Below are 144,179 nucleotides of genomic sequence, written 5' to 3' on the forward strand. Positions count from 1 at the left end.
TTGCCTATCTTCCTAAACACACTGTTGTCTCTAATGACAATGGGGACTGGGATTAGACAGTATTAATACCATCTTTTAACAACTTGCTTAACAAGTATCTTCAAACATCTAGGGAGAGTTGGAAGATACATTTGTTTCCAGGCCATCCCTAAGAACTGTTTTTCTCATACAAGATATTCCCAGATGTCACGGAGACCTTGGAATGACCTTGGAAAGGAAGAAATGAAAACACTGCTTCCACAAGTTCAGCAAAGGAAACTCAAAAATTATGACAAAGGAAAATCCCCCTATAAAAGTCTTTGTAAACAGAGTCTATGCAGGGAAAGCCCTCCTCCTTCCTAGGACTCAAGCTAATAGTTGCACCAGTGTACTAAAAACACCTTCATCGGTGAAATGTAGAGAAGAAAGGATCATAGAATGGTTTGTGTTGAAACACACCTCAAAGATCATTCAGTCCCAAACCCATGCCGCAGGCAGGGTTGCCCTCCACCAGCTCAGGCTGCCCAGGGCTCCATCCAACCTAGACTTGAGCACCGCCAGGGATGGGGATTCTCTGTGCCAGTGCCTCACTACCCTGGTGAATTTCTTCCTTATTGTTCTGTCACTACATGCCCATCTAAACTGTTCTTTCCCAATTTTCTTGTAAGGCCCCGTAACATACTGAAAGGCTGCCATGGGATCTCCTGGAGACATTTCCAAGCTAAACAAGTCTCTCAGCCTGTTTTCACAGCAAAGGTGCTTGTTTGTGTTTTTTTAACCTCAAAATCTTTTTTCATAGATTCAATCACTGTGGATGTTCATACTATGTCTTAATGGGATCTTTCTCCCCGCTGAACATGCAAGAATTTTTTGAGCTTTCTGGGATGGAAGGGAAATTTTGTCTAAGAAATAGAAAAAAAAATTATAGTCATTGAAAATAACTGCAAATGATCTGTTATGCCATGAAAAAGATGTAGCTAAATCCAGAGCGAGTGTTTTCTGTGCTTAATAATATCACAGGCAGAGGTAGAATTTTTTTTATTTTTATTATTTTTTTTTCATCAAATTGCAGTTAGTAATGCTCTCAGAAACGCTGTGAAGTTAGAAAATAAACCCACTAGCATTATCTATTCCTTCAACTAACAGTCAATCAAACTTCCCTCACAATTCTCCCAACTCTTTCTTTTGCTCCCCATGAAAATTCTGAGTTTACAGGAACTTGTTTTTCCCTGCAGCATAATACTGTTAAAAATAGGTGTAATTTCATTCTTGCAGCTTGTAATAACTTTCTTTCCATTTGCTGATAATGCTGAAATAATCCTCTGCAGTCCACATCAAATGAAGATTCACCATTTGCAATCTTTGCAGTAGAGAACGTGAAATTGTTTCCTAATTACAATACAAGAGAAGTAAGCACTCTTTTTTTCTTCCCAAATTCTCTCTTCCGTCCTCAGACATAAGGGATTATACTGAATAGGGGATCCTTTGTTAGTTCCTCCCAACCAAACCCTCTTAGATGTATTTCTCACCATCTGCCAATCTCCTGGAGGATGGCATTGCTGGGTACCAGGCACTGATGAGGCAGCAGGTCAGACACTGATTTTTGCCATGTGTTTCTGAAATTATTTCCCACAGGCTACTCTATGCCATCCTCAGCTAGATTCAGGGCTAGAGTTTACACTTGTGTAAACGGGCAGCACTTAGGGCATACCCAGACTTGATTTCCCTTATTTCCAATTGACAAGCAGCTTGGAGAAGGCCTCTGTTGTTTCAGAGAAGAGTAGAGGCAGAGCAGCACAATATTCGGAGCCTATTGCAAAACTTCTTCACTGTGTCTCTTTCAAGTCATGTAAACCAAATGGTTCCCACAACCCTTACTATTATTCTGGGTTACCTGAAAATCTTCAGCAACACAATTCAACAACATGCCTTCAAGCACTTTTTAAGTTGTTGATTTGTACATTACAGTCTAAATGTAATGTTTCTATTGCTCCTTATTTTTAAGGAAGAAAGAAGTGGGAGCTGGTCTCTGCATGATTGAGGACACCATTTGAACAGTCCAATAGGACGTATTTAAAAGAAGGCAATAAATGAAAATGAAAACCATCTCTTTCACTTCTCAATAATCACCAAATAAAAAAAAAAAAAAAAAACACTTTTTTTTTTTTAACCTTTGATACAGAAAACCACATGTGTATTCCTTTTATTCTGCTTGAACAGAAACCTCTCACTTCCTGCATTGCTGTCACTCAGCTGAGCTGCTGGTCAGACACAACAGCATTCCTATAATCACTTCAATCACTTCTTCAGAGAATGAATGTACTGTTGGTTTCTTTAATGCCTGAGAACAAAATCCTGTACTGAGAAGCAGAAAGTAGACCATATTCTCTTCTTTCATGCCCACAGAAACTGTTCAGTTAAATTATGACAAAGTTTGTCACCTCCGACTGGTTCCTTTGCCCGTGCTGGCCAAAGATGCCCCAACACAGAAGACAAGTGCCAGCTAGGGACATGCTGTGCCCAAGCTCATATAAGCTGTCACTGAGCACATGCTGCCTAATGGCCTTGGCAAACCCCCATGCTGCCCCCCAGTATGAGATGCTGCAAGCAGAAAGGCATGCTTACATTGATATGACAAATATGTTTTTGAATAAAGGCAAACCCTAAACACAAAACCACAAGCATACAAAATTATGTTTTCATTGACGTATTGGTTAAGTACAGGAAAATTTATGAGATGTTAAGCGGTGCCATGTTTTTGTTGAAGAAAAAAAAAAGAAGAGTGGTGAATGACAAACTGTTGTCAGGAACAAGACCCAAATTCCCAGCTAAAGTTCTGTGTGGATTCCGTGAAATACAAACCAAAGAAGAATACAAACTGTCAGACCCAATTAACAAAGCTTCCTACTGCCTGTGTTTAATGTCAAAAAATTATGAGACATCCACAGGAGAGACAGCTGTTAGATGCTCAGAGATACTGTTACTGACCTCGGTAGGAAAGGTTAACGCAAACCACAAATCTGAATATCATCACTGTGCATATAATAATGAAAACCATATGACACAATCAGTGCTTCAAGGAGATTTAAATTTAATGAAAGATCTGAAAGGCTCAGGACAAAGCCCCGAGGTCCACTGACACAAACTTACAATCTTAAAAAAGCTGCATATGGCCTGTAAAGGGTGCTCATACCCACATACCCCAGTCCGTGCAACTTCTCAGTCAACAACTGTTGAAGCAATGCCAAAGACATCTGCTCAGCTGAGTAAACCTAAAGCAAATCTCCAGAATGTCACTCAGGAGCCTTGTTTCAACACAACAACTGACCTAAAAACAAAAACTCACCAGTCATGTGCTAAATAAATGGTCCACATGAGAAAACGTAAGGATGCTTGGAAAGAGAGACCATGAAAAAGAGGTGCTGGGTTTAATGAACTTTAGGATATGCTATAGACTTTATTCCAAATGTAATGATAGAATTGCAAAATAGTTTTGGGTTGGAAGGGACCTCAAAGCCTACCCAGCCCCAACCCCTGCCATGGGCAGGGCTGCCCCCCACCAGCTCAGCTGCCCAGGGCCCCATCCAACCTGGACTTGAGCGCCTCCAAGGATGGGGCACCACAGCTTCTCTGTGCAGCTGTGCCAGCACTTCACCATAATGGCAGGTTTATGTAAGGATTAGAATGTGAAAAACTGGATTTTGATGAAAATCCAGTATGATTCAGTGAAAAAAAAAAAAAAAAAAAAAAAAAGATCTGGAACATGGTTTCCTTCCCAATTGCAACATGGATAAATAATTCTTCCCAGTCCTAAGAACTAATCCCCTAACTGTTAGTCCCCTTACCCGGACAAAGCATGTATTACATTACTGATGGAGAATATCTTGACGTACTAATTCTGGTTTGAACTCTGATGTAGTTTCCCAATAGACAGACTTAAAATATGTTTAATTATATATAATAATTCATGTATTTTAATCCAGGCATTGTTATATTACATTCTTCAAAATTCAAAAGGTCAACAAAGTTTTTCTTGCTGTTGAGACTTATTTCTGTTACTATATCATGCAGCTCTGTCATTAACATTTATTTTAAAGGCTCTAAGGTCATTTGAAAAACTAAACAACGATGTAGTTTAAAAGAGGGTGTACAGGGAACAGCCATTCACAGACAAGGAAATGACTAATTGGATTGGATTGTAACTTCAGTTCAGCAGTATCTCTCAGAGATACTATTTCCTCTCAGTGGCTTTTAGGGATGAATAAATGCCACAAGAAAATTCCTTCAGAAACAAAACTTCCATCTCTCTAAAATGACACAGACATATCTGGAAATCTCAAAATCCCAAAATAGAAAAATGTGTCAGCACACAGAGTCCTAGGATATATTACTTAGTAATTAACACCCATCCTGTTTTGGAAAACATGATAACTGCCAATTCAACGTTTGATTTGCTGTATGTATTTTTCACAGATAGACTTTGTAGGTAAGAATTCAACTGTTTCTTCTCTTGTTTGTTCTCTTGATAATTAATTTTTCCCTGTCCTAAAAAGCAAGTAGAAATGCCAGATTAGATATTTTGCTGGTATTTACTAAGCAGTAAGGCATTTTCCAAGAAAAGTATTCCAGAAATAAAAAGTCACAATGTTTTAATGTACCGTGAAATTTCATTAATATTTTCAGAAATATTTCAGTCATTGTTGGAATTATAACACTTACTGACTCTTGATTGAATTAATTGTGCATCACTGTAATACATAATGAGAAACAATTGGTCCTGGAAAACTTTTAGCTTAGTCCCACTTGAAAATGTTGAGTGCCCTTGTTGGTTGCCGAGAGAGGTTATGGATGCCCTCTCCCTAGAGGTGCTCAGGACCAGGCTGGATGGGGCTTTGAGCAACCTGGTCTAGTGGGAGGTGTTCCTGCCTATAGCAGGGTTTGGAACTAGGTGATCTTAAAGGTCCCTTCCAACACAAACCATTCTATGATTCTATGAAACTCTGGCCTGTCTTTGGCACGATGATGCTGACAGCGACAAACCCCAGTCTAAAAGCCTAATGTGTCCCCATGCAGGACCTAGAAATCTTCAAGCCTCTAAGTGAGATTGGCAAATTTGACTTCTGGACTTTCAGGCATTGCAGCGCTGCCTGTCACACTTCCCTGTGCTCAATGCCTGCCTTAGCGGATTCCGGCTCACTCAGCATGCACATATGCACAGGCACACATCTTTGTGCATGTGTTTGCACTTATTTCATCATTTATTTATAAAAAAAGTATTTTCAATATATCATTACATTATTAACCTGTTCTTAATACATTATGCATGTGTGGAAGAGCAAGGACAAGATTAGAAGCAACAAGTTAGCTTGAGCCCATTTCTCTGTAAACACACATAAAATATGTGATAGCGTGCTTTAAAGAGTTGGGAATTTTTGTGGAGAGGACGTTGTCAAGTGACCTAAATGGGGACTAAGTAAGCCACAAGGAACAGACACAGTGCTTGATGCAGCAGTTCATGCAGAAAGATGCGCAAGAAGGGGACAGAAGCTGCGCACATGCACTTTGTGATGGTGATGATGTGCTACAAGGCACAATGCCTAGTGCTCACTGGAGCATCTGCCACTGAAACAGCAGAGTCCTCAATCTAGAGTGAGCTCCCATGGGAGGATATTAGCTGGGGGCTCTGGGTTGCCCTGTTCCTTCTGGATTCTGGATGCTGGAACAGACTGTAGGTGATACAAAACTAGTAGAAGTATCTGATGGTCCAGACACATGTGCTGCCATTAAGATGGGCACTGAATGGCTGGAGAAATGGGTAGAAAGTCATGTGAAGCTCTAAGAAAATGTCAAGTCCAATGTCTGGGAATGAATTTCTCTAGGCATCAATACAGGTTGGGGACTGACTGGCTGGAAAGCAGTTTGGTAGAAGAGGACTCAAACAGTCTGGTGAACACCAAGCTGACCATGAGACAACAATATGCATTTGTCACTCAGAAGGCTGATAGTAACCTGGGCTGCAATAGGCAGTATGAGGGCTGCTGGAGAAGGTTCAGGGTATGGCCAAAAAACATAAACACCAGATGGGGAGAATAAAGAAAACAGAACCAGACTCTGGTTGATTGTGCCCAGTGACAGAACAGACAGCATGGGCACAAACTGAAATACAGAATATCATTTAAACATAAAAAAAAGCTTTATTTCTGTGTTAGTGATCAATCACTGCAGCAGGTTGCCCAGAGGGACTGTGGAGGCTCTGTACATGGAGATCTTCAAAAGCCATCTGGACACAGTCCTGGGTAATCTGCTCTGGATGAACCTACCTGAGTAGAGGTTGAATTGGAAGGGACCTCAAGTATTGTGCTTCAGCACACTCTCTCCGTAAGGAACTGACATCTAGTCTAAATCTCCCTTCATTTGGTTTAAAACCATTCCCGCGTTGTCTTGCCAGTGGATATTTGGGTGGTTGAAATCCTCCTTGCAGTCTATCCACTCCTTAACATAGAAGGTGACTCCCTCTCCCCTCTTACCTTGCCTATCCCTTCTAAAAATCTTATAGCCCTTAATGGTGGTGTTCCAGTTATGTGAATTATCCCACTTTTCCATGATATCAATAAGATCAAAGTTTTCCAAGTGCACCACGATTTCCATCTCCCCTTGCTTATTTCCCATGCTGTGTGCACTGACATAGAGGCACTTCAGCATTTTGAATGTGGACTGACAATTCAGACGCACTGCCTTTCCAGATGAGACCTTTCACAAACCTGCAGGACAAATCTGAGTCAGGAAAATAAGGATTAGAAAAAATCAGGCAATGACAGATAATTACAAATTAACAATGGTTTTCAGACAAAACATACTTTTCTGCATTAATGCAGAAGGCTGTTTGCTAAAATTAAGAGTTTTACTAAAAGGTACATTTTTGCATATTCAGCATTCTGGTAAGAGCATTCTTTTTTGGTCAGTGAGAGTTTCCAGTTAATACTCCATATTCAACTAAGAAAAAAAGATGATGTCTTGCAATTTTAGAAAAATTCCAAGCAATTCAAGCTCACTTGGCAGGGATTTTTTCCAACAGCTAAGAAAGTATCCAGTTTTGAGTCAGCAATGTAAGCCTTGTCTGCAGCCGGGAGCTTTAAATATTTAAGTGGAGTTCACCAGGCAGTGAGTTACTACAGGCTTGGAGAATTACCAGAAGGAATGCAGAAACTGTCAAAGCATCTGTTTTCCAGCACTTGCATCTGTAAAAGCTTTTTTAAAGAGTTGAGCTCAGAGTACAGTACCACGGATAGGGAAGCAGAGACTACCATTTCACCATTTTCTTTCTCTATTCTGTTTGCAGTTTATCTGTAGTTATACCTCTATGACAGTGCTTTCAGTTATGATTCTAGCTCAGCTCAATTTATTTTCCTCTCCTATGTTGCATGATCTATTTTATTTTTGTTTCTCCCCTTCTTCCCATTGCATCACTTACTTTTAAAGCTAGGTACATGCTACACTTCTGATTTTTATCTGAATCATCTCCATCCCCGATGCAACATTTCCAGCTTTTTTACTACATCTTCAAAATCTCTCTTCCTGCTATATGAAGGATCATCCAGGAACAAACAGAAAGCTGATGCCTATTCCATCTCTGCCTAAATCCTCTGAACGATGCAAAGACAGCAGTTGTATGTGGGAAGCTTCAACATGAGATGTAGCACAGTAAAATAGTATTGTATGACCGTTTGAGATTGAAAGTAAAGTGAGGAGTTCAAGAATTAAAAGAAAAGAGAGTCACAGATGCTTGTGGGAAAAAGAAGAAAAATAAAGGAAAAAACCTGTAGGGATCAGGATTGCCTGTGGGGACACATTTTGAAGAGGAAGAGATGTGAGTAAAATGGGGACTAACAAAGAGAATTATTCCCATCTGCCTTTCATCTGGTATGGAAAAAAGGCCCGTGTACTCCTAGGCATGTTGTCAGATGAAAAGTAGTTCAGAATTGGAAGGAAAAATGATGACAGATTTACAACATTGTTATTAGAATTCGCAACCAAAGCTGCAAAGAGCCATGGGGTAACAATGAAAGGTAGCCATTGCTGACAGTGCCTAGATTTAGATTCAATACCCTGTGGAGAGAAATGCCTCTCGGTCCTGAGCACCAGGTGGATTTTTACCTTATGCTGTGTCTCACTGAAAGAATGCAAAGTTGTTTCACAGGCACTTCAATCAAGGTCTTAAATTTCCTGAGAATATCCTTTCAAACAGGCAAAAAGACATAAAAGACCAAGGAAATCTTAACAAAGCTGTGGAGTTAAATGAGTAGTTTTAATTCCTCCCACTGTCAATAATTTGCTCAGTAATTACAGTTGAAACAGTAATAAAGATAAATGATAGCTAAATTTATCTAAAAGGATAATTTTCTCCTTGAATCACACAAAGATAACCATTTGCATATGGCAAAATACTAGCATTTTCTGTTGCAGTCCTGTCATTTTTGCTGCTTTCCCAACAATGTGCAAGCCTAATTTATTTTTTATTTGTTTTTAGGAATATATATATATATATATATAAACAATCCATCTGAACTAAGGTCATTTGTGCTGCAGCCGGTTTTGTTTTATGCTGCTTTCAGCAGGAGATCCAGGAAAGCTGAAAAGAGACCAACCATTTTCTGTGCCATGTTCAATTCTCCTGGTCACAGCCACCCATAGTTTTACCAAGGAGCTGCTGGAAAGGCTTCTTCCCTTCCCTTCCCTTCCCTTCCCTTCCCTTCCCTTCCCTTCCCTTCCCTTCCCTTCCCTTCCCTTCCCTTCCCTTCCCTTCCCTTCCTTCCCTTCCCTTCCCTTCCCTTCCCTTCCCTTCCCTTCCCTTCCCTTCCCTTCCCTTCCCTTCCCTTCCCTCCCCTTCCCTCCCCTTCCCTCCCCTCCCCTCCCCTTTATCCCCTCCCCTCCCCTTTATCCCCTCCCCTCCCCTTTATCCCCTCCCCTCCCCTCCCCTCCCCTCTTCCTTCCTTCCTTCCTTCCTTCCTTCCTTCCTTCCTCTACCTATCTGTCTGTCTATCTGTCAGCTTGCATCAATTTTCTGTATTTTTATCTCCGCTTTTGTGTGACATGGTCAGTAATGAGTAAAGGCCAATTGCAGCCGACATTCAAAGACTGAATGTCTTTGCATTAAACTTGAGACCAGCCTGTTGCAAAGAGCTCTCATCTTACCTTGCAAAAGAAATAAACTAAACGCGACAGAAACTCACAGGAGCAGAAAACTCTCAGTCTGGTCTGGTTGATATTAACCACCTCACTGCCCCAGCATAATGAAACTCCAACAAATACAATGAAATTCTAGAAACCCCTAGGATTATGCAAGTGCCTCTTAAAATACAGATTTGCCCTGCCACAGACTGGTGAAAGCCAATGAAAAAACTACTGTCTGCTGCTAATGGAAAACATCAACACCTTCTTCAAAGAAGCTAGCTTGTCATGCTCCCTGAAAATAGCCATGGTTTCAAAAAGAATAAGGACGTTAGAAAAGCCACTTTACCCATTCCCCCATCTCCAGCCTGGGAAAATAACTGAGGGGCAGAGAATCAGAGCATGTGATATCTGCCAGTGTGCTTGTAACTGGGCTGTGGTAGTCTGCAAGGTCCTATAATATTACTTGGGGCAATTGATACTGATCACATCCTGAAGCTCCCACTGTTTGGCTCTTTGCAGCTTCAGAACTGAACATCATGAGTAGCATTAGTACACCTGGATTAAGTGGCATCACCACACTTTTAAATATTCCTCCTGAGTTAAGTTTCTCATGCTAAGCAATAGCCTTTCTATTCTGGAAGTTTTTTTTTTTTCTTTTTTCTGTTTTCCTTCCAGAGTTTTTAATCTTTTCAAAATATATAAAGATAATATTTGGAGTTGTGGTGGGATGGCATGTGATGCCAGGCATCAGAGAAGGATGGTGATGCACTGACGCAAACAGCCACATAATAAGATTCCTGTCTAAGATGAATCATCATCCAGAGGAAAAGCCTCTATCTCAGACTTTCCATTTCCAACCTAAATAATGCTATCTGGAAGAATAAACTAGCTGAAACACCATCCCCTACTACCATGCTTTTTCTCTTTATGAAACTGTGCAGAAGCAGATTTATTTGATGCTTGCCTGGGCAATTGATCATTGGCAGTGAAATTAATCTCATCTAGTCTAAACTGTTTCAAAATAAAGTTGTGACTTTAGCTAATCATTTAGGTTCCTGCATGCTGTAGAGACTTACAGATATTTCTGAAAAGGTGATTCATTTCACCCTGGATACTCAACAGAGGCTGGAATAATCACTGTTTGGAAGTGTCTATCCTTCTCCCCTGGCTATAGCAGAAAGCTAATTGCTAGTTTAGGAAAGTGATTAGCATTTAATTGATAGGCAAGATTAACCCCAGTACACTTTAAAAATTCTTTGGCTACATCAAGCTTAATGACTTCCTGTGAATTCTGAAATGTAATTTACACCAGGCCGGACGGTATTTTGAGCAACCTGGTCTAGTGGAAGGTACTCCTGCCCATTGCAGGGGAGTTTAAACTAGATGATCTTAAAGGTCCCTTCCAACCCAAACCATCCTATGATTGCCTAGAGGTGGAAATGAGGCTGCTTCAAGTCTGGTACAAAGAGGCAGACTTCTGCCTTGTGCTAAGCTACTGTAGCCATATTAACCATTTCTCTCAACTCCCCTCTGGGATCTAGTTCACAGCCATAACTGGTTTGAAACTTGGGTTTTATTTTTCAGTGGTCATAGTGAGCTGAATTTTACAGAAAGGGAGATAGTTCAAAAGCACTAAGAGCTGTGACACTTTTTTTTTTTCCCTACAGTTCTTCCATTTTAAGAGTTTTATGTTGAGAATGGTGGTAATTTTATACTTATTTCAGGGCATAAGATGAAACCACACACATTTAAGGCAATGACAAATCTTGCAGGATAAAGATTAGGAATGGTGCTGTATAGAGACAGGATTTTCCAGTGATCACGTTATATCCCGGATCAGTAATGTCCTGTCAGGATGGGTGCCAGTCACTCTACATTCTGCCTGTAGCCCACGGATGTCCAACCTTTTGGCCCCATTTAGTGAAGAGGAATTGTCTTGGGCCACATATAGTTAGGTCACTTGGAAAGTAACACATATTGATTGCCATGGAAACTACAACAGATACAAAGAGCACAATAACGCTGTTTGATCGAGCAAATTCTCAGCTACAAAAACATTGTTTTTCAAATTAGTTGCCACCTTTCACTATACAATTTTGCCAGTGATGAACAAGAGCCTTGCATGCTGTGGTCACACCAATCTGCACCAGTGAAGGCCTGTTGTTGCCACTGCTGAAATACACCACCTCACCTTACTCACATCCACTGTTTGGTCTCCAGAAAGGTTCAGCAAGCATCAATGAATGTCAATAGGTGCCATTTTTTCTGCATGAAGGAATTCAGTTCTTTTTGCTTCATCCACACTTCCATGTCAGACACCATTTTATCATATTGCTCCTCTGCTGCCACCTGTCACACGGCAACAACATGTAACAGACTATTGGTAAGAAGGTTCAACCTCTACTGCCATATCACAGCCACCTCTGAGATTGTGGGCCAACAGAAAAGGAGACATTACTTTCAGAGCAGACCTTGAGAAATACATAATATTGCTAATGTATATAAATGGCAACACTGTTTTGTTTTAGTTTTTTGTATTTTTTATTAAAACATAAAAAAGAGAGCAACAAAACCATAAAATTAGAGGGATGCGTGACCTTGTTTTTGTGAAACTAACATATCACTGTGGCTCCATGGCAGTGGCTGCAATTCTTAGTGAGTTCTCAAGGCGTTCCTCAGAGATTTTCATAAAACGTTAATTGTCCCATGCTTCATCCTTGAAAATAATTTTTCACAAATGTATGTACTGCCAAAAATGATGACATGAATAAGGTGTGACTGTACAGTGTAGGATATTTCTCTCTGGTAAGAGAGGGCTTGTAAAAGTCTGGTAAAGAGACATGGTCAGATTGAGTATCTGTTGAATATCTGACTGCAACTCTATACATTCCATTTGAAAAATGTATTTATGTTGACTGAAAATTGAATTACAAACACACCAAAAAACACACCAATCTTTTTGGGCAGTCTTGAAACCTGTTCTGAAATTCCTTTGTCAAAGCACAGCTGCATATTTTTTGCTGTTCACAGGACTGTGTTTAGCCAGTGTAGCAAAATGCATAAAATTATTTGCCATAACTTGTCCCATGTCCCAGTGCAGCTCAGTGTTAAGAGCGCACCGCTGTGTGGCTGTTGCTGAGCCATGTGTGTTCTCCCATGGCTGGGTTGGGCCACTCAGTGGGCAGGCCGCAGTATGAGCTGGGCCAGGCTGCATGCAGCCCACAGTCCACAGGTTGGACATGCCTGCTCCAGCCTTCTTCCTCCCACACTTCCCTTTCAGCACATCGGACTTCTCAGTGTATTTTAATAACTTTCTTTTTCGCTCCGAAAATCTGCCTTCTGTAACAACCTGCTTTGATTATTATAATTAGATGAATTCTGCAATAGCAGAATGAAGTTGCAATGGTCTCGTAATTCTCCCCACATTTCTGTGTAATGCTGGTGCTTCCTTCAGTCACTGTGCAGCGCTGAGAGAAGTGAATCGTTGACCCTTCCTTGGGGAGAGTCATATAACGCAGCCCCAGGTTTCTCTTACTGAGTTTTATAACAAGTAGTAATGTAAGAATTTATTGCTGACCTGATACATGGGAACAAAATCTTGCCACTTAATAAAGCTATTAAACACTCTGGATTTTTCCCATGTAAGAGATCAAACTTATAACATTACCCAACGTTCCCTGGCAATTCTATTCACTATTTAATACCATTGTAAAGAATCATATGGTTTGTCCATAAAATTTATAATCCTGGAAGATACTGCGTCTGGAAAGTGTTTTTATAGCAATTCAATACACGTTAGATATTACTGTCAAAGATGAAACATTGCTCTATCAGCAGTGCTTGTTAGGGAATGGCACCTGATGTATATACAGCAAAGGTTATTATATTTCCCTTTCACAGTAGAGCTTTTTAAGTCTTAACAATGGACTGGCTTTTTATAGCTGAGATTAAAGATGGGACTGTGACAAGCAGAGAGAGGTGTTTCTCTGGTTATTGAATTATCTGATGATTTAAACAGGAGGGAGAAAAGACTACATCTTCCCCCAGACTGCTGCTTCTTTTCTGTTTGTTTCTCTTCTTTTTGTTTTTTTCAAATCCCCCCCCCCCCCCAAACAATCAAATGTGAATGAATTATTCCTCTGGGAAATTTTCGACCTCCACTTTTTCCTTTATAGCTGTTACACAAAACGGGAAAAAATCTAAAAATGTATTTTTTCATGGTAGATGAAACTAGATTTGTTAAAAATGTAATTAAGCTAATAAATTTGATTTTATTTATTATTATTATTTTTAATTATAATTCTCTTGCATTAATCACTGGAACTATTTCAGTGTTAGAATTCTCCACCAGCTGAAACATTTAGATCTGTGCTGAGTGCACACTGATGAGGCACACTGGCACTGGAGGGTTCTGGTGTGGATCTCTGAGGGAAATGGAGTTTTCATGCCTTGGCAATGACATGACAGTGGGGCCGACTCTGTGGGTCTGGGTCAGTGTTGCTCCTGCTGAGGAGCTGTGGAAGAGAAGTGAAAACAAAGACAAGAGTCTGTAACAGATAGTCTAGGGCTTCAGAGAGAAGCAGCGATGTGAAGGCTGTAAAACCTGAGTGAGTGACAGCAGAGAGGAGGAAGATGGCAGCTCAGAAAGCTCAGCTACAGACCACACAGGACCGGCAGAGCCTTGTTAATGGGTGATGAACATAGTGGACAACTAGTGGACAAGGTTTGCTGTACGCTCCCATGTTACATGTAGTTCTCCCCCAAATTTTTGCAGCTGGCAGAAGATGCCTGGCTAACAGTTCCACAGACAGTGGATTACAGCTATGCTGATGCCCTCTGAAGGAGCTGATTCAGAGCAGGGTCTGTCAAGCTGCCTTCTGCCCCTTGCATTCTCACATGCAGGGGGGCCTGGTGCCCTTTCCAGGGCATGCTCCCGATCCCTCTTACTGCCACTCTTATAGCAGGTTCCAGTGAGAAAGGTGAGCCCTGCCCCAGGGCTAGCCCAGGGTGATCGTGCAGAAAAACCAAAACATAGTGGAAGAAGGTAGTCTTCCACTCTGGGCTTAGAACTAGCAATACAGCTGTCCAGATACCTACCTGCACAAAGCCTTCAGTTATCTATGCAAAAATATTAAAAGTAGGTAACATATGATGTGAATACACGCATACTTTCTAAAGCTCCACACTGATATACAAGTAGATCAGGAAGTCCCTGAACAGCCTAAGACTTCCATTGAGTCCCTGAAAGTACTTTTTGTTCCTGTGAGACATAATTCATCCCACTCCAACTACTCAAGGTAACTAGCAATGTGATGAGAGGTAACAGACTGAAGTTGTGCCAGGGGATGTTCAAGTTGGATATTAAGGAAAATATTTTTTCAGAAAGAGTGGTGAGGCAGTGGCACAGGCTGCCCAGGGAGGTGGTGGAGTCACTGTTCCTGGAAGTGTTTGAAATACATTTAGATGTGGCACTGAGGGACATGGTTAGTGGGTATGGTTGGGATGGGCTCACCATGGACTAGATGATCTTAGAGGTCTTTTCCAACCTTACCAATTCCATGATTCCATACAAGAAGCTAAAGAGATGGCATGCTGCCAAGCACTTTGCAGGGTGCTGGTGTTAACCTCTGGAAGGCCAGCATCGACTGCTCTGGGAATGCTGAGGAGACTCCTATAATTCAAACAGGTTCTCACAAGGAAAGAATGAGATTCATAGTAACTGGGACATGTCAGACTGCTTGCCACTTCATAGTTGCCCATTGTTCAGGAGCAACACACCTTTTCAGTCTTTAATACTGAATTAAAATTGATCCTGAAATAAGCATTGAGTCATTTTTTGAATGTTGTGAATACTCTTTTTCCTTTAAATTTTCTTTCCTGATTTGTTTTTAAAGTCCAAAAAATACATCTCCAAGACAGATTATTGAACAGAAAGTTGAATTAAATTTACTGATGTAACTGGAAAAAATGTAAGGCTGCAGACCTGTGGTTTCTTTAAAAGAAACATATTGGGAAAAGTTGCTAACTCTGATTGCCAGGACACTTAAAAAATGATTTTATTTCAAATTCATTTTATGAAGACTTTTAGCTTGTATTTCACTTATGAGGATGGATGGGGTGCTGTTAGTTCGTTGAAGCACAGATGCACAATTGGATAGGGAAGGCACAGGCTCTGAGAACGCCATCAGTGAGCTACCTCAGCTGGAAGCATGCAGCTCTGCTGGCATGGGAGCTCTGCTGTAGCAAAGCAACTTGCTCTCACTTTATCTGTGTTAACTTGGAAATGTCCAATGTTAACACAGCTCTATAGCATCCAGACCACAACTGGCTTATATACAGCCAGCTTAAGAACTGGGCATTTGCCAAAGTGGACATACCAAAAAAAGAACGTAACTCTGCATAATGGGTCCTTGCCATACAGATGGTCTCCCAGCTAATGATGAAGGTAGCAGCATGCTGCCGTCATTAATATTGATCCTCACGCATGTATGGCAAGTCCCAAACCACAAGACCCATCAGGAGGTCAGCAGGAGCCTGGGGCTTGGGCTTGCATCCCAGCAGAGCTGCTGCTGCAGAGCCAAGGAGGCTGCTGCAGAAGATAGGTGTCCCTCAGGTTCTACAGGCAGTAGGCAGATGGGAGGGCCAAGCAGACAAGGGTCTGGCAGCTGCATCCTGAGCACTGATCTGGCCTCTGCTAGGGCTACAGAAGGTCCACTTTTTTTTCCCAGGCAGATGTGTCATCAACCACTCTGCAACATCTGTTGAGAAGAGTGGTGTAGAGCCAGACCTGAACCCACATGTTCTTCCAGCCGCTGCAGCATAGATGGTTCTGAGAGCAAAGCGATTTGTGCCTGACTGAATAAATCTTGTGACATAGACAGAGGAATTTGTGCCTTCTGCTAATTGGACTGAAAACAGGGGAGGGAACTGTTAACTCTTCTCTGTAAAAGTAAAAGTAAAAATAATTTATTGACCCTTTTTTGCTTATACGCATTCAGTTCTGATTCTAAGATACCCTATTTGCACTGCAATTCCCAATTATATATGTATGTATGTATATTTTTTTAAGAAACATACAATCTCTTTTCTCTTTTCTCTGGATCAGGCAAATGTTTTATTATACCCACTAAGGACACTTCTGAGTTCAGACCAATATATGAATCCGCTTTCTTCACTACCAGACTTGTTCTTAACTTGGGAGAACACCAATAATTTAAATGCAAGGAGCAGTGCTGGGAATGGTTTCCAGCTCACTGTAATTACTGGCACAAAGGCAGTTAAATAGAGTTACCAATAATTCTGCTGTGAGGAGGATATAGAAAGGGAAGAAGATTCCCCTCCTCCTTCCCATCACGTATGAAAATAATTGTATTCCAAAAGGGCAGGAAATACATAAAGGTTGTTTGTTTTGTTTTGTTTTTTTTGCCTTTTAACCTGAGACCCGAGATGATATTCTCAAGAGGGCCTACAGAAACAGGGGATCAAAGTTCAGCAGTAACATAAAACTGAATGAGCAGATTTCCACTAGAGATTTAAAATGACAAAATTAAGGCCAATTAATTTAGGTCAACTAAGGAGTGTCCCAGATGTTAGCTGTGTGCCATCATTTAAGGTGGCACAAATATTGTATTTGCTGCTTTGGAGAAGCTATGTCTCTCCTAGATCCTGTGGCACATCTGCCAGCTCTTGTATATGACTCCCATGCCTTGGGGCTTCTCAAACGGCACTGGTTGGCCATGCTTAGGCACTAGTCACTTATGTTGTTACCAAGATGTCTTAGTTTTGAACCAAACTTCTTGTAGAGCATAGCATCTATTTCTTCTTTCTGAAGTTCTGAAATAATGTGGGTGGTTTTTTGTTTGTTTGTTTGTTTTTGTTGTTTTTTTTCATTCCATGCATAAATTTCACTGGAGAAGACATTCATTCATTTTCAGAAAGAGAATTTTTTTTTTTTTAAGAATAACCACCATCACTGTCAGGTCTTTGTGTGTAAAGGTCTTTGTGTGTGTCTTGTAAAATAAATTGGTAAGCATCTACAAAATAACCTGATCTGAATAAAACCAAACAAGTATTTGTCTGGAACTAACATATCTGACAAGTTCTATTTCCTTCAACAATTGAGTAATCAGATCTGGGAAGAGACAAGAGGCAGTACTTGTCACACTGATAGTACTCAGTGGAGCTTTCAGGCACCATCTCTTACAATCTTTGAAATAAACAAGGGAAATATTATTAGACTGAAACTACCACAAGTAGGTATAACAAGCCTCCAAACTCTGTTTGGAGAGTACTTAAGTTCTTTGTCACAATAGCGGCAGTGAAAGGTATCCCTCAGAGGAAAGGATGGGGTCTCTCAGGTTGAATACCACTTGGTCAGTTCTCAATCAACCCAAAGAAGCAGAAAAAGAGGGCGTTTTTATTACATTTGCAGCACAAAGCTAGATGGTAAATACACCACAGCACAAGATTAAAAACAAGCGTGGGTCTAACAAGCTGGGATTAAAAACAGACATGGTCCTGGCAAGGTGAGGACAGATAGGACGAAGCCCTCCTGAAGAGTCCACAGGGCCTGTGTTGACTGTGTTGGGTATGTCACATTACCATGGTATCATGAGAAACATAAGCACTGTATCAAGACATGAAGACCAGTGGTGTCTTTGAAAGATGACTGCTTTTATCCTTTTGCTAAAGTCTTAAAGTGAATTTTCTGTCCAGCTTTGGGCACTGCTTTGATAAAAAAAAGAAGCGTGTATCAGAGGAAAATCCTCCACAAGGAAGCAATATGGATGATAAAGATTGATTATCATCTATGGGGCAAAACAATCAACGACGGACTTTTAATCCGAATAAAGAAGAAAAATATATAAAGAGAAATAAACCAGCAGGCAATGCAATGTTGATCTTCAAGTACAAGAGAACCATTGCTGAATTTGGATGTTCATGGTATCAGAATCAGCCTCAACAAAGGTACATGAATTCAGCTTACCCACTTCATTTGTGTAGTGATATCACAACACAGTCAAAGGATTCAACTTACACTTTAAGAAGGCAAAGGATGCTATCTTCAGCATTAGAGTGCGTTTTTCATGGAGCAGCCTGAAACAGGTTGCCCAGGAAGTGTTCAAGGCCAGGTTGGATGGGGCCCTAGGCAGCCTGATCTAGTACTTGATCTAGGGATTGGCAACCTCACCTGCAGCAGGAAGGTTGGGACCTGATGATCCTTGACATCTCTTCCAATCCAAACCATTTTATGATTCTGTGATTAACATTTGGTGCTGCTTAGCTTGGGAGTGCAGCACAAGACTGGGACTGTTGCAACCACACTGAATTCACCAAGTTTCCCATGGCTACCATGATAACAAAGCATGCTAATTCAAGGAACTACTAGCTATCTGTCATGTCATGCCTCTGTCAGGAGAAAAGTATACTATTTATCAATCTTGCATTGTTGTTGGCTCATATACTTAATATTATTTTCATGTTTAGATAATACAGTGACTAAATAGGTACTATTCTTCTAGCAGGAGCTTGATGAGCTGTTCTGAGCAAGTTTAGATAACGTGTCTCTGAGGTAAGATTGCAAGAATATGATGAAAATCTGCCTTTCAGCCAGAATAAAATCACACACTGTATCATACTCCTGGCTGGAATTTCTGACTCAGGTATAATCTCAAAAATGTCAGTTCCTAAAGAGAGGGAGAAATCCTCAAAACTTGCCTTTGTCATCTGAAATCTGGGCAGAAAAACTCTTTAACTCCTACGTGATGTTAGGAAGCCAGCATTCCTCTTATTCACAACATGCACCAGGCAACTTGATAAGTCAAGCACATGTTCAGAGTTCAGGTTTTGCATTTAAACAGTTAAGACACACATATGCAATACACTGCCAAATGTACGCAACATATTCCAAGAACTCGTTAATATATGCTAATATCCCTCTGAGCATGTATGGTAGGGGCCACACTACTCCTCATATGATCAATTCTACGCAAACTAAAAGTAATTCCTGAAAATCAAAGGTTTACTTCAGCAGAAATTAGGAGGTAGAGTTCAGATTGTTTATTACAAAAATCAAAACACATTCTGACAATCCAAACACTAGCTAATAAACTGTTATTTCTTTTCACATTCACAATTTCCTTAGCCAGATAAAAGAAAACTGCTGACAGATGGTCAAAGTATCATCTTTTATAACTCCAAGCATCCAGGTTACACATTTATTTATACGTATCCTGCAGTACATCTGCAGTATCTTATCCCAGCAGCTAAACATCAGATCATTTACATTTACATAAATTCCATGCTTTAACATTATTCAGAGCACAATAATCTTACAAAGATTTTGTCAAAATCCTTCTAGATTACAGTGACTGCAGTTACATTTTACTCATATCCTCAACAGTGAGACTTCATGATGTCATGGCAGAACCTCCTCCTCATCCATCATCAAACGTCCCCACCACCTTTCCGACACATTCCATTCCATCAGCTTAGCATGAAATCATCTAGCACTCTGCCAGTGAGTGCCTGCATCTGAGCAAAAGGCAAACCAGTCCCACTGCTACATCAACCCAACACAGGTCACAGAGCCAGGGATGCAGTACCCATAGTGACATCATTTACTGGAATCCTCTGCAGGGCCAACTTAGAGCCAGATAAAAAGTTGCATTGTATTCCCATCATGCAATTAGAAGGGCCCAAGGTCTGTAAGGAGATAGGAGTAATTCCACATTCATATGGTTTGGGAAATATTTACTGAGCTAAGGCCCTGCTTGCACGTGAATTAGGATCACAGGCTGAGTGAGTTTTAAGCAGCAGACATGGACGAACGTTTTGTTCAAATGATCAAAAAATAATGAAGGTGAGGAAGCACATTGCCACAACCAGTGGAAATAAGTTAGAGTTTGAGAGTTTTCTCAATTTTAGTAATCTTTGTTGACACGAAGATCACATAGAAAAGGAGAAAGTGTCACTTTACAAAAGCTTTTCATAGTCTATTGTTTCCTGCTGCTGAATATTTCAATTTTTTCATTTTTATTTTTAATTTTTTTAGCAGAAAAAGAAAATGTTCCTAATTCCTTCTCACTTTGTTGGTATTTCAGTTCCATTATTTTCTACTGCTGCTTCTGACTCTAAGACCCCAGTCACAACAGCCACAGTGCACTTTTCCAGTGCTGTTTCAGAAGCCATTCTGATATTCTGCAAATAGGAGCCTGCCTATCCCTGACTCATCCCTTGGGTACATCACAGACCTCAGTTCTCTCCATATTCCACTTCCACTGTAACTTCAGACCCACTAAGTCCATTTGCCAAGCCTTTTCCAAAATCTCTGCATAGTTCAGGAGATTTTCTTACAGTTTCCCTTAGTTAAACTTCTGGAGCACTAATCCTTTTCCCATCAAAAAGTATTTCTTAACTTCCATCAAAAAGTATTTCTCACCTTATATTTGAGCAATTTTTTTTTTTCTGTCAGCCTGAAGATTGTCAACAGTCCTCACTGCAGCATTTCTCCTGTCTGAGTCACTTCCTTCCCTTTTATGAAGAACAAGCAGTTAGCAATACTCTGCATGTAAAGTCTTTTTCAACTGTGCACTCCATTAGTCTGAAGGATGAATCATTCCTCATCACAACATCATTAGATAAATATTCATGCTGTTTAGAGACAGATGAAAAGAAATCTATGAAAGTAAACCATACAGTGTAGAGAGGTGAGTCAGTATAAAAATTTGGAAAAAAGAATATTTACATCCATCCACAAAATATTTTTCTCTCCCCATTAAGATTTTCTGGAAGGTAGCCATCCAAAACAATCTACCATGAGTATGAAAAGGAGTTTCAGTTATCCTGCAGAAAACCAGGCCTATTTCCTTTATAGAAGATGCAAATAAATTACAGAGTAGAATAAGCACTTTTGACCCCAGCATTTGACTTACATATTAAAGAACCAGAGCTTCTCAGGTATCTCTTATACATTCCTTTTAATTTATAGTTGTTGGCTGCTTTTGCATTAGAATTGTGCTGGGGAGCATAATTAAAAAACAAAAAAAAAACAAAAAAAAATCAAACCTAACAAACCAACAAAAACCAAACAACATAAATATTTGACACAGGCAATGTGTGTTTGATATTTGTACTCATCTATCACATCAATATATGCTTACTCCAATGAGGAATGAAAAATTCAGCCATGCCAACTGGCACCTAGGGGTTTTAGTTTCAGCAGAATGTTATTTATATGAAGCTGATTAGTGAATTCAGGAAATGGTAGACAAAACCTGATGATAACGTCTATTAAAAAAAAAAGCACTAAGGATAATGCAACCATGTTAATTAATACATAGCATTTTGCAGCAAATAGATGACCAGACCAGAATTTGAAATATCTGTGCATGTGTTGCAATCAAAGGCATACAAGCACACATAATCTGCAAGAGGATTTGTTCTGTAGTGAAGTAGACGTATTTTCACTGATACACTTGAGCTGAATGGCCATTCTATGGAATAATTATTACAAATAACTTGCCTTGAAAAAATAAGGGCTGAGTGGCTAGAAGAATCTTTGGATGGCAGAATTGTCCACATTCAATAAGAATTTGACTTACAATGTTTCATCTTGTTTATGCTTAAGAGACAAAACCCCAGCTTCAATGAGACCAATGAAAAATTGCCTGCTTACCTCTGAAGTCAGAAGTTGTCTATAACATTTCTGTATTCTATAAAAAGTATTTCATCTATTTATACAATGTCAATATTGCTAAATATACAGAGTGATTATCACCTCATCTTCCTTTATTTGTCTAAAAAGCAAACATCCAGTACTCATTATCTGCCTGTGGCTCCTTATAAGACCAATGGTGAAAGATCAGCTATGCAGTAGGATGCTCGCTGGTCCAAATTAAGTTGCTATAATATTTGAAGCTATCTGTTTCTTGTTTATTATAGAGGATGTATAGAAAATATGCTCAGGCCTAGTTAACTAATATTTATGCATTTAGATTGAAGTGAGATTAATCTTGTCCACAAAGTTTCATCTCTGAAACAGTGAGGTGCCTACTGTGTCCTATGCAGTAGAATTGATTGGCATGGACCTAATTGTCCATGGGTTGACTGCATTTATTTTCATACCAATATTGACCTCTAATTAAGACTCTTATCACCTTTCCTGATTCTACTCCTAGTCTATACTTACAGACACAACAACCCTACCTCCTGCCAGCCAACATTTGATAGGTTAAATAACCCAAATATATACCTCTTCTTCTAACCTGGGCTCTCCTTTGCTTTCCCTTTCTGATTACCCTTTCTCTGATCCTGTATTAGTGATTACAGTAAAACTAGAATTTTGTACAGTCTCCCAAAGTAGTTTCTACCACAATACTTTATGGTTTTGTTTTCCCAGTTATTTTATTTCTTTATTCAAATTCTGTTTCTATCTTTCATTATCAGAGTTCCAGCCTTGATACTTCTGTTACATGTCCCAAAGTGCTTCTGTTACTAGTACAATAATAATTAAAAAAAAAAGTCAGAGATGAAACAGTTGCAATAAGTAACCGTTTTACACCCATAGGTTTTTTGTCTTTATCTTGACAGTGAACACCAGTAATATGAGCGTGCACGCAGTGCTATTTGACTTTTTTTCTTAATTTCTTTTTCTTTACAGAGTGTGGGGAATGAAGTGATGGAATGATGACTTTCATTCTTCAAAATTTACTGTGTGTCCTACCTGACCACGAGCACTATTGACCCTGGGGAATAAGAACACAGCTTTGGCTTGCCCCTTCTACTGCTTTCAGTGGAACAGGAGAAGTTGGGCCAGTTGGAATAGACTTGGAGAAAATTGTACACACACACCAATCCATCCTGCTGCATGACTTGTAGAGCTCTGAATTCCCCACACAGATGAAATGTTCAGAGGATGTAGGGCTACAGCACTCCTCTGTGCCTGAGAACAGCGCAAGTGCAGGTGCTTTATTACAAACCTATAAAAATATTTCCCTGTCCCTGTATCAAACAACAGTTTTGTAGCTGGAAAAAATGACACCTATTCCCACGTCTATATAAAATTGGTCGCATTTTTTAATGCTACATGTTTTTTCTTACATAGTTAAAAATACATGAAAGCATTCAAAACTTGATAGTATTTCAGCCTTGAAATGGGCTAACGGTTTGTTCAGGATCCAAGAGTGGTGAGAAATCTGCACTTGTTCCTATTAAATTTATTGCTCCTGAGAGATTTCCAAGTCATACAAATATGTAGCAATGTCTTCATAAGAACAGAAAGCCAAAGCGTTCCTGTTTCATTCTCTCCATTGAGAGATTCAGGAAGGCAGTGTCAGGATTCTGACAAGAGTGGTATGAATAGAATTGTTCAAATTACCTCTGAATTAATTTGTGAATAAATAACTTTTTTTTTTTCCTGTTGCTTTCCATGTGCATATAACTCAAAGATTTATCCTAATTTCTACAATTGGCCTCACATTTGTAAGAATTTACAACATGATGCAGAACAATTTTTACTATTTCCTGTTTGTACAGACACATGCAATGAAGGTATGCTGGGGCCCAACTGTTGAAGAGAAACAAGATAATAGTATTTTACAGTAAAAAGCAGAGTCTTGATTTTCAACTGTTCCAGGGCCTGTGCTGATTCATACTGATTGTTACATATGAAGGTTGAACCTGGTTGTACCTCTTTCTCCTCATTCACATAACTAACTTTAAAGAGGTTTAATGGGAACTGTGCTTATGAGCATCATTATGCACCCAGTGAGAGATGTTCTCACATGCCATATGACAATATTGTTCCTAATTCCATAAAGAATTAGATCCCATGCTTCCCAAATGAGAGCTATCCGTATAGAGTGGGAATTGCTGCTGGAGAGAACAAAGAGTATTTAAAAATGAAAAAAAAAAAAAACACACAGAAACCTGCCGAGATTAATGAGATTCAATACACACATACATATATATTTATATATACATATATTGCTACTGAAGTACTTATTCCAGAAATATTCTAAAATAATCTACTTTTGATCTGGTTGTGCTCCCTAATCAGGTCTCATAACACTTTTAATTAGAGAGCAATACTAGTAAGCCACAAATAATTAAATCAAATAATTTTGTTTGTAAAAGAATATCAGCCTTATCTGCATTCCTTCTTTAACTCCTACATTAAAGATGTGCTTACCTTTCAATAACACATTGCTTTAGTATTCTCACTTCTCATTTAATTTTCCATAAGTCTCATGAAAAAGGTAATTTTCAAGGAAATTAAAAATAAATCCAGTTTTTTAAAACATAAAGATATTCCCACTTACATGCATTTCTTGCAACTCTAATTTTGGCACTAGTAAATGAACTCATCTGAAAATGAGTGGGGAAGCAGAAAGAAAGAAGAAATGGAAGGAGAGCAGAAAAAATGTTTCCAAGTGGATTAATTTGTATAATAAAAATGAAGAAAAATACAAAAAACAAACAAACAAACAGCCCTGCATGTTCTTGTGTGGCAGATGGCTCTCATTTTTGAAGTGTTTCAGTAGTATAACCACATAGTGTAATCGTATATACATATATATATATATTTTCCTGTTCAATGACTAGTAATATGCAAAACACAAAGTTTCCAGTAGCTGTTTTAAAGGCTTGGATATGAACTATTTTATGAATATGTGGAGTTTCAGGAAGACTTATGATTACAATGTGTCTGTGTATATTGTAAAGAAATAAGACGACATTCTTTGACAAAAAAATATCTCCATGCATTCAAATAATTACTTAAGTTACAGTAAGAGGAGGTGTACTTCTAAAATTATTTACTTCTTATCCATTTTTAAATGGTGGTCTTATGCTGTACTAAACTTATTTATCTGCTGTTTTCATGATTTTTGTTTAAGTCATATAGCACTTGCTAAGAGGATTGTTCTCACCTTGTTTTGAGGAAACAGCAAAGCATCGCACAATTAACCCAAGAAGAATGTTATTGAACTATACACCTTAAAGCACACCTGTGCTGGCCTTGGGAAACTGCTCATAAGAAACTGCAGTTTTGCTAGCAGCTAATGTGCTTTCTCAAAAGGTATGATTTAATAGGAATGCTGACTGTTAGCACAGGAGCTCCTTGTTTACTCCACTGTTGACCCCTTGGAAACTGAAGATTCACGGGCTTTTACCTACTTCTGTGTAAATCTCCTTTGAAGTCAATGGAAGCAAAAATCTGGGCAAAAGGAGAAAAAAAGAAGAATCAAGGCCTGGGGCTGCCATCCCTGTCCTGCTGCATTTATTCAGGTTAGGATTTCAAACATACAATTGCAAGGCTTTTTCTGTCACACGGGAACAGACTGGGGCCGAACCACAACAAAAGAATAAGGCAAGACTTTCTTTGCAGCACTGTGGAAAGGTGTGAGGACATATGGCAGTGGAAGGTTTCCAGCTGCCCTGCCATTCTGAGGGACCTCTCCCAGCATTTCTCCAGAACTCTTTTACTACTTCGGTGCCTCTCAGGGAGCAGTAATAATGATGCTTTAAATCATGGGGTGGCAGGATAATGCTAAAAAAATTAGAAGGCTACATGCCTACATTGCTGTGCTTCTAAACCAGAGCTTCCTCAACACTGAAAGTATTCAAGCTCGTATCTCTCTGTACAAAGATTAATATACACAGATGTCTTACACCTCATGGCCCAAATCATGTGTCATCACAATGAAGCATTTACAGCTACTGCTCTTTAATCTCTTACTATTTTTCATATGAAAACCCAATGCTAAATCAAAGGTTAAAGTGGAAAGAGTTTCTTTTACTTCAGAAAGTACAATAAAGACAAACAGCACAGTATAGTCTGGAAGACCCACCATCAGCACTTGGAAGCTAGTAGTGCTTTCCTCCCTACAGAAAAGACAAAGATTAAGACCAAAGTTCTTCATTGTGCTGAAGATCTTAATTTCTAAATGGGCAATCAGCCCAATGATACAGGAAAACACTGCATATCACATTCCTGTATCTGCATACACATTTCCACTGTGGGAAAAATCAGTGTGTGAAGAGACATTAGACATGGTGTTATGAGACATTTGCCATTACATCAATACATAAGCAACCTATGCACATGTTTTAACTTATCTTTATGAGATGTAGATCTTAACATCACAAAATGGAAAACTGCATAAAATAGCTTGAAAACATCAGGCATAATGTTTTTACGTATCTCTCTGCTGATTGACTGAAAAAGCCTAACACCCCCTGAATATCCAGAAACAAACACAAAAATCAAGACAAAACCATAATCTAAATAAACCTGCAGGCCACATGACTCACAATTTGGCAGTCAACTACAACAAGCTCAGTAAGAGTGACACTGCTGAAGGCTTAGCTACAATTGGGAAAATTGACTGGTTGGTCAACCTGGTGTCATTTACATTTCATCCTTCAAACGATGACCAGACAAATGTTGATATATGGAAATAGCACTCAATTCAATTAGACAGGCCTAGGAAGAACAGCACAATGAGGAGAGATTTCAACACTGAATACTATGAATAGTAAAGACAGAATAAATAATCATTCTGACCAAATGTGAGAATTCTGACATTTAGGAAAGGAACTGTATCAACCATAAAAAGCCAGTATTTAGTTACACAGAAAATACAGCTGGATCATATAAAATGATAAGCCACCCAAGACTGCCCAACAATGGCCTTAAGGCCAGGCATGCCCTGCCTGAGATGGCAAGTGTATGGATCCAAATCTTTTTCACTCCTAACACAGAAATGAAGACATTATTCAATTAAAACTAATAGCAGATAAGAGCTACCAACAATTCTCTCTTTGTATTTGTGGGTGGCTAATCTAGAATTTGTGCTATTGTAATTAACATCAGAACTGGGAACTACTAGACATCTATTTTATCCAAAAAATTACAAATGAAATACTCTCTCCAATGTCAAATAATTGTCAAGAAATCTTCCACAGCCAATATTTCTTCATAGCGCAATAAATGCTGGCCATCTCACAGTCAACTCATTAAAGAGCTGACACTTTAATTTGTGCTATCAATAGTGTCCTGTTGTGTTTTCTAACAGAGAGAGAACACAGCCTTCCCAATCGAGAGTCAGAACAAATCATGCACACTGCTGTTCAGTGACCTATCATTGCTAATATAAGGAAGAATGCATACGAGCTTTCATCGGTATTTTGCCAATTTCCAGCGTTACACAGTGTAGCCACTGAGGGATTTTTATTCTTCCTACATTTGGGACCCGCTGCTTAGTGGAGGTCTGTCCTACAGGCAACTGAAAAATGGGATGCCCAAGACAGACAAAGAATAGATATGTGACAGAGAATGCAGTAACTTCAGCTCTCTGCTTGTTCTCTGAAAGCCAACAGTAGGAATCTACAATGAATGAAGACAGTCTACTAAATAATTTATGACATACAGCCTACTTCTAAATGATTTTTTTCCCTGTTAGATGTGCATTAGCATATGGGAGCCTAACATAAGGAAAATCTTATCTGGTCTCAGAAAGAAAAAAATTCCCATCCACAACATTACTTCAGGTTAGACCAGAGCTTAAATTACCTCTGAGACGATGCTACCATCTTCTAAGGAAGTCTCTAATCTGCTGAATCACAGCTTGGCGTTTGAAATATATCCTTGAACAATCATTATACCAACATAGGCTTCACCTATTACATTCACTGTTTGCATCTCAGCAGACTACTTCACAAAAAAAATGGCATTATAGAGTGTTAGCTTATTCCCAGTTACAAAAGTTTCTAATCTCAGGGAAAACCTTCAGCTAAGACTATACTCTGTATATAAAAATAGCATGCTTTATCTTTACACAAAAATCCCATTCCCCCAGATTCCAATAGATTCCTATGGACCATGCAAAATGCCACAGACCACAGAAGCTACAGTTTTGAATGGATGCTTTTATTGATTTATCAAGCATGAACAGATTTTGTTTGTTAAAAAATGTCCAGATGAATACCATTCATAGCAACTTGTTTCCTCATAGTCATACAGAATATGAAATAATTCAAGAAACAAGCAAAAAAGAGCACCTAATTAGTATCATTCTGTGTATATATGCATGTACGTATATACACACATTGCACTATATCTGTGCTTATACTGTTGTGTGAATACCCATACATCCATACATGTATATACATATGTATACACACATACACAAACATATACACACAGAGAGTACTCACTGAACTAACAGTCCAATGTAGCAATGTGGCCTAACTCCAAATGAAGTATTCTGTGTTAAAATATAAATAATACAGAAAGGCATACAGATAAAAGACCATTCATTTTTTACTTTCACCAAAACCATGACCTGCCTTTGAAAACAGTGTCTTTAAAATGAAAATATGTGAGATCACTGGAGATCTTTCCAAGTTCATGGTGTTAACTGCATCCAGCTCGATCACTGCTAACCATTGTATGGCCAAGCACTGAAGAGTGTTTTCAATTTGTTCACTATGAAATCAGCTTCTAGATTTAATATTTCTAGGGAAAGAGGAGGCACATGGCCTTGCCACTTGTACTGTGGTAATACATACTTTCCTGTTGGGCAGAAACTTGGCAAAAATCCTAAATTAAGAGTCCCTTTGTCCTGTACATTTTTATCATTGCTTTCACCACTCATCTCCTGTCAATTCATTATAATAATTTTCATGCCATCTCAACTATCTTCCAAACATTCCAGGCCGACTCATCCAGATGTGCAACAGGCTGTACTGGTAGCAATGTACTCAGATTCAAATGTAATTTCTGAGGATTTATTTACTTTTTCATTTTTGAGCATATTCTTTTCTTTGCTACTTAAGACACAACAATAAACAGTGCAGTACACTGACACTGCATGTACGAACTTTCCTGTATTTATGTCAACTCTGGAAAAATCGGTGGTTCTTGCCTGTGAACCATGGGATACTGTCATAGCAAAAAGCCACATACATTACCAGCAACGTACTGTCACACTTTTCTCCATTTGAGTAATCAGCTAGTAGAGCGTGTAAAGGCAAACCAAAGGAACAAAGACTGACATTTATTTCCTATTAAAAAAGGGAAAAATCAAACTCCGTATGCGTGTATGTATTCATTACCAAGTTCATAAGTTTTCTACATCATCATAAGGCAAACTGTAGTACAGCTTTGTACCTGCAGAATCAATATTTTAAAAATCTGAAGCTGAGTTTGGGACCATTTTATTTTGGACCCATTAGTGAACAAAGTGCATTAGGGCATCCTTTTCAAAAGACACCTAAGCATGGTTATAAGCTACTGAACAAATATTTTCTTGAAGTTGGTATTTATACTCCTTCCACACAGGCAGATTTTCACCACTTGAACAGTAACAATAGAACACTGTAAGAAGACCATTCTTTTAAAGTTGTCTTATGCCTGAAACATCTCCCAAAATGATCATTTATAAACAAGTACTGTAGTAATTACAAAAGACTTCTACCTCGTAGAAGGAAAAGTGAAAAAATGCACCTGATTCAGCTTTGAGATAAAATAGGTGCAACTTCTATTGACTTCATTGAAGTTCATCCACCAACACCTACATGAATGTAGAGCCTGCCTGTGCAGATTCCTACTATTCCTGAAAATTTGTTTAGTGCTCATTCACAAAGAGAACTGTTATTTCCCAAACAGCTCAAGACAATTATAATTATGAACAAACTCCAGCTGCAATGTTTCTCCATACAGCTCATGCAAAACAGATTTCCTTGCTTTGTTATTACTACATAATGTACAACAATGAAACATTTGTATTTAATTTAAAACCAATGGTAAGGTGGCTCATGTCTCACTTCCGAGTTATTGGCTGTGCTTGCTGTGTTGAACCTTGTAAAATCAGCAATAAGCATTCATGTGTCTACCATCAGAAACGCAATGTCTTCCATTACAATCAAACCTTAAGTGTTGCAGTGTTTTGTCAAATTAGTCTACAGCCAGACCTTGGGGTGGCTCCTCTCCTCCAGCGTTGCCATTTCAGAGATGGTATCAGTCTTTAATGTCCTCAATGACTCTACAATGTTTCCCAAAGACGAAAGTGAAACTGACAGATGGGAATGTTGTCATCAACAAAATAAATCACCACATGATTTATGCACTCAGATTTCTAGAAGATATTCCACATGTGTTTTGCAAACAGAGAATGCACTGCCCTGTGAACAGAAGTAAATTAAACTTTCTTTTGCTGCGTTAGCTAGCTCTACTTCTTTAGTTGTTTATTTTTATTCTTTTTGGTCTGCACATTCCCATGTGCAAGGTAGAAATTATGAGATTTTGCATTCAATAAGATCAGTAATGATTACTAAAATTGGCATGAATAAAACCAGCAGTATACTGACTTGTCCACCACTGCACACTTTTATCCTTCCAATTTCCTGCCTTTATCCACTGTAAAATAAAATAATGTAACGAGCTGATGAAACTTTAATGAATGTGACCATCAATGTGCAAAACAAATAAGTCATTTTTCAGGTATCCAAACCAGGCTTTCTCTTCTCTCTCTCCCCTTTCTTCCTTTCTTCTTCTTCCTCTTCTTCTTTTTTTTTTTTTTTTTTTTTATAAATAATTTATAAATCTTCCTGAAAGGGACTAAATGCAAAACAAAACAAAAGCAACTGCAAAAAGAGTTCTAAGGTATTATTAAAGCAAATTCTTGTCCTTCTGCATATAGTACTCAGAAAAGAGAGATCTACCCCTTTTCGGTTCTGGCTGGTTTTGGCAGCAACAACTGAGATGCCACGCAGTCCACCAGCTCCAGGCGAGCTCCTGCAGGCAGCTGCCCTGGGAAACACATCCTCCTACTTGTTAGCTTTTAACAGTCATGCCAGCTGCTCAGAGGAGTCTAAGTGATCAGGGATGGGCAAGCCTGTTATAATGGTTAAACACTTATTCCACACAGTGAATGTGGGGCATACAGGCTGCCCAAATGTAATGTCAAAGGTGTAAAGGTGCAGGGAGTTCAAGGCATCATAAAAAGCAAGGGAACCATTGTCATAGTCCAGCAAAATGCCGACCCGGCGGAGATGAGGTGCAGGCTCTATTGGGATTTCTTTGCTGTTGTGTCTCACCACCCAAGTGTTGTTGCAGCGGCACAGAACCCAAGAGGCAGAGTTCTTCCCGATCCACTCATGCTTTGGTGCTGACTTGTATGAAATACCGATGGCATACCTGCAAAACAAACACAGCTCTGGAAAGCAAGTGCCTCTTGTCATGCCTGTGTGTCAGAGTGTCAGCCCAAAGGAATCACCAAGGCCTTGGTCTCTTATTTGTGCTGACTGAATTCTAATTAAGTGAAGTTGCAACATAATCTTGGCACAGAGTTAATTTATGTTTTTCCCATCTCTTTTCATTCTGAGAGGTCAGAGAAACTTTATTGTTCTTCGCATTGTTTGTAGTTTGGCTGCTATGGTAATTTTTTGGAGCATGCATCTCTGGTATTCAAAGGGAAAACTGTTGAGTACTCAGGAACTTAGAGTTTAAATCACTGTGCCTCATATTTCCACTTCTAAACATATGAGCACAGAGGAATTCATTGATTTCAAAGTACTTTGCTGTCTGTCATCTAATCTGATCTCTTGTTGCTCCTATAATATATAGACCAGAAGGAGGAACATAGGAATCAACATCAAAAGACATGTTAAAAAAAAATAAAATTGCCATTCCCAAATATGTTTTGCCAGATGTTGGCGTGGTTTTTAGATTCAAATGAGCATTTTTTGGACAGGGTATTGGGCCAAGTGAAGCATTTGTAGGTGAAGACATTCGCTCTGCAAACCATAATTTATGGCAAGATGTGCAAAGTAAAAGGATTGTGAAAATGTTCCCAATAATGGATATCCACGACAAGTACCTGATTTCTCATATATTAAAGAAATGCTAAAGTTCCTCACGTTTTAGAGACACTGAAGTATTTGCTGTTATATGTTGTTGAGCTTTCAACCAACAGAGATTAATGTGCCACAAGTTATTCTGCTTTCTTGCCTTGGAGTTGGCACAAGCACACAATATTTTTCTTGTTTGAAACACTGGGCATATCTGAAGACCTCACTGATTTTCTGCTCCATTAACTTCCATCAAGACTGCTGCCTTTGAATCTCAAAGGATAACATCTCTTCTACTGACTAAAGGGACCTTGAAACCCAGCCCTGTGTTGCACAGAGGATCATTCAGAAACAGATAAATACACTCTTTCATTTATTGTCTCTACATTCAAACCCTAGGGCACAGACCTAGCACCACTGCTCCTCACCCTTTCCTCAGAATTTCCACCACTGTGAAGTTGGATTGTCTAATTAGCCTCATATTCTGTTTCTGTTTTGCTTTGAAGGGGCAAAACAGAAGGGCAGTAACATCTTTCATATTTAGTAAAGAGATATCGCACATATAAAGTTCACTCTGTTACAGAAATAAGATGAAATTTCTTAGCTCTCCATTACACTAAAATCTTAAAATGTATGTTCCATAGGTTCAAAAACCAATCAGCCTCAATAACAAAGGAAAAGTTCTGTGTGGGTTGCTAAATATAAGAATGATCTATCAGGCAGAGTAAGTTGCAATGTCTGAGAGTGCTGGAGTTAGGGAAAACAGTCTGACCAGCTGTAAAAGTATATGCTTGTCCTGCTTTTGAACCATTCCTCAGGTCTCAGTTATTGATCTCCATGAGAGGAACGGTGCTGAGGCCTTCATGGGCCTTTGGTGTGAACCAATGATTCTCATACATATTTTTATATACATACCACGTACTGCCACTTATAACCACTTCCCAGTAATGCCGTCCGCTGTCAATGAACACATTGCCAGCTACTCCGTAGCTCCCTTGGCTCGTGAATCGCTCTGGTGTATGACTCTTTTTGGAGGAGGTTTCATCACGTTCCACTGTCAGGTTGTCATGAGACACTTTCAGTTTTCTATGAGCAGATTTGGGGTCCAGTTTAAATGGCTGACCTAGATACACAAAGACAAAGGTAGCAGGAGAACAATTTGTCTTTAATTTTAAAAAGAGGAGTTGATAGAAAGCATAAGAAAGAAGCATACAAGATTACATAATCATATTAATCTCCTTCTCTGAAGTGTTCTCAAGACAGACTGATTTTGCTCTCTGCACTAGCTGGTTTGCATTGCCAGTTCATTGTCAGTCTCATTGTGCACTAACATCCCTGTGTTGACAATCTCTGAAAAGAGCCCTGCATAATCATCATGCCTATTATCTCTGACCTAAAGGTAACCTGAACACTCTAATTCTTGCATGTAATCGAAACCAATATACATGTTAATAAAGGTCTGAGGGTTGCTTTTTTTCACAGCATATTAGATTTAGAATGTTACATTCTATTAATTCCCTAGGGATAAAGTTCCATAATAACATTTTCATCATTGCTACAAGAAAGTGTTATTGTCAAATCCCACAAAATGAATTTGAAAGTAAGAAAAAGCATTAGCCTTGTCTGTTCCTTCACTCACAGCTTTATTTATAACAAGCACAGTCAACAATTCAGGATCAGTTTTGGAAGGATGCCTATGTGGTGCTGTCCTGTTGGATACCATGCATTAATAAAAAGAAGGAAGTGAACTATAACTTTGTCCAGATATTATGGTGTAAAAACACTGCTGAGGTTGTTGATCTTGGCAAGTCTCTTCAGCTGTAGCACAGTGCTTGCAGACAATATCAGGAAACTTTTTGGTAAACCAAACCCTGTAGATATGTAAAGACTGCCACAATTCTGATCAATGCGCTTTGTGTGTTAATAAGCAGGGTGATTGCTTACCTCCACAAAGGTACAGCTAGAAAACTATGACTCTATGTGGCCTCCATCAAAGCCCTTTTCCCTTCTTATTTTCTTTCATATCAAGGAAGAAGTATGTAAGCAGAAGATTTGATTGCATGCATAGAAAATAGACATGAGCACTGTCATGAGGTCTGTGACCCTCTGACAATGACAAGTGAATTTCAAGTAAGATGTAAATTGCTCAGTGTTTATGAAGGAACAGTTAAGTACGTTTCATGAAGTGAAACTGAAAGCATTAGTGTGGGAATATGAAGAAATGAAATTCCTCTGAATAGGAAGTCAATATGCACTGATTCCAGATCTCCAGGAAACCGGGAAATGTAGAAATTTCAAGTGGAAAATGATGGATGCGATACTAATTCTCAGTAAACATTACTATAGGTAAGTGCAAAATTAGATAAGAAGTATTTCTAAAGTTATAATCTACTTTCATAATATTTATTTATTCATTCATTATGTTTAAGTATGAAATAAATACACTGAATATTATTTGGGAGTGCATTTTGAAATCTTTTTCTTACTATTGGATAGGAGTAAAACATCCGCAAGCTGCCTCCTTAGCTGGTTAGTAGCCTTTGTGTCACTGAAGTAGTATCTGATGCATATCTTTCTCTGTACTGAACTGTATCTGCATAGACCCCTTCTCGCAGTCACCTGAGAGATTGCTTTTGTGCCACACTGGGTCACAAAAAGAGAAAAGGATGAAAGACTGTCATTTCCAGTGGGTCTTCTTACGTGTTACCAAATGCTTGGTAGCAGATACGTGGTTTGTACAAGCAGCAGGACACAGGAATGCAAGCCAGGTAAATAGACCCCGAACTGGTACTTGCCATTCTCTGCACCCTGCTTCTTGCAATGCTGAGTTATCAACCCTCTTTGAGCATCCTCCCCCTCAATAAGCAGGTTTCAGAGGTTGCACAAACCCAGTGTTCAATTTCCCGAGATCAAAGCTGTTTATGATGACCAGAGGACTGAGGGGTTGTTGGCCAGGACACAAGAAAAAGGCTGAAACCAGTCTTAAAATTACCATACTACATCTGCTAATAATTTGTGCAACCACTTTTTTTTTTGAAGTGGGATCTCTAACTACTCTACCACCCCACTGAACACCATAAAAAAATGAGGGGAATGCAGCTAAAGAAGTTTTCCAGTGTCCTGAGAAAGATCATTCTGGAGAACAAAATTAAAAGTAGCAATTATCTTATGAACACGATACAAAACTAAAATGTTTTACTGCAAACATAAGGAAAGGTTTTACTTTGTAGAGGAAAAAGAATAGATAGGACACTAAAACAAACCGCAAAATAATATTTTCAATCATTTCATATATGAAGGCTCTGTTCCTAAATGGTATTTCCAGTGACCAGAGTACAGATGCTTCTCTGAACAGAAAGTAATTTCTGCAGTAGTGGAGACACTGGCAATCTTGAATCAAGTTAAATAAGTGGCTTTCACTGTGGGAAGCACTGTAAGTTAATCTGCTCTACACTCACGTGTCTTTCAAAGACCAAACCTAAAAAGGAGAAGAGTGTGTGTGCTGGATTTCACATTACTCACTGTTTGTCTTGAGCTTGCCTGGCTCACTGCTTCTGCTGCCAGCCTGATTAATGGCCTTAACAATGAAGATGTACTTTGTGCCACTCTGTAACCCGTGCACGGTGTAGTGGTTTTGTTTGATATTGGGAACAATCATCCAGCTGTCGGCTGAGTTACATAAACCTGCAATTTCAAACCAAGCACATTAGTCATAACATACTAGACATTTTGTAAGAGGGGAACATTTAAAGCACTCCTGAGCATCCAATCGCTGATAAAAAATTCGCTTTTCTACCTTTTAAAGTGCTATTTTATGCACTGGGTTGCTACTTAATTCTACTAAGGCATTTCACCAGCATTCATCCAAAGTACCTTTTAACTTCTTGCTATATGAAATTGACCATAAAAAAATAGGCATTTAAGAAAAGACTCACTGGAGGCATGAGCAACCTGGGAATTTTCATATCGTAACACAAGGAATTCTTTATTGCTGAAGGATCGAGTACTATGGAGATCCTATCAATCTACCTTTTGGATTAATTAACTCAAGCTTCAAAAAACTAACATAAATAGTAATGCTAGGAGGGCTGTGGAACCTTTTCTGACAGACACGCATTCTTTAGGACCTGAAGGAAATCATGGGAAGCCAAACTAGGTAAAAAATGATCACCAGAGCAAGCTTCAGCTTCTACACTCCAGACTTTGCTAGGATATAACTTAACAAGTAAGTTTTATTGATGCAACTTTTTGATTTCTTTCCCATGGTTAAATGTTAGCTGGGGAAGAGCTAGTTAATTTTCTATTTAGAAATATACCGTTTGGGATATATTTACTTCCTATCACACAAGTATAACATGTAAGAAATAAATAAAACATAATCTGCAATATCACCTGCAAAATAGAAGAATACTCCATTAATATGAACTGATTCAACTGCATGCATCTTTCCTACTGTGACATAAACCGTAAGAATTTCAATAGGGCCAAATGTTGGTCCTGCAACCCTACAGGCTTGGGGAGGAGTGGCTGGAAAGCTGCCTTATGGAAAGGGATCTTGGTGTACTGATGGACATTCAGCTGAATATGAGCCAGCAGTGTGCCAAGGTGGCCAAGAAGGCCAATGGCATCCTGGCTTGTATCAGGAATGGTGTGGAGAGCAGGACTTCGGAAGTCATCCTGCCCCTGTACTTGACATTTGTGAGGCCTCAGCTCGAGTACTGCGTTCAGTTTTGGGCACCTCAGTACAGAAAGGACATTGAGGTGCTGGAGCAGGTCTAAAGAAGGGCAACAAGGCTTGTGAAGGCCTTGGAGAATATGGCCTACGAGGAGAGACTGAAGGAATTGGGGCTGTTTAGTCTGGGGAAAAGGAGGCTGAGAGGAGACCTTATTGCTCTCTTCCAATATCTGAAAGGTGCTTACAGAGAGAGCGGGGTTGATCTCTTCTCACTGGTGACAGGTGACAGGATGAGGGGAAATGGCATGAAGTTGAGCCAGGATAAGTTTAGGTTGGATATCAGGAAACACTTCTTTACAGAAAGGGTTGTTAAGCACTGGAATAGGCTCCGCAAGGAGGTGGTTGAGTCACCATCCCTGGATGTGTCTAAAATACATTTGTATGTGTTGCTCAGGGACATGATTTAGTGGAGGGCTGTTACAGTTAGGGTAGTATGGTAAAGTGCAGTTGGACTTGATGATCTTGAAGGCTTTTTTCCAAATTATGATTCTATGGTTCTGTAACCTGAGCTGTTCTATGATTTAACTTCTATTGTTGATTGTTCTATGGTCTCTTCTATGGTTCTATGGTCTATTGATTGTTCTATGATTTAACTTCTTTAACTTTCGTGTCAGTGAGTCACCTGTATTATTCACTGCACATTTTGAACAGCTCCTAGTCTAACGGATCCTCAGTCTGGTAACTCTTTTGTTATAAATGTCGAAATAAATTTAAGTTTACATTAACAAAATACATAGATGTTCACCATCTTTTTTTCTAGCTATACAACTAGAAAAGGTATATGCAAATTAAAGTATATGAATCTGTGTAGATGCATAAGGCTGGAAAACGCAAAGGGAAAAATTCATGACAAACTTTGCCTTGACAGGGCATGGAAAAAGTTGTGGATGCAAATGTACTATTAAACTAGTTTTCAGCTTTTAATCTGGTTGGTTTTTTTACCAGCAAACCAACAAGAGAATCTTTAAGAAGCCACCAGTACTTTTAGTTCACATTTTAGCCAATCTAAAATCTTTATGTCATGAAAAAATTAAAAGGCTAACACAAAACTTTAAAGAATACGTGCTGTGATACTGGCTTACAGACTCATCAAAAATTCATCGCCGTAACTAAAAGACTCCTTCCTAATTTGGAATATACGTTTCACAATAAAAGGTCATTAGAAATAGAATTTAAAACCCAGATTTCAAGCAAAAATTATGAAACGTTACTCTCAAAGTTCTCTCATATGACATTGTTGAGATGTAAGCAAGTTATTCATCCTGTTGTGCAAATAAGTAATTGAGGCACAGCTTCAGGGATTCATATCATCTTGTCATGTAATTGAAGAGCTGCAATGTCTAACCTTTGTTTTGTAAACTGTGGTGAGCCAGGAATCAGTCCACCTCTTTAGATGTGAACATAAAAATGCTTCTCTTTAAAATGCTAAGTGCTAAAAATGCTTTCTCTTTTTGGCCTGAAGGAGAAGGCTTAGGTGAGATCTCTAACTTCAGGTAGCTGAAATAAAGTGAGATGAATCCATCCACCATTGATTTGAAACCCGGAAGTCTGATCTTGAGGTTGAACACACATCTGTGTCTTTGAACTATCTTATTAACAAGCTACAATCAAGTAAGCTTTATCCAGTTTTTCATTTGTTAAGATCAGACCTGGAGGGACAGACAGTATGCAACTTTTCTCTAGGTCCCTCTGTCTCATCAAGAATATCACTTTTTTTGGTGTTAGGTAGCACTGAAATGAACTGCAAGTATGATTTACTGCAACAAAAATATTTATTTGCTGTTGTTTTATTTAAAACAGTTTCCTGTTTTAAAGCAGAAAAAAGATTCTAGTTTATTGCTTATTCTCCAGCCAGTCATATCCTGAACATACGTAGCCTCCTTGTGTTAACTACAAAGGATTCAAATAGCTTCAAACAGCTGGGTATGAATGGGTTTCCTAAAAGGAAGAGTGGAAATAAAAGCAGCAGTATTTAAATATGGCAAAAAATATCTCAATGACTACTTATCCCAGTAAAAATTTGACACAGATTTTAGAGTAAAGGTATACTCTTTCTATAGCTGAACTACCACATAGATTTTGCACTAAGGCCATTCACCTGGCTCAGTGGTGCTATCGCACAATAAATATTAAGCTAAAATAAAGTGAACTGAAACACTTGATTCAGAAAGAAACCAAAATTACTAAGGAAGGAATCCCTAACTTAGATGCTTCTGATGGAGTATGAAATAACATCAGTAAGTCTGTAAATGCGATGAATCTTAGAATCATCATAGAATTATAGAATGGCCTGGGTTGAAAAGGACCACACTGATCCTTGAGTTTCAACCCCCTGCTATGTGCAGGGCACAGCCACACCAGGCTGCCATTCTCCATTCTCTCATCCCAAGTATGTGAACTTACACATACACAACATCCATTATCCTTCAGGTACACAAGAATAAGATATTATATTATTAAAAACCCTAGCCAGTAGTTAGATTGCTATGTACATCCATAACCTTAATCATCTTATGCACTTCTACATCTTGCTGCTGAGGCCTGAAGGCAAAATGCTCACAGGCCTAGATTCATCCCACTTGGCAATGAACAAAGAGCAGAGCTCGTGAGTTAGGACTTTATCTACCCTACAGTCTCTCCACAGTCAGAAGAGAGAGATGGGAAGCCTCTGTTCAACGTGGCTCATTTGCTAGTGGAAGTCTCTGTTATTTCAAAAGACACAAAACACACTGGATTTCTTTGTCCCTCTTCTCTTAGGACTCTCAGGCAATTATTGGTGAACGCATACTGTCTAACTTAGTTCCTTTGCTGCTCCAACAAGCTCTGTGCATGCCTCCACAACAGTGGGTCCATGTGCTTCCTGGCTGTGAGCTACTTGATAACAGGTTTCTAGTTGAACGTTGACTCAGGCATTCTGGGAATGAATTTTTGATGATATCAAATGAGAAGTCCACAATTTTTCAGGGTGGGGAATAGTAACTAGTGACAGCCAAATAAAGCTTTTAGGTATGAAAGAATATTTTGTCACTACACCAAAAGGTTTTCATCTCCTGTTTTGCCCTATCAGAACAGTGTTTCTTTGAATACAAAAGACAATGGCAGAACTATCAGGGAAGTGAAGAGTGCAGCCTGCTAACATGGGCATCCGGGGGTAACATTTGCATGCTCAGCTCCCTGCTGCTGGCAGCAGGCTAAGTGAAGCACACATCTTCTCCTCACTGGTGCATCAGCAAGAGCTAAGGGTTTACTATTATACCCAGTCTTGATCCAGGTGAAATTCAGGTTTCTTGTTTCACAAACGCTGGGCTTTTTATAGGATTATACAGGTGGTAAAATGATGTATTTTAAAACTGGTAAAAATGCAGAGAATTCAAATAACATCCTGGAATGGTGCAGTGAGCGCAGTGATGTCTCATACAGGATGTGTGAGTTTTCAAAATAAGTTTCTCAGAATCTGGAGGTAATAATTTGCAAAGCTTTTTCCCTGGTGTTGGTTGTTGATGTGCTTTAAAGAACAGATGGGAAAATTCCCAAGGTGTTAATCCTCCTAAAATTTACACTGGGAGAGTTTAATAAAATATATCTTCCTGAAAACTACAAGCACAAAAGTCATGGGAAGGTTATTTAATCTTTTGAGTATTTTAATTACGTTTAAATGCTTTATTTAAATAAATTATTACAAATTCAAATTGGTAAAACAAATACAGTAGGTGAAAGCAACAGATAGCTCTCCACCCCTATCCCACATTCCCATGTGAATGAAAAAACATATGCAGGATTTCTGCAAAACATACAGTGATTTTTTTCTTCTTTCGCCTAGAAATATACTCTTTTTGTATCTTTTTAAAGAGGCAGTTTTCTGCCATGATTTTGTGTTATTTTGTGTCATACTCACTGAAAACCTCAGTAACATTTTGAAAATTGTATGCAAACTGTTTTTAAGAAATTAAAGCTTCCAGAAAGAGACAAAAGATAGTAGATTAAAAAATTCATTGATAAATCACAAACCTTTCAGGTAAACATGAACTCCTAATTATCTCAGGACAGTTTTGTCAACATACCTTTATCCTATCTCATTGGAGAAGTAATCACAAAACACAGGGAATGTTTTGATGCTACACTGCATCCTCAGTAGAGCGAATTTTCCTATTTTGCCGATGTAACTAACAAATTCAATTTAACAGAAAAGAGAATTATTTACTCTTTTGTGTTTTGGAGAGCCTTATGTGTTTTTCCTAAAGGTGTCTTTGTTACCGATAGTGAAAAGCTGGATGTTTAAATTTTAAACCTCCTGCAGAACAGTAAAAAAGCTTCATGATAAAAAAATACCAACTCAAAAAATACTTCAAAATTTATTGAAATCAGATATTGAAATCATAATGCACATTAACTAGCTAGTGACAAAGTCATTTATAAAGCCTTTACAACATTCAGAGTGCAAGTATTAGATGCCTCTCAGAAAAGCGAATGTGTGAATACAGCTATGAGAACTACTGTGTTAGTAAACGGCTGCGTGATTTAAAGTTCTATATTGCTCTAACGCACAGAACAGTGCTGCCAAGCACTAATAGCCAAGCAATTTGGCCACATTTGGAAGTAATCTTTCCTGTATGAAATAGGATTCAAAATGAAATACTCCAGTTGGACCTTCTCCACCAAATGTTAACTCTCCAATTTTTCAGTTAATAAAAAAGAATATAGTTGATTATGTTGGATAGAGAATACATTAGAAAAACATAGCATTGCTTGTTTTCGTTACTGAATTCTCAGCAATCTCTGAATGATATATGCCTCTGGTGGGGGAAATTTACTGAGGAGTGGAAAGTGCAGTCAGTCTGGCTCTGTGGTTTTAAGAAATGGATTCCAAAATAACAACTTCCATTAGCACAGTAGGTGGGTTTGTATGCAAAGTGATTCCTATTGTCTCAAGGGAAAAAAAGCTTGTTGGCTTAATACAGTACTATAGCTACTGCCTTGTGACTAATTCATAGCTATAGTAACACAGAACTGAAGATGATCTATGAACCTCTTTACATTACCTACTACAGGGAACATACAATAGCAATGGAAACTTCTGGGGATATGACATAGAAAATTAAAAAATATATGTGCCACAGCATACAAATGCCATACACAGAAAGAAATTTGTGTTAATCTAAACTCGATTTCATTTAAACGACTAATTAAAAGCTATCTTCAGTTCATCAAAACATCAAGATTTCAGTGTAGAGCATGTTAATTCCACTTACAGAGAAAATAGCTTTGTTATTTCACACTACTGAAGTACATTCCAATATTCTAGGGATGATCTTAGATCCTCACGCAGAGCAAAGAAAATAATCGAGATAAGTGAAGAAACAACCAAGCAGTTCTATGAATAAAATCATGTTAGTGGGCAAAGCTCCAGTACCAGTGGAAGTTGGAATAAACTGTGAGAGCCCTCTTTATTAGGAATTTGGATAGACATTTAGCAGATCTATTAGACTTGAGGAGTCCAATTCTTTCACTGAATGTGTACGACTCCACATTAAATAATGATAAAGAAAGTCTGACAATATTTAGAAAAAACATCCACTTTTATATGCTTGTATTTAACTTGGATTAAACTATAGCTTTCAATTATATTGAAACCAGTAGCCAAGATATTTATGTAGGAGCTAGCTGCAGTTAAGAAACAAATAAACATGTCAGCCAATCCTTTCATTTCTTTCTCCTTCATTTCAGCTCTTCAGAAAATTTTATAAATGAAGTTTCTTTCCTCTTCAAACTTCTAGTGGCACCATTTTTTTTCAAAATGATACAATTTAAGTTCAGATTGCGCACTGAGTAATTCATGCTATAATCCCCAAATTATCATATTGCATCTCTGAAAGAAAACTAATTGATTGTTTTGCAGATCAAAGCCTTCACACACACATGGGAAACCTACAGTTCAGTCTCAAAGTGAAATACCTTGTTATTTATTCACTTTAAAGCAAGGAGTAAAACCTCATATCATAAAGGTGCAGAAATGGCACTTTTCTATTCATGTATAGAAGCAATAGCTGACTTGCATAAAGTCTTCTGGCATAAAGCCATAGACAAAAATAGGTCAGAAACAAGCAATATACTGCATTAAGTCATGGTGTCCTGTCTGCTTAACAGACAGATTAAACAGGGAAGCTTTTATTTCCTTATATATCTGATTGTAATGTGTTCCAAATTACTATTACACTTTTGGTATCTACCTTGCTCAGATCTAGGAGCATGTATTGAATTTTACTCGGTCTTTCCAGCATTCTTAAATTTTACCATTGCCCTAAATTAGGTTGCTTAGTGAAATATTAAATTGAAATTTAAACAAAACATTAATCAGTTTTTCAATGGTCCGCTTTATTTTTCATTCAATCCTGAATACCGTTTGTGTTATGCAACCTAAAGATACTGCTAAAATGCTAGCATTTGAATCCTCAGATATACTTTCAGATGCCTTGGAAAACTAATTCCAATTTAGTGATGAAGAAAATTAGGTGCTCACAGCAGCAGTGGAGTTAGCACAAGAGTTTGGCTCAATAGTAGAACAGGACAAACAGCATACCATTTTACCACTGGTATGAAGCATGTAAGCATGTCCTTCAAGACTCACCTTCATCAAAGCATCTCAACAAATTCTGTAATGACAAAATCACTTCCACACTGGGAAGTGCTTATCTAAAGCAAACTTTACCTAGATCAGTGTGTGGTTGAGGTATGTGATTGTAGAGAAAAGCAAATGCCTAGGAAGATGTTAAGTAGCAGGGAAAGCATACAGCAATAATTTCTCACCATACTCTCCCAGGCTCTAGCAGCTTACTGCTCTGGGACTTCCTGAGCCAAGAGGAAGTCTCTGAACTTCATTGTTTTCAGAGGTATTTTTTTTTAAATCAACAATATTCTGTGATTCACAATTCAAATATGTGTTGAATGAACAAACTCCATCTTTTGATTGATTGATTTCACACTCCTTCATCTTCACAAAGTAAACATACATCAAATTGTTGTATTCCCAATAAATATACAGGGAACAGGAAGAAGTTAAATGATTTCTCCAAAACTATAGTTAGTCAGAAATTGCTATCCACTGAACCCAGTTGAAGTGTTGACTTCCTAGCCAAAGATTAGGCAATCTTGGAGTGTTTTCTCAGGAAAATAGCTATGTGATGACAAAACAAAACAATCCAAGGAATAATGAGCAGATTTGCTCATTTGAGAAACGAAACAGTGCATGTATTTAATAATCATGAGCTATTATAGAAAATACCAAGAAATATTAGGTAACACCATTATAAGTCAAAGTTACCATATCAACTGGTGTTCCACCACTGTTTGCTGCCTTAGCCTTCACTGTACTAAGATCTATGCTCAGCAGCCTTGCAAACAGTCAGAGGGAAGATTTAAGCTGTATTTTTGACATAGGCTCTGTTGTCAAAAGGCATGTCATAGATATAAGGGTGGCTGCAGTGTTAACTAACTAATGGCCAGTTCAATACACTCTTCCAAGTGTGTGACTAATCTAGACAGCAGAACTGAGTCTTCATCCCTGCAACAAAAGCTTGATGACACAAGAGACAAATCCTGTCAATGAGAACTATAATTATGATACTGGGAATATTGCTTTGGATTTAAAATTTTAACTTTACGTCTTCCTAGGAAGTAAGTTTTTCTTTTGTTCTTGCCATACGAGTACCTTTATATTTAAAAGAATGCAGTTTGCAAAGAAACGACAAGGAAATAGAATTAGAAATGAGAATGTTTTCACTTACTGACAACGTTAGCTTGTCCGGTGAAGATGGTGTACTGAAGCTCGTAAGAGACCACACTGAACTCATCATCTGATGTCCAGTGGACAGTAATAGTATCATAAGAAGCTGTACAGAGCTCTTCTCGAATGGTGGGAGGGTTGGGAGCTGTGAGATACAACAGAAAAGGCTTACCAATACAATCAATAAAGTATTTCCATCTCACCTCAGATTAGGGCATGCATCTGACGTATAAATTTGCAGCAATACTATCCAACGATTTTTTCAAACCTTTTACTAATTCCAATAACGTCTTAAATTGTTAATAAACTGTTGCTAAGGAATTCTTACTATACATATAGCCATCTAAGAACTCATTTGAAAACACAAAAACAACTTGTATTGAACTAATTTTAAGATGCCATAGCAAAAATTACACGATGATGGTCACAGTAAACTGTTACTGAGTGTGCACAATTAATATGTTTGTTTTACTAGGTTTGTTTCTGATGATCAAACTAAAATTATCAAAGTTTAATTGATGTAAATATCAATAGGGAGAGTCAACAATCTTCATTGTTGACTTGAAAGCAGTGTTTGCTTGGCTTATCTTAACAGAGATTAGCTTAAGTGGTATTTAAGAAATAGAAATCTGGGAAAGACTCCATTTTTTCACACTCAATCTTCTCTCCATGTCTGTTTTTAGTTATTTATTAACTATCCCTTTTAATATAGATGCAAATGATTTCTGTTGGCTATACATTCACTATTTTTCAGTTTTATTCAAAAGTTCTTATCATAGCATCATGGCTATATAACTGCTACAGTTAAAATTCAATATCATTGCTAATTAAATAATTATAGAAACACATTTTAATAAAAAGTTGTCCCTCCATTTCATCTTTTTAAATCAACAAATAAGTTTGCTACAGTTTCTCTGTGTAGGAAACTCTGTAGTCTTCTTCCACATTAATGCACGGGTTTGATTTAAAGATCTGTTTCAAGACTAAAACTTGAAGCAAACCTCGTAGGTAAAAACTTTCCTGGTTTGCTCTTTCTATAAAGCCAAGCACCTATGTAAGAAAGAAATGAGTCTTTCTTTGGGCCTTCCTGCCTGCTTGTCTCAGTGGGAGCCTAATTCCTAATCATCTTCCCTATATGCCATCATCACGCAAAAAAATAATTCTTGCGCTTAATAGCATTCCTCGCAGCTGTCACAGAGTGAGGAAGGAGGGCACTCAAGCTGAAACAATCACAATATGTCTGAATTAAAGGAAAAGGAAGGCAACTCTGAATGGTATTTTTGCTGTCAGTTCTTTAACTTCTGTTAACTGCAAATAAAGGCCTCAAAAGAAAGTCAACCTGAAGGAATTCCTCCTTTTCTTTTGCAGCAACTTATTTTACTGAGATATCTATTTTGCCTTCCACTAAGAATTTTTATAGCTCATATTCCTGGTTTACTGATGTATGTTCCCAAGGATTAAAGTACAGATGCATTTGCAAGCAGCCTCTTTCAAGCAAAGGGCATAAGGAAATGTTCAAATGTGTTTCATGATATGACTGTGATGTGTGATGCTCTAAATCTTGTAGCATGGAAGCTTACCAGTGACTTTTCTTTTCTCAGCAGAGGAACCCTTGAGACAGATGGATATTAATAAAGAAAGAGAAAGAAATGAACTAAAGTAAGAACAGTCATCTCAGGAGGAGGATATCAACAGAAGGAGGATTTATTTGATAATCAACGGTTAGTAATGAACTAAAGTCTTCTCCAATCTTCTCCTGAACCTAACAGAACAAAACTGTATTTGCAAATGCACTTGTTGTTACTACAATATAGATAATAAATATTAACTTAGTGGAAAGCAACAATTGCCAACTGCTAAATGAATTGTAGACTGCATTTCAGTAGTATCGAAGTCTCTCTACTCCTTTGAAAATGACAGCCTTGATACTTTCTTTATATGCACACCTGGTTGGCCTTACTGAAGACTGGAGATTTATAGGCCTTCACATAACGAGAAGGACAAGAAATAAAAAAGAACCTGAACAAGACATTTTTTCTCTTTCTTTTTTTGATTAACCCACACACAATTGAGACCACACTGCATGAAACTCGGCTCTTCAACAACACTCATTTAATAAACTGCTCAGAATAAAACAAAACACACTTTCCCTGCAGACTGACAGGGAAATCTGCATGTAAACAGTAGTTTTAAATTTTCAAAATAATGTAGAAGTCAGATTGTAAAATACAATATCCCACAAGACATCCGCCTCTGAAGGGTGTGAGTTCATAAAGGGATTGGAGAAACTGGCCTTTAATCACTTATCCTCACCATTACATTTACCAGTAGTGCTACAGTGTTTGGTTGCCATCAGGGAAGCTCAACAGAGTTCAGAACAACCTCAAGACACCCGCATCTTTCCCATGGCCCTGACTAGGGCACACTCCATCACTGCCCAGGAATCAGGATTCTAGTACAGCAGAGCACAGCAAAGGAAAAGAAATCCTAATCAGTTCTGCCCAGTCACAGTGTTGCAAGACATACAGCCTCTTAATCCACTTCAGAAGCAGTGATCATCCAAGAGCACTTCCAGCCCCAGGTTGGATGTGGCTCTGGGTAGCCTGGTCCAGTGACTGACAACCCCGCCCACAGCAGGGGGGTTGAAATTAGATGATCTTTGAGGTCCTTTTCAACCCAGGCCATTCTACAATTCTATGATTTTAGGGCGAGAATGCAGTACTGACTCACAGTCATAACAAAAGCGAAGCTTGACAGCTGATGTTCTTAATACCATTGGACATTTGCAGCCTCCTGTCTGCAAACTGCTATCTAATGTCAGGGAGAGTTAAAAAAAAAAAACATGTGAAACTGCTATTGAACACCCCACATTTACAGTCTTGAGTAGTAAGGAAACCTGAAATCAGCAGCAGCAGACTTTGCAAGGCACAAAGAAAATTACAGCAGTTTAAAAAACTGCTTCCAAACATCTTTAATTCTTCTTGGTCATAGCATGGAAGTCTCCATAAGAGAACCAGGGCAGACATCTGGCGGTCTTTCCAGTCACCGCTTTAGTCACTCTGACTTTCATACACCTGCATTTCTGAATCAACATTCCCAGGAATGAAAGCTATTGCCAAAGGCTGCTTTAGTCCATTTGTGTGACTTCAACTCAAAAATGCACAGACATATTTAAATAGTCAGGAATCATGTCTGAGGTGCTTGAAAGGTAATCGCTAATCTGAGCAAAGCAGTTCTTTAAATTTACTCCTAGAAATAACAGAATGGTTATAGAACACAGAATGGTTTAAAGATCACCTGGTCTTAACCCACCTGCAATGTGCAGAGACACCTTCATTTAGAGCAGGTTGCTCTGACAAAAGGAATATTAATATCACTGGATATGGAAGTGAGGAAGCTGCTCTGAATCTCTCAGCTGTTAATTACTGCCTCCTTGATATATCATGATACCAGACTGAAACAATGTGAAAATAACTTGAAAGGCACAGTCACATCACATTGAATGTACTACTAACATGCCAGACATGAACTGGCAGCTAGAACTCAGCCAAACCACCATGTATGCGTGGTCTTTGGGAGGGGAACTCTGGGGGGGTCTTTGGGGACTTAAACTATTCATGAACAACTGAATGGAAAGAGATTATAACCAAAGGATGGGACTGGGTTGGTTGAAGAATGGCTTTACTCTTTTAATAGTAAAAGTAAGTTAGAAGGAAGGACAAGTTGCATGGGTTTCAAGAAGGAAACTGTTTCCACTTGAAAAAAATCCTGGCATACACCAGAAAACACATATTTGTTAGTGCAATTTTAACTAAAGTGATGGATGAAGAAAACGTATCATTGTTTCAGATGGGATTTCTGAAGCAGGGAAAAGTGCAAGATGAAAGGATAGATGTTGCTGCAACTGATTTCACAGCATTATAACATAAGAAAAGTATTTCTGATTCACAATGGATAAAAATGTTCCTACCTCAACAACACTATGCAGAGAATTTGCAAGTCACAGGCACTGGTATCTAGCTAGACACATGTTAAGGAAAAAATGAGTTCCAGATGAAAAGCCTGAGCAATTGGCAAGATAGAAAACTTTCAAAAGACATTCAGACTACAGATACCAAGGAAGAAACAGTCAGAGGAAGATTAAGGGTATTGTTTTACTATGCTGAGCTTGACATCTCAATGTTGAGCTGGCAACTTTCAGAGAGAGAGCAGAGATTTTTATCTGGATAGCAGAAGCTTTGGAATGACTGAAAGAAATAGCCTAGGAGGAAAGAAGGATTCAAGTTTCAATGTGCCACACAGAAAATGGCTTGGGAAGATGGAAGATGAAGAAGATCTGATGTATAGCACACTGGGGAAGAAACAAAGAAGAAAATCTCCAGAAGATACCTGTGGTCAACTGCTTTGAAAGCAACTGACGGCAGAGAGAATGAGGTTGGAATTGAAGCTTTGACATTTTGTTCAGAAGCAGTACAGATGTTAGACATAATGTAGGCATCCACTCCTAATGGGCAACAAAGATGTATTGCTAGGACTTGCAAATGGTCTTTATTTTACCTAACTGAAACATGATAAAAGGTAAAGCCCAATTCACTCTGTCACTCAGATTTCAACGTAAAATCTACAAAGATTGCATTCATCAATCTGAAAGGAGAAAATAACACAAATGTTCCTCTAGCATTTCTGAATAATAATAGAGAAGAATCAAGTGCATTTGACTTCAGGGTTATATATATATATACACATACACATACCCATTACATATACATAGATAATGCATTACACGTAGACGCATTTACATAAATATTTCTTAAGTCTGAATCAGTCACATTTTATGTTGAGTTAATTCAAACATGTTTTGGAATTCGGCATTCCAACCAGATGATATTCATTAATATGAAGAAAAATAGTAAAATATAGGGCCAGCTAAAAATGTTTTTCACTCAGCATCAAAGGCAAGGATGAAAACGGTAGATTAGTGTAAAGCAGCTTAACAGCTTGATATACTGCAATATATATATTTCTCCTTGACTGGATTGTGATAAATTTTTCAAGACTGTGAATGAGGTAGGAAGAAGGCACAGAAGGAGCAGAGCCAGTATGATGGGTCGCAAAAGGAATCCTTGTGGCACTGACTGAATACTGCAGCAAGACTGCCCTTCATTTTGGAACAGACACATCCTTCATTTTCTGCACTGCACAGCAATTAGACTGGTGATATTGACATGTGATGTGCGAAGAGATGAAGGTTGGGGGATGGGGGAACAGACTGCTAAATGCATTTCGTCTCAAATACCTTCAAATATCAAAACCATAATTATCTACTTTTGAATGAGACTTTCCAGCCTTTGTTTGGAGCTAATTAGGAGAAATAGGCACCTCCAGAATAGTCAGTTGTGTGGTATACCTGACTCAAAATGAGGCGGATTTTCCTCTTCTCTGACGATAAACAATTTGAGGCCAATTATTCTACAGGAGATTCTTAGGTTTGCGCAAATGAGTCTGGCATTTTTGTTAACCTTTCCTTTCATTTCCTTGTCTTTTTACAACCTTAGGGTGAGCCCTCAATTTTGGTGCAAAACTTCAACAGACATTGGGGGGAGAGGCAATGAGGGGAAAGCCAGACATCTTAACATTGAACAGGTAGCAACTGGACAAAAAAAAAAAAAAGTAGCAAGTAACTTTCACCAGATTTTTGAGTATTATCTACTTGAGTATCCTTCATACACTGATGGCATTCACAAGTTACACAGTGATAGAGAAATTTCTTGCAGAAAAACATTGCTCATTCAGATATGGTAAGATCTCCACAGATCTACTCTGCTACAACTCCGTGCACGCAGACAGCCTTGTTTCTCTTAGAAGTCATTTAATCATTTATTCCGCTTTAGATAAGCCAGAAATGAGCCCTCTGCATCCCAAAAGATTCCATGTTTGGCCACGAGGAGACTCCATGCTCCTGCATTCTTCTGAAATAGCAAGAGTACATTTCCTGCAATCTGGGCAAAGAGAATGGGCCCACGTAGAGTTTTCAAGTGCTTTTCTAACAGTGCTTTTTGTTTTTCCTTGCAAATTGTGACTATTAACAGAAGATTCTTAAAGACCTTGCAAAATGAAAACCCACGCCCTGTCTCCTCTGTTTTCAATTGAAATGGAATGAATTGTTCTAATTCTGGCACTGAAATTAAAACATCCTAAATTACAGCAATTTGTTTCTCTTTGTGAGTCATTATATACTCTGAGACTGCACATGACTCAGGCCATCAATAAGAATTCAATCCTGCAGGAGTCAACAGACCAAAGCTCTCAGCTAACTCTGCAGAGCAAACTGCATGCTCCCCAGCTCCAAACACAGCATGGTTCTCCGGTTATGTGATGGGGAAAAGGCACAGTTGCTACAAGAAAAAATTTTCCACTACTAAGCCCGCCATGCTGATAGCTTGAATAGCTTCTGGTTGCCCAGGACATCTGCCAGACTGCAATCTGCTGCAGCGAGAAGGCAGCCCTAAGGGATAGTGTAATTCTTGGCACATCTGCCTCCTGGGAAATAGCACTGGGTCCCTGCTCCCCTTCCTCTGACTTGGGGCTGTGATTTGGGCCACTCCAGGCTGAGCTCCAGCTGTTCATTTATTTCACTCTTCTGCTGTGACTTTTAACCATTTCTTACACTTTTACACTTATCCACATCCTGGTGGGGAAGCAGTGAGAGGAATGAGGATGACAGAAATACATCCCTGTTGTGGCTACCTGGGGCACTCAGGGGCTGCTTGGGGTAAAATGTAAAGGTTTAAATGAGAGAACAATGAAGAAAATCCTATCACTACTGCAGAGTGTTTTTTTTTTTAAATGAGAAATACATTAGTATATTGAGAAGAAAATTACCTGTAAGATAATCAAGGCATTCCAACAATTTCTTCTCCCTGGTAAAATCAAGTGCGAAAGTATCAAAAGTATCATTGAGATTAATTTCAGGAATTAGAACCTGGGAGGATGCAGTTGCCATGGAAACCCTGTAATGAAAAGAAAAGATCTTTTAGCACATCCAGAGACACAATAGCTTCTACAACAAAGTAGGATCTAATCATCACGATCACTATGAATTCTCCAAAAGCTTGACAAATATTTTACAAGTATTTTATTTATACTGGCTGTTAGGAGTTTCTCCTGCCACTTTTACTTTTGGAAGAAAAGTCTCCAGGAAACATCTCTTGGTACTTAGCTTTTGTCTAATGTGCAGTATTAGATAAGTTTTTTAATAAAATACAGACTGAGCAACAATATACTTATAACTGTTCCTGCCAGTCACCTCTGAACCAAAGTAGCACTAGCACAATTTTTATCTGTGTTCTAAGCAATTCTGACATATGCTGCATCTCTTCCAACCCCCTTTTTTCCTAGGCAGTTTCTTGCTACAGGCATTCCTTCACAGTGCTGTCTCAAGGGCTTGCTGCAGATCACCACACCTCCTCAGCTGTTCAGCACAGCAGACTGCTGTTAAATTCAAAAAGCACAGGGGAAGATAAAACCAATAGATGTCAGCACAGTTTATTTTGAAAAGCTTTTCTCTGCAAAGCATGTGTGCATACTTCCTTCAAACTAAAGGGTTTCCTTGCCTACCTCATTTCAGGAGCTACATCCACTTTTTGTTTGTCCACCAGCAAGAATGTTAAAAAATGAACTTTCAGAAGAAAGCTGCCAACAGGATCTATTTTTTGGATCCTCCAACTTGCCATCTTAAAACATTTGTTACTGCATAGCTGGATACTGGAAACGCATACAGAAAACTCAGGAGAGAATTCTTCAAGGTTATTAAACTTTGTGTTACACAACAGAAAATTGTTTTGGTTTGGAGGTGAACACAAAACCATGAGCACAATATACGTCCCTTATCTGTCAGTCACAAAGCGTCAGATCAAAATGTTTTGATCTCTTCAATTAACACTGTTGCAAACTGGAGCATTTCACTGTAGATGAGACTGAAGTAGTTCACCTGCAGTTGCGCTTTTAGATCTAGAGAGAAACAAGACACATGCTTCTTGTAGGGCCATACATTTCTTGTAGGGCAGACTCAGCCTGACTCACACCTCCAAAAAATCAGCAATAACCTTACTAAGAAACCAGCAAGCAGGTATGTAATGTGAAAAGTTTCTCTGAAGAAGACCTTATCATCAAGCTCTTTTGGGACAATAAAGAGAATGCACTGTGATTAAGCGTGTTAAAGTCAATTTCTGATGGTTCACCATTTCAAAGATCATTTTAGATTCAGAGAAATGAATTTTTTCTTGTACTTTCTGCTTGTTTCATCTGACACTGTACTTGGTTGGAGAGGGGTTTTCTAGGATAAATCCAGTTCACCCATTATAAATAACCCATTACATAAATCACTGTAGTGTGTATGATGCCTTTGCTATACATAGTTACCTGTTGTGCTTACAAAAGAGAATATTATACTACAATTACTTTGAAATATATGAAGAAATGTAACAAGCGTGGTTTCAGAAGACTGTTTCAGCTCCAGAAGTTCAGGACTCCGGTGAGAGTAGTCTGAGTGCAAATAAAACGTTGCTCACCACATATGAACTAGGAAACTTACTTGGGAAAAATAACTTTTTTTTTTTTTTTAAACTCTTTTTCTATTTGTAATTTGTCTGCAAGCACCTGCTGGTTTTCCTCCCGTTCTTATTCATTGCTTTAATGATTTTTTGTTTTGCAAGACGTTAACAGCCATCTCATTACAGATAAACAATCTCTGACAGCCAAGAACTAGATTTGATTGGGCACATATGTCAACTGGTCTCATTTCTGTTCTCTAAGCATCACTCCTGTGACTCTTGTATAATCAGTAGATATTAAAATGTTATAATCACAAGAGAGTTAGGCAAAACAGACTAGGACAATAAGGAGAATAAATGGAAGGCTTACCTACAGAAAGCATCAGAAGAAGGGATCTCCAGAAGAGACCCTTCCCTGCTGGTAGCGGGCTCTTAAATAGGTCTAGGAGGGGTGCAGCCAGGCTCCACCCCTTCCAGCAGCACAGGTGAATTGCCTTCACCTGTGCTCCTCTGGCGGACTCATGGCTTGCCTCAGGTGATCAATCAGGGGTTCAGGCTGTGACTCAGCAGTTCCCATACAGACTCTATTTATGATGCAAGTGTTCATTTCAACAAGTTCAAAATGGAGCTTTTCTGAATGTCCTCTGGTAGTCTGTTAGAAAGTTTTGTATCTCCCTACTGCTTATTCCATTGAATGCTGAATAAAGGTCCTACTCTCTCCTTCGGCATTTTCCTCACAGCACTCATGTATGTTCTGCAGTAGTTTTTTTATCAGCTTCACCCGGGAAAAATCAGTAGCACAATATATCATAGTGATAGAATACAAAATAGGATCCAAGTCTGACAGATCAAATTGAATCCACTGTCTTGCCTTGCCCTTCTCAGCAAAGTTTCTATTCTATCAACTTGTAATGGGAAACCCAGTGTTTCTGGTTTGTATATAAATTGATTAAAACAGCTTTGGTGAAAATAGATGTTCTAGGAATCTGCATACAGTGCTCTAGAGTAAGTGACTGGCTTAAAAGCAAGGAATGTCATGATCTGAACCAGGTCAAAATTGGCTGGACATTGTGAAGGTACAATGTGAACTCAAGATATTTTTTTAAAAAAAGCAAAATTAAAAAGCTGAATGAATTAAGATGCTTCATATTATCTTAATCATTGTCACAGGTACATGCTCCTTCTTTTTGTTTCTCTTGCTAATGGCTAAACAGCGGATAATTCCAAGTGAATTTCATCAGGAATCACTGTTGACATACAGTGGGAATGTTTTAGCCTTCACAGCATTTGCCCTGAAACTAGACTGAATTTTTTGACAGGACAGGTTCCTGAAAACACTAATTCCCTTGTCTTCGATATATCTGAAAAAGAGCAAGGATGCTAGAAGTAGCAGAAATTCTCTGCACCTAGGAACCCAGAACAGTAGCCTCCATAACTTCCAGACATTCAAGCTGTTGAACCCTTAAATATTTGAGTGGGCTACCTGAGATGTACATCACATGCTCTCAAAGCTACACAGTTTCATAGAATCAGAAAATAATGTCCTGAATTGGAAGGGACCAATAAGGGTCATCAGGCCCAATTCCTAGTTTTGTTACCTTGCTCCTTGCTGTTTTGTAAGACCATGTCAAATTTCTTCTAAGGGAACACACTTGCTCCCATATTTCTTTCTGAATCTATGAGCTTTTCTAAATGTTCTAATACTTATTTCACTCCCTTTCTTGACTATTTCTCTTTTCAAAGGGATGTTTTGATTTATCATTACAGCAAGGTCTTTCTTCGTCTGGTACAGCACAAAGTGGCGTTACTGGGGAACGAAGCAACTCATCCTTCCTTCTTTGACCACATTATCACAGTGGTGGGACAAAGCAACACAGTCACCTAACTGCCTGAAATTGAGGTTCTCCTGTTTATTGAGAGGAACATATTTACCTTTCGGTGATGTTTTTAGCAGTTTGTAGGAAGCGAGCGTGATCATTCTCCTTCAGCGACTGCTCAGCCTGAGAGATGAGGGACGTCGAGCGCTCAATGCACTGTTTGCAGTTTGCAATCTGCTGAGCCAGTTTTCTCAACCTCACCACCTTGTGCGGAAACATAAGAAAACAGTCACTTCTCTAAGGTCACAAATCACTATTACATTTGCACTTCTGAGGCAGAAGTGACATGGAAAGGGGGACCCAAGACAAATGGCCTCCCTGACAAGAGCTTCTTTCACACACAGTTTGATGGTGACTGCCTACCACTAGCCACAGAACATTTTAAATCAGGGGACAGGCACAGCCTTCATGCCTCAAAATTTTCCACGTGGAAAACAACAGAGGAGAGCCAAAACAAGCACAGCTGGCTTTCCTTCCAACAGAAGAAACGTCATTTCCTGGTACTTTCTGCTTATATGATAACTAAAGGGTATTTAGATAACCATTTTCCTGAAGTGAAGAGATCAGTCTCAACGGCAGCTTACAGATGGCATACTTTTTTCCATATTACTGAGGTAAATTTCATAAAAAAATCATCCGAAAATAAAATTTGAGAAAAAAAGATCGTTAATTTCTACCAACAATACGTCTGCCATTTTCATTACAAGCTCTTAGTCAAACAAGGTGGTTTTGGGGGGGTATTTTTAACAGGACAAAAGCACAGTAGTACTGAAGAGATTATTATTATTACTGAAAACATATGTGCTGGAGATAAACACAGTAGATGTGACTGTAATCACTAGCTGAAAGGTTAGGGAGGGGCACAGTCAATTCCCCATTTAAAGACAATGTTGGCTAACAAAATTAATAGTTCCTGAAAGGTCTGGGAGTCCTTCCCGTTGCTATCACACCAGGATTGCTGCTACTTCATAGTTTGAACGGGAGTAAGGAAAAGGAAGGAAATGAAATAATCTGAAGTTTAGAAAGGCATTAGGACTCAGTTACCAGAAAAAAATGAGGAAACTAATAAGTATGTGCATTAGCAAAAAAAGTGCAAACTTATAATCATGACAGAGTTCTAAATCTTGGGAATTACGGCATAAACTTTGAAGCTGTTGAATGTAATTTCAGATATAATTGTGACAGGAGTTATGACTTTCTAAGCAGAGATGAATGTATCTTAGTGCTCCTACATGACAATTAAAATCTGCTGGAAAAAAACATCTTTTGGAAAACTTTCAAAAAGAAATCACTGTCTAAACAATTTGTGTTCTGTAACATTGGTGTTTCTTTTAAGGGTAGAAGAAATAAAGATAAAAATGCAGGAAAAGCATACAGATTTTGAGATTGCCACTGATCTGATCAGGCTTTCTCCTCACAGTTCAAAGTGTTCAGGCACCCAATGCCTTGGAAACCCTTCCCTGAGTTCCCTCCAGTTTGTTCCAATGTCTTTCTGTGTTGGGACTCCAAACCTGGATACACTAACTAGATGGGGCTATTAAAGCGCTGAGCAAGGCAGAGAATCTCTTCCACTGATTTATGATTTACTGGTTGCGCTTTGTTGATATGGCTGGTGTTGGTGGTTTTATTACTGTTGACTTATGTTTAGAGTGTTACACATCTAGATGTACAGTTACACTGAGGAAGACTCAATAATTGAAGTACTTTCACAATTACTTATCCGAATAAGGGAACAGTATTTAGATCTCAGCTTTTCATTAATACACTGGGAGGTGGAGATAGATATCGGGAATGGGAATGGTTCAACTGATTGTACCAAGGATAAGAAAATACTTTTTCTAATTGTGCATTTAAGCAGAGATCACAATTTGGCTACACCAGTCTAACTAGAGAAAGGTACACTGCAGTAATTTCATTTAAGTATTAATAAAAAAAAAAAAAGAATGCATGAACTGATACAAATGTTACCTTGTGAACTTTTAGCATTTAGAGGACATGCCATGAGTTTCAAGGTCTACATATAAACAATTTTTTAAGTGTTTACTTTATTTTTCTTTAAAACTTAAAAAGACAACTGGTCATAAACATCTAAAGGAAGAGCGTCCCCTCCCTCTGTCCGTAGTGGCAGGAATGACCTCTGCACTAAAATTATCTTCTCTATTTAAGTGTTCTTCCTGCTAAGCGCTCAGTCAGGTTTTATAGGTTTTAGGTGATAAGTGAGATTAGCGAAGGAGCTGCACTCCATTGTAAGACTGGTATGTCTGAATGTGAAGTCCTGCAGTCTTAGCTAGAACTATATTTGAGTATTTCCATCGTTGTAGCCTTCACTATCATTTCCAAGAAAAATCTGCCATTCTTTCCCTTCCAGAAAGACTACAGAGAGAAGTCACTGCTTGCTTTAAAAGGTACCTGGAACTGAATTTCTGTGGTTTTTCAGATTTTCTGGCCATTAGAGAGCTCCCTGGACATGTAATCCTTAGCAAAGTTTCATGACTGTTAAGGTATTTACGTAATTGCTCAGAAAAGACTAGCCTGATTCTCACGTTAAGAGCAGATTAAGAACTAATCTTAATTGTCCATCTAGCTCAGCATCTCGTTTAAATAGGCCAGTAGTGGAAGCACCATCTAGGAAATAACACATTCTCAGAGGACTGACTCAGCCAGCAGCAATTTGTGGCTCATGGATGTCCTGAGCCTGAAGTGGCATTGCAGCATTTAATTTTGCAGTTTTGTTATTGTTATTGCTGTTTTTGTTCTCTGACTTTTCTTCAGTTTGTTTTTCTTTCATGAGTTAGTCCATAAGACTCTTGACTCCATGAATCTTTCACCATCTACAGCATTCTGAGGAAACACATTCCAGACCTAAACTGGTCTTCCATTGGTACCACTTTTTGATTAAACAAAGTAGAACAAGGAATGGGGTTATATTCTGATATCAGCAATATTCACATACATTTGGACATCAGAATACATGTTCACAAGCAATCAATTTTTAAAAAGTAACTAATGTAGCATAAATCCAAAATAAGGGAAAGACTTCTACTTCATTGAATGCACAGCTGGTCTCAATACATAGGGGAACACAGTTGAAACAATAATTCAAAAGGCCATCATTTCCATGTAGTAGGGAATTATATTTTGTTAACAGCATGGGGAAATTCAGGTTCTGTCACACAATGTAGAGGACCTACAGTTTCAAACATGTTTAAGTCAGCCCTTGCCTACAGGCTTTTCATTTCAAGTTAATTGGAATAGCTTGACAGCTGAATGAACCATTTAACCTGCTCTTGACTTTGTTCCTTTCCTGAGTCTTTCCCACACAAGAAGAGTTTATATTTGACTTCGTTATTTTAGCAGTTAAAGAGTAAACACCATGTACCAAGCAAATAAGAATGTTAATTCGACTCTAATATGGTTCTGAGTTAACAGGTAGCTAGCTCAATGTGTTGAAACTTGAATATCAGAGATTCTATTGCTCAGTATGTTTGCCATGAATAATCATCATAACTCAGTAATTAGAAATGTGTAGCAAATACTGTGGCACTTTGTGAAAGTGAAAATTTTGGAGATAGGCTGGTAGGCATATAGCAGAGGGAAGGAAGCATTTTATTATTATTTACCGACAGTGATATCATTTCAATGTTTATCCTTAAAAATTACAATTGTGTGTAGGAAGAGAAATGCTAAATAAAGTGTTTAAGTCTGACATCCTAACCTTAGCTGATTTCTTTCCTCTTTACATAAAAAAAGTAGCTGAAGAGCCCAGGACTACAGAGGGAGACTTACAAATTTTTAAGTACCTGAAGTCAAAAAGCTGTAAGCATAAAGAAGTAATGTTGTTTCCGTGGTATAAAGAAGAAAAGCTGTTACCTTTCCTTCCTTAATTTTGGTTCCAATTATTTGTCGTCTCTGTTGTATTATTTCAATAAGCTGGTCACATTCTTCCATCAGCTTGGTTTCTTGGCGAGATGCGTTCACCTACAAAGTAAACCATGTTGATCTTATTTCTAATTCAAGTGAGAAAAGCCTGTTCCTCTGATGACAGAGTGATGTCCTTTATGGCCGACAGTTGTTAGACATGAAAACTCTTCAGGAGGTGGAAAACAAATCACAGACTGAAGAATTAAATAGGGCTGCATGAATATTCATGCACGTAAGAGTACAAGTACTGGATGACACGTACCTCTAGTACAGTATCCCGCCTCCATTACCTGCTAATGCCAGCATCTGCTAGCAACACGTCTTAAGAAAGCCAAGCATGTTTGGTGCTTCCCAAGAATACTGCCTCATACTCTAACCAATTTCAGCCCAGAATCATCTTGAACTAGAAACAATTTTTACATCACTATTAATCCCCATAAGCGTTATCTTCTGTGGATCTACTAGATTACTGGTTTATCCACTTGTAGGGCTTATTCTCCACACTGAAGAGTCTGAGATGATTCAGTTTTTCTTCGCACAAAAGCCATTTCATACTTTCAACCATTCTTGTTTCCTTCTCTGAAACTTTGCCAGGTCTACCATCTCCTTTCTGGTATGAGAAACAGAACTATACTATATGCTCAAAGTGCAAACTATGGAGTTATACAGTGACAATGTATGTTCACTACTTTGGCTTCCTTGATTCCTAATGTTTGATTTGCTGAATTTAGCATTTGAAAACATAATAATTACTTTCAGTGTCCATGTAGTCTGTGAAAGATTCAAGTAACCAGAGATCCAAGTGACATTACTTAGTCATGTGTATGGAATGTCTTCTTTATCATTGCTAATTTGATGATAAATCAGAATATAATAACTGTGCTGATGCAGACATAATATGAGCTGCTGAAACTGCTGTTAGCACCAAAAAAAGCAACAAAGAATACTAGTTTTCTGTGGAAAATGTTGACTTTCTGTCAAAAAATAAGCAAACTTGAAATAGAAAAGTTTTGTTTTTCAGATGAAAATGCTTTGTTTCTGAATGAGACTGATTTCTTTCAATGGAAAGTTAACATTTTGTATGACAAGCAAAATGTACCTCCCCACCAGCAGTAGTACATATAGCTTAAATAAGCAGCTTAAGGAGAAATAAAAAAGGTGAAAAGTCCTAATCATATCTACAGTGGAGAAAAAATAGAAGGAGTGATTTCAGAATTGAGCTTCCATACTCACTTTGCAAAGAGGGTAAAGCAGCCCTCTGTCCTGGCCAGTTTCTCCTAGAACTACACTAATCACCTTTTCCATTGCACTAGTAGAGCTAGTGGTGAACCAGAACAGGGAACAGTTCCAGGTGAAAACTAACTCTATTTCCCCTCCTTGGTTATTTTTTTTCAGTCCAATCAACACTTTGATCTGTCTCAGCTTTCTTCTTTTTTCTTCCAACAATGTTTTTAAACATGCATTTACCTGTAAGCATATTATAGAGCTCATTAAGATTAAGCAAATGCCTACGTGTCCAAGTTTGGGCCAGGACCAATTTTATAAATACCTTCTAATATATAACACATTGTGTTATATACTCTGGGCAAAAAGGGGACTTGTTTACAAAGACCTGCTTCTATTAAGAATTTGGATTATCGTCCTCAAATCTTTATAAAGTTAAAATTTAGTTGCATATTTCATTGGTTTAAATATTAATTATGCTGTCAGGGTTAAAGAGAAAATAAATTCATTTCTGGAAGGGAATAGATGGTACTGAAAATTCTGAAGAATGCTGTGCGTAGCAGCTGAAGAAGTAGAAACCATGCAGTTTTAGGGTGCCTATTTATTTACTCACAACAGCAATGTCTTCCATCTGGCTTCCCGTTAGAGTCCATGAGTAGAGACAGACCATGGAACAGCTAACCCAAAGCCTCTGACAGTGCACACATCTCTCCACTGATGGCTTACGGAGAATCCAGAAATAATCAACCAAAATATCAGCCTCACTGAAGAGCCAAAATTGGGTTGTGTAGAAGTTGTCCTTCCAGCTCTACCACTTATCATCATCCCACCAGACCAGCTGCGTAACACCTCATCAAGCACTGTACTTTGGTGTGAACTTGTGCAGAGCTGTTTACAACAACGTGTCCAACACAAAATTCTCCCCTGCACCTATTTCACCCATTTCATTAGTGGACTGAAATTCCACCAGCGTGGTGAATCTCAAATGGGCTCAGTCGAAGGGCAACGATCCCATTCACTACACACGGATACAACTCTTTTTACTTCAATAACAAGGTTTGTTCATGCTTGTGCTGACTTTGGCATTGAATTACTGTAACATTTCACAGGATTTTTGAGTAGCTTCCACTCAAAGTGTTACTTCTATCACGACTTATATCATGAGTGTGTTTTGTATGGTAGACCTCAGTAGTATTTGGGGTGACTTTCATGATAGAGAGAGTTCAGAAAGGTTAAGTCAGCAGTGTTTCATTAATGCCCAGATGGTTTAAAAAATAAAGTACTAATTAAATTTTAAATTAAGAAACTCTAGACTAAGAAAAATGAAATGCTTGGAAGAAAACTTTGAATTTCTTACACACTGTCTGCAGACTTCTCTTTTTCCTTTGAAATCTGGAAAGTGTACTCATTTATAAACTTCATTTGAAGACATTTCCAATGTTATAGTTTGCATGAGCTTATTAAAACTGGAAGGAATATTTCCAAAACTATTTTATATGTCTGAGCCTTACATGAAAAAAGAAAACAACACTTAATTTGGGGGCTTTTCTCAAGCTGAAATACTCCTTAATCAAATTTTCAGCCTAGAAGGCCTCTGAATCAGTAATAACTTCATAGTTGAGCACATGCCTAATTTTAAATGCAGCATATTACCAATGGCCCTAAAGGGACTACTTGTGAGATTAACACTGAATATTGTTTACTTGTGTATTTCTGAGGAGTCATATGTCAGACCAAAGAGCCAGAGGCATGGAACAGGGCTCTGCTGTACAGGTGCTACAGAAATACCAGAATAAGACTTTGCCTTCTGCTTGAGTCCTTTGATGAACAGCAACCTTGACAATAACTTCCAGCTGGGACTGGCCAAGGAATGCAAGTTCTGTCTGATGAAAACATTTGAGGTTTTATGTTTTATATTTTTCCACATTAAAAACAAGCCCTCTTTCCAAAGAGTTCATTAAAAAAAGGACTCAGAGTGTCATTTGAAAAGTCCAGAGGCTGTGTCACTGACTTGGGTTGTGGGAGGCCCTGAATCATGCAGAGAACAGAAATTAATTCTGTGTATCCTCCATCCAGGATGAGTACCAGTTCCTAAATATAGGATTTTCATTGTCCAAGAGTTTATGCTAGACTTGGAGACAACTTTCTGTTGAAAATGTCACTGATATCAACGCATATCTTAGTTAGTTAGTTAGATATCTTAGTTTTGGCATTAGAACACTCCTTAGAAATCCATAACTATCGTAAATCTGAAGTATCTTTTTCTGTTGGTACCATTTTAAAAAACTTCTCTTCCATACAACAAAACTTTTAAAAACAGACTCAGAGTCCTTGTTAGGATTTAGTGAAGTTATGACATTTTCCACAACAAAATAAAAAGAAAGGACTTAGTTTAGTCCTTTTGCTTTCATGGGTAATGTATTTCTACTTCCCAAACATCTTATCATTTCAAACAGCTAAAAAAAAACAGTCAGAGATCTTTCCAGGTTTTCCAGACAGATGGATACGGTCTAATGGCCTAAGCCTCAAGGAGTGGGTGTTAAACAATAGAGAAATAGGGTTTCCTCGCTTCTCTGACAGGGAGCTGGAAACCACAAGCCCTCCTGACCCAAAGGGGAAAGCAGGCCAGCTGCTCCCAGATCCACAAGCTGAGAACTGCATTGGAAAGCATTCTACTCTATGTTGAGGCTTCCCAGGCTTTCATCTTCAGAGACCTGAGTTAAATTGCAGCTTAGGTCATATGAAAATGAAAATGGTGGTTTCAAAGTCCCTAGCAGATGTTTGGGAAATCACAAAAACTGTAACGCTGCTAGTGGTTAAAGGTTACAGGAAAGCTTCTACGGTTAATTCAAAGGCAAACAGAGTGCCATAGGACTAAATTCATGCTATGAAAGCTAATATACCAGAATCAAAAGATATTTCAGTATCTCAGCAGACGTTTTTTCCACAGGAGCAAAACTCCCCCTCTGGAATTCCTTATGGGTGAGGCAATTTTATCTGCAAGTGCAAATGCTTAAGTCTGTTGGCAAATAATCCCAAAATGACAAACAAAATAAGAGACTCTAAGAGGTTGCCTGCTTTTTTAAGACTGACTGGGATAAATTAATCAAAACCAGAGTAATTTTTATTCACTGATCCTCCATTAGTTGTGCAAACTGAAGTAAAGTAGGCTGTAGAAAAATCTCTGGAAAGTGAGGTATGTGTTTAGGTTTTAGCTTTCCTAAAATGGTCTGTGTTCCTCGAAATGCCATAGGCATGGCCATCCAGGTAAGCAAAGAATATCAGCTTTTCTTTGTGAGTGTGAGTTGATGGTTACATAATTACTATTTATGCATAAACAAAAATAAGAGGAAAAAAACCAAATTGCATTAATTCTGCTAAACAACCAATACTTTATTGCCACATATTTCTTTCTTTTTACATTTTAAGCCTGAATTCCTAGCCAGGAATTCTTTCCTTTCATATCCCCATTTGATAACACAGGTTGTTTCATTTACTTTTGTAGAGCAAAAACAACTCTTAGACTAAAGCTTTTTCAGATTTTATCAAGTCTAAAAGTAAAACTGATTTTATCTACTGTGACAAACAGTGCCTTTGGAAATATGTGATATTAATCAGCTTGCCATCTGAAGGGATCAACTACAACTGCTGTAGACTAAATTGGTGCAAGAGAAAGGAATGGCCATCTCCCATTTCAAGGTGCCAGAGGCTTTGTTTTTGTTTGCATTCTAAGTTTATCTCTAACCTGTGTCTAGAGGCAGTCTCAGAGCAGGTTAAACAAAGGTCAGCACAAAAGTACAGCAACTGATTCTGGCTACCTAGGAATTTGGTGAATGAAGAACTAATTAGGCAAGGAAAGCTATAGATAGCACTTCAAGTCGCACTGATAAGGATATCTTTCCCAATCTTGACTAAAAGTAAACCTTTTTAGAAGTCTGAAATACTCACATTACTCATTCAAACAGTAAAATTTTTGGTTTGTTCTTTTTTTTTTTTCCTTGCTGTGCTTTGAAGCAGATGGTTGAGAAAAACTAACCAGCAAGGATCCTAGCAGTCCTCCAGTGACATTTACAATCCCATCAGAGGAGCAAAGCAAAACAGAACCACGACAACACAGAAGTTTCACGGAAAGCAAACAAATTGTTTTTCATAAGATTTCCATTAAAAACATTAAACATCTTAAATTCAAATTGTCTGGAAAATTCTAATAAAGAACCTCTCCAGATACAGTGAGGCTGACAGATGACAGACTAGGCCTGCTTCAAGGAACCAAACACTATTTTTTATGAAACACAAATGCAGCATGATGCTGAATCTATAGTTAGACTTTTTCAGCATAGGAAAGCGCATTGGAGGGAAGATATTTACTGAGAGAAAAAATGCAGTTTCACAGCTGGGTTAAACTGCTCTGGGATCATACTGCCAAAAAGAAAAGTCTTTCCCCACTTTCCTTCAATGTGCAGAAGGTGGTGCAGCCACTTGGGGAAATGGCTGGGCTGAGCTCACCTGTCTGACTTGGACACTGCACTGGGACATGGGAAGCATGTAGAGCAGCACAGCGCAGCAGAGGGGGGGCAATTCTGGCACAGTGATGTTTAGGACTGATTAAGCTTTAATGAAACCAGCCCTGAGGAGGGATGTGTTTTTTCAAGACATACTAAGATGGTTAAATTAATCCTTTAAGTCATTATTTTTTGCCCTTTCTGTTAATCGATTCTTTGAAGCTAAATAATAAAAATATTTTTTTTAATTGAACAGTATTTACTTACTTATTGTTCTGATTTTGTTTTTCCTGCTGACACCATGCCTTTTTGTCATGTTGAGCAAAACATTCCTCTTGGCTTATTCAGGGTAGAAAAACAAAACCAAGTAAGTAATTGCTGAAGTTCAAAGAATGCTGAAGATGAACCCCTGTATCCAGCAGTTCAGTACTTAAAATCTGGGGTCTCTGGCCCAGTATTTAGCATATTTGCTAGAGGAGCAATGCCTTTGATCTTCTTGCTGCTCTTGTTATTGTTCAGCAGCTTCTGTTAGGATAGATAATGGAGAAACCTAGGAGTGCTTTGTTCCCATAAAGGTAAATGTCTCAAAGACAGAGCTCCAAAAAGTAAGGGCATTTTGACTGCCCAGTTATGCTCTCAGAGGTAGGCACAAAGTATTACCTGCTGTATTACTTGATCAGTGATTAACAGTGACTGAAATTTACTTTCTAATTCTAAGAATAAGTTTTTGCAGGGATGTCAGTCTGACATAGATGCAAACACATACTCATGTATGGGTGTGAGGCAGAGGAAGAGATGGAGGGAATGGGAACTGGCCTTTTTACCAGACAGTGACAAGAATTCCTACTGGTTTATATTTAGTCCATGCAACCCATATTGTAATCATGACTTTAAAAGTTACAAAACAGTTGTAGGTGCAATAACATACTCTAGTATATGCCTAATCTGTATGTTAACGGTATGCATAAGTGCTGCAGTTCTAGACACATATATGTGACCAATTATACATTTAATTAGTCATTTGTGAAAGCAATTAAATGTTTCCTTAGGCAAATAATATTTGACTACTAGGCTAGGGCATGCTGGGCATGAATTGAGGACATCCTTGAATGAGTATTAATTCTGAAGTATCCATATACTTAGTATGTTTTGTTACTTTTATTTCTAAAATTTCTCTACTATTACGTAAAATTAGGACTCACTGAAGCTTCCTTGAAGCTACTTTGAATGAAATAAAGTTTTATAAGAGTGGAACTAAAGGTAGAAGTGAAGTACTTGTAAATAAAAAGTAGATCATGCCACATATTCCATCTAAACCATGTTAACAGATAAAATATCTCCCTCTCATTAGAAACCGTCAGAGGAAAAAAAAGCTATAAACCTTCCTGAGGGTTTTAGGCATATCAAGTTTGCTAATTAATCTCTCATTGAGAAAAATAGCTCCCAGTTTCCTTCAAGTCCTTCTCCTGCCTACTTTAAAAAAAAAAAAAAAAAAAGCTATTTCTAGGACTTAAAGAGACTATAGCTGCTGAACAAATATCTTGTATCTTCACAAAACTAGGAGGCATTAGGACAGACAAAGAAAGTTTTCAGTGCAGATACTTTACATATTACCTATGCTATGTATTTCATACTGATGGTAAATGCTTTTTTAATCGATTGCCCCTTCCCTATTGTCTAGAAAACCTCACCAAAGTGTATTTCTTATTCCAAAGCACAAGTATTCAGCTATGTATGACTACGGAGGACATTTGCTGCAGTTCAGCCACCAAAATCTACACAAAGGCTTTGCATTAAGATTTTTATAAAGAGAACTACTCAGTTTTCTCAGGCTTTGAATGCAATGGACCCGAATCTCAAAAAGAAGTAAGTGCCATGACAGTGAAAACATGAGCATCCACTGTTTTATTGTCACAGACAAAGCCTCTTTATTGTTTGTGCTTCTTCAGGGAATCACTCTAACAGCTGAGTTCTGACTTTGCTTTCCCTCAAATAGCAGAAATGCTCCACGTATCTCATATAAAAAAGGATGGAGATCACACAGTGTCATTAAATTTAAAGAACCTCTCTTGTAGACACAGTCTAAACAGAAACTTGAATTTTCATTACCTACAGTTTTCCCATTTGGCTTATTTCTTCCTGATAAGGCATAGGGGAAAAAAAAGAAAGAAAAAAAAGATGAAAAAAAAGATAACAGCAGGCTTTTTGCAGGTGCTGCCATCTTCTCTTCATTGGTTTTGCATGGCTGCTTTCACACTGATTTAAAATGTGGCTGACTGGTGTAAGCATTCACTATCTGTGCTAAGGATCTTTCAATACACAACTTTGTTCAGGTGATTGCATAGCATAGCTATAAAAACACCCAATAAGACACAAAAACAATTTTTGGTTGAGAAGTTTCTGCTGAGATTTAGCCTGCAGCATATCTTTAGAAGCAGCTAGAAACTGAACATTTCCATTACAAACAGAAAGCAAAGGAGGCAGCAGTTTGAGGGCTATGCAATTATAGGGAAATGTCTTCCCCTCTTTGAATAGCCAAAAATGATTTTGCAGCAGTGTCCAGAATTTGCTTCCTATGACGTTTGGTGAATTGAAAATAAAACCAAACCAAACCAAAAGACTGAGGTACAGATGTTATAAAACTGCCTACAAGCAAAACCTATTTCCTTTCCCCTCTCCCTTGGATAATTGTTCCAGTTTTTCCTCCAGCTGAATTCAGATTATGTTTCTGCATAACAAATGAGAGCAGCTTCATTGTATTGACTAAATAATAGATGCTTGATCATATACTTCCTAGAAGAGATAAGAAAAATGTCCAGAAACAATACTGAAAGTGTTAAGAAAAAAAATAACTGGCAGAAGAGTCTCACACTCAAATTTGTGCCTAATGTCAATTATTGTCATGATCTAACACACCTGCAGCAAACTCATGTTTTCCTAACAGCGAAGTGCCTTGCAAACTCGCAATTCCAATTTTACAATGGTGGTTTTAGAAGATTTGTCCAAGGTTCTTACAAGAAATTTCAGTTACCAGCAAAATTCTGCAGCAGTGGGACCCCAACTGCTGCAGAGGGCTTATACATGGGCTGTTAATGTATGCCATTTAACTTCTTTTCCCCAGCTATCTTCCCCATAACTGCAAAACAAAGCTGCTTTCCTGACACACAGATGTTTTTATGGACTCTTTAGAGACACATGCTGATTGAACCACATGCTAGAGGGCTCCCTCACTGGGTGAATGTCCATGGAATTTATAGGTAATAATCTACCAGGTCTGGTTTTAATGCTTTATTTACAGGTTTTCTACAGATATTACAAGACGCATAAAAACTGCAAACTAGAACTACAAATAGGCTCTGAGCACTCTGATCTAGCTATAGATGTCTCTGTTCATTGCAAGTTGGCCATTCCAAATCCCTTCCAACTCAAATGATTCTATCATTCTATGATTCTATGAAATAGTTATATTGAAGTTTAGAATCCATTTCTATTCAATCTTCTCAGTTTGCACAGAAAACTGCATTTTATCATATGAATCAACCTATCATTTGTTACAACCAAGCCTGGTGATCCTCACAGAGGAGGAGTACTGGGACTCTGGGGCTCTGCACTCCCTCACATGCTGTGGAAAGATGCAGAAAGCAGCCTGGCCAAGTGTGAGGATGTAGACCTGCCATTATCTCCAAGGAAGGAAAACAAAACTTTCCTGATGAACAGCTTGGGGATTTTCAGGAAAAATCAAGAAAGGACAAATGGAATCTCAGAGGAACGGAGAGTGCAAAAGCAAGGGTAAAAGAAAACATGTCAGGAATGAGTCTAGAAGGTGAGTAAAATCAATGTGCCTGTGTGCTTCTAAATAAAAAGAAAGACTGGGGATAAAAAAGATTTTAAGTGTCTGAAGTGTGCAGTTCTCAGGGTGTGGCTCCCACTGAGAAAATGGGATTTTTTTAATTAAGTGTTACCATAAACTAAGCGTTAGCACAGACCATACTTTCATATTGGGCACAAACTCAGTCATCCAGATTTTATAAAACACTTAATAATATCTCAGCTTCGCTTAAAGCAGTAAAGACAAGTCTGGCTTGATTTATTCACTCAACTTTTCCTGCTGATAGGCCCAAAACCACTCACAGGAACCCAAGCCTGGAAGTGGACTCCTCCAGTCTCTCAAGATTAGATCCCACATCAGGATAAATCTTGTCACAAATTGATGAAGTCCATCTAAAAATAGTTAAGATTTACGTCCCCATTGCTGTGACGAAAGGCAGCTCCCGAGCCCCCTCCCTTGCTGCTGGAAATCATCCAGTTTCCAGAGAGTGCACATTGTTGACCAGTTCCTGCCTGCCAGTTTGAGAGAGAAGTGAAAATGGCTCTCTTTCTGAACGGAACAAGCTTTAGTTTTAGGACAGGGAGTGACAGGATTTAGTTTTTGCTATAGATGAAGTTACAATCGTCTGATGAGAAGGATGTATAGTAAATAATGAATCTGCCATAAGTCTGTTGCTGGGAAGCCTTTAACAGCACACTCTGATGAGAAACAGTGGCACTGTAACAACATTTGGTTTGGCTGCTGAGGATGCATTTCTGCAAAAGACACATGGTCTGTTTGTTGTTCATTTTAAGAAACATCAGCTCCTGGTCCATATCAAAAGCCAAAAATGACATTCATTTTTCCTTTCTCGTGACAGCGTTGGGGCTTTTTTGTTTGTTTCCTGAGACGATATACGCTTTTTTAAAAAGTTAGTGTTTGTTTCTAGTTTCAACAAACACATGTTAATTAGAACAATTGTTTTTGATGTACCCCTTAATAAAAATTGAGTAACTTTAACCTCCTGCTCTTCTTTGTTTTTCAAAGTTCACATTATTTGGCATAAAACTCCCCAGGCTTCTCTTGCTGGGTTTTAAACTCTGAAAATATAAACCAGCACTAAAATAATTTTAAATTAGGTAATGTTAATCTAGCAGATTTTACAGTGCACTACCTATATTTTTAAATGCCTGAAAATGGCATTAACTATATTTTACATCATTATCTGTAATATATTGTATCAAAAAAGAAGAAAACTGTGAGACCTCCCCTATAAAACTAACTGCCTGCTCAGTTTCAACCAGTTAATGAGTTCATATCGCAACACTAATGTAATCATTGGAAACTTAGGCTTTTCTAAATATTTTCTGATTTTATATTTTTAATATTAACGTTACAACAGCATATTGTTTCTTTCATTCTCTATTTTTGTTTGGTGATTTTTGGTATAGAAGAAGCACAAAGAAGAGCACACTGAATTTAAAATTCTAGGTAAGCCTCAGCATCTCGAGTGTTTGAGATATACGCATCATATCTGAAGTTTTCACATAGTTCTGGAAAAAACAGATAGCCTCAGAGTTTACTTCTACATCCCCACTTGCCTGATTTCCAGTGATGCTTAGGTCCAGGGTTTTGACTGAAGCTCATTTCTTAATATTCAGCTAATTTAAATGCTAATTAGACTAATTTGAAGAATAAGACGTGGTAGGAATTTATTAACATCTTTGCTGCTATTTCTTTACATCTACAGAGAAATTTTCTAAAACAGGACTCAAGGGGCAGTAGCACATCTGTTACAAGTTGAACAAGTTGGATTTTTTGTAATAGCAAATCTTACAGCTGGAAATACAGTGCAGAGGAGGAGGAACAATTTAAATTTTCTGTATCTAGCACATCTTGGATATATGCCATTAATGTAGAGGAGGCTTTATGCTGTCCTGGGCTCATCTGCTTCATACTTTTTGCTCTGAGTTTTATACTTATATTGGAAGAAAATGTGTCTCATCTCTGTCTCATTATCCGCAACAGTCATCCCATCCGATGCCACATTTATTCTGATGATGTTATTGCTGTGTATTATAAAGAGCTCAAATCCACTACCTCAAGTCTAATCTTGTGATAACTTTCATGGTTTTGTAGAGCCCCACTCTACAGAGTGGCTCTACAGGGGTGACAGGCCAACCATCTGGTAGAAAAATGGATGCAGTGATCTCTTTGGAATATCAGTCTTGTGTTTTTTTAGTTTGTTTATTGTTTGTTGTTTGTTTTTATTGCTCCAACATCTGCCATTGCCACTGTCTGTAAGTATGCATCTTTTAAGACATGACTTTGAATCTACTCACAAGCAACAATTGCTCTTGGGCCTAGTTAGGTAACTGAATTTTGACCTGAAAAAGAAGTCCTACAGAGATGGCAGGTGGCTGTGTTAAGGCAATGTATGTCAGAATTAACTTTCTGCCCATCATACTTCTGTCTCAAAGCTCTGGGTTGAGACTACCTTCCTCACCCAAATTCCTGAGGACTATTCTCCAGGTAATGCTGACAAAGAACCTGGCTTCCTTTTGCATGTATAGACAGCCATACTCAACACTACTATTATTATTATATGCAGCTAGGCATATGCTGCATACTCTTCTCTGAATAAATAAGGTTGCTGCAGTAATCATAATGCAGGCAGGAATTAAATGTTCCTGTGTTTAAGCCTGTCAACAGACAGTATTGTAATGCAAACAAAACCCCAATATACTTTAAGAAGCTGAGAAGGTCTCATAGAGTTGGAAAATGTAAAAAGAGAACTGCTAAAACAGTCTGTTTTGGACTCTCTTTTCTTCCTATGCAAGCTCGCATTGTTAAATTAGTCTGTGATAATTTTAATTTGCATATAGAGCAGCAGTCCCCACAGGGCCATCTCAAAGTATCCTCTAGATTTGGAGGTAATTTGAATCCAGGTCCTTCCTTACTGTGCTATCCTCAGGCAACTCAAAGACTTGTAGGCATCTTTATTCTTTGGAAGAAAAATATATTTCTTACATGACTTTTGAAGGCCACATCTGTATTTAGATACTTAATTCTGATTTTAAAAGTAATCAGTGGCAGACAGAATGCATTGTGGGTCTGGGCCTAACTATTTCTTTGCCTTAGTTTTCCATCAGTACATATTATTCTGCTTTGCAAAGGAGCCAAGTAGATAAGCATTCTACAGATATTGAGTGGTGTAACCAAGTTTAGCAGTGTTGATGGTCAAGCAAACATAAAATCGTAATTTAAAGGGAACAAGAATGAATGTAAAGAGGATTAGCTATAATGGGAATACCATCTAACAGTGAAAAAGTTCTGTTTATCATGACCTTAATTTAGTTTTGCACTTGTTATGATTTTGTTTAAAACTTTTCTGAAAGCTCAAAGTGAATGTAATTCAGTTTACAAGTTTTTCAAATACAGGTCAGTACTCACTTCTACATGTTGACAGGTCTGAATGAGTTTTGCCAGAAGAGTTTCCAGTTCAGTATTCCTCTTAATAAGGTTGGTGAGGTTACTCTCCAAATTTTGCTGTACGTAAGAAAGAAAAAACAAATTAGTATTTTGAAGAATTTAATGCTAAGGGAAACAGTTGAAAAGTATATTTTCATAATCTGAATTATGCAATTACAAAGGTATAAACATGACATTCATTTTGGCAGAAAAAGGCAAAAGAGCAGAAAGTTCAAGGTAAGTGTCAGTTCATAAAAAAAATAGTTTCTGAGGACCTACTGAAAACAAGGTTAAGATTTAGTCAGGGACAGAAGCAGAGGATTAAGGAGAAAAGCAGGAAGGTGAAAATACTTTGCCAATTAAAAAAATGAAACTTTGTCTGAGACCATTTATTTTGTTCCCTGCTCTCAGTCTAACAGCTGAATTTAAAAACCTGCTGCTAAATGAGGCCTTCTAGCACGTCCTCCTTTGGGACTGAACTTGTAAGGGCCCAGCAGTGTGTCAGCACTTGCTCCTTGGAATTCACAGTGCTGAGGGAGGGGGTTAATCTAAACGATTTAATTCTCTACTTCCCTGGAGTCTGATTTTTGAATAAATAAATCTAAAGAAAGCCACCATGGCCAGGTACAAGAAGGAAGTATCTACGCACTGATTGTGCCTTCACTAATTATTCTTTAGAGACGATATGTGGCTTGTGCCTGTGTTTATCTGCTGATTACAGCCACAAATATGCATCTCACAATCTGTGAGCTTGGAGCTTTTACCTCTCAGGCTACATCCTGGCTGCTGTGCAACTGCATGTCAGATTGAGATCCTGAAACAAATGGTGCAGCCTCCTCCCTCCCTGCTGTACCACAGGAAGGAAATCCAAGCTCGAGTGGTCATGGTGGCTGTGATCTACTTCCTGATCTGGCTGCTCTGGGACCAGGACCATGCAGTGTCCTGTGGGACCAGCAACTACTGGCTCTTTGCTTTTCAACGTACATCCTGTGGTAGCTGTTGGTTTACATATAAGTCCATCTTCTGGAAGCGTAAAATGCAAAGTTTCCAGACAGACAAAAAATCCTGTAAATATAACTTCAGTTAACAGACTGGGAAAAAAAAATAATGAAAAAAAAACAGTCCTGGCTGTAAACAATCATATGTTCTAGTAACTTCATATGCATGCATTTCGTATTGAAAACACTGAGGATAGCTGATGCGTGAAGCTTTTCCTCATAGCTGTTTTTCTATTTTTCCTATTTAAATGTGAATCCTTTACAACCATACAGTCCCTTATAACCTTTGCCTTCTAATTGTACAATGTCCTCCAAAAAGTCCCCACTAAAGCAATCTAGACAGTGCTAAACAAGAGTATCAGAACCGAGCCCTTCCCATAAGGGCCACAGTGTCTCTGCAGAGCTCTAATTAATTTCACCCCTGCTCATCTTTTTATTAATGGGCTTCCCTTCTCCACACTACTACTTTTCTCCCCAGTATATCTTTTTGGTCACTGAAGGCCCTTCAGCTGCCGCTACCATATTCTCATCCTTCCGTCTTGATGACACCAAGCTGAGTGGTGCAGTTGACATGCTAGAGGGAAGGGATGCTATACACAGGGACCTGGACAGGCTTGAGAGGAGGGCCCACGCCAACCTCATGGAGTTCAACAAGTCCAAGTGCAAAGTCCTGCTCCTGAGTTGGGGCAATCCTAAGCACAAATACATTCTACGCAGAGAATGACTTGAGAGCAGCCCTGAGAAGGATTTTTGGGTGCCAGCTGATGAAAGACTCAAGATCATCTGGCAAGGTGTGCTTGCAGCCCAGAAGGCCAACTGTATCCTAGGTTGCATCAAGAGAAGTGTAACCAGCAGGTCAAGGGAGGTGATTCTGCCCCTCTACTCTGCTCTTGTGAGACCCTGAGGTGGGGGGGGACTTTATAAGGGCATGCAATGATAGGACAAGAGGAAATTGCGTTAAATAGGAAGAGGGTAGGTTAAATAGGAAGATTTAGGCTAGATATTAGGAAGAAATTCTGTACTGTCAGGGTGGTGAGAACTGGAACAGGTTGCCCAGAGAAGTTGTGGATGCCTCCTCCCTGGAAGCACTCAAGGCCAGATGGGCCTGTGAGCAATGTAGTCTAGTGGGAGGTGTCCCTGCCTATAGCAGGGGTTGGAACTAGGTGATCTTAAAGGGCGCTTCAAACTCAAACCATTCTTTGATTCTATTCTATGATCCTCCTGTATCCCCAGTGTCTCTGTGCACATATTTCAAATGAGTGTGCTTGTTTTCTGGCACTGTTCCCGACTATTTCACACTGTTTCAAAACACTCTTTTCTTTGCTGTCCCTCTATGCAGCCACGCAGTCTTTTGACTCCTTGTATTTAGCTACAACTGAATGAAGCTGGCAGTATTTCACTGCTGAACCATACACACTTTGGCATTTACCAGGGCTGATGCTGTAAACACTGGAGGAGCACTGTCCCATTAAAGAGAGTACAGGATTTAGATGCCTTTATGTATGTAAGTCATCAGAGCCATGATTAGTGTTTTTAACTTTGGCATTTTCTTCCCAGCACAACCTTGCCTATCACGTATCACAAGCTCTGGCTGTAAAAAATGCTTTCTACACTGCATTTATTTTATAGCTCATTAAAAACAAAGTGTAACAAGAACAGCAATTCTTTACAGAACAGTTTGAATTGTATCTTACATATTTCCATAAGATGTAATGTGAATGATCATTTAATTGCAAAGTCATGTTTGCCATGCTGTTAGATGGCCCTCTACAGAGCTGAGACTCATATGCAAAGTCTAAAAACCATATACAATTACAGCATCAGATAACCTTTGTCTTTAGAACAGTTTGTTAAAGGGATCCAAAGGTGCAAGTACTCTTGAAATCATAATTATGTGTTCTCTTATTGCCTATATACTTATTGAGTACCTGATACAAAAGAATTAAGATGAAAACTGTATATTCCTGGCAGCATTTAATTTCAAATGTATTGCTGGACATAATAAATGCGAAATGTTGGGGCAAATATATACTACAATGAAAAACTGTTCTCAAAACTGTTAGGGAATACTATCGTGATTTATAAAAGCATTAAGTTTCTTAAACAAAGGCCATTAGTACATGAAAAGTAAGCATTTTTCACTGAAACAGAAATTTATTTACCTACAGATTTTATTTTAAGTCTGTTACATAAACATTCCAGACTTTGTGGTTGGACTCGATAATCTTTAAGGTCTTTTCCAACCTGAATGATTCTATGATTCTATGATTCCATTATCTGCTCAGTGAATATAAACATGAGGCAATATATTATTATGGCTGCAGATGAGTCTCCTGATGTCCTTCACATTTATTAATTGTAAAATTAGAAGAGAACTATTATACACAAATATAACTTACAATGCTCCGGAGATCTTAAACAGTGTCATTCTCAAACTGGAAAGTTTTGGACTTTGTTTCATTGTAGTTTGGTAGGCAAGAGCTTGGGGTCTCTAGAGGTAAATAATTATCAGAATTTTGTTGAACTTTTGTTGAAGCACATCAGTTTATACTAATGCTTTACTAAATAATAATAACCTGGTAGCTGATTTCTGAAATTAATGTCAGTCTTCTCAGTTTCACTAGGGCAAGTACAAAATAGCAGAAGTTAAAACTGGACTGTCTTGAAAGTTGCTAAAATTCAGTCAACTATAACAGTAAATTCACTTGGATTTTTCTTCCTCTAGTTCTTGTCCCTATTCCATGCATGTACAGATCATAACACTACCCTAACTACCACACAGCATTGTTAAGAAAGTATATTCCTACACTATCATGAGCTAATGTGAAAATGAGATCCAGAATAAATTATCTTTTTTCCTCCCAACTAATCTTCTATGGCCATTCTCAAAAGTTAACCAAGTTACAACTATGTGTTTGGAAATTTCCTGGCTAGATCATAATTTTTGAAAAAATTCTACCTGCGTGTCCTTATCTCTTTTGTCACTTGCCAATTTTGTTTGCTAAAACCAATCTTGGAAATTTGAGGGATGTTTTTGAATAAGCTCAAGAGTTATACATTTACTCTGCAAACAGACTTCCAGCACATTAACTCTGGATGCAAGCTGCTTGAAAAAAAAAACAAGCCAGGCTGAATGCTTCCTGACTTATTAATGCAGAGCTAGCTCAAGATCTTGAAATTCCATGTGTGCTTTGCAGCTGTTTTTTACAATACCCAGCACAAAGTGAAGAAAATGCTTACTGTCCATTTAGCATGGTGTGACAATTGTACAACAACATCCTATAATCTGGGGATAAATCCAAGTAGACAGACTCACAGATGTAACTGAAAAGGACATTTGAGGATGATGTTTCATTTTGATTCTGCATGCCTACAAAATGATATGATCCAGGGAATGGAATCTGAAGTTAGAAAAATTCATGCAAAAAAATAAAGGCAAGTCATGACTGGATGTCTTCCTTAAGCTGCTGTCTAGCCCACACTGAAGTATTGGTATTTCTGCAGTAATGATTGCGTGAGGTTCATGCCCTGATTGAAGTGAGAGGTCAGACTAGATGATCATAATGGTCTCTTCTGGCCTTTAAATCTATCAGTCTATGAAAACCAAATGTGAACCCATGCCCTTTGCCAAATTAACAGTCTCACGCAAAGCACTGCTTGTCTAAAATAGGAAGGTAGCACAAACAGCTAGTCCTAAGCTACTACATGGGTTGAAAATACTGTCAAAATAAATTAATTTAAGTCTCCAAAGAATAAAAATGCTGAGTTGTGTACTCCTGCCTTATGTGACAGCAGAGAGAGCAACAACATCCCCGAGAACTTCTCAGTGACATTTTTCTGCTCTACAGAAAATGTCTGTTCAAAGGGTCACAACAGAAAGCTAAAGCTATCAGCTACAATGAGATTTTCCTGCTATCACTAAGTATAAGTACTCATTAACATTCTCCACTTAAGAGATTTCTTTACCTTTATGAATTTCTTTTGCTCATGGAGTGCTTTTAGAATTGTTCCTCTGAGACTGCAGCACATGCTATGACTCAAGTACTGGAACAGTCCTTTGCAACAACAGTGCTGTTCATTATTTACATCAAAAATGTCACGATCAAAGCCTTTTGGTAAAAAACTTTGGCGACAGTTTGCAGCTTCTGACTTGAGTAAGGTATGTTGGATGGGGACCTGAGCAGCCCGATCTAGTGGGTGGCAGCTGGAACTGGATGGTCTTTAAGATTCCTTCCAATCTAAGCCATTCTGTGATTTTGTAGTTTTATGATTGTTTTGAGGTTAACTCCTAGTTTAAAGAAAAAAACAACTTCAGATGTCTTCTGAACTTACCAGAGCTCCCTACAGTGGAAACTAGGTATAGGTTTTGCAAGAACCACAGCCACCTTCCTACCATTCCTTTACAAATGACCAAACTGAAACAGATCACATATTTTCATACTTGGTTGGTGTGACCAAAAGCCACACAGTTACACAGCAGTAAAAGAGAGAGATTAGAATAAAGCACCACAAAACAGAAGTGGAATCAAATCCCATTTTAGTCAAATTAGCAGGGGAACCAGAGCAGTGTTGACATGGCAGATCAGTCTTTAGGATACGCAGACTCTCTATAGATTGTAAATACATACCCCATTACTAACAAAGTCCATGTAACCACATTTTCACTGTAACTGTTTTTCTCCTAACTTAATAAAGTTATCCTTGCATGTGCTCCAGTTATGTTTCCACCTTGCTGTGGTGACATACCCTATGAACCAGCCCTGCTGCCTCCAGGAATTGCGTCTAATCTATTAAAAAAGTTGCCAATCAATTCCAGAAGAACTGCCAGAATATTAAGAATGATTCTGAACCAGGTTTTGGGGATATGAGAGTTTAATGTTTCCTTTGGTGTTTTTTATTTAAATGGACATGCCAGGCACACGTGGAAAAACTTAAGCTAATTTTCATTCTCTGTACTTGTCCTGAAACAGATGACTGCTCTTCCATAGGATATACATGCTTGACTCTGTATTTCTTCAGCTAGGGAACGGTAACATTTGCAGTTAATAGCAATGATTGACCTCAAGTCTCAAATGTGCAGAGTTTGACAATGTACTCTACATTTCCAAGTGAAAAGAAATAGCAGCTATGATGTTGATACACTCCTGGGGACTATGCTTTTTACCTCAAGTGATTACTGTATATCACAAGGAAAGACCCCTGAGATACTGCACTGTTAATTAATTGTCCAGGACTATTTTTATTAAAAGTGCAATAAAAAGAGCTTCAGTTGAAGCCACTATGGCTTAAATAATGTTAACTAAATTAGGTCTGTTTCCATATACCACAGGAATGCTGCTTATTACTTTATTAACTCTTATTTAAAATGGGACTTTGGGAAAGTAAATGGAATCCAAGTATTTCAGATTCTTGAGCACATCAAATTCTTAATAACCAAGAAGATAACACTCCAGGGAAAACCTCCACTTGTTCTCTCACTTCTCTGCAAAGCCATGCCCTCAGTATACCATGGATGCCTGCCATTTGCAGCCACAGTTCTGGCCTTGGTTTCAACTAGAGGTGCCACACTAATTTGCTTCATGAGTTGCTATGCTACAACGCTCCTTAGTCTTCACTGCTCTTCTGTTCCACAGAGCATAACAGAAATTTCACAGCTGTGGTCTGTGGAGAAAAGGACAGGATGAGAACCATATATAGCACACTATAGCAAAAATTTTTCTTTGATGTGATGAAGTAGGTTTTGGAAAGAAACAATATATATGCTTGAGAACTGTTCTAAATGCAATAAGAAGCATGATTATAAGGAGCACAGGCCAAGAGAACTGACACTGATTAGATATGTGAATTTGACATATAAAAAAATAAAATGGGAAGGGGAGGGGAAGAGTTGTTTTCTCGGGGCATTCAAACTTATTTTGTCCCAAGTTATACAGTGACAAAACTGACATTAGGACAAGTAACATTTTTTTAATAGATTCCCATTTCAATCAAAATATTCTGAGATATACAAACACTGGCTTGGCTGGGATCTTGGGAGGTTAGTTCAGCCCTCTGTCTAATGAATCAGTAATCAAAGAACTATAATAATAATCAGGAAAAGAAATATAAACATTTGAATGAATTTTAAAACTACATCAGTGTTGGGCTGATATGTGAGCTATTCAAGGTGTGCAAAACTGTAGATAGATTTGAGGCCCAACTATACAGATATTTTTTCTTGAATGTAGTATTCAAACTGGAAGTTGAAATGTTAAAAGAGCACAGCAAATACCAGGCAAGCTGAATTTAAAGAATGTCATTAAAGACTTACTGAGGAGGGCTGAGTGGTTCTTTAGCTCACTTTTTTCCCTATTTGCTGATCTCGTATGGTAAAAGGGGTTAAGGGGAATTGAACCGTTGTACAACTTTCCTGCAGCATCCAGACTGCATCTGCTTCCAGACTCCTAAAACATGGGATAAACTTGAAACCAAGTTCCTGCTCATGAGATGTCTAATCTAATCTTGAGCTAGCAAGATATGGGAAGTAGTCATCGCAAAAAACGAAGCTCTGAGTTTTGCACATAATTAATGAGAGACATTTATAGGAAGAGAAAGTAAAAACTCATCTGAGGAGCCACAATTTATGCAGTATTATTAAAGTCCCAGCTTCTACAGATGTCTGCCTCAACAGTTTTTGAAAGCTTGTATTTTATTTGAGAGGTTACATTATGGAAAAAAAAAAAAAAGAAGCCTGTTTTTAATCAGTAAATATTACTGCATTTTGTAGTTGAAAAATTCCACCTTATCTAGCCAAGCATGTATAAAAAGCAATACAGAATTACATCAAACTAGCAGGTTAGAAAAGACAGATAGGCAAGTAATAGACAAGGTTAACATGGTGATTTGGTTTGCGTTAGGTCGGAGACCCATGGAGTTGTCCTAAATCCTGTTTAGCTTTTTCTGCTGGTCTCTGACAAAACTGCCATTTGAGGGAGCTGAAGCCACTTGCTTTTATGCTTCTCCATGATTAAGGCTGGAACTCTGCCTCGTGGCATGGTTGGAAAGGATGAGATGCCTGTAGGCACACCCTAGCTTTGTCTGCTACTGGTGAAGCATTCTGAATAGATTATCAGAAGGCATTTATTCAAGAAACACGACTATCTATCTGTGCAGTGCCTTTAGTAAAGAAACCAGTATATGTGTGTACAAAACATATTCCCAGCTGTTGTTCCGGCTTCTCTTTAGGAGCCATATTGGCACCACTGTTAAGCCTAAGTGAAGCCAAAGTACAGCACCTCTTTTGAAGAAACAAAATCGAATCCACTGTCCAACAACACGATAAATTAGGCAACTGTCAACCAACTAGTCAACCAGAAAGACCTCTCCTGACTGAGAGTGACTTAGGGGAATCATACTAAGCAAAGCACCATACACCATTATGTTTTACAGTACTTTTTCTGCTTAAAAATGATCCAGGATTTTGCCAATAATTATACCATGGGCTAATTCTTCCACTCAGTTGCACTCTAGTTTTGTGGAACTGAGATCATTGGTGGTTTAGTCTTTACCTTCCATGGAGTACGCCCCAGCTGCAATACGTTATTTGCAACAAGTGTTGGCATCCTTCCAGTTTAATGCTCATTCTGACACATGCTCTTCATGTCACAACCCACAGTTAGAGCTGGATCTAAACAAAGGTGTAAGTCTCTTTGTGTTTTCTCATTTGTTCTATTTCTTACTTAGTATACTAAAATTCTATACTATGTAGGTCACTCCAAACGCCTCTTGTTTATTTCCATGGAAACCACATCAGATACAAAAAGCACAATAACACTATTTGAGAGAGCAAACTGTCAGCTACAAAACACCATTTTTCAAATTAATCATCACTATTAGCTATGCATTTTTACCAGCAATGAACAAGCGCCTGCATGCCATGCTTGTAACAATCTGCACCAGTGGAGACACCCACTGTGACTGTCACCACTGCTGAAATGCACCACCCACCACCTCACCATGCTCACATCCACTGTCTGGTTCCAGAAACATTCACCAGGTGTCAACAGGTGCCATTTTTTCCTCATGGAGGAATACAATTCCACACCTTTGCTTCATACACACTCCCGTCAGACACCATTCGGTCATTTTGTCCCTCTGCTGCCATCTGTCACACTGCAAAAACACGTAATGGGATACTGGTGGGAAGGTTCAACCTCTACTGCCATATGACCAACATCTGCCTCTGACTCCATGGGCCAACATAACAAAACAGGAGGTATTACTTTTGGAGCAGCCCTTGTAATTTCTCCTTCCCATCCTAAGATATTATTTTTCACTCTTTACTGGACTATACATTCACTAAAATTAAAATGCAATAACCAATTCAAAGTTAATGCAACTATAATTTGAGGGGTCAATAACTCAAATACAGACTATTATTGAACAGCCCCTGGCAAAATATGCTTAATGATTAAAAAAAAGGCTAGCCAAAAGCAAATGTCTTATGAAGACATGCAGATTCGCACAATTCTCTTATTCAACACTGCAGATAGTAACAGATGTGTTTCATTTGAGTAATATGAACTAATCAATTAGTATGAACAAGTGAATTGCTTATTCTAGCATGAACAATTGCAAGAGAATATGTCAAAGCAGTGTATTTTAGCTCAAGAAGATATGATTGCAAGATTGTGGACCATAAACTTTCATAGTTTATTTTTAGTACGTTCTTAGGATAATACATCACTTACTGTATGCCAAACCAATAACATAACTGAAGCCAGTTCTACTTTGTCAATACTTGAGGTCATGTCATTACACTCCAAATATTATTTTCTACTTTTTTTCTTCAGTTTACATACAGCTCAAAAGTGTATACAGTGTAAAACTTTCTCTCAGTAAGAGAGTGTTCAATACTTTCCTAGTAATATCACACAGCTCTGGTCACTTAAGACATCTAAAACATAGCACTAAAAATAAAAATTCTGCTGTAGTTTGTCAAGAAGCTAGGTCACATCATATGAAGTCAAAGGATGCTTTTAGTAAAAGAGTATGAATAGAAGCCAAAATGTGAGCACCTGTATCAATTCACACTTGTACTGTGTAAACACCGACTCTTCTATCACTGTTCCCATTTACAACATGTTATTTTACTCTGCAGCTTCTAAGTTGCAATTTTCCTTTGTTTTCTTCACGTCTCAGATTATCAACTGAAAACTAGAACCCTCAGGAAAGAGCTACATGTTCCCTTCATGAAGTAATTACACAAACTTACAATATATCCACAAGTGCTAATAGCTAGAGATTTTGAACACTTCACTAATAAATTAAGGAGAACATGCTTTGTCTTTGGCCTTGGTTAGAACATTAAATATTCAAATTTACTAACACAAATTTGGCATCAGAAACAAGAGCATTTAATACATAGAAATCTAAAGCTATACATTTCCTATAAATCGTAGAAATCCATAAATGCTCAATTATGAACGAATATTTATGAATAACAGAGAATAAAACATCTAATTGCACAGCCCCTCTTCTAGAAGAACAAGCTATATTTGTAACCCAACTCTTCTTTGAAGCCTTAGAAAGTTAAGAAAAATCATGATGATTTTAAAGAGTCATTTTTCTGTTGTCTCTTCTTCCTTCAAAATGCCAAGTTCTGAAACGATTTGCTCCTCCAGAGGAAATTGCATGTGACTAATGAAGCCTTTTAACTCACCTTTGAACAATTTACAAAGAATCTTAGATACTTTCATCTTACCCAGTCCAGCATATCTAAATTAGGGATGCAGAACTGAGCAGGTCTTATATGGCTTGTTCATCATCTTCACATCAGGTGGGCTAACAGTTGCAAAATGGAGAGCCAGCCTGCCTGAATCTTCCCATATAGTCCTGGACACTCTTCTGTAGCAATTTATCACAACAGGCATTCAGGCAGTGAAAAATACATGCCCTTGTACTTTGTTGAAAAGACTTGCAACTAACTTAGAGAGATGTGCAAATCCAATTATTCCTGGAGAAAGAGAGGCAGAGATCTTAACATTTCATTTGACACATTTAGATAACGCAATTTATGCAGACTTCCTCCGGACAAATTATTCATTTAATTTATCACAGCCTTTGAAGTTTTCCCTACTATCAAGGGTAACAAACTTTTTCCACTAAAAATATGAGCCAAGGTTGATGACGTAAGTATGCTTTTCAGAACACTTAGGGAAGATATGAAAATTTTGCAGCCTATGGAAGTATTCACTTTGGGTCTTTAATGAACTAATTGAGATTTTTATCTCAGACAAAGTTTTCTTGGGAGAGAAGACATGGACTTGATTCACACAGTATTACTTCATGTTTGTAGTAATGAACAGTCAGGACTACAGTCTCTGCAAGAAGCACTTTCTCTTTGGCTACATAAAACATGCACAAAGTAGCACGCACTTACACCGGCACTCTTCCATGCCCTGTGATGTGCAAAAAATTGCTCTGTACAAAGTACAAATGTGGAAGGCGAATAAAGTCTCTTCTGGTGTTTCTACGTATGATTAGCAATAGCATTTCGAAGTCTCACAACACTGATTTAGGGCTGAGTCTGATTTCATACATTCAAAAATTTATAAAACATTCCATGAAAATTAGTCTTTAATTTCCTTCATTAGGTACTAAGTACTTTTATTAGTTAAAGAGCTGTTTCGGTAATCAAAGCTTTACTTGAATTTAATTACTGGCTCTGTGTGTGTGCACAGATACGAATGTGTTTTAACAAATCCTGGAGTAAAATCAGGCTACAGATCAGCCTGTAGCATACTGTTGTAGTATACTGGACTGTCTGTATTTTGGTATGATTTACCCAATTTTATTTCAATTGTGTTGAGCATTTTCAATCCTCTTTGTGAATACTATAGGGTCATGTAACAACCAGAAGTGAGCTATGAATGGGAAAGGAGAAATAACACCTATTTCCTGCTGTCCTGGTCTGCTCTTTCATTTTTCTCCAGGATTTTGGAAAGCAAATCCTAGCAACACTTGTCAGACCTTAGGGCATTACACTCTCTCAGCCAGAGAGGCTTTGATTCGTCTTTTCTGCACAAACGCCTGCTTGCTCTGTGCACAAACGTGCAATTTTGTGAGATGGCCAAGAAAGTAATTGTGCAAATAGCCAAGGAGGTGCCAGGAGGACTATGCCATACATTGCTTGCATAACTGATGTCAAGAGCAGATCTATTTCTCCAATTGCTCCGCTATTTCTATTAGCATATACATTTTACAGTTACATGCTGACAGGAAAGCAAGTTGGTGTCAGTACGCCTTTCACTTTATTGTAGCTGTTCATGCAGGATATGGGAATTACACTTGGGAAATTATATATTCTAGATAATATTACTGAATATTGAATATTGAAATGACAGGTCCATTAACTTGTGGTTTTTTTTTGTTTGTTTTTGTTTTTTTTACAATTGTTTCTGCCAGAGCACTTCCTATTCCACATACTTACAGTTCAGAACTAACTTTTATTCAGGATTTGTTAATTAATAAGGATTTAATTATTCTTTACATTTCAATATCTTAGTCATTTCTTGCTTCTTGTAAAATATGTTTGTTCTCAAAACTAACGTAACAGAAATAATAGAATCATGGAATTGGTAAGGTTGGAAAAGACCACTAAGATCATCTAGTCCAACCACCATCCCATCACACCATGCCCACTAACCATGTCCCTCGGTGCCACGTCTGCATGGTTCTTGAACACATCCAGGGATGGTGACCTCACCACTTTCCTAGGCAGCCTGTGCCACCTCCTCATCATTCATGCAATACAGTGCAGACACTATGTGCCAGTAAAGCAGGCTTGCATTGACAAGTAAGCTGGGAGCTCAAGATATTAAATTTTTGTTTGGGATAGTAAATGTAAGTTTGATGTCAAGCTTTTGCTATATATTTTGCAATATATACATGACTACCAACAACAACAACAAAAGCAATAATTCAAAGATATCTAAGTTTAGTGTAACAGAGGTACACTGCTCTCTACACGGTTTGTTTATGCATGGTCAAAATGAAAACTTACTGAATAAACATTCCCAATTCATGCTTCTAAAACTAGCACCTAGAGACATTTTATGAAGAACTGCTTTCCTCCTGTTCAATGTTAGTTTGAAATGGCATGTCTGAAAAGACAGGTAATTCCTGTTGGGTTTGTCCAGATCTTGAAGGCTGTAGATTCCCTTTAAGAAACATGCACTGCGGTATGTCTCTAGCTGCTGGATACTTTTCAAACTAAATAGAAGTCTGGTTTGTTTCATTTTGCAGAGTTCTCCACAGGTACCTTCAGAGAATGGCTTAGGTACAAATGAATTTTTTACATCTAAAATGCTTCTGAGGCGCAGGGTCAAACAACTAGCACTGAAATCAAACGTGAATGAAAGAAATCACCATAAAAAGCACAGCATCTGACACCACAACATAGAGATTTTCTTTAAAGAAACACTGCATTTGATAAAAGAGCTGTTCATCCTAAAGCTTGTAAAACAGGCCCTGGGGGTCCTGATGGACAAAAGTTGACCACATGACCTCACGGCCAAAGTGATTCCTTGTCATCTTGAAGTGGTCAAATGCTGGCACAGATTGCTTAGAGAGGCTGCTGGGGCCCATCCTTGAAGATATATCAAATACTTAGTCCCTATGTAAACTGCTGTCATTGTTTGTTTAGTTGGACACGATAACCTGCAGAGGTTTCTTCCAAACTAAAACATTCTATAATTCTGCATAGATATCAAGTTTCAAGAAATAATACAGCTTCTGGGTAGTACACAATTCTAGAAAGATATCATCACCTTGTGATCTGTGACAAAGAATAAAATTGTAATTTATTAAGGGATGATTTCAGCTTTTGGAATGATCTTTAGAAATGATTAACGCAGAACTAGAACTCAAAGTCAGATACTCAGCCTTTACTGACTATCATGTATGCTACCTGATTTCGTGGGTGGCAACCCTGCTCACAGCAGGGGGGAGCTGGACATAGATGGTTTATAAGGTCCCTTGCAATCCGAGACATTCAGTGATACAATGATACTAAATGTTTTCTTTTTGTTGTTTGTTTGTTTGTTTGTTTTCCTCTGATCGGGCACTCCAAGCAAGGGTGGAAAAGTTGTCACCTCTTTTTCAAGACTTGATCAGTCAGCAAGCGGTACCAGACAATTGTTACTTAGTTCTCCTGATGGCATGAAACTTCTGAAGAGCTTTAATTTAAAAACCCATCAATTAAGAGAACAGATTCAACTCTGCTTTTAACATTTGCTTGCTCAACATGAAGGCTGTAGGGCAAAAGGAAGAAAAAATCTTAAAACGTGTGGATTGCTTCACAGAGAAGTACAAATTAAATTAAGATATCTCAGTATTTGGTGTTAGAAAGGAGTAAAGAAAAAGAGCATTGCCTGAATGGCTTGCACACCTTTATATAATTCTTGTTCCTGTTTCTCAGTTTTCCCTGAATAGCTTGGCTGCATATTTTTTCTCTTTTCCATTAAATTGTTGTTCTTATTTTTTTTTTGTTTGTTTGCTTGTTTTTCTCCCCATAATCAAAATGCTACTGAGGTCAACTGAAATAATTAAATCTTTCAAAAGTTTACAGTACATGTTTTCTACTTAGGACAATTAAAGAAAATATGGAAGAAACAGAAACAAAATGCTATATAATACTTTGTGCTGAAATAATACACTAATTAAATAAAAATGCAAACTAAAAATTGCATGCTCTTCGTTTGTCCTTGAAGGTCTTGCAAAAAGCATTTTCAGTTCAGTCCCACAGTTTTTAAAATGTAAGTGCTATTCTGGATCCAAGATGTAATTAGACATTTTGATACTAACAATGGAGTTTATAATTTCACACCAGGCTGATCACCACTTAAATCATTTATTTCAGCTCAATACATCCCCTCTTAATTGGAATGTTTTGCCAGCAGTGTTCCCATTAGGACACAGTCTTGTCATCATGACCATTAGGCTCAGCTTCTCTGGAATACAACCCAGGAAACAGCCATCTGAAAATAGCCATATTGGTAGCGCAGATACATTAATGGATAACTTCTTGTTCAACAGTGGGGTTTAGGTGAAATAAAAGAATTAGTATGTAAAAGTTTGCAGTCTGTTGCACAGTAGATCAAATTCTGCAATCACAGTGGTAATGCCTGACTTCAGAAATCTGTGAATTTATTACACCTGCCTGCAGCAAGCGTTAAAAAGTAGAAATTTTGCTATACAAAAGGGCTAAATTCTGCCATCACCTGAATGATACGTGTACCATACATGGCACACTTATTATCACAGTACTGAGCAGGGCTACTCAAACCAAATTATAATATTCTGGTAATGATTTCTCCTACCCGATGACCCATGGCGGGGTCATATTCCCCATGTAATAGCAGAGGGTTTGCTTTGCCTCCCTGGCATTCTCTGCTCCCCTCCCATGAGTACCCACTTGCTTGTGCAAAGAACTAATTAAAATGAAGCAAGTTCCACAGTTTCATGAGAGACAGAAAGTTCAGCAAAGGCATGGGATCTGGTAGGCTAGGAATAGATGACAAGTGATCCTGGTGAGGCTGGAAATGATTCTGGTGCTGGGAAGAAAAGGTGACGGAGACTTGAAAAAGAGGAGTGAGAGAAGAGAGACATTTGGGAGTCAGGCGAGCTGGAAGCCCCTCTGAAAGTACAGCCAGAAAGAGTGAAATGGTAAAATAAAGAGTAGATTCTAGAAATAATAACTAGAAATAAGAAAGGGCTAGAGGTGATTGAGCATTAAGGTGGCAGGAGATAGAAGTATAACCAAAGACCGATCAGGGAAGGCTGGCACTAGTTAGAGGCCAATCAGCAAATGGGAACTACTGGGTTGAGGCAATAGCTGGGATTGGAAAAATAAATCCAGGGAGACTGAACTACTAGGGCAAGACACAGGACTGAGGAGCAGTGAGCTGAGCAGAACAGCAGTGTGGAAGAGGGGGCTAACTGAAAATACAGCATTCCTGAAGGTCTAAACAGAATGGGATCCAAAGGAAAAGGATTAGAATATATATGGTTGTAGAACCAGGGAGATGGTACTCTCAGGACACAAATGCTGAGGATATACAAAAAGGATCTGAGAAGGAAAGGAGACAGGGAATGCACATCAGGAAAGGGGAAGACTGAGCTTATCAGAAGAAAATGGGAATAGAAATTAGCCTCCCACTGAAGCGGAGGTCTCTAGATGAATAATTTTGCAGGCTTAATAATGGTCTTTGTGTGGACTTGTATTCACAGAGAAAAAACCTCAGCTCCAGCGAGTATTTCCACAGTTCTCAAATGAATCCTAAGATATCAGCTGAGAAACACAATTGTATATTACAACAGCTTCATATAAATGAAACCAGTAGAGGCAACACTCTGTTTTTAATTGTTTCTCACATTTCTTTTCTTCAAACTTGGGAATTCTGCTTATACACAGAAAGTAAGAAGTAAAAAACATTAGCAGTTCGATGATTGCCCCTGGAAATGCTTCTCTTGTGTAAAAAACAAAAAACAGAAGTATCAAAGGATCCTTTATTTTTCTGAATTACCAATCCCTTTCCATTTTTACAAATCTTGTATTTCACCACATCTTTCTTTGAAAAGGAAACCAAAACGAAATACTTGTTCTCCCAATTCAGTTTTTAATTAGTAAAACGTTGCAATTAAAAACAATTGCTTGGTTTCCATTTTCACTAACAATATTATAGTTTAAGCATCAGGTCTTTATTCTCTGCAAGAAGAAAACATTATTTCCTATTACCTGCTACCAAGTATAATGTATAACACAGTGTGTCAGCTATAATTAGTTTGCAAGCTTCTTATTAATATTCTCCACAAATAGAAGACTGTAGAATTTGTAGTTTCTCCCTTTTCTCCTTTCACTTTCTTTTTCTTTTTCATGACATTGCCAGTCAAAGCTGAAATTAGCGTGGCTTAGTTTTCCCCATTACAATTATTTCACAAAATGCATCTTCTCACAAAATATATGACAGCTATGGCCTATTGCAATTTCTTGCATTGGAAAGTACCCAGGATTTTAAGCATCTGCTTTTAAGGAGCAGATTATTGCTTGATGTAAACTGTGGCTCTGACAAAGTTACTTATGTCAGCTGAGAATATGTCTCTGCTAACTGTGCCACTGATACTGACTTTTAAAAACAGATAAGGTAATTTAATGGAGTTGTTATGACAAATGTCCCAAAGACATCATATTTTTGAGGTTGCACTACTTAATCAGACATACAAGCCTAAGGCTCTACATGAGCCTCTTAGAAGGTTACATTAAAAGCAAGAAGAGCGTGGAGATTTCAGGCTAATACAGGACAGTAAAGTATCCTTTTAGTACTTTATGTATAGTTTCACTATAAATTACAGAAAGTTTTATAATTTATAATTATAAAATACTTTTTACTATAAAAATTTTAATTTAAATATAGTGAAAGACCAGAAGTTAAGAATTAGCAAAGAGATTATATAACTTATCAACAGAAAAACGGGTCAGAAAACAACAGGAGGAATTTTGTAGTGTGCTACTCAGCGGGCATGCAACGAATTTAAGAGTTTAAGTTGGCCTGAGATGCTGCCACCTCCAGGACCTGGGGTCACGGTGAGAGACCTGGCTCAGTCCTGAGGCAAAGCCACAAACTGAACTGCAGGAACTCATCCACAAATTAGCCCTAGTGCCTGGACATTCTCCCAGCCTGTGCTGCCCTGAGACACCCTGCCCTCTCTCACTAGTATCTTGCACGATCCTACAGCAACAGGGCTTTCAGAACTTGCATCCAAACACCAGTAAACACCTTGCCTCACGGTAAAAACAAGCTGCAAAAGACGAAATGACTATGAAAGTGCTTCACAAGCTTGTTAAAATGTTATTACAAATGTGCTGGGTTCACTTGAGTTTTTATTTCACCTTTATTACCAGATACAATCCAGTCAAGGAGTCAAGGATGTGATTACAGGCAGCTGTCCCTGTGACCCATTAACACCAGGGTTGATATAGGCAATGTGGACAGACATTAAACTACATTGATTTCCACTCCTTATGCAAGTGCAGTTCTGGGACCCTCATAAACATTCTAACAAGATAAAGAAGCAGAGGTGTTATCACCAACTCAGTATGCTGACTTGTATTGACAGAGGTATGTTGGCTGAAAATGCAAATGTATTCTCTGAGGATTATTCAAAAATGCCCAGAGAACCAGGTATCTAGGATAGAGGCTTGTTTATACTTAATGTTTATTACCTTCAAAAGAAGTGTAAGCTCCTAAATATCAGGAAAAAACTCATTCTTTTCAGCTGCTTCTATTTCTACATCAAAGCCTATTTCCTTTTATCTTGCAATGGGGCCAAATCTATTGAGATTAGTGTACAAATAAAGATATTTCTGGGTGCTAATAACACTCTCACCAAACATGTCTGTGTTCTTTACATCCTGATACAAGTTGAGACCACTTAGAAAAGCCAGTCTGACTCTTATACTAAATGGTTTAGAGGTATTTCAGTATTCAACTAATGCATACTATACACAGAAGGTAAGATGCTCTTCCCCAGTATTTTTATAGTGCTCACTATTTCTCTTATACTACTAGGTATTCTCATTTGTTTAAGGGGTAAGTCACTGTCCAGAAGAAAACCTGCTTTTTAATACAGAATTTGTATGTTTGACTTAACCCACATAATCCTACTCAGCAAATCCTAATTCCCTTATGAAAAACAAACCACCAACAACAACAACCCAAACACTTAAACAAAACAATATCTTCTATTTTCTTTCAGAGATTGTGGAAATGGCATACAGCTTTAGGGCACAGCAGCACACTTTCTAAATTATCGGGTTGCTGTATTACTTCCTTGAGTTGTTTCAAGAAAAAGCATCCCTGTCAGTATCTGGCAAATAAAAAAGCTTCTTATGAGAGCTGCATTATTGCGGCTCTGTGTCAAACTGGTAGGAAACAAACTGCAGAACAAATTTTCACATATTTTGTCTTGACTTTTATTCCCAGGAGTGGTTTATTCCATGGCCTTTGCCACTTCACATCACTGCAAGTTTCAGTTTATTCACCTGTAAGGGAAAAAAGAAACACAGCCTCACTGTATTTAAGGAGGCAAGGCCAAACTGGTCTGAGTGCAGTGCCCACCCACAGCTGCCACCTGTGACAGTGACACATGTGGGGTGGCAGTGCCTCCTCACTGTTAGGCCCTTTACAAACATGTAGCCTGTGTATGCAGTGATGGCATTAGGGACTAACTAGAGGAGAGACAACAGGAGGGCACGCTCAAACTAGGAGATGGGAGACACGCTTTTCTAATGGTCAGGACTGGTCCTGCAGTGTGCAGGGGAGCAGGACCGTTGCACTTCCCTGAACCTGCTCTCCTTGCAGCCTGCAGCAGTCTGGGCCTGGGCTGTCTGCATGTGCTTTGCACAACTTTTCTGAGTTTTGCTTGCTTTCTTTTTCCTTTTATTTATTATCTTTTTTTTTCTTCAAATGAAGTTCTATGCAGCCAGTATTCTGACAGCTTGCGCAGGGATAGAAATTAATTCTGTGCACGTACCAGTCAACTATACTGCAGCCTGATTGGAACCCATTAAATAGAAGAGTTACATGAACAATAAACAATACAAATAGTCCTTATTTCAGCATGATATTGGCATTTGCAGGCTGTGCTGACAAGGCCAGCTGAAGAAGTATGGGTCTCCCTCCTCACTGCCCCTCATTTCTAGCACCACTCTATGGGGCCAGAACAACAAACCAGCAAGACCAGAAACAAAGGAAGAAGAATATGCTTTCAACCAGTATAAGAAATGCAGTTTGCAATACAACTACTATTGGCAACTTCAGTGTAAAAACTGAGGAAGTGATGAGCTGTGGCAGAGCAGGGAAAGCAAGGTGCTGAAGGGTTGAAATCTGCTAGGCTATCTGCACAGCACAGCCAGCAGCTCATGGCGTCACTGAAAAATGATCACGAATCACTTTAAGCTCTGTAAAACATAATGGTATAGATCACCATTTTCTACCAGTGCTGTGATATTAAAAGGAGTGGGGAATTTACTAGCGAAAAACATGAAGTGAACATCTGATACTGGATGCAATGAAGAGAGGAAGGGAAGGAATAACTGTTTAACCTGCGTCAGTTCTCATAAAGCTGTACGCTGAAGTGTATAACTTTTTCTCTTTGATAAGCAGTGACTCAATTTCAAAACGGTCAGTCAGCTCCAATTGCAGGCTGATGTGTTACTCACTCACTGAACCTAACGATGTAATAATGATATACTATTTGCTTATTTTTAATATATTAAAAATCTTGGCATAAAGATCTGTGCTATCATTATATTGAATCACAGAATCACAGAGAACTCTCCCTTGCCTCAATCTCACTTGCCTTCTAATATCTACTTTAGATTTCCATATATGACCAAACGACTTGTTCTTCATTAAAGTATAATAAATAATGCCCTCATTTACTTCCATTTTCTGACAGCATTTATTTGACATGGCCACTGAAAAGTTACTCATTACTGGATAAGCATATACTTGTGTTTAGGAAACTGATTTACGAATACAGGTGTCCTTACCTGGCCTACCACTGTACTACAGAGTGATACTGTCACAGCTCCTGAATTCTCAGCAAGGTCTGGACTCCAGAATGCGGTTAGTTCCTTGGTGAGAAAGAAAGGGATTGACACAGAAAGAAATCAGATAGCAGAGTCAGTATGTGGTAAGTGACTCGGAAACTGGTACTGAAACAAAGATCCAGAAAAGATTCCCTCATACAAAATCCCATAGTGTTTTTCAATGTAGGGGAAACCCACAGTGTTTTCTTAAGACTTACACTTGTTGACATTATTATAGTTCTGAAAATTAAGATATATTTAGTCAGAGACTTTACTGATTTGCTTTCCTAGTTACCTCAGATTTGAAGGACACTTTTACAAGGCATGGATTTCAAAAGATAACAGAAAAATGAGGCCCCCATGAAGTATTACATTTAGGCAACCCAGCTCTTGAATAACTCTGAAATCCTACTTAAGCTCAAGACAGCTGGTATGCATTCCCCATTGTAGCATCCAAATGCTTTGTCACACAAAGCATCTTGCCTCTAGCCCCACAAGCAAGGAGTCAGTCAGATTTCAGCTAGTCAAGAATATCATATTTGAATGTTATGGCTTCTTTGTATTTCTAGGCAAACAAATTGTACTTGTAGAATGTGAATATGCTCAGAATATGTTTCTCCGCAAGCATCAGTGCCACTGAGAAGTTCAGCAAATAAAGTAGCTAATCTCTGCAAAACTCTGGTCTGACCAACTGTGTAGGGTTGCGCTTGGAAGCAGGGAAGAACAGTGAGTGAAAAAGTAGCTTTTTAACATTTCTGGAGAGCAGGGCTTCATCAGGTGTCTGTCCTGCAGTCATGTTAATAGCATTTCCCAATACTCTGTTTTGTTTCCAACAGTTTTTCATTTAAATCATCCTTCCATCTTTGAACTGGCTGCCTGCTGCTATCTGCCACTTCCCCAGCAGCTTCCAAACTAACTACCTAGCTTTAAAAAATAAGAGACAAGTCTTGGATAATGCTGATGTCCTACAAAGTTCATTAAAATTGACTGTTGGGTAGTGAAGTGAAACCTCACTGTGGTATGAATAGAGCTGATTTGTAGGAGCTACTGGTTTGCCAGAATCATGCTGCTATTTTGGAAGACCCCCTGAGTTGCACTGCTTCCTGCCCAGCCTACAGCATGAGGATGGGACAAGGCCTATGGGATTTCAAAAAAGTTCTGCAAGAAAAGAAAACGGAATCACTGAGCGCGGAGGAAAACAGGATAAATTTGAAGGGAAGGGAAAGGAAAGGAAGAGACCTACAGAGATCGAGTCCAATTTCCTGATCACTTCAGGGCTAACCATGAACTGACAGGCACAGGATATCAATGTCGTAAGTATGCAGACAGCTACCTATCTGAACTATGCCAAATCTACAACATACGACTGTCCTTAAACTTCCAACTATACAAAACTAAGCAAATATACAGCAAAAAAAAAAAATCATTTTTCAGATAATGAGTTTGGAAAAGCCAAACTCCAAATTATAAGCTGCTAGAAAATCCTTTCCTCCCTCCCATACTGCATAAGACATTATACTGCAAATAAAATGTCACTAGTGAATAACTGTGAAGTTAAAATAAATTCGTAGTAATTAAAGGCAGAGTCAAGCAGTAAAAATTTTCTCCAGGGACATTTATTCATATATTACTTTGCTTAAACAGTGAAGAATATAGGCTAAAATGTAAATAATGATTATTAGCTGTAACCTGTAGATAACCAACTGATTGCTGATGAGTGATAGTTGAGCAAAATTAAACTAATTTATGAGCTCTATATGTAAATATGATAGAGTGTATTTAAAAACAACAACACAATCATTTACAATTGGAGGAATATAGCAAATGTTCCTAAGTTAAAAAAGTCATGAAATTAACAGACATTCTATGCTTTTTTTTTTTCCTGTCTCTTGTAGCAGAGTCTTGTCACAAATCAGAACTAGGTGCTGTTTAAATGTAAAACAAAAAACTAGTGCTAAAAATAAAGTACTACTATCCCTTTTATTAATGCTATTTTGAATTCCTTCATATACGACTAATATTCTGAATAAACAAAATACAGTCTTCATTGCCTAGGAAGCTCAAAGCCTGAAGTGACCTTGCCCTGAATTACCAAGCTTTGTTGTAGCTAAGGGGACTAAATGTGAGAAATGGATTTGTATTTGAAAACTGGAGCGCTGAGTTTCTTCAGACCCCAGAGATTTTTATCCTTGTTTCAGGCAGTGTTTGTTTCTCCCCCAGCTCCTTCCCCCTCTGAGCTTGTTCCTGGCTGATCTCAATGGCAATGCTGTAAAACCAAGCAAGCTGATGAGAAGCACTGACTGAGTGTACTGGGTGCTGAGCTATGGCTCTCAGAGATAAGCTGCCAAGCCCTGTAAATGTCATTACAGGTCAAAGTGTCAAAAATGTTACAAATAAATTTCATGGATGCATACTCTCCTATGGAGTTTTAAACAGAGCAGCAGATACATGGGGGAGATGAGGAAATAGCTGCAGCTATTGACACAGGATGCCCACGTCACCTAAGGAACAGAAGTATGAGAAGAGGGAACATGCCTACAACTTGAGTGTGCAGCTCCTATCGGCCTCTTTCATAAAATCCCCTTACATGTATGTTCACTTATAGAAATAGTTGCAAACTTTCAACAAGCAATTTTCTCTAATCATTTCTGAAAGTTTTGGGGGTGCTTCTTCTTTTCTCTTTCCCTCCAGATATTACAGATATTTCTGAATTTCTCCACAGCAATTGTATTAAAAACAGCATTATATTGGGGGGGGGGAGATAAGAGATAAGAGATAAAAGGGAAATAAGTCTCTCTATTCAAAATTTTATGCCAGAATGAAAATTGAATCTTTGTGGCCTATTCATGTATGCAACTGAGAGGAGATTCAGTTTCTAGTTCTTTAATGATAGTAAACTGCTGAACTAAATTATAGCATTAAAAGCAGCCCTGTATGCAAACAATGGACTATATTTAAAGGTTATTTTTCTTGTAGAGAGAAAAATGAAACAGAATATAAGACAACAGATGATAAAAGATAATTTGTGAAATATTCAGGGTAAAGATGGGAGGAGTGTGTATGATTTTGTTTCATTTAGTCTTAGCTTTGTTTTAACCAGATGAAAGTAATTTAATTATAAATCTGCTTAAATAGCAACTGTCTCCAATGCTTATCTCATGTTCTCTATGGAGGAGAAAAAAAAAAAAAAAAAAAAGGATACTACATTAATGTCGTTATTTTCCTGATGCTTTTGGCTCTTGATCAAAAATAAAGCTTATCTACTCTGCCTGTGCTCTACACTGACATTTTCTGTTAAAAGTTACACTGCAGTATTCACTGTTTGCACAGTTTCAGGTTGCTCTATTTGCTCCACTAACACATAATGCTTTGTCAGACTTTTAGGATACTTCTATCTAGCACAATTAGAAAGAAAACATTTGTTCAGATTCTTTGTTTGCTTGAAAGTTTTGAAATAAAACAGGTTATCCAAATCTGAAACCCAGACAGGACTTCAGATATTTTTTTTCCCCAGTTATTTGAAGCAGCATTGTTCACAATTTAATCTATGAGCACAATACTCTTACCTCCCTATTGACAAAAGAAAGAAAACCAGGTTCCATCCTCAAGGCTTGGCAATGACTATGGGTGTGAGAAACAGAGGGTATACTCACAGAAAGTATAAGAACAGATATGATTTTGAAGTGCTTCAGGAGAAGAGTACAATGGAAGCAATGGAACAACACTGGGAGGTTCTGCAGTGTCACATTGCTCCTGTTCGATTTTGTGGTTTTCTTTGAAGTTCGAACAAAGCTTTTTCCTATTCTATCAACTTCAAAGCTTATTTTAAAAATCCAGATGAAAATCAAGAGATCATAGCTCTGGACCTGTCAGCGTCCAAATTATTTTTCGGTCTCCAGAATTCTCCAGAAGTTGAATGACTGAGGTTTCTTTTAAGGTGTAATCCACTGCAAGGTACAAAAAATGTATCTTTGTGATCTGTTCTGCAACCTTTGATGGCAACTCAGAGGAACAAGGAAACAATCACAGCTAGTGGCAAGAGGGGCCATCCCTAATGCTGGGGTTGTATACACATTTAGGGCATGCTACACTCCTGCTTTGTAATGACAATATGCTAGCTGTAATGCTTTATAAGCAGCGCACACAATTCTTTAAGACTTAATGTTTGTTTTTTTTATTTAAACATAGGATAATGCGAAATTTAGAAGACAACAAATAGATTGTTCTGTTGTTTATTGTTTTCCAGTGAATCTATGATGTGTTACACAGCTCTATGTTTAAATAAATATGTTCCTTTTTTTGAACGTGTGTATGTAGCTTCATCACTTGGCATTCAAAATATGCCAAACAGAAAGGAAAAATGCTTTCAGTTTGTTGTTTCTTGCACAGTGGTAAAAAAATAAATACAAAAATGCAGGTTGTAGGCATTCCTGGTAAATACTTAGCAGTTCTGCTTAGTCTTTGGAACAGCAGCCATGGCCTTGATCCCATGAGCCTTCATATGAGTCATCCTTACTCTTGCAAATAGCGCCACTGGAAACAATAACAGATCACTATGTACCATATATACTCATTATGTGGGGTTGTTACACTGTATTATTTTTTTACCATTCATAACTCACTTCCTAGAAAGCTTCTGTATTTTATATTTAGATAATATGAGGAGCATTTAAATGCTGTCTGTCAAATATACCACAGAGTGCACAGTCACTTTTATGTGTATGCAACATGCATTGGACTGCTCTGACGTCTTTCAGGTGATGATCCCGTATCACTTATCCATACCCAAAATGGCAAGTCTGAGTAAAGACAGACTGAAGAAGACGTCACAACTGGGGTTGTCTTTTTCTTCTTTAAGGAAACTGGCAAGCAAATTTCTAAGACTGAACAACTGATAATTTTTGTTGTTTCAGCACAATCCTCAAAGAATGTTCTTTAAAGGAATACAGCTCTAATTCTGAAATTGTTATATTTGCACCATAGCAATAAACTGCCTTTCATGTTTGATTGTGATGAGCAAGAAAGAAGCACTATAAGGCTGCATTGGGTAGGTTCTCCATAGTGTAAGAGATCCCTTCTCAGGTCTAATTATGCCATGGAAGGAACTACCTGAAAATATAAAATTAGTAGCAGTTTTTTTTGTTGTTTTGGTTTTAAATTATTTTGTCTCTGAATATGTTTTTTTGTTAACCACAACACCTTCTGCCAATGCTTACAAGAGAGAAAATAATCTTTTTGTAAAGCTTACTGGTTGTCAGTTACAAAACATGATTAAGAGGTGCAACACTTGCATCAAACATAACTGAACTAAATATTCATATATGAGAGCATGATCCCGCAAGCAACTGCACACCAGGATTAAACACACATACTGTTTCATGGCCCACTGTAGAATCATATCTATGAAGACCTAATCTTTAGAACTGGGCCCTCAATCATCTACATATGGTAGAGTACCCACGGATCTTTGAAAAACCAGAGCAGGCATGAAATCCATCTTGTAAAATTTAAATAAAATAGGTGAATGAAATACAGAACAAAGAGTAATCTGGAAGAGTTTTTTTCTCCCAATCAAACAAAAAAATCTTAGAAAAGCCCAGTGTTTTAAACATTTCAACATGAACTACTCAAGACATATTTTGCATGGAATGAGACAAAAAATACATGAGAAAAGCAAAATATGATGATATTATTCAGGCTTGTAGAGGAGTTCATCAATAAATAAAAGTCAGATACCTAATTCACAGGACAATGTTCATGGTAGATGGGCATTTCATTGCTCAACTAAGTGTTCATCCTAAGCATGTAGGTTTTGTTGCAGTGTTCTTAAATGGTTTATACATAGCCCTTGACTGCCTGGATCTCACCTGGGACTTTACTACTCAAGATGAAGACAAACCACCCAAATTAATCCCTCTAAATTTTGTGTGTGTTTAGCCATTGACTCCCTGCAGAATTTGTTCAGCAGTCACTGAGCTCAGCTTGGGCCTTTTCCATTTAAGCCAACAAGCCTTGAATAAGGAATGATGTTACCTTTTAAAGAACAGGTACATGACCTGAAGCACCCCAATAAAAATGGATTATTTTAAAAAAAAAAAAAAAAAAGAAAAAAGGATAATACTTTGTAAGGAATTATAATCAAAAAGAGTAATATAATACTATTTCTGTCTGCCTAACTATAACACATAGTTTTTACAGTTGTATTCAATATGGTAATTCTGCTGCCAGAGATTTTTTGCAGATGAATTAAATTTAATGTCTCTTACTGAGAGTCAAATTTTTATTCATTGAGTTCTTCAGTGTATTTCAGAGCAGCAAACATATTTCACAGCAATACTAACAGACTGAAGTAGGTATTGAGTTGAAGTAGACATCCCCTGCTGTACTCTCAGAATTACACAAAAGAAACTGCAACTCTTACTGAGAATTAACTTCAGATTTGACCTACAGAGGCAGGTTTCTATAGGATGATGTTAAGTAATCCACTGTGGGCCCATTAATCCCTATGCCTCTTCCAAACGAAGCAGCCAAATTGCGAAGGTGCTTTGTGAAATCACCTATTGTACATCAGATGCTTAATTGACAATCTTGTGTTCATTCTCTGCCAAATCCCTAGACATGAAAAACTCATGTTTTACCTCCCTGCAGACCCCCTTCCCCCCTTTTTTTTGTCATCTGCAACAGACTGCAGGCTGCCAATAAAAATAAGAGGTTTACAAAACTTATTTTAGACATTAAATGCTAGCCTGGGGGTCTTTGTTTCTTGGGTCTTTTCCATGATATGAAAAAAACAGCAAGTACACAGTACCATTTTACATAATGACAGTCCTGTATCTTGTAAGCGCTCATTCTGCTAAAGGGCAAATTCTTGTTCCCATTTAAATCAACAGCAAAATTATCTTGTGCAGGACTGGGGCCTTTAACAGGGCTTTTATATACTCACTTTTCAAATGTTTGCTATGCTGGTTTCTATTCCTTCCTCTCCCTCTCTGTTTTGTAATTTTATGAAGTTGACTGAGCAAAAAACAAATCTGCCCTGAAATGTATGTATGTAGCATTTAAACATTAGAAGCAGACTTTCAATATTTAATTTGTATGCTACCAGATCAAGCAATCAAATAGCAGGTTAGAATTTTCAGTGAGATTGACAGTACTAAGACCATAAACCTTCATGTGCTCAAGAATAAGAAATCAATAAAAATCTAATAGGCCCACCAAGTATCTTCCCCTGAAGCATTTTGAAACTGATTAGAATCGTGAATTTCAGAGACATGCCAACTATCCTCTCATAAAACAAAAATGCATTAGGCTATTCAAAAGTAAGAGAATTCATAAGACATAATTTCTGCTATTTGAAGCAGATACTCCTCATTTCATGTATGTTGTGACTCTATGACCTGAAATAAAATAAGTGGATATAGTAAAAAAGTCATTCTATAAATTCAAATTTCTACCAAAACACTATTGTGTGAATTGGAATCATTAGCAGAAGGACTCAACATATTTTCCAACTCTTGTCATCATAACCTCATAGGCTACTAGTTCAAATGAATTAAATAAAAAACAGATGCACTACCATAGCTTGGTGACAGGTTTTTTTTTTTTGCACCTCACACTCATTCTTTTTCTTTCAAGACCAATATAACCAATATGCATGCAATGTATTTAGATAAAACTTATATACTTATTTGAGGTATTTCCCCAACAAGAAACTATCAACACGTAGTGTTGTTAAGTGGGTCAGTCAAAGTAAAATGGACTATTCTCACAATGGAAAAAGCTCTTTGTAGATAGAAAGCTGATGTTCTTTTCATTTCCACCTCTGTCTGCATATCACATAGATCATACAGGGAGGCAAGAAGTTTGTATTAGATAGGAGAGGGCTCTAGTATTTCTAGGCAGAATTCCCTGATCAAAAGGCTATGAACATTTGCTTTATACTTACTACATTTTTTATATTTAGGGCACACAGGAATCATTTGACTTGCAGGGGCCACCCGAGCAGCATTTGATCCTTCTTGTGGACCTACTGAAGGCTTATTATGCAGCTGACAATCAACAAATAGTATAGCTCATGTTCAGGAAGATCAGCATGTCCTGATAGCATCAGAATTTCTGTGCTTGAGTAAAGAGCGTCATGCACGTGCCTGGGTGGTGATAGCTGGAAATCCCAAAGATGCTTAGGACTTCACATGAAAACAGACAAATTAGAAGCATATGATCCATTGGAGACACCATATGAAAACTCTGGGCACTCTTTTGTAGTCTTTAAAATTTCCTTGGACAACTTTTCTAGCCAGAAGGAGAGTACTTGCCCTAGAAAGCATGTGTTTATGTAAGTTTTATATTACAAACTTGCCAGGGACAAGAATATGAAATATATGTAATGATAATATATATGTACCTGTACTTAGCTTTAGCCAGAGTCATGGAACCACAAGAGATTTCTTCATCCCATCTCTCCCATGAATTCCACTTAAGCATAATGGACAAAGCTAAAAGAGAACATCCTTGGTGATCAGATGCAGAGTTGCCACAGAAAAGATGCGCTGTTAGTATACAAGCTAAAATCTGCCAGAAAGTTGGGTAAAAACTAGCACTACAGCCTACTGATCATTAAGAAATTCCACATAAATCAGTAAGGTCTTATTTTCCAGAAAAGGATAAACGCTTTTTGCTGCCATCAGCTGTCTACAAGAATATCAGAAAGAAGTCCATTCTAACTAAGCCACAGAAAGTAGAATAGTAGCATTTTGGATGGAAATGCTTGTAGAAACTAGACTCCCATGCTTCTCAGAAGAGGAAGTTCATTATAACAGTCGTTAGTTTTAATGAAGCAAAATCAAGTAGATATCTGAACAAATCAGAAACACAAGTTTTTCCGTGTTGCTTATTCTTTGGATAATTTCAATTCCTAGGATTGCTCCCCACAGGCTGGTAAAGAAACTTGTATGCTTCTGGATGTAGAAGCCTGCTGCAATGAACCTGCGAGTGCAGAAACCCCTCTAAGAGTACTGCTCTTTTGAGATTTATTGCTTGATTATTGTTCCAAAGCTATATCAAAAATTAGTGGATGAAAATCAACCTTTTCCCAAGGCATTAGCACATAAGCTACTGCCATTTCTTGATTGTTTTTACAACCTTGGCAATCAACAATCTCTCTCTTCTTCCTTTTCACATGTGGTGTATTGAGTTTCATGGGACTTGTTAGCTTCTCTTCCAGTCCCTTCTGTGGTCAAACTGCACACTATGCTAGAGTTTCCAAATCAGATACGCAGTGCCTCTAACAAAATAGCCTTTGAGCAACTCGGCTCTTCCACACTGTGTGGTTCACAAACAACAGAAGGCACTCATTGGTCTGAGTCCTGAATACACTTGTGGGGTGAGTTGCTAGTATGGTTTCCTAAAGCTTGTAGGACAAAATTGTCCAGAGAAGCCACATTTTTCAGTAAAAAAAAATTCCTCTCTTATATGAACTAATGAAACACTGCTTATTATTGATGTTGTAGAAAAAAAGAACAATGCATAATCTTTCCTTCTTTCTTTTCCAGTTATTTATGATTTGCAGTGCAGAAAGATATCAGTCATTAATCAGAGTGGTAATTCATGCAATAGCCTAAAAAGCTGCTAGCTCAACACAGAAATTTTTTCCTTAAATTTTGTGATAAGCTTAGGCAACTTCTCAGTCTGGCATTTAACTGTGGGATTTGCAAAAATCAAAGAAAGCTGATTTAAATACCTGTGTTCACAGAATTTGGTTCATTAGTGCTCTTTCTGAATTACAGCTGGTCATCTGATTGAAGATGAAGGTATCCCAAAATGACTAGCACTATCCTGAAAATCCAGCAGCAATAGCTGGGCTAAAATAGCCCAAACTTTGACCTTTACTCTTTAGTAATGCGTCCTTTTTAGTGAGCCTCAAATGTAAGCAGTTTGCATCAGATGCAAAGGCAAGCTACAGACGTGAGAAAAAAATGTCCTCTTGCAAAGATATTACAATGATCAAAAGTGGAGTGACTGTAAATTCCAAAACAGGCTGTAAGAACAAAAGGACATTTTAATGGGTGGAAATTATTTCTCATATATTATTCTCCGCACATAATAAATAGGAAGTATCATTTTTCCCTTTTGCTATTCTCTTTTATATTGGATTGAAACACTTCCTTCTGGTCCTTGCTGCCAAGTCTCAGCATTGAAGGAAATATCAGCTCACTACCCCTAGTGTGTAAATTAGCTGAACCTCATCTAAGAAGTCTGTAGATTCATTGTGCCAAAAATAAATAAATAAAAAAGTCAGTGTTCTCCTAATGTACAGTTCCTTTGAAGAATGTAAAGGAGTACATAAGACAGCATATGGCGAGGAGCCTCTGCTGTCTTAGCAGAGTTCTGTCTTAGCTTCACGCAAGGCAAACATAACCACTGTCCTACTGAACATTACCTTATTCTGCCCTGTGTAGGTTTGTGACTGTTTTATTTTGGTCCTGTTCCTAATAAACTGCAAAAAGAACAAAACTGACCTAGATACCTCTGTTTTCTAAAGACTAAACCTCCTGTCTGCTGGACAACCATACAGGAGGACAAATATGTCCAAGGACTTCTTTCCTGTTAAAACTGTTTCACTGCTGTCATGTCAAGGCTGTGCACATGGGTAGCACATAGGCCAAAGCAGTCAGGACATCAGGCTGGATCTAGAGGATGGTAGAGCCCCATGCCTTTGGCTGGCTGGACAGAAGAGGCTTCATTCACAGGAGAAGGAACAAACTATATTATTGTGGTTTACTGAGAAAAAGAGTCAGAGAAAGAGTTGTTTTCATAGAATCACAGAATGGCCTGAGTTGAAAAGTACCACAATGATCATGTAGTTTCAACCCCCCTGCTATGTGCAGGGTCACCAACCACCAGAGCAGGCTGCCCAGAGCCACATCCAGCCTGGCCTTGAATGCCTCCAGGGATGGGGCATCCACAGCCTCCTTGGGCAACCTGTTCCAGTGTGTCAGCACTCTCTGAGTGAAAAACTTCCTCCTAATATCTAACCTGAACCTCCCTTGTCTCAGTTTAAACCCATTCCCCCTTGTCCTATCACTATCAACCCATGTAAATAGTCATTCACCCTCCTGCTGATACTCTTCCTTCAAGTACTGGAAGGCCACAATGAAGTCTCCCCAGTGCCTTCTGTTCTCTAAGCTAAAAAATACCAGTTCCCTCAACCTTTCCGTATAGGAGAGATGCTCCAGCTCCCTGATCACCTTAGTGGCCTTCTGCTGGACCCATTCCAAGAATTCCACATATTTCTTGTGCTAGGGTTCTCAGGTCTGGACACAGTACTCCAGATAGGGCCTCACAAGAGCTGAGTGGAGGGGCATAATCACCTCCCTCTCTCTGCTATAGTCTTCTACTATCCAAGTGAATTAAACAAAGCACGGTGAAGAAAGAATGAGAAAATCCCACTCCAAATACCCTCTGACTTTCTCCTGGGAGACACTGCTCTTTTGCACAGGGAGGTATGATTTCAAAGACACTTAGTCAGATTCTCTAATCCTTAAGTCACTGGCTTAAAGAAAGGTGACATGACTAGAATTTATCTTCAGGCTATTTTTTCCTCATCCCAAGTCTGTTTTTCAGTTTTATGCAAAAGTGGGAATAGCTTTAAGATCAAAACCCCATTTACGATGAACTTGCAGTCACTAAAAACATCACCCAACTCTATTGATTAAATTGTAGGAGAAAGCCTGTCAGATCCTTTCAATAAGCTCAGGATTATGCCAGAATTTTCTCAGTGCTGCAGAACTTTACATCAGCCAATTAACCTGAGCAGACAAGCCAAAATCAAAGTCATCATCCAGTAATGCTAAAAAAATCCCAGTGGAGTTGTTAAGCAACTGCTGCACCAGTTTTTTTTTTGCTATGGCATAAGACAGAGGCACGCTATTGCCTTCAGCAGTGTAGAAGGTATTACATATGTAAACCAGGATAACCGTAAAGCCTATTGTGAGCTAAAACAACATGGCAGCAAATGAATTCAGCCTCTCACTAAGACTGCCAGCACTCTGTCATTTGGCAAACCTCTGAGAAGACATGAATATTTGTTTTTCTAAATCTCAGACAGCTCTGGGTTTGCAAAGCTACATAAACAAATGAATTACATGAAATCCGTGACTGACCTACAAATCCCGCCCTGCCTATTTCTCTTTTCACTTCCCCTTCTGGCAGTTCAAATTCAGGAGACATCAGTGGGTTGCTAGAGCAGAGTTATGTGGCTAGAATACTTACCTTGAGGCCAAATGTTAGCTCTAGTAACTATTTTTTTTTTCTCTGAGCAGAAGCATAACAGCAATTCACACCTACCTCTGAACTTTTTCTAATGGTCTTTCCATATCAAGTATGTTCTGTGATCTTTGCTGTTGAATGTGACAGTCTCTAATCTCAACATTTGATCTCCAAACTTTTCTTTCTTTAGCGAATAATGTATTTCATCAAAAGCCTTAGAATTTGCTTAGTTTTTCCTCCCCTTTTTCTGTCTTTTGCTGTCAGCTGCTGTTACTGCAACTTTGGCATTAATTGTTATGCTCTAAGGAATACAAAAAATAACAAATGAGAAGATAATGTGAAGAACTTTGTTTGAAGATAATCTGAAGGACTGTGTTGGCTTCATTTGATCAGCTGTCCCTGAGCTGAAGAGTTAGGTAACACCTTTGGGAATGTGTAATGTTAAATATTCATGGCTATCCAATTCGGATTCATCATACTGAATATTCATATTGGAAACATAATCTCAGGAGCTATTCTTACTATGTAAAGGACAGAAACAGAGCTGTTAAACTAAAGTACGCTTTAAGCTGTAATATTTCATATACACTTAATTAGAGTGGGCATACTAAGGCTTATTAAACATAAACATTTAAAGGCTCTGATTCGATCCCTATGCAAATTCCTTTCCCCTGAGTTTACAAGTTAATTTAAGTTTCCTTTTAACAAAAATTAGAAGTAAGACCCATTTTCTGATGAGACATGATGACACCTGTTTTAGTTTTACAGTTTAATAACCAAGAAAATGGTTGTACTAGTCATTTCATCTTAACTCTTGGCACTTCAGTATCTGCTTGATTTTGAACATCCCAAGCAAAGACAATGTTGGTATAGTCAGCAAATATTCCTCTTGGAAGTGTTATAGATGTTTGAGCTGCACAGCGTATCTCTATGTGCCAACCTCAGTCCTGACAGCTCTAAGAGAATTCATCATCCAAGAGACCAAGCTGCCATTGCTTTCATCTTGATGCACATAATTTAAGTTACCATCAAGCTGGTGGCTAGGCTGTCCCTCCTGCAGACTCCTTTGGTGGACTCTCCTTCCTTGTTGACCTCTTCACATTGGAGCACAGTGGAAAATTTTTCCAATATAACCCATCCAAGGTTTCTCATCCTGTCCTCCCCTTTCCTTCCCAGTAGGCTTTCCAGCATGGCTTGGATTAGCCTTAAGTTCTTGTGGTTTCATGTTTCAGATTTCTGTCTGCTCATTTGTCATTCTGATCCTGTTTCTTCTCTCTCTTCTCTTAGAATGACAGAACACAGGATCACCTCTCTGGATAAGATTATATTAATGCTTCACTGTCGAATTGCCAATAATGAGTCTCTGCCAAATTTATATTCCAAAATTCCCCAAGCAGCAATTTAATTACATTATTTTGGATACAGCAACATAGCAGCTGCATTCATTTGATGAGGGTTCATTATGGTGTATGGTGAAAACAATGGCAAATTAGCTCTGATGTGCTTTGGAATTTGCTCTTTTTTAGTTTAGAACAGCCCTGTTTTAGTGAGCGTAATTCTCAAGCCCATTTGATCTCTGTGAGAAAGTGGAAAGGATGTGACAGGAGTTTTAAAAAATCAGACACATCTATACTTGTTGCAGTTCAGCTTTTGACGCCGCAGTGGTTGATGGTTAAAAGGGAATTACCAGAGAGTTCCATCTCAACATATTTTAAGGACTAATTCAAAAGCTGTGCATATAAACAAAAAATAAACACGAGAGCTGCTCTGAAAGTAATGCCTCCTATTTTGTTATGTTGGCCCACAATGCCAGAGGCAGATGTTGGTACAGCAGTTGAGGTTGAACCTTCCCACAAATATCCCATTACATGTTGCTGCTACATGACAGATGGCAGCAGAGGAGCAAAATGACACAATGGTGGAAGTGTGGACGAAGGAAAGGTGAGGAATTGTATTCCTCCATGAGGAAAAGATGGCACCTTTTGTCACTTGCTGAACATTTCTGGAGACCAGACATTGCGTGTGGACACAGTGAAGCAGTGGGCAGTGTGTTTCAGCAGTGGTGACAGCAACAATATCTCCAAAGACCAAATATGTTCTTCTACTGTTACTCCTCACAAAAGCCACAGCTTCACAACCAAATTAGAAGCTTTTGCCAGAGGTCTAGTATCCTGTAAGTAACATAATTTGTGCAGGGAATTGTACTGAAAAAGTCTTTGTATAGACATAGTTATAACACCACTTTTGTATTTCTGTAGATTATTTTGCTTTCTTAATCACTACTGTTGTTTTTATTGGCAAGAATACTTTTTGGTCACAAGGGAAAAGAAAGTTTCGTCTTTCTTCAGATTCTGAAAGTTTGATTCAAGCTCTGGAATCACATCTGTACAACTTTACAGTAGACTGTGGTAATAAAGAAAATGACTCCTCACAGAGCTGGTCATAGAGAAATCACATTATTTCATTTCATACACAGTTAAGGGCTGTATGTGCAATTGCTCCTCCTTACTTTGAATATTATTCGAAGTCACAGAATCACTAAGATTGAAAAAGACCTCCAAAGATCATCCAGTCCAGAAATCAACCCATCACACCATTAACCATGTCCCTCAGTGCCACATCCACAAGGTTCTTGAACACCTCCAGGGACGGTGAGTCCACCACTTTCCTGGGCAGCCTGTGCCACTGCACTGCCACTCTTTCTGAGAAGAAATTTTTCCTATTATCCAACCTGGAGTCCATTCAATTAGCTTCACCCTGTCCTTCTCTGGAAGATTCTCGTCTTTACTTTGTGCCAGCAACAGAGTACATCTGACTGCATCATTTCAACTTGATAAACTTCCAGAAAATTATTTACTAACTATAAAAAAATAGTGGACCCACAGACACTGAACATAAACTGATTTGGCTGCTTGGGAACTGTATTTTAGGCACCTGACTTGTGCCTCCGCTATGAGCACATAGTGCATCAGCCTTTCTAGAGAACGCTTGTGTGCTCAGTGAAGATGGCTGGGTAACTAAGGAGGGAGAGGATGGAACAGACTGATTGGTCCCATTTTACAGTACTGAAAATCAGTATACAAATTCTGACTTTTAAATAAAAATACTGAAATTACACATATATGGGAACAAAAAAAACAGAGCTTCAGAAAAATTTTCTTTTACTTAGCATATACTGTTTAAAATGGCTCCCCATGAGTAAGTGCTTCACTGCACTTCAGGGTTTCTTGAGAGGCTTTCTCTGCAATTTTTTTCAGAGAAATAATGACTCAGAGCCCTGACAGAGGCAGCTTCCAGGATCGGATATTTACCTGACCTTGCAGACCTCCTCAGGAAGGAAACGAGTTTCTCCAAGGAAAACACGTGACAGCAGATTCGCAGCCTGTTCTGCGAACAGGAGTCATTCAACAAGAAACTCCTGTCTTGAACTTCGCTGTGAACCGGGGTTCTTACCGATTACATCTTACCGATGCTTAGAGGACATTGTTGAAAAAAATAAAATAAAAATCTAAAAGTAAAGCTCTTTCCCTTTTCTTTTGTTTTCTTCCTTAGAGTGACAGTTTCATTCCTGGCTACAAATACAGTCCTTACAAAATCAGCTGTCCCACATCTAAAGCTGTGACTTCTGACAATTAGTTACCTGCAACCCAACAATTTACTTGTACCCTTGTATTGCAAACAGTCAGCTTTGCAAACAATAGAAAATCAGACCAAGTTTCCCAAGTTACTGAAATGTTTTGATACTGTGCGTGTTAAAACTGAAAGCCTTCACTGACTTCAGCAGTGTTGAAATTAAGCATTTGAGAAATCTAAAAGCAGATCTCCAAACTGGTCTTATTAGTTACATTTGTTTGTTTGTCTTTTAATTAGTAGTGACTTATTTGACAGAAAAAATTACATTGCTTTCAAAGGAGAAATTGCAAATTGATTTAGAGAGTGCAAGAGCACATTTAAAACTGCTGAAAATTCAGACTTCATTTAAAGTTTATTCAGGTGTTCTAAGATGTTTTAGTAGCTTATCACAGTGATATTCTTCCTTTTTTTGTTGCTTTTTCACAGTATCTTTCAACAAGACACTGAAAGACAATTACTAGTCTAAAGATGTATTATTACTTAGCATTCATTTAAAGTTCAGACAAAGGTTTTTCCTTCTTGTCTATACTAACAAAGCTGAATGTAATCCAGTAAATTATTTAATTTAAATTAAAGAAAGAAAAAGTTTCCTCTGATAGTGTTTCTTATAAAAAAAAACCAACCCTCATAGCTCATAACATCCTGCCTACATAAGAATTTCAGTATATCAGAATTTCAGGAGAAATTCAGGAGTATTGCCCAAGTCCTTCTGAAAAGAAAGCTAATTCAGCACAATGAATGACAGCATAAGACAAAACAAAACAAGAACACACAAAGGCATCGTGGTTGCTGCTCTAATTGGTGGATTTGGGTGTAAAGGTCACTTTTTCCTCTAGAGCGATCAGAAGAAATGCCCAAAAGAGAGTGAAAACATTATTATACTTCCAATATAATGCTCCCTCCTCCCCAAAGCTACAGCCATATTTTTGAAGTTGAAAGGTATATTCAAATGCAGTGGAGAGAATAACGTCTGCCCTTACTTAAGCACGTGAAAGAAAAGATTGCATCACCATAGTTCACTCAAAGTTTGCATAACCTCAGTAGGCATCTTGAGCTGGTCCTTCTGCTCAGCAGACACCTACAACCAATGAAAAAGTGCCTCAATGCTGGAGCTCCCTCACACGGCAGAGTTCTCCATTCACAGATTAACCCCCTGTGCTTGGCTTCCAACAGCAGCACTTCACCAGAGAAAGGGAAATACAGCTGAGGTGAAGACCACCCTGTATGGAAGGAGAGTGCCAGCACTGGGAGGGCCATCCTGGAGCATGTCTGCCCTTTCCTTTTTTTCAGGAAAGCTGAAACTGTAGAAAAGGCCATACAGCAACCAGGAGGACCATGGCTACTGGAAAAACAAGGACTTTTTCTCTCAAGCATTCTCCTCCAATCTTACGTACATCTGCACGTACGTTTTTCCCATTTAACAAGTTAGAGAGTATGCTCAAGGTTTGTATATTGGAACATGTTCATGGCTTGACTAATTATTTTTTTTAAACTGATGAGGTCAAATACGATTTGCAGCATTTTAAAAGTTCCCTCCATTATTCCACTGAATGGATTTCTTGTATCTATGTGCTTAAAGTCTTCAGGCCATGAATATAATATTTTAAATATCTATTCGGTTGAACTGCCATGTAAACACTGACCATTATCTTTCTTAACTTTTAGTAACTCACTAAAAAGATAAATATTGCTTGGATTCAGTTTGAAGAGATGCATATTCTCCATATGCTGGCTTAATCCATAGATCAAGTTTGCACACATTGTGATTAGCCACAGCCTGCCAAGTCTGTGTAATGTCTCTATCACAGCTGTTGTAACAGCTGCCTATCTTCAATCTCTTGTAAAATCTGACTGTGCCACTGTAAATAAGAGAATGGGGGCATGCAGCCTCAAACTTCAACATCACTGCTGTAGAACAAAGCGGTGCCTTTCCTACCAGGGTACAGCACCACTCCCCAAAGTAAGGAATGTTAATCCATGTAGCCAATATAACTATACAGGTTCTTCTCTTTTACTTTGCTTCTCTTGTAGTTAATGAAAGATTATGCTCTTTACTCTTAAACATTTTATCTACTAGATAGGCTTAAAGAAGGAAAACTTCTCTGACATTCAAATTCATTATGAGCTTGAATTGACATTACTGTTGCCAGTGTGAAATCTCACTATCAGCTGCACAGGTAAAATGGGAGACCTTGCCTTAAAAAAGTTTTGTTTCCACATATGCCTGTGGATAATTTTAAGGAAAAGAGAAAAATATATGAACAATTTCATCTTGCTGTTAGCCCTGAGATCCAGGAGCTCCAACCCACTCTTGCTCCCCCCTCCTCACTCTGCCTGTTCCTATATGTATATTGCTGTTCCTATCTTTGTCTGTCCTCATATTAGCTGTAATGCTCTATCACCAATAACTGATGAGATACAGTACATAACAGAGTAAGAAACAATTAATGAAGCACTGGAAAGTAACTGTGTTCAAAATGCCCCTTTGCACTTTTTAGCATTTTAAGAAGAGATGATACGTTTTATTCCTATTTGTTTCAATTTGTATGAGCTGATGTATGTCACGTTAGAGACTTTTTTTGGTTGTACTACTTTTTAAATTTTGCTTTATTTAGAACCTTAACAAAATGCAATATCAAAATCTTCACTAAGTACTAACAGCTGAAAAACTTATGTCATAAAAGAGAAAATACTACAGAACAAGCCTAGAATTTAGTTATTTTGTAATGTCTCACATTTCAGTTCTTTTTTCAAATTTAGGGAGAGTAATATTTTGTACTGTCATAGCAGTGTATTAACATCAGCTTGGACATCACAACTGAACAATTAGAATATATGCAATTTGTGACTAGGCTGGCACAAAAGGCAATGCAAACACTTGCACTGTTTCCCAAAATGATGTGCATGAGAATCCAGACTTTTCAGCACAGTGTATTTCATACCAGAATCATTACAAGAAATCAAACAGTGCCTCCTTTCATTAGTGAAACATCCAAAATTTGTTTCTTATCTCATTATTTTCTTATCTTCCCATTACATGATGCCAACAGGTAGCCTGAATATTACTGCAACCATATAAAATGTCTAAGTATATATCATGCTTGCTTTGTATTTTGTTTTAAGCTTAACTGAAAAAATGCTCCTTCAAGAAAGGATTACATCTCCTCATGTATTTGTACAAGTCCTTATATTCTGGACTTAACTTTGAATAGAATTCTGAATTCTGAAAACTTTGAATATGAATTCTGGAATTAACTTTGTGCATTGCTATGGTAAAAATAGATGAAACCGTTTCTGTACTTTACAGACATGGTTGGCAGAAAGATTAGTACAGGGGGATACTATCTATTCTAAAGACACAAATGCCCATATAAATTTCCTTCCTATGGGAGAAAAAAAAAAAAAAAAAAAAAAAAAAGGAGATGCATTCTTAACTTCTGTATAGGCACGAAGTCGTGAAGTTTATATTATTCCACCAAAGTATGCTGGACACATCAATATTTGAAATATTATATTATTCCACCAAAGCACCAAAGCATGCTGGACACATCAATTCTTTGAAAGGGTTGATAACAGCAGGACAAGGGGAAATGGTTTTAAGTTGAGGGAGGGAAGATTTAGGTTGGATGTCAGGGGGAAATTCTTTACAGAGAGAGTGGTGAGGTGCTCGAACAGGCTGCCCAGAGAGGTTGTGGATGCCCCATCCCTGGAGGTGTTCAAGGCCAGATTGGATGGGGCCCTGGGCAGCCTGGTCTAGTATTAAATGGGGAGGTTGGTGGCCCTGCATGTGGCAGGGGGGTTGGAGCTTAATGATCCTTGAGGTCCCTCCCAACCCTGGCCATTCTGTGATTCTCTAATATTTCAGCATTTGGTTTCTGACGGCAGTTTTCTGAGGGTAAGAAAAAGGCTGAGGATAAAGGGTCGGTGGTAGTTTAGAAGATTGTTCTCATTATCAAAACTAATTAAAAAGGAAAATTGCAAAAGGAAAAACCTAACCTTAGGCACTGTTACATCTCTCATTTGTGCTGAATTTGATCTCTCTCCTACTGTAAAATATAAGTAAAGGATCATATTGCTACTTCATTGCAATCTGACCTATAGAATGTGAAGGAAGTTAAAATTACAAAATTCTGAAAGAGTAGACTGAAAAATGTAGGTAGGAAATATTCATTTCTCAAAACATATAAATACTGTGAGCGTGAAAACAAACCAACCAACCAACCTCTGATGGAGGGGGCTCATATGATACAGAGGCAATGCAGAGCTCCGGTCTCTGGATAAATTTGTCTGAGTCATTAGAATAGCCGTCCACATGCATCCCTTCCCCAGTCATAACTTGGATTTTGCACAAGACCAACACCTGTTCTCCAACCAAGAAGAAATTCTTAAAAGAAACACAACTTCTATTTCAACCTGCATAAACTGAAGAAGAAAAATCTATAGTAAAAAATAACCCTGCTGGCATCACAAGACACATGACTGAGAAAGTCAATGGTACGTTACTTATTGCCTATCCATCATGTTCTCAGTGTTTTACTGACAGGTATGAAGACATTGTGCTTACAGTTCAGTGTCTGTTCTTAGGTAAGAACTGTTTAATTAAGTATGTACAGCAGGTCCAGAAACAGCTCAGAATCACAACACTAAGATAAAATCATCTGCTATTCCACTTCCTTTGTTCCTCCTTCACTTTTCACTGACTTCAGATACCTAATAAACAGAACGCTCTCACTTCAGAGAGCATGTTATAAAAGAGAGCTGGAGAGCTGCGAAGGACAGGAGTCCCATCACATGCCCACTGTGGGTGCTCAGTCCAGCCAAAGGTGTTCTAAGTGGGGGGAAGCAAAGGGGACAGGAGGCTGGATGGCAGGTTTGGGGGATCTTTATGATACTTTAATCATGCTACTGTGGGTGTGTCATTATAGAGCAGAATTCATATAATTTGTTTTTTTCTTCATAGAGTGATTTAGCAAGTTAAATTAAAGCTCAAGAGAAACCTGAATGCTGAGTGTTCTGTAATGTTTGTTTGGGAGATACTTGCAGCCAGTGTGTTTTTTGGCTTAGTTTTGGTTTTTCCCTATTTAAAGCATACCAGCAATCACCTTCACCTTTGTTTGAAAATGTATTTGCTGTCACACTCATTTTCAAAAAAATTTGCATTAAAATAAGATTATAATTCAAGATAAGTTCAGAATACACATAGCTAACATACATATTCATGCACTTGCACACACCTCCCAGTGTGTGCTTCAGTGCAAGCTTTCATTTACTGACTATGGCAAGTTCTTTTAGCTGCACTCCTCCAGTCAGCTTTATAATTCTCCAAGAAGACACTAAAAGAACTCATTTGCTCAGTCAACGTATCAATTTTCTGAAAGTATGCTGTTTTTCTAAAAAATGTAAGTGTTCTACCTTTGAAAGGTCACCTTGTTTGTAACTTTTCCCGCCACCTACTCTACCTTTGATTCTTTGTTAGGCAGCCACTATATTTATTACAAAAAGGGTCAACCTGCATCAAACTCTAAGAGTTCTAAGAGAGTTAGTTATTTGCCCTTAACCACCTCTATTTGCTTCATTTCCATTTTTATTGCTTTACTGCTTATTGTTAAAACAGAGTCTCATTCTGAAGAAGCATTTGTCTTTCATTATATTCCACCACCATCTATCAATCATTTTATTATCTAAAAATGTATAAGCAATGAAGGGAGAAACAGGAGGTCATTACAGTAAGCAAATTATGAGCTGGAGTAAGGACTTGAAGTCCATCACCTCAACGTTTTCGGTCAGGTGCGTGGAAAAGTACAAAGATCATACAATCATGGAAACATAGAATAGCCTGGGTTGAAAAGGACCTCAAAGATCATCTAGTTTCAAATCACCTGCTGTGGGCAGGGCCACCAACCACTAGATCAGGCTGCCCAGAGCCACATCCAGTTTTCAGTAAATAAAAACTATTGTTGAATAATAGTTCATAATCCACATTCATAAATATACCAATTCAGACCACATCATTCAGAATTTTACTAAAAAATTGAAAGAAAAAAAGAACCAACAAAAACAATTCAGACAAGCAAAAATCACCACCAGTAATGTTGTTGTGAGAGTATTTATGTTATATGCTTTTAAATTTCACAACAGAAATATCAGATTTGGCAAACATAGTAACCTGAGAAAACACTAGACTAAAAGAGTATGATCTAAAGTCTGCCTTAATATTTACACGTTAATAAAATAAGTCCTACTCGAATACCTGTGTATTGAAATAGTTCATTCCTACATCTATTCTCTTCCATGAAACAAGTTAATGCTTTTGAGTCTTTATAATACTGAAAAAGTACAGTTAACTCTCTGTGCTTCACGTAAAATTACATAATATTCTGTACCAATATGTGACCACTCCTTAATTCATATACACTGAAATATGTGTTAAATAGTATCTAATCAAACAGTAATCTAATACTACTCTAGTAATAATGCAAGTCCAGGGGTGCCATGTTTTGGATACAGTAGATTAAATAATTGAAATGTAGCTAATGTACATGTCATCAAATATATTTGTAGTGACCACCATACATGTATCTGAAACTTTATATAGTGAAAATATAGGCATATATATATTCATATAAATTCTATATATTAATGAACTACTAGGAATTATATATTTCTGTGCTGTTCAAACATAGCTACACTGACATACCTATTAACGTATGCAATATTGTTATACTACCATGAGCACTATAAATATACAAATAAACATAATAAAATGCATACGGACATATACTTACATGCATTTGCTTAATGTATTTATGTACAAATACAAAAATCAGTATTCCTGGATTGTCAACCCATCTGTTTGTTTGAGCACAGGTTTCCAAGCATTAGATTCTTACAGTATGCAGTATACCAATTAATGGTTGGAAAGCTTCAATGCATACTTTGACAGTGTCTCTGCAGAGACATTGAAATACGAGATGATTTTAACTCAGAGTAAACATATTGGAGGAGACATATTTTTGTGCCCAGTTTGTAGAAGCTGTGGACCTGACAAAGTCTCCTACCTTTACACAGCTGAAGTAAATTCGTAAGAGTTGAATGCAATTCTCCCTATGTGGAAACGACTTATGGTTGCTTCCCACCAAAAATATTTGTGAGTAATTGAATTGACACTCCATTGAAAACTGAATCCTCGCATCCTGCATAAACAACAGAGTAAAAATAGATGTGTATGGATTCTGCCAGTAAAACAAAATAAAAGCCGTACAAACAAGAAGCTCCCTTTTGTTCTTGGAATTCCTGAGTGCCATTCACAGGACTGCCTTGCCTTCATAAATATGCCCAATACGTGTCAGTGCTAATAAGGGTCAAACAAAAACATGGGGAACAACTGCTAACCTATAGCAGTTTGATTTAACAAAGGCTCTCGCTTGATTACGCATCACACAAAGCATTCCAAATTTTTTTTTTTTGCAAGATTATGCATATCAGTGGCCAGATTCCTGGTAAATATGAAGAAGAAAAAATTATTGGTTTCAATGGCACTTGCTTTATACCATTTCAAAATATAGTTTACCGTCTGTCTTTTGTGACATTTCGTCATGGCTTTTTGCTAAAATTAATCAGACATTATTTTTCATTCACACCCACCTTGTAGCTTCTTCCTCTTTTCATTTTTCTTATTAGTTTCTTAAGTATAAATATGTCTAAAGAACAGTGGCAATTTTCATTAATTTTCTCTGGAAACATGAGCGCATATTTGTCTTTTCCTTCACATTTCAACAAGACAAAAAACAAAAAATCAACATCAAAGGTAATTAGACAAAAATCTTTTCTTTGTGGTATTATACTGCAGTGAGCATGAGCATCTGCAGCTTCTGTTTTTACAACTTTCATTGTTTATGCAGCTAGAAGCTATTTCTAACTTATACCACAATTCTGACCATCACTTCATAAATTCAGTGATAACCAGAACATTTCTTATTCTCTGTTTTTGTCATGGTATATGATGTTTCTTTTTTTAAACATATCTGTGTCTATGGTCTAAAGAAAAAAAAAAAGTCTGTACGCACTAAAACATCTATAAGCATGTAATTACACCATGTGTTCTTAGTAACCAAGAATGAATTGCTTCTGAAATAAGTGCCCTCAGACCCCTCCATGCACAGTAGAAGTTCATTAACAAAAGCATCTCTCAGGGCTAGAGCAATAGCTGCCAAAGGAAAACACTTTCTCATTTTCAGATGTCCACAATTGCAATTACACCGACTGTTAAACATGCTTTAGCATAGACGTCTCTGCTGGACAAGTGTACAGAACTCCTAATTAAAGGGCTTCATTTTTGCCACAAAGGGAGCTAGATTGCAATGGCATCTATTGTCCTATGCTTAATGAAGGATGAGATATAGTTTAAATAATTAGTAACGCTGCTGGAAAAGAATGCGAGTAATTAGCATAGCTTGACACCTAAAGCTACACACTAGTTGCTTGGCATCAACAATGTGTTGATTTAAAAAGAAAATTGCAAGAAAAGAAAACATCACATGAAGCGGTTTTGTTTTTCTTCTTTGAAGATACTTACTATTAGCCACCAATTTTTGAATGAATCCACTACCCTACTGACTAGCACATACTCATTCTTTTAGAATTTTTTTTGAAGATTTGCGTAACCCATCTATCAAACAAACCCTATGTATTTAAAAACCCTTGGCAACAATATAGCAAGCAACAACCTGTTTTTCAGATGGGTATTTTCTGATTAACTTGAACACTGCATTTAACGCTGACATCTGCACGTTAACTGTAACTTAACAAACACTAAATGCAAGCTTGAACCAAAGACTTACAACAACAGCAAAACCAGCAGTTACTGAAGAAATGGTATTACCATTTATGAAGAAGGTTGCCTCAACATGAAAAGGGAACAGACAATCTTGCCTGTTCGCTGCTAAGCAGTGATGTAAATAAACCTAATTCCTTTATTCCTAAGGAAGAAATCCAATCTACTAAAGAGAAAATCTTATTCTCAGAGTTTAATATGTAAAACAGCTCACACTACTGAGATGGAAGAGGCAATGAGGGAAGGAAGGACATCAATTTCTGATTACCTTCTTATGAACAGAGAATGGACTCTGGATCTGGATGGAACTCACCTAGCCTACTATCCCTGGGCTCAGACTGTTGTAACTGGTGGCAAAATTGGTATGATTGGTATCGCCACAGGGATTAACAAAGTAAAATACATCTATTTCACTCATGACAAAAAGGATAGTAATTGGATTTCATGTCGGCTAATAATTTCCTGTATAAACTACTTCCAAATAGTTTGAGTACAAGGAAAGTGTAAGTCTAAACAAACAAACAAAAAAACCTGTACGGATAATGACAGAAATTGCTTCTTTAAGAAGGAGTTATTTGATCCAGGCCCACTCTAATCATTAAATTAGTACTTGAATTCATTGATGAGTCTGCTGGAAAGTACTTGAATTCATTGATGAGTCTGGTGGAAAGTACTCTATTATGTTTCTGCCAGGTTTGCTAATCTGGGAAACATCTAAGGTGGACACTGCTTGTTTGTTTGAGATATCCATCCAGAGTCTGCGTAGGCATCTTTGCACAGGAAAGACAGAGATTATGTAAAAACACACAGATTTTCTTCTTAACCATGTGCCATATTAAGATCTCAAGTAAAGACACTTGCTTTTTGAAGTCTTCTTCCAAGACTAGCCATATCTAAGTATACCAGCATAAGAAATTTTGTTTAACATTTACTGGCATCTCTCTAAAATGCACTTAGCTAATACCGAACTTCAAAGGTATTTCACATCAAATTACACATTCCTACTCTTATCAAGTTCATAAATGATACAGGTGTTTAGTCTGTGTTAGCTTGCTGAACCGTAGCACCTGGCAAGCATTCACATTTAGAGCCCACGTCCCATTTTAGCAGTGGCTAAACTCTTCATTATTTAAAAAAAAACAAACAAGCACTTCTTCAGGGAAAAAAAAAAAAAAAAAAAAAAAGGAAAGCTGAAATAACAACTTTAACTTTAAAAAAATTAATTAAGAAATGGAAAGAAGTTATCAGGTCCAAGTAAAGAATAGAGCATGATATGCATATCTGCACATGCACAGAGGCATGAAAAACATGTGGCATGCAGAATTTACCTGCACTGACACAAAGTTATCATGTACGTGTGTAGTCTCACATTTTCATCTTCAAGTTATTTAAGAATATATTTCCAGTTAGTTAAATCTATTAATTCAGTCTCTTCTCATATATCCAAAACTGTGGCGGATTATCTTCGCGCTCCACACTTGTGTCTTCTCAACTTAACCAAAGAATCCCCCCCAAAACATACGCAGACAAGTACATACAGACATACATACACAGCCTGAGGAAATCTTATTAATTCCTCTCCTCTGCTTGCAGCATCTAAATCAATGTGTTTGGTCCAAGGCTGCTTGATGGCCTCAGTGGGAGCCTGCAGAGCAACCTGAGCAGGTCTGCATCATGCCCTTTTGTTTCACTCAGTGAGAACACCCCACATGGGCCAGGTGGGTGCCAGCTGGGTGCCAGGTGAGAGGGGGGAACCATGGAATGCCACAAGGAGCTGAAAGAGATTTTTGGTTTAGTTTCCTTCGGGGCAGCATGGGAGGACTGGGGCTGGCATTTGGCCTCCCTGGCTGACAAGGCAGCTCAGCCCCTGAAATCAGCAGGTATAATTGCATTTCTTATTAGCAGTGATGCGAAGGGTTTTCTATGATAAAAACAGCTTGATAAAAAATAATCAACAGCAGAGCGTATGCAAAGAACACCAACATTTCCATCAGGGCCTGTGTATGTGCAGCCAACACAAAACCCAGCCAACTGCCATGAGGGAAGATGTGGATGGATGCAGACAGATAAGCTAATACTTATCTAATACAGATAGCTTACTGGGCTAGCAATAGTGTACACTGCATGCAGCAGAAAAATCAAAGCACAACCAAGGAATCTTTCTTCAAGGGAAAACTTGATCCCTTTCTGATGAGCACACAGCGGTCTGTACATGCATCTCACCTGATGACAGATCGCACACCTGCCTTCACCAGCCTGTGCCCAAACAAGGAAACACAACACTGAACAGCAGGACACCTTCCCTCCCCACCACTCCATATGGGGTGCAAGGGCAGCACTCACCTTCAGCTTGTCGTAGCGCTCGCTTAGAGCTGCCACTTGATGGTCTCGGTGCCGCCCGACCAGCTTGCACAGGGCACAGATCAGTTGGTCGTCCGTCACGCAGTACATGTTCACCTTCTCATCCTCGTGCTCCAAGCACATTAATCCCCTGATGTGAGAGTCCGGGATGGGCTCAATCAGCCGGTGGCCGGTGAAAGGCTTCTTGTTGGGGTGCGTGGCTTTCAGGCATTCCTCGCAGTAGGAGACCTCGCAAGTCACGCATGTCTTCACTGCCTCCTGGGCAGGGTCCTGGTCACAGAACTGGCAGAGGACCTTCTCGCAGGAGGACATGCTGTTGCTGTCGAATGCCCGCTCCCGACGGGTCTCACTGGGGGAGTTGGGCCCACTCACCGAGGCTTTCTGAAAGCGGTCGATGATGTTCTGCAGGGTGACGTTGCGCTTCAGCCCCTCTAGACCACGCTGGCTGAGGGTGATGACATAGCGGCAGGTGGGGCACTGGAAGGCGGTGATAGACTCCACCGGCTCGTTGGAGGCGCAGTGGGAGACCAGGATGCGGTGCGCGCAGTTGAAGCAGAGACTGTGAGCGCAGGGCAGCAGCAGCGGGTCCTCAAACAGCTCCAGACAGATAGGGCAGGTCAGTTCCGACTCCAGTGTTTCCATCTTCAGGCAAAGCTTTCCTGTGGCGTCAGCGAAATCCAGGGAAGCTGATCAGCTATCTGGAAACACACGCAAAATTCGATTAGGCGACAAACAACATGAGGGGTCAGCCATGGGGGGTTGCCAGCTTCGCCGCGGCTCCCAGTTCTATCGGTCCACCACTCCGGGTGGAAGAGCAAGCAAAAGTTTTGAACCTGCACATGCACATATCAAGGTATTTAAAACTAGATGGCTTTTTTTTTTCTTTTTTTTTTTTCCCCCTATTCTCTCTGTTCACTTAGGAATGCAAAGCAAAAGCTCCTTATTCTTTCGCTTTCTCTTTCTCGCTCATGCAATCGAGGAAAGCAGCAGATGTTTCTCTGCACTGCTAAAAACCCAAAATGATTAAAACAACAATGTGATGATTTTCAAACAGCCTACTACAGCAAAATCAGATTTCTTTTGCAGATGCTGTTTTTGGCTTTGCTAATCTAGTAGTAAAACTTTAAACAATTTCACCTTTGTATAGCATTGTGCAAGAGTTAGCCCAGTATATAATAGCCGGTAACCTTACATCTCTCTCATTGCTATTTTAATTCACACAGTTCTTTTCTCAGGTTGAAATGCTAAGTTATTGTTATAGCACAGCACCTAGGGTACATATCTGTGTTCACATGTGTAAATACTTCCATGGATATATACAGGGAACAGTGTATCAAGGAAAGCACGTGATATTTTTATGTTTTTCATGGATATATTTATCGTACTATATTAATTTACTGCACCTATGTATTTCAAGGTAATTTGTACCGTATGTACAGGTACATGTACGTGTGTAAATATGACACATGTGTTTGCAGTGAGATAAATTAGCCAGAGGATTGCAGTGTCCTAACTGAAATACCTCAAGAAAGATGAAGCATATGAAATTTCTACTAATTGAGCCCAAATTCCTGATGATTCTAACCTATGAAAAGAGCCTGCCGTGAGAAAAATACTGAAAAGTGAGATCTGGTTAAGGGTTTGTCTGTGTGCATGCTTTGCTGTGTAAACACTCTCCAACGCTGAAACTCCTGAATTATGCTTGCTCTAGTAGTGGCCTTATTAACCATCTGAGGTGGATTAGGAATCTGTGACTTTTGATGGGATTTTCTTGAGGAGGCGGCAGTGCAGCCCTCTCAGAGATCCACTAAAACTTCATTTTGCTCCCAATTCTGCTTTCAGCATCACAGAGAGAATGCGAAAGCGTCGCCCCGCGCAGCTCTCCCTGCAGAAGCTCCCGTCAGGGCCCCATCGCTGCCGCGAGTGGACAGCTCAGTGAGGCAGAAGCAAGAGCCGTACCTCCTCACAGTACAATCTATTTAAGCTTTGTTGCTCATAACCAAGCACAGCTTCAGATGGCACAGCTGCATGGCCCCCACACTGTAAAGTCATTGTTCTGCTGCGTGAACTCTCGCCTCCTTCCCTGACCAGGAAGAAAGAGGGGCGGACAAGAATCCCCCCAGACAAGTCTTGGTTCATTAAGGGCGAGAAGAGCTGGGGCTCATTAGCAGCCTTGGGAACCAAGCGTGCTTGAACCTCCTGCACTTCATGGCAATTAGAGCACGGGGCACGGCAGCAGGAATACTACCTATAACCCCAATAGGAACCACAATAAAATGGGAGAGTTTGACAGGCATGGAGGCAAGGTTCAGGGTACCTGTCAGCATCCTGCACTGCCTGCTTGTGGGAAGAGCAGCAAGACGTCCGTTCCAGAATGTGCTTAGAAATTAGAGTACTCTGTCTCTTTGCACTTGGGCTTCCTTTTATTCTGCCAAGAAATTTGAGTGCTTAGGGAAAGGCACTGACTCTGCCACAGAATTTGGTTTCCTGACTCTTCTGTGATGCTGATATTACTTGAAATGAAGTTCAGTTTGCCAAAGACTAATTCCTTTATAACTATCCATCAGATGCCATAATTGCATGGCTCATCTGGTCAAAATTAAAGGCCTGGCAATTTGATATAAGCAGGAAGACAGCTTCTCTGCTCTCCCTTCAGCCATAGCCACACAGCAAAGCAAAAGATGAAAGCATTTTCTGCAAATGAAGAACAGTTTGTCTTCCCTCCTCTTCACTCTCTGTATCACACAAGTCCCAGAAGATAAGAATCTCATTCACTTTGTTTGAATCCCTTCCACACCACAACTGTATACCTCATCATCCGCTTATCCTGCGGGCTGAAAGCTGCACTGGAAATGGGAGAAGGGGATTTGGGGCTGGCAGCAGACAAGGTTTTAAGGAGGCAAATCACCTAATCATTGCTCATCTCTTGGCAGCCTAGTGAAAATCTGCCGACCTCTCTGGTTTGCTTCTTAGGACCATGTTCCAGATATGGGGCTTTCTTCCGTGCTCTTCATTCTGCACAAAATCCCTCCTGCTCTCTCATGTGCCAAAAGGTTTCATTCATTTTGTTTCCTTCTCAAAGCACATTGTCTTAAATAAAAGGATAACCAAAGGCTTTTCTACGTTACTCATCTAAAAGACAGTTGAAAAGACTAAACCAGCAGAAAAATATTTGCATCACTGACTCATGGAAAAGCGTTTGAATCACTGTCATGGCTCTGTCTAAACACCACCATCCTAACTGATAACCCATTCTGATCTATCTGACCTGATGGAATAGCCACTTACTCCTGACTAGCAAGAGTGTCAAAATCTGATCCTAGACTGTAAAATTCTTGGAATAGAAGCCCATAAAAGCCTGTCTTCCACAGTAATCAAAGTGGAGCACGCTGACAGAACCAAACAAAGACATTTCCCTGTTTCCTTTTGCAGCTGCCAGTAAGTCAAAAAACACCGCAACTGGGAGAGAGCAATGAAGACTTTAAGAGGCACGGAAAAGGGGCTGTATTTTCTGGGTAATCCAATGATTGCTTTTTAACTGACTGCAATTCTGCCTTTGCTTAGCTGATCTCTGAAGTACATTGTGCAGCTCATCCAGCTACGGAATCTTTTGAACTCCTTGGTCTTAAAGTTTCATACTTTGTAATTTACTTTTGTGATAAGAGAATCCACAGCAGCAGTAATGAGGCAGAAATAGGCAGAAATGTAATGCGTATGGTTTATAATACACACACGGTCAAATTCCATAGTCAACATGGCCTACGTGGAAAGCCACAAAGAAAGCCTCAAGACCCAGAATGGAAAAAAAAAAAAAAGAAAAAAAAAAAAAGTCTTTTTCTTTCTTTTCTTTCATGGAAAGTGAGAAGAGAATCTATCCAGGAGTGAGTGAAGCTTCCTAAGAAGTTTCAATTTCCATCCCAGCTCCTCATGTTGATTTCACAGCAGGAGTTAAGGCTGCTTTGGTGCACCTTAAATTGCAGCGGCCTCAGTGACATGGAAGGGGAAAACAGTTGTATGTAGAAGGAGGGAAGATTTAGATTGGATATCAGGGGGAAATTCTTTACTACGAGAATGGTAAGGTGCTGGAACAGCCTGCCCAAAGAGGCTGTGTATGTCCCACCACTGGAGGTCTTCAAGGCCAGGTTGGATGGGGCACTGGGCAGCCTGGTCTAGTATTAAATGGGGAGGTTGGTGGCCCTGCATGCAGCAGGGGGCTTGGAGCTTCATGATCCTTGAGGTCCCATCCAACCCTGGCCACACTATGATTCTATGATTCTCAGCAGATTTTAAGAATCTTAGTAACAAACAGTGGTATGCAAAAGAGCTGGATATGTGCCACGTTCCAGAAGTCCTTGATGTGCCACTCACTGACAAACCAGTTTGTTACGTTGTGGTGAATGGTGACCAAAACACACCCAAGTAGGTTCAAACAGCATTTTTTTTACCTAACAATCTGTTGACTTAAGACTACCACGATACGATTACTACAATAAGACTATTCTGGCTCGGCTCTTCCAAACTCATATATGGGAATGTTCACAAATGCACACAAGACTGCAGACTAAACTAAAAATGAAGCACTTGTGGATTAAATGTTTTTCTAGAAAATACTTGCCAACTTTTTCAGTTAGAAAATAAAATATTAAGTTGCCACTAGATGGGTATGAAAAGAAATTTCACATGAAATATGAAAAACTAGGTATGAAAGGCAATAAAATGGGTTATCCATGTATGCATGTATGTGCCTACGTATCCTAGATGTATAGTAAAAGAAGATTTATAGTGAACACACATACTCTTCCTGAATGAACCATGGCAAGTGCTTAAGCAGTCTACTATCATAATACACAGCTGCAGTTTTCAAAGCAGCAGTATTTTTCTGTTAAGTGCACTATAAAAGGAAAATTTAAAATTTATGTTCTTGTCATAAAATTTGGCATGGGCAATAAAAACCACTTGCAATTTCTTCTGTTAGCTGTAAAACAAAAAGGAAGAAAATGTTCTTCTTTTGCCATTTTCTATCCCTCTCCAGGATATAGACAAAATTGCCTTGGGAACAACTGTTCTTTCAAACAAATGAATCTGATTGCTTTACATCACATTCAATAAATATTTCAAATGTGATTAAACCAATGGAATGCTCCATAGTATGATTTGTCCTAAGTCCATTAGACGTTTTACCTTCTGCACCAGAGACACTAGAGCCAATGAGTAACTTGTGATGTTAGCAATTTGCAGCACCACAGCTAGTGAGATAATCATCTAAGTATTGTAATTTGCTCAGAATTGCACAGAGAACAAATAATCAAAACTCAGATATATTTTTTTAAATGCTTAATGAAAACCTCCATAACATTAAACAAAGCAAGGTTCACATGCCCTCAAACATGAAAGTACTTGTCTACTGATTTTTTCTTTGTTTTGTTGTTGTTTTTACCCAAACAGTGCAAATTAATAAATATTCCAAGGGTAGTACCTGTTCAACAGCCTATTATGCAAAAGCACATACAGAAACTGAATAGTTTATCTTAGTCATACATTTTCCCTGACAAAAGAATCATTAGCTGTCTTGTCTACAAGGAAGTAACATACAATATTTCCATGATGTTAAGATAGCTGTTTGTAACATGTAAAGGATATTAATGCAGCAAAGGAACGTCTGCCATGTTGCTTGCAGTGATGCAAAGCCTTGATAACATCTTTCTCCACTTGAACCATATGTTAGTAACAGAATATATTTTCAAAAAGCCAAATCCTGTATGTTCTTCAGTGAGATTAACATATAACAGAACTATGGTCTTTGGCACAATATCATGTATTCCTTCTCACAGGAGCTAAAACAATAATTGAGCCTCAAAAACCTAATAAGAAAAAAGGAAGAAAAAAACCATACGAAGATCATAGCTCGTAAATTCAAAAGTAATCAATAAATTGCTGATTTGATATTATATAAATGCTATACTGCATGCAATATTACATATGTGCATAAATCTATACCAATGCACATTTGGAATGCTCTTTGACTTTTCTTTTTTATAGTCTTGCAACCTTTGTAGCCTTTCATTCTTTAGGTACAAGATTTAATACTTCCTCAAAATGCTCAAGAGTAATGAAAGCAAAGGATTGTTTAATCCTTAGCACATGTGGATCAGCATTAGGTCTACAAGCATTAGTGGTGTCTTCCTAACAAACTTATCCCTGAAGATCTGTTCCAAAAATCCCTTCTCCAACTAAATTCATACTTCTCATTGAAGAAACTGTTATTTATTCTGGGGTATATTACAGCAGTGCAACAACAAATATTGAGGAAGTGGGGTCACACCAAGTCCCACCAGTCTTCATATGGCTTTGGTTGCACAACAGAGCCAGAAATCTCTCACTTCTAGGGATTTCACTTCTGTACTGCCTCAGGTGACATGGTACTCTTTATAGCAGACAATACAACTGCAAAAATAGCCAGAAATGTGTGTTCCTTCTAGTCATATACTTTCACACACAACTGCTATGTTCAGTGCAGCCTGGAAGCACTGGGGCCCTTAAGCTACTGTAATTTTTTTAGTGAAGGTTTTAGAGTGGCTTCAAGAAAGAATATCTTTCTAAGCATATCATAGTTGTCCTATGAATTCTTTTCCTGTAGCAAAGGGGGAATCAATAATACCATTTCAATTCATAATCACCACCTCCATCTAGATAAAAATGAGACATTATAATTTCAAAGGCAGAAGCTCAAAGTCTGTTTTTTTATCAAAGACAGCCTTTAAAATAAACAGCAGCAAACGAAGTCCCAGGAACTACAACAGGTAGGAAATTGTGACCTCACTTGCCAGCCAGATATCTGAATTTACACTACCAGCAAGCTGAAGGCATATGGTGCTCTTCTGAATGACTAAAGCTCCCTGGGCTTATAAAGCAGTACCTATCACATTACACAACGCACTGCTGGCATCTCTTGCTTTCTGCTCCTCACATGTGATCATTAAAAAGCCCGCCAAAGTTTTTCTTTTATTTTTTAAAAGAATAAGCAAGCATTCTTAGAGCATACTCTGCACATTTGCAAAGGCTAAAATGAGATTCTAAGTGCTGCAAAAAACCTCACCACCCAGCACCAAGGAGTTCCTCGCTCTACTTGCAGTAAGCTGAGCTGCCAAAGATCGATGGTGTATTTAAAAATCAAGATTGTAATCAGGTAATTAGAAGGGGAAATTAGCTGTGAAGCGTGGGAGTGTGGAGGATAAGGAACAAATTATATTTGTGTTCTGAAGGTAATCTATTTTAGAGGATGGGGTAGTTAGAAACCTCAGTGGTGCATGAAGCACTCAGCTTAGGCTTCTTGTGACCAGCAGTAACAAAACAAGAACCTGCAACACTACTGCTCCACTTGGAGAAGAAAAATCATTGTGAGGATCCTCATCAGATCCCAAAGCTTGCTCAGCTAAAATAGGGACATTTCCCATCCTACCACTGCCACATGGACCACAGTGAGTGTGCTTCTGCTGCTCCACATAGGGGTACTAAGTTCCCATTCTGTAAGCAGAATTATTTGGGGAGCATTCTTTGGCCCTATAAACCAGAGCAGAAGTCTGCAAATACATCATAGCAAATCGTAAGTAGCAAATGTATTAGAAACCTATTCCTCTCGCTTGCTTCCTAGCCACAGAGGGTGGTATTCATATGAAGTGGTCTTTATCAACTCCCATGATAGTTAATAGCGAATGACAGGTATCTTCAGAGGCACCTCTTGTAAACCATTTTAGATTATCTTTAGGATGGAATGATCTGTGCTTCCTAGAACTCATTTCAAATATAGAGAGAACTTACAGTAAAATAAATTAATCTAACAAGTAACCATATTTGGTGTTTTTGAGATCTAAGAAGAAGACAGGCAATTCACCTCAATACTTTTTTTGAAGAATGTTCTTATGAGCCCTGTAATCACTTATTTAGCAAAATTTGCTTTCACAGTTCTCCTCTGGAATACCCAGTTTCTATCATTCTCTACTTTCAAAGGTACAGAAGAATGCATGGATATCTGAATAAACTTGCAGGTGAGTACTGACTTGCAGTTATTAATCCAAATCACCCAAAATGGGCAGAACAGTCCACGACTGAATATTCTGACCCTGACACAACAGGTCAACAAATGAAAACGATGAGATCAGCTAAAAAGAAAAAGAAATCCTGAGCTGTGTGCAGCCTACTGTTCTGTCCCTAAGACACTCAAGGGTTTGGCATCCCAACTCAGCCTTTTCGGTAAGACCATGTATCACTCACAATGAGATGCAAATCAGTCTTCATTCCTTGTTAATAAGGCCAAATCCTAAAGTGGCAAGTTTCCCTTTAACCTCTCTGGAGAACTAAGTCATGTCAGCTGCAAAGAAACAGAAACGCTTTATTGTTTGCCAAAGGCACACCCACTTGTATTTTATTTCTTAGGAAAGTGTTACTTAACAGAAACACACCACAATAAATCCTGGTGATCTCAAATATTTTCCTCTATGCATTTACATTCTTTAAGGGTGTTATCCTTTAAAGACCTGAGACAAACCAAACATTAAGTGTAACCACATAATCTTGACAAACAGGTCTTTAGTAGACATGCTGCGGCAAAACTTCATTGCTTCAAGCTAAGAAATTAAGAACAGCAAAGAGCTGCATTGTATTGGCAATGTAATTTGCAGCTTAGAAACCAAAAGGGTAAATAGCACTAGTTCTTTTTAAGCTCTACTGATGACCAGAGAGCTCTGGGAGTTGAAATAAGTTAGGAAACATAATAACACCAATTTCTAATCCATTTTAGCAGAATGATAAGAAAAAGAGATCCAGTTTACCTATACTTCACGTGATATAAACCAGAAGACTGAATAAAAGCCAGAAGACCCATTATTAAATTTAAGCTCACTCTTCTAAGAGAGTTGTCTTTCTAAGATGTCATGATACAGCACCTCTGTTGCTTAGAGTCCTAGTTCCTTCCAGCCCTGAGTCACAGGGTCATACAGCTCTTCTCCTGTGCTCAGAGAGTTCCTGATCTTGGGAGAAGCCTTGCCATGTAGCCTTACAAAACTAACAGAAAATGCTTTTTCACTATGAGGATATGGTTAAATGTGCTACTGAATGCGCACACACTTGCGTGCAATGAAAAGGACCCACTGACAAAAGTAGTTGGACTGGTTAGTGGTTTACTTGACAACCTCAGATTAATTGTCCTGCAGCCAGTCTTCCAAACAGGCTAAGAGGGAGAACAGAAAAGCAGCTAACATAAGCAATTACTCCTGAGAGGTAGTGATACAGTACCTCAGACAGGCCTCTTACTTAAAGGTGCTCAATGTCACTCAGAAAATAGCTTACCAGCTTTTAAGACAGCATGCAAAGAGAAAGCAATAGCTTAATTACATCCCTTTGAGACCCTACTCATCAACAACATATGAAGTCTTGCAGTTTATTTAAAAAAAAAAAAAAAAAAAAAACTTGAATAAATTGTCTGCCTCCTGTCAATTATCAACTAAGCCACCGCTAATGTGTATTACTGGCATACGTCTGCACCATCTCCAGCCTCAACCTTTTTTCTGGGAGCTTGCTAAATATCCAGTTTAACACTGGCCTGTTAGAAAACAGCTCTCTCTGAAATACTAAACTGGAAAAAATGGTATTAGAAATTCTCTACCTGCGGACTATGCATGCTTCTGATTCTGCTAAAGAAATGATGTATTTTGTGGGCTTTCAAATTTGCCTGTTAAAAAACTGTAGTGTCCAGACCATCCTGTGAGTATACTAGTGCCAAGAAGTACAAAAAAACCCACTTTGAACAAACACCACAGTGTCTAGGCCATCCTACTTAGTGTCATAGTTCTAGATTACATAACTTCATCAGTTACAAATAAATAAATGGGATTTAAAAGACTTTGCTTGAGGAGTGAAACAGACTTAGGGAATTACTGTATTTTTTCTCCTTCTTGTGTAAACACACATCTCAGTCTTCATCTGTTATTTTTAAAACAGAATTATAATGTTCCAGATGTTGTTAACACTATGAAGATGCTTATGCTCCCTTCAGCTCTCATACTTTTGTTGCTTCGTGACAACAAGACAACAATAAGCACTTGTTTGAATGCACAAGAAGTAAATACAGACTCCCAAAAAGTTCCCTTTTCCCACCCCCCCCATTTCTAGTACTGAAAACAAAATTCATCTCAGCAATAGACCAAACCTCCACTTTTCCTGTACCAACACTGAACACCTTCAAAAACGTTTCCCCAGTCCCTCGTGATGACAAGCCCCCACAATCCAGCACTGGCTGCAGCTGGTGAGAAGCCACCCCACAGGTACCCACCGCTGCATCCCGCCCTCCTCCTCCCGGCTGGGCCATGGCTGCAGAGATAGGGACCGCTGACCCTTCGGGAAGTCTGGGCAGCCCAGTGGCAGCCCCCGTCCCAGCAATCCTATCCCAGCGCTGCCCGTCTCCTTCACTGTAAGGCAGCGGCGGCTGGAGCACAACAGGAAAGCCTTCCCTACAATTGCAGGAAAACCCGCTCCACCTAACCACCTCCGCCAGCCAGTCGACTGCCCTTCTTGTTGGGCCGGCACTGAAATACCTGCTTTCTCTCTCAAGAACCAACCCACAGAGGGTGAGGAAGCAGGGTCCTCTCACAGAGCATCCAGCAATCGGCGTGGAGGCTACAGAGGACAGGAGGCCATGGGATAGCACCATCACACAGCCAGGCATAGGGCAAGCTCAGTCCCAGGAGCAATTAGCTCAGTGCTGAGTGACGAGGGAGCGGCAGTGCCCCAGATGGTAACAGGAGACTGAGGCTGTCCAAACCCACCACATGCAGACTGAGAGTTTCAGAAGGCTCTGTTTATTGCTTTTTCCAAATAATACTCAAAAACTCAATAATAACAGACTGAAATCCAGCAGGAGTTTGCCAAAAATGGAGATGATCTCAAAGAGTATAGTGCCCAAGACCCCATGGAGACCCTACTTTCTGAAATTTAGCAAGTGAAATGTCAGAAATGTCAGAGGATAGTAGTTGCTTAACTTCCTTTCTTTTTTTTTTTTTTTTTTTTTCCTAAATTTGCATGCAAGCAGCAAACTGCAACAGCAAACTACAAATGCTTCATCAAAGTGCCCAGGAGAAACCCTGACTGAAGTCACACCAGATGTTGGGTCTCCAGTAAAGGTGTTAAAAATTCATGCAAAGTGGAAACAGCAGGAAAGAACTGCTTCCTTGTGTTCGCCGCTTTTCATGTTCCAGTGCCTTCTTTCATACAATGCTAACATGGTAAAGTGAAGCAAAACATACCTCAGAGGTTTGAGCATAAGGATGCAAAGCCACAGTCTTTGGTCTTTCTTCCATGGAGTCAGCACTTTGTTCTCATTGAAACAATAAACAACTGTTGTGATTATTTAATTTCCTATTCATTTCATTCACTTGAAACAATAGACTGGAGCCCTCACATGTGCACACCCTTCACAAGGATTTTTAAAGGTTTCTCCAGGCAGCGTCTGTTAGCATGTAAGTGGAATGTCAGCTCATAACTGGAGAAATGAGTATGCAGAAAGCAAGACAGATGTGTAGAAGGATTGTGATTATTGCAACTTTTTTTTTTTTTTAATGATATTAAATGTTTGTAGGTAACCTATAGTCAAATCAAGTTATAACTGGCCTAGCTGGGGTCATAGCTCAAATCCAAGCTGGATGGATTTTAGATTCCTCAGCTCATTTCCTATCCCTGGACTTTCATTAAACAGCATCTTGCAGTTTCTTTGGACTGTCTCTCCAGCCATGCCGTATCACATTCATCTGGGTGCATTCAGGATCAACCACCGTGAAGACTGATGTTACTGGCAGGTGCTATCCTACCTCTGTTTTTCCATACCATAGCTAGTTGGAGCTTTTCATGCCCTTCCCTTGCAGACAATCAACTGCAGACTGAAACAAAGTTTCAATAAATACCTGGCTTTTTGTAGTGAAATCTAATCCATCACAAAAGCAATGCAAAGCAGTTCCAACAGCTCTAGTTTTACTGCTATTTTTACCTTGATTTCTGCATGCACTCTTCTTCATCACATATGTTTTAATGGACAACACTGGAAGAAGCTTCCAAAACTTACCTGGATCTGTCTATATGACAGTATGCCTATGAAGGCTTCAGTGCACTTTTTACTTCACATACATGAGAATGTGCGTGCATGCAAGTATTACTAGAGAGGTAGGTTGATGTATCTGAGCTTAACAAAGCTTAAGTCTCAGATACATAAATGAGGATTGTTTATTGAACCACTGTAAAATGATTATGTTTCATCATGTGAATTCTAAATAACGGATTTCTAGTGACATTATCTATAGAATTTATCTTGGTTTTTGTGCAGGCTTCTGTTTCTTCAGAACACAGGGTCAGCTCTGTATGGGAAAAGTTCGTCCTGTTGTTTAAAGGGGTGTTAAATAGCATGTTTCATTTTCTGCACACCCTATAGCTATGCTGTATAGTAACCCAGTATTATTTTGGTTACAATGCTCCTTGCAATCAAGAAACACAATACTGCAGGAACTGGAACAGATTGACGATAGGACAGAAATGAGCAGGTGTCCAACGGGACTGTAAGAGGACCTATTTCCACAGAGCATACAAAATGCTAGGAAAACATGATAGCGGGACCAACTGTGAGAAGCAACTTAGTTTGTGCACAAAACTCACTATTGCAATTCCCTGAAACATAAGCACTCAGTATTGTTTTTGTTGGATCTGGTCGTCCTGCTTTGGTTTTGGAAATCCAGAAACTGAGGCTTCTACTTGTTGGTTTGCAGATCCCAACATGCAGCCTCAGAAACTCTGTCTTTACTGCTTTGCATCTATTCTATATGAGAAAATTCTCTCTGCCACTTATTTCATGTGCAGAATAGAAACGCGAACAAGCTTTTTAAAAGCTCAAGCATTTGTGGAATTCTATTTAATCTTATTTTGATGGACAGGGGACATATTTTTAGATTGATAGGTGCTGCTGTCAGGCACCAAGCAGCTGAACTCCAATCAATCCACTGTACATGGAATGTAAATGCCATAGCATACCATAATGAGATCATAGGAGAGATCTGTTCTAACATTAACAATTAAAACAAATATGCTAATATGCCTGCAGTTTATCATTCTCTCAAAGGCAAGCCAGAGAGCAGACTCATAAATTACTCATGCTAGGCAGCTAATCATAGGATCTTCTGATGAAGAAAAATAATAACAATCAGTGGTTTGATAATGCATCTGCATTCTTTCTTTTTATATGCAGTCTGTACAGAGGGTCTGATCCACAAGACATCTACAGCTCCCTTGTTTGTTGAGCAGTGCCAAATTTAGAGCAGCCTCAGTGATGTTCTAAATTACATCAGAACTGCATAGCTCTCCTAACTTGGAGAAGTACATTGATTAGTCCCTTCCTTGCCCACTCCAAATATAGCAAATGAAGGAAGCAGAGATGCTCCCACCACTTATTTAGTGTCTGCACCCTGTGATTCTCTTGGTACACGAAGGACATAGAAAGAATAATTATGAAAAAAAACATATAACATAATACAGTCTAGCTTTTTGGATTAATTTAGAAATGTCATGTCAGCAAAAGCATCTCATACTATTTGAACAGCTTCTTAATATGACGTTGTTTCATATAAATGCTTATTACCAATTCTCTAAATGGTTGTTTAATATTAATTGTTCTTTGAACTATAAAATCCCTACTCTGTCTCGTGGATAGAAATCTGAAGATAATGATGGGTGAGTGTAGGCAGGTATTCTCTAATGGTTCATCTGCATTTTACAATGGTATTTAAATATACTCGGACTTCGGCCCAATAATGCACACTACAAATGACCCACTGTTAATGCTCTCTGGAGAAAGGTAAACCCTAATTTCAGTACCAGCACTTGATCGTAGAACACTTTGTGCCTCTCTGGAGGAGCAACAGGTAGTACTTGATTCCTATCAGATGAACAGATTATGAAATATCCAGTTTCCCTTATTTTCCTAAATATCCAAGTAAACCACAAAGAGAAACTCCCCTCACTTCCAATATACACCAGCTATTTGTAATCTTGGGGATAGGTAAAGCAGGGAGAGGGAAAAATAAAAACTGCTCACACCCCATTTTACTGCTACATGCTTTTAACATGCTTTCCCCATGAGTACTGAAGCCATTTGCTCAATGCTGCATGTGGGGTTTTGGATAGAGAAAGTGAAGATTAATTACTCTGTTCCAAATTGTTAGATGAATGAGACAGCACTGAACTGTAATCTGTCCCCTTGAAGGACGCTGCAGGAATGATCAAGGCAGGTGTCTGAAAATATCAGGTGGTCAAATTGTTAAAATAGCATTTAAAGACTATCAATGTGCAAACGTATGCTTCTAAAACAGAAGAAAAAAAGAAGAAAAAAGAAAATAAAAAAGCATAAACCACATCAGACAAACACAAATAAACTGATTCATTTTTATGTCTTCTCCTGCAGCATAGCTGAAAGGATTGTTTACCTGTTCAAACTCAAGACACAGTGAAGATTTTGGTCTAAAGGACTAGAGATATGAAATTTGAATATTGTTCTTTATCATGCTCTGAAAACATTCCAGGTAACTACAACAAGCTGTTCGGTAAGTGGTCAAGTTAGGTTTTGAAGTTAATTATTTTATACTTGCTGCTCTGTGTAACATTATTCATTGTGCTTTCTACATAGCAGGCTCTTGGAAAGAAAGAAGAAAGCCTCTCATTCTGCTCAGTTAACTATGCTGAAACAGTAAGTATTTTGTCAGATCACTCTAGAGGAACTGCTGTCATCTAGCAGTGCTAAGGCCTAACCTCTGCACTTCGTCAGTCATTCTCCATCTTGCTATGCTTCCAGATCAGATTTAAAGAGGAACAGATTCATACAGGTGAACACAAGGCCAATACATTGCCTCTATTCTTTGCTGATAAGCCAACATCCTTGCTGCTGAAAACAATCCAAGCTTTGAGTTCAAAGTTACCTTAACAAATTGCATTTTACTCAAAATTCCTGAAAAAACTGCAGAAAAGTTATCAAGAGCGATAGGTATGAAATACCTTGATTCAACATGATAATAAGCCACAATATGTTATCTTTAGTGACTCAAACATTGTACGTTCAGAGCCAAGTCAAACTACATTTCTCCTGACCATACATGATTCTTATGTCATGTGCTTTGTCTTAACAAAAATTGATGTATTCCTGAGCAACTGTTAAATAAATATTTTGGAAATCACATACCTCTCTTAAACTGTATGTGACCATCAAACTGTTACTTCAATTACATGCATACAGGAATCTATGATTTCCATATGAATAAAATAATGTTTCAAATGATTGGCAAAATCATGAGATGAATTTCTGACTTGCTCATTCACACGTATTTCATGTGAATGGCAGCTGAAAATTCAGTTCTCTTTTCAACTAAGGCCATTCATTGTTCCGTGGCTTTCTTTGAAGGAGATGCCTTCTCACTGCTCATAGGAATGGGGATCGTGCTGCAGGACACGGAGAGATAGCATCACATACATGAATTTCCTGGGAAAGCTAAATAAAGTTAAGTACATAGATAAATACTCAGAGGATTAGAGACAAAGCAAGTATATGCTAATGAAATGGTCTTCAGTCCCAAGGGTGTATCTATTGTCTTCCAGGAAAATTCTTCTATTCACTGTACCAAGTGTATTTTAAAAAGAATGAGGACCATGAGCAAAATGAGCTGAATAGCCTTGAAAGCTGTTAGTAAAAGAAAACTATCTTTTAATAAAGAACATTAGCTCACGCAAAACAAAGCAAAGCATCAGGGAACACTGATCCTTACTTAGCAGTGTAGTGCCTGTTGAGTGGCTTATGTGCATTTTACATTTGCTAAAGGCTGCAGAATCCAGACCCTCAATTTGAATGGAAACATATACAACCTTCTGTTACTCTCCTAAAACTTTATCAAGTGAAGAGAGATAACTATTTACAAATGCAAGTCTATAAAAGAAGATGATTATGGCTACTCAGTGGAAAGCAAATTGCTTAAATCATGGAAAAAATGATATACTTAGTCTACAGCTAGTTCAGAGAATAGTTCGTATAACCTCACATAAGATGAATTTAAACCCAGATCTCCAGAGTCTGCTAAAAAAAATATCTCCACAAAAGCTGGCCTTGCTGATTACGTGTGATTAATGTGTTGATTTGTGCTTTTCTGATTCTCCAAAGAAATATAAATCACTGTAATGCACTGCATACTACTTTTGTATGCACTACTGACCTGTTCACCTGATTTTTCTTTATTTCAGAAACAAAGAAGAGAGAATTCATAAATCAGAATCAGAGTAGACTCGTCTTCAAAAGTTCAGGTTTTAATTAATGAGGTCGTTATGGCTAGTGTTAAACATATAGCTCTAATTAATCCCATCAATCACATTCCCTCTTTAAATACTAGTGGTTTGCAAGAAATAAAGTGAGTGCCAATCTCATGTAACTGAACAACCTTTTTTTCCCCTATTTATTACAAAATTTCTAATTGTCTGAGAACTTTCTTCTTGTGTCTTACTCTTTACTCTTCATTCTTATGTTGGTGTCTTTGTACAGAACTGTGCACCTGCATCTAGAAGATTAAAAAATATCGCCAAATTCCAGATAATGGAGTCATGTAAGTATTAGCTCCCACTGACCAGAAAGAAGAGCCTGTCACTATGTTGTAGGCTGCCCAAAGCACCTGCAGATCTCAGTATCACTGTCATGGCAGTGCGTGCTAAGGAGTCTTACCCAAAAAATCAATGTCAACCAAGAGACAAGGAAATAAATATGATATATGATATATGGTAAACTTTCTGCCTTTCATCAAAAGAATCTCCTGCCACTGTGACATACCATAAGTTACACCATAAACTAAAACTAAATGCATAACTCCCAGCTCAGACCAAGTAGGAAACAGCACATTTATTCTCGAGCAAGAGATAGAAAAATACTTGAAAAAGAATGCAGTCTATCAGGTAAACCTAAGAACAAAGACTAACAATGACTTAAGGAAAAAAAAAAATCAGCTGGTTATGTAAGCAATAACAATATCTTTGGGGATGAATTGTTATGAAACTTTCAAATCTGGAGCATGAAATGACACCCCTCTAAGAGTGTTAAAGCTTCTGCACATGGAGAAGCCATCATGCACTCAATTATATTTCAAAAGCTGAATATCATACAAGATTGATATTAGTATGTCACAGAAAACACGAGTTGGCCAGCTGAGAACGACACATATTGCAGCTATTCGTTTTAGTCCATTTGAAGCAGAGATTTCTAATAAAGGCATATTTTTCTTTGGAAAAAAAGTAATATTTGCTATGAAAATGATCAGTCTTCACCAGTGCTACAGACAGGCTATGGCCCACATAACACATTTAACTTTGGGGAAAACTGAGGAATAAACCAATTACTGACTGAGCCTCTCCCTGGAGTATCCACTCTACTGCTGGTATCAGGCAGCTGGACAGACATCAGCATGCCTATTTCCCATCATTTTCTCCTTTGAGAGCATTTTTGTGCTTTGGGCATTCAGAACATTCCATGGCACCAAGATCCACTGACAATTTTAAACTTTGGATCTGCTGAGCAGTAATTTCACAAATAAGTGGATGCAATATCTAATAGTGCTCAGCACTGTGAACATACACAGCACTTCAATATTAATTGCAAAGTCAGTTTTCCATTCCAGATGGCTTTTATTCGTGATGCCTATCATTAAGTTACCCTACCTAACTTTCTTTAGGTCAAATAGAGCAGAAGGCCTCTTTAAAAAATAAAGTTACTGGACTGCAAGAAAGGACTAGATTGGATTATTCCCTAGCAATGTTTGTTGTTGTAGCTCCTTTTTCAGTTTTCAGTACTGAGAGGCCCTATGCTCTATAAGCTTCCTCTCCACTTGTCAGTCTTGTCCATGTTATCAGCTCAGGAATGCAATAAATTCTCTTTTCTTCTTTTGTTCTTTCCCACCGTCTCCATCTAATTAATGCCAAGCAGAATAAGTATGTCTTTGTGAACCACTCAGACACAGCAGTGGCTGAGCCAAGTAGCTGCTGCAGGTGGTAGTTTGTACAATCTGCAAAGCAACCAAAGTGATTCAGCAGCATGAAACAAACAAACAAAGCAGAAGGAAAGACAGACAAGAGTGTCTGACAACAGAATCACAGAACGGCCAGGGTTGGAAGGGACCTCAAGGATCATGAATCTCCAAGCCCCCTGCCACATGCAGGACCACCAACCTCCACATTTAAAACTAGACCAGGCTGCCCAGGGCCCCATCCAACCTGGCCTTGAACACCTCTAGAGATGGACAGGGCATCCACAACCTCTCTGGGCAGCCTGTTCCAGCACCTCACCACTCTCTCTGTAAAGAATTTCCCCCTGACAACCTAAATCTTCCCTCCCTCAACTTAAAACCATTTCCCCTTGTCCTGCAGTTATCAACCCTTTCAAAGAGTTGATTCCCCTCCTGTTTGTAGGCTCCCTTTAGGTACTGAAAGGCTGCAGTGAGGTCACCCCACAGCCTTCTTTTCTCCAGGCTGAACAAGCCCAGCTCCCTCAGCCTGTCTTCGCAGGGGAGGTGCTCCAGTCCCCTGATCATCTTTGTGGCCCTCCACTGGACCCTCTCCAACAGCACTCTCTTTCTTGTACAGGGGGGTTCCAGACCTGGACACAGTACTTCAGACGGGGCCTCACAGGAGCAGACTAGAGAGGTACAATCACCTCCCTGTCCCTGCTGGCCACCCCTCTTCTGATGGAGCCCAGGATATCATTTACCTGTCTGACAACCCACTTCTGGATTATTCTGTGCTAATTTCAAAGAGTCTGTGTTAAATTCAAGGTCATGATGACTTTTGTGTAACAAAAGGAGGAATTCCTTTTTTTTTTCCACAACAAACAAAACTAATCTGCTCAATAGCTTGAACGCTATTCAGAGAATCGTTATTAAAGAACAGCTAGCCAACAGGAACATCTTCTCCAGGCAATCTTTCTGGCTGGCAGCTGGTGGCCCCGCACAGACAAGCACGCTCTCTGTCTGACTTTGAAACCGTGCAGGTGGATAAAACAACATCACATCATCTTATTACCTCTGTTTTTTGCTGGATCAACTTAATACTCTCTTCTACTTGCGTTTGTCCTAGCAAAACATTCCCTACCAGAACACGATCACTCTCCATTTCAGCCATAAGACATTGTAAACATGTATTCCATAGAGTCGGACTCAATGATCCCCATGGGTTCCTTCCAATTTGGGACATTCTGTAGTTGTATATTACCCAAACAGGTTGAGAGAAGAAGCAGCTGTAGTATGCTGGAAAAAATAAAGTTGTTTTATCCTATGAGATTGATATGTTAAAAGCTTTGCTCCTGCACTCCCTTTTGCAGTATTTCCTACTTCTTCCAACTGCCTCATCAGCAAAAACATGCATATCCACAGTGGTGCAACCATCATCAGCCTGTGGAGTCACACCTGGAATGTAAATCCATGCTATGATCCATTCACTCCATCTAATGATTTCTTGCAGCTTATTCTCCCATCTTCAGCTAGGAAAAATCAGCTTTGGTTCTCTGTAGTGTCACAGATGTGTTATTGTTAAAAACAGGCCTGAGAGTGTGCGAAAAGGGATGGAGAACATTGCTTTAGTTAGGCTTTCTTCATTATTAATGAACCAATAGGTAAATTCCTTCAGATATGAAGGAGAATGACACTTCAGTTTCAGACAATAAAAAGCTAGACATCAAATTTTAGCCATCTTCTTAGGTTTTGTCTAGAAAAATTGAGTGAAACAAACACCACAGGATGGGAGTAGTTTTCCTCTAGAGATAGATATGCAAAACATATAGTATGACTATTCCTCTGTAGATAGCCATCCTTCATGGTTAACTTAGAGAAAGTCAGTTACAATTGTTCTAGATTCTTGACCTCCAGACAAACATTCCTCTCTAAAAGAGAGATGAGGGGCACAACTACAGTGAACAAGTTAGTTGATAACAAACTTCTGGTCACTTCCTTCAAGGATCTAAGGACTGTCATCAGGAATGGATGAACCAGTGTTTCTTCAAGGCTTTCACAAAGGCCAGACCTAGTTAAACCAACAGAGATGAGCAGAGCTTGTTCCAGCACTTGCTACTTTCCACTGACCAAGCATTCCATCTCAACAACATAAAACTGCTCAAACTGGAAACAAAAAATAAGTCTCTTTCAGTAGCTTCCTGTAGCTCAGTTTTGAATAAAGCCAATAGCAGCTCTAAACTCCAGTTTGTAAGAACCAGTCCTTAAAAAACTCCTTGTGGAAGTTGCTGCTACTTGTTTGCTTGTCTTTCAGTTCAATCAGCAGCACTTGTATGTGCAAAGGCCGCATATAGAGACCTCATCTGTTTAAAAAGTACTTGTATAATATTTTCTGGAGTGCATTCCTTCCCTAAATTACAGACACCTCTAGAAAATACAGACTAATTTAAAACCCCAGAGGCAGCTCTCCCATCTGAAAGATAGGATGGTATCAGCAGAAGGTGGGAGAGGTTCCAGCTCACCTGGGGCTGTCTACAACTTAGAAATAAGCAGGGAGAAGACCAGGTTCTGCAATGTTGTTCTAAGAAAGATCCTGTGTAAAACATTTTTGTAGTCTCATTTTTGTAGTCTTAAATGTGCAGAATACTCTTGTGCAGCCCATTGCTCATGCAGTGAAACCAGATAAAACATTTTTTTTTTAAAGAGAAAGAAAAAGAAAATAAATGAATCAGTGAAAAACAGAGCCCGCAAAGAATTCATTTTTGTCACCTGTCCTCCTAAATTAAGCTTTATACCATATTCTGAATGATCTTTGTTGCCATCTTAGTCGTCTTTATATTTGACAAGATACTAATTCTTCTCCCTTCTTTCAAAAGAAATGCATCTAAGGGACGGAGCAAAGTCATTTACAGCATGCTGCTTTCTTCTATTAAAAATGTATGCTCCTTAAGGACTCCACATGTTTCAGCTAGTATGAAGTAAATATATCGGACTAAAACCATCAGCAATAAGTTCCAATCTCTGTTCAAAGACCTGAGGGTGCAAGCCACTTGACAAGGTATTTTCTGGAATAGATCAGAAACCAACACGTTTTCCTCCCATTAGCATGGATGAGATATGCAGGAAAGCCTGAGAAATGAAATATTTTGGCAGGCATAAGTGAAATCAAAATGCAGCAGCACAGCCGTCACTCACTTAAAGTTTAATGCTGAAAAAAGATTTAGCATTGTCCTCTGGATATCTTTGTTGGTTTTAATTAGAAAACAAACCACGTTTTATCCACAATTATTATTAAGTCATTTAGCAGTAAATGGATAAAAAAAAGTTCCATATAAATATGCAAATGATATATATTATCTACATATCAGAACCATACCAGTAAGGGGAAGGGAGAAGGTATTTTCCTCTTTCACATCCATGTTAATGAGTATGTTATTTTGTCACCGTTGCTAAGCCCCTTTGACAGAAAGAATGTACTTAAAAATCTGGGCAGACAGAGATTAAAATATCACCAAATTTCACCAGAAGCCTTGCTATCACTGATAAGGTTATTATTTCAGTATAAATCCTGCTTCATTTAAAAGCTACAAATATATAATTTTTTTCTAGAGTTAACTTTTGGCTTCAAAATCTTGCTTCCTCCTTAGGGCTGTGATAGTAGGGTAGCTCTCTTCTGAGAACCCAGAAGTTATAATTACGTGACCAGTTGAGATTAGTGAAGGAAGCTTTGTTTTCTCTCTTTTCTCCCTTTGGGGCCAGCCGATTTTTTCCTTTCTCTTCCCTTCCCTCCTTTTCGAGATGCGACTGCATCCTATATGCATATATAAACCCCTCTCTTCTCTGTCCCCTTAACTGCATCCCCAGAACCTGGCCTGCCTACATCCAGAAGCAGTTCCCTAGGTGAGTGATTTTTAATCATTATCTTGACTAGCAGCAAAACGATTTAGCTATGGTCCATTCAAGAAGTAGCTTTGTAATACACATTAGCCCCCTGAAGTGCTGAACTCTAAACCTTTATCTTCTGCACCTTGGAAAAACCTTTATGGCGACTGCAATACACAGCTTTTTATCTGTATTTGATTACAGAAACAGAATTAACTGCCAGACATTTAACAAAAACCACAATCAAGCTTTCTTTTCAGAAATTAATGCAGGACTAGAAATATCCATTTTACAAATAATTTCTTTTGTTGTTGTTAACTTTATGAATTAAGGCCACAGTTTAATTTGTCAACTTATTTTGATCGATTAACTTACAGGGTTTTTAAACCAACCTTTGAGCGCTATTACAACCCCAAGATAGGACAGAAGTAAAGAGATGACCAAAGACAATGATCAGAGTAAGCATCTTCCCAACTAAACACAGTATCTAGGCAGTCACCTGACCACCCTGCCACATTCTGCCACATTGACACCTTCAACAAACCAGCACAAATTACTTAAGCCTTAATGCCATTTCTCCTACTGAGGATTTCTTTTCCAGCAGTACCAAAAGCTTTGCCATTTGTAATGCAGAACAGTCCATAATCTGTCAGAGTAAAGTTTAAAAGAAAGAAACTAATTAGATTTATTTATTTATGAGCAAAGTTTATACTCCATGCTTCTTTTACTCTGGTTGTGATAGAGCCCCTCAAAATGGGCCTGTTGTCACCATGCTCAGCACTGCATTAAGTGTGTGATGGTGGTTTCATAAACAAAGAGCTAAACTGAGACAACTGAGCTCTCCCAATTGTCATCTAAATCAGATTATAACCTATGCCTTTCAAAGGTGAATGGAAGACTGTAAACTAAATATCTAGCATCACCTAAATTCCACAGGAGCAAAAGGTTTTGAACTCTTGGGAAGAAAAAGTGAATACTTCATTTTAATGTGCTTTCATGCCAGGATTTTATCATACATGCAGAGACAGCACAGGGTTCTTTTAACGTAGCAGAGAAATGCTGTTCTGTTTACCATATTGTATCGTAAATTATTTGGAAATGCTGAACTTCTACAGTTCAAATGAAAAATGTTTGTTACCAAAATCTATAGTTTTACACTGTATTTGTGCTTGGGATTATGAAATTACAAGAATTAATACTTCCTGTAAACCAAACTAAAATGTGGTTCTGAGACACACTGTCCTTGTTTGAGTGCTTTATTATCATTCCATCAGATCAGCTCTGTAGGGTCTTCAGGTGGACCCTTTCTATGCAATCAAGATACAGTCACAATGGTTTATAATTACAAACCAATATAGCAACTATGGGGGACTGTCAGCCTGCCTTTAGATACTACTGCTTCTAATTTTAGGGAACTATCAGTAAGACGTGCACACAAGGAATAAGCAAAAACAACAACAAACAAAAAAAAGGTGCATGAGAGATCCTTGAAATTACTCAACTGTACCATGAAAAATTGCAAATTCAGGTGACTGACCTGAGCAGGACTTTCACTTCTAGATCACAAAATAAATTACGTTATGTTATGCAGGTTTTTTTTATACTGAAGTAACAGAGAAAAGCATCTGACAGTATGAACAGAATTAATCACGCATATGTCAGTGGAATTCAACCACTCATGGCCTGAGCAGTGAAAATTAGATATAAGACATTTGAGTCAGTGAGAGGTGTTAACTATTCAGCAGCATTTGCGTGACATTCCTCCCCCAAAACAGTTGTACAAAAAACCTATTCCACTTACTTCATGTTGCATTGGGAACATGGGTATCTTACACGCATATCCATCGTATTTCAGATGCAAAGACAGAGCTCAAAATAATATATAGCAGAGATAGGAGAATATAAAACATTCAGAGCATAATACTTCAACATCCACTTGAAACTCTCTGATAAATATCTTTCTTTACTTTGAGTCATACCAGTACTTAAAGGGCCACAGGGGCTTAAAAAGAAGATTTGTTCTGTCTAGTCTGAAGATAAATATCACCCCATTGTACCAGATGAAGCACACCAGTTCCCAGAGTTTTGGCAATGGACTGCTTGTTTGGAAAAGATCTCAAGTACATTGAGTAATGCTTGTTCTCAGGACTAAACATTTTTAAAAATGTTCACTCTTTTAAAGCAGTCTCCCACGTATGTGTTTATCCTTATCCTATTATTACACGCTTTTACTACAAAATCAGGGCCAAAGGGCCCCAAGTTTTGCTTTTGACCTATATATTTCAGGAGACTCTGGTTCATTTTAGAAAAGGAAATACTAAAAATTATATAGTTTATTTCTCAACTAGCAGATATAGTTCAGATACAGGAGGATTCTTTTTTAGTCACACCTCCTTTTAATAGTCCATCTGTCCTTTTCAGGTTCTCAGGGAGCAGAAAGGAGTTGTGTAATGGCACATAGCATCTGGAACAGCCTGACTTTTCCAGGATAATTGGTCTGTGAACTGATTGGCAGAGTGCTCAGAGAGAACAGTTCAAGTTAATATTCACCTCTCCCCACCACATCTATAACAATGCCATAAACCACCAGAAGGCTCATTCTCATCACCCTTGCATGCACAAAAGTCAGAAACAGGCTATAGAAGAAT

The 144,179-nt window shown here is 38.5% G+C and overlaps 1 protein-coding gene across 2 annotated transcripts; it reads right to left on the minus strand.

Annotated features, from left to right (window-relative positions):
- Positions 1-31,002: 31,002 nt before the first annotated feature.
- On the minus strand, positions 31,003-120,241 carry MID1 (midline 1; the record flags this gene model as incomplete). Of its 2 annotated transcripts, XM_079546993.1 has the most annotated exons (10): positions 31,003-31,351; positions 32,920-33,127; positions 35,527-35,688; positions 44,521-44,664; positions 51,402-51,529; positions 55,004-55,152; positions 58,819-58,926; positions 71,857-71,952; positions 92,467-92,550; positions 119,582-120,241. In XM_079546993.1, the coding sequence occupies 10 exons, from the start codon at positions 120,239-120,241 to the stop codon at positions 31,003-31,005; spliced, it is 2,088 nt and encodes a 695-aa protein (XP_079403119.1). The 2 variants fall into 2 exon arrangements, with proteins under 2 accessions (XP_079403119.1, XP_079403120.1); XM_079546994.1 differs by lacking the exon at positions 92,467-92,550.
- Positions 120,242-144,179: the final 23,938 nt, after the last annotated feature.

This window comes from Tetrao urogallus (assembly GCF_951394365.1).
Source record: "Tetrao urogallus genome assembly, chromosome: 1".
Classification (NCBI taxonomy): Eukaryota; Metazoa; Chordata; class Aves; order Galliformes; family Phasianidae; genus Tetrao; species Tetrao urogallus.